This window comes from Notolepis coatsorum, assembly GCF_963971535.1.
Source record: "Notolepis coatsorum genome assembly, chromosome: 16".
Lineage (NCBI taxonomy): Eukaryota > Metazoa > Chordata > Actinopteri > Aulopiformes > Paralepididae > Notolepis > Notolepis coatsorum.
The window spans coordinates 57,171,958-57,316,136 of record NC_140180.1 but is presented as its reverse complement, the minus strand read 5'-3'; the positions used below and the strand labels follow the sequence as shown (position 1 = coordinate 57,316,136).

The following is a 144,179-nucleotide window of genomic DNA, read 5'->3' as shown; positions in this document are numbered from 1 at the left end:
CAACAGACACCAGATCAAACACCCAGACGCAGCGATGGTAGTGGCCGGCGATTTCAACCAGGCCAACCTGAAGAAAGTGATGCCGTCCTTTTTCCAGCACATCGCTTGCTCCACCAGAGGGAAAAACACACTCGACCACTGCTATTCCCCGTTCAAAGCCGGTTACAAGGCAGTAGCCGCTCCGCCATTAACGGGGTCCACAAGCTCGAGCGATCATGACTCCATCTTGCTATATCCGGCATATCAACAGAGATCACGTGACGCCGTCGTGTCACGTGAGACAAAGAAGTGGACCGACGAATCAGAGGCCACGCTCCAGGACGTGCTTGCAGACACGGATTGGGATATGTTCAAAGGAAGCGCCAGTGACGTCAGTGAGCTAGCAGACACAGTGGTGTGCTACATCACAACAATAGCCGATGGTATTGTCCCCAGGAAAACGGTGCGGATTTTCCCAAACCAGAAACCGTGGGTGGATAGCACTATTAGAGCAGCTCTGAACTCTCGTACCACCGCCTACAACCTGGGTAGAGAGTCAGGAAACATGGAAGAGTATAAGGCTTCAGTCTATACTCTACGCAAGGCTGTCAAACTTGCTAAGAGGACATATGCTGATAAACTGGAGACACAAATGGCACAAAACGACACAAGAGGATTATGGCAGGGACTGAAGACAATAACTGACTATAAAGTCAGCGCCCCCTCAATGGGGAGCGACGACGCCTCCCTTGCGGACAAGCTCAACATCTTCTACGCTCGGTTTGGTGTAGACAGTGGCGCTGCTGGCTCTCCGGCTAGTGACGTCACTGGCGCGCCGGCTGTTGTGGAGGGGGGGGGGCAACCGCGAGGGGGGGGGGACGCTCTCTCGTTGTCGGAACACAGTGTGAGAAGAGCATTTATGCAGGTGAACACCAGGAAGGCTGCTGGCCCAGATGGCATAACAGGACGTATACTCAAGACCTGTGCCAACCAGCTGGCCCCTGTGTTCACCGCCATATTTAATCAATCACTGGCGGAGTCAGTGGTCCCTGCCTGCTTCAAGATGTCTACCATCATCCCTGTGCCGAAGAAACCCTCCCCAGCATGTCCAAATGACTACAGACCGGTGGCACTCACCTCTGTGGTCATGAAATGTTTCGAGAGGCTGGTCAAGGACCACATTTGTGCCTCCCTCCCCAGTGATATGGACCCTATGCAATTTGCATACAGGACAAACAGGTCCACCGACGACGCGGTCTCCCAGGTACTGCACAGCACCCTCTCGCACCTTGACCGTCAGAAGGGGGGCTATGTGAGACTGTTGTTCATTGACTACAGCTCAGCGTTCAACACCATAGTCCCCACCAGACTGGTGGACAAGCTGATCGAGCTAGGTCTGAGCTCCGCCCTGAGCGCCTGGGTACTGGACTTTCTGAGCGAAAGACCCCAGGCGGTCAGGGTGGGGGGTCAGACCTCCAACACCATCACCCTGAGCATCGGGTCCCCCCAGGGCTGTGTTCTGAGCCCCCTGCTGTACTCACTCTACACACACGACTGTGTGGCCAAGTTCAGCTCCAACTCCATAGTGAAGTTCGCAGATGACACGGTGGTGGTGGGGCTGATCTCGGACAACGACGAGAAGGCCTACCGGGAGGAGGTTGAGGTACTGGAACGCTGGTGCCAGGACAACAGCCTGCTCCTGAACATTGGTAAAACCAAGGAGCTGATCGTGGATTATAGGAGAGGACAGCAGGAGACACACACACCACTGATGATAAACGGGGCTACCGTGGACAGGGTGAGCAGCTTCAAGTACCTGGGGGTCCACATCTCAGAGGACCTGACATGGTCAACACACATAGACACAGTAGTAAAGAAGGCGAAACAGCGTCTCTACCACCTGAGACAGTTAAGGAAGTTCAGAGTATCGGGGAAGATACTCCAGTCCTTCTACTCAGGAGCTGTAGAGAGCATCCTGACCGGAAACATCACTGCCTGGTATGGAAACAGCACGGCACAGGACAAGAAGGCCCTACAGAGAGTGGTGCGCTCAGCCGAGCGTACCACGGGTATTGCACTACCCCCCCTGCAGGTTCTATACAACAAGAGGTGCAAATCCAGAGCCTGCAGGATAATGAAAGACCCTCACCACCCCAATAACAGCCTGTTTCAGCTGCTGAGGTCAGGCAGACGCCTGCGAACCCCAGCTACTAGGACAGAGCGGCTTAGGCTCAGCTTGTTCCCCCAGGCCATCAGAGCCATGAACAATGAACATTGAGTGCTCAGAACATTGAACTGTCCAGTGTCCACACACAAGCACACATGAACACACACACGACACGCACACTGTGCACGCTCACACACGAGCAGCCACTTAACACTTTAACATGAGCGGGCACACACTCATGTCGCACACACGCACACTTATGGCCAAAGGAAAGGACACTTTAAATTAGAATAACAGGAACAGTGTATTGCACTACCAAAGCTAACTAGCATGTCCCACATGCTCTGTAAATAACTATGTACAGATACCGAGATGTCACTCCATGTTACCTGCTACCTGTTACTGCACAATGTTGTTTCCTTCTTTTGATTCTATTATATGTACCACTGTATTGCACATCGTTGCGGGCAAGAAGACCACCCGCATTTCATTGTATACCTGTATGCCGTGACAATTAAAACTCTTGACTTGACTTGACTTGACTACACTACATACTCCTCATCCATCACCCTCAACATAGGGGCCCCCAGGGCTGTGTTCTGAGTCCCCTCCTCTACTCCCTGTACACACACGACTGTGTGGCTCAGCGGAGTAGCAATACAATCATCAAATTTGCTGACGACACAGTGGTGGTGGGCCTGATCTCTGCCAACGACGAGAGGGCCTACCTGGAAGAGGTCAAGGTCCTGGCGGGATGGTGCCAGGAAAACAGCCTCTCCCTGAACGTCAGCAAAACAAAGGAGATGATTGTGGACCTCAGGAGGTCGGGGGTCAAGGACTACAGCCCCCTCAGCATCGACGGGGCACCGGTTGAGAGAGTCAACAGCTTTAAGTACCTCGGAGCCTACATATCCGAGGACTTGACATGGACCACACACATTGACAGTGTTGTGAAGAAGGCACGACAACGCCTCTACTTCCTCAGGCGCCTAAGGAAGTTCCAAGTCAGTCAGAAGATCCTTAAGAACTTCTACTCATGTACAATAGAGAGCATCCTGACTGGCAACATCACCTCCTGGTTTGGGAATAGCACTGCACAAGACCGAAGCAGACTACAAAGAGTGACACGTTCAGCCGAACGCACAATTGGAGGGGGGCTCCCCACCCTCCAGAACATTTACAACAAACGGTGCAGGGGCAAGGCTAAGAGAATCATTAAAGACTCCAGTCACCCGAACAACTGCCTCTTTGAACTGCTGCGGTCAGGCAAGCGATACCGGAGTCTCAAGGCGAGCACAGAAAGACTCAGAAGAAGCTTCTATCCCCAGGCCATCAGGCTGCTAAACGAACAATGAACACTACACAACAACAACAACCATCAAACGCACATAGCACACACATCCACACGCACACACTCACTTTAAACAAACACACTGTAGCACCCACTCCACACACTTTATAGCACACACTCACTTTAAACAAACACACTGTAGCACCAACTCCCCACACTTTATATTTATTGATGAAGGATTGCACTGCAACTCGTACACCTTACTGTAAATTGTACCTAAATTGTACCTCATCCCATTTCTGCTTTGCACTATATAGTATTGTACATTAGTACACTGCATAGTATTGTATATTATATGGTAACTCAGTTACGTCTATTCTGCATCGAACATTGTACATATGTCTATACTGAACACTGTGACCTCATTTTCTACTTCTAAATTACATGCTATACTATGTTATTTGATACTATCTTGTCTAGCACAGTCTCTGGAGCGTAACAGTAAGAAGCATTTTGTATGAAAGTATTCTGTACTTCTGTATGACAACTATTAAAGAAACTTGAACTTGAAACTTGAACTACACTACATGTCTTACAGACCCACTACACCACATGTCTCACAGAGCTTCACAGACCCACTACACTACATGTTTCACAGAGATTCACAGACCCACTACACTGCACCTCGACTCGGACGCTTTTCGAAACTGCATTCTGAATAGCCATGGGCGGAGCTCCCATTATGATTACATTACGGCAGAGTGGTTGACTTCCCTGTCTCACAGGACTTCATAGGCCCATGTTACAATGGGACGGCACCCCTTGACCTTTACGCTCAGTGAAGACAAAAAATACTTGTCTTTCTCCTTGTGTTCACTGTCAAGAAGTGTCAGGGTTCCCTTCTCGTGTTCACTTGTCACCATTTCATTTATCTGAATCACAACCCCACTCCCTCTCTCTCCCCATCAATCTCTCACGACCCATTGACATGTGTTTATCATGAGGTTTTATATCCCTCAGGAGAATGAAGACATAGTGCCCCAACCCAACCCAAGGATACAAGCTTATTGATCTACCCATCCATGTGTCGCCAGGCCACAATAAGAGAAGTGCTCCTCTATGAGTGCAAGGCGTTCCCTGGACTCGTATTTCGTATGTCATGCACACAAGTCAAGTGCCCAACCATCATGGGTTTATAAGACACCATGAATACTGTTGCAGTATTCCATTATTACATTACACATTACATTTCATTATCTAAATACGGATTACATGAATACATATTACAGCTCTGTCTTAACACTTTGATTACCACTGGTGAACATGGTAAAACGTTGTTAAATGCCAGCACCCACTTCAATGATAGCGTTGTGAACGCATAATCCCTGTCTTAAATTATGGCTATGTGTCTAATCTGCCCGTCGCTTATCAATGACTTGTTTGCAGTCAACATTGTCGAAACGGATTGTTTTTTAATGGGTTCATTTCCGTTTTATAGCATTTTGAAAAGCCCTCGTTTTTCAGGAAAATATATAGATTCCATGATAAACAGCATTTACTGGAATATTCTGGCATACACAAAAACGTTGTCATTTTTCGGCCTATTTATGAATCGTTTTCAAATAAACGCTAGATTATCGATAGTATATGTGTACTTATGCACGCTATAGAAGCGATCTGAAAAGTATATTCTCTCATTTCCTGATAGGCGAGCACACACACACACACACAGAGACATATGGGACACGTTGATATATCTGTGAAAAAAGCTCTGATTACCCCAAGACTGGTAAAATAGATTCCTTACCTCAGATCAGATGTTATCCAAAAAGATTATTCCAATTCCTGATCACCAAATATCGATCGCGTTTATTGATTCAGCGTTGGGTGCTGGAAATACATAATCCACGCTGTTCTGAGGGCCGGCGATCACTTGGTCTCTTCAGTTGGCTTGACGAAAAAGTTAAATGAGGAAACTGCCCCCCCCCCCCCTTCATCAGTCTAAACTAATGGGGTGCAGTTACACAGGGAGAGACGATAGGGGGCGGTATCTTCCCAATTGAGCTCAGAGAGACTCTGCAACACTAGCGTGAGGCTCGATTGATGAAATATGAATTCAAATCGCCAATAAAAAATTATACAACAAACAAACGCTATATAGTAGCGTTGCCGGCACTCAACTGGCGGCATGTACTAACGACAAAACGCGTCACTGGCATCCAAAGTATTCTGCCTTCTCTCTCCCAAGCTTGAAGAAATCAAATATACTACAAAAACAGATATCTTTGGGCGGCTAAGTGGCGCAGTGGGCAAGGCGCTTGCCACTAATGCAGGAGATGCTGGGTTCGAGCCCAGCTCTCTGCATTGCTACCAGCTTGGCTGGTCGTTCATACTAACGCAATTGGCAGTGTTAGGGGTGGGGATCGGACGTTGTGGACAGCGACTCCTACAGGTCGGTTGGTGCGCCTGCGCAGCAGAATCAGGAAGCTACAGGGGCGGCGTGTGCCTCCCACGCAGACCCTCGCCGCTGAGAGATCACGCTGTACAGGTGAAAAGATGCAACAGCTGCCTCCTCGTGTACCGGAGGGGACACGTGATGCAAGGCTTGGTCCACATTGCAGCCGGCCTGTGGGAGGTATGGCCTAACAGTGTTCGAGACAGGGGAAGGTAGAATTGGACAATACGAAATTGGGATGGGAGAAAAATTGAATATGGGAGAAAAAGTTGATACAAAAAAAAAATTATCTTCCTGAAGCACAACTCAAGTTGTTCATATTCATCGAGCTCAAGAAATCAACATAAATGGAGGACATTTTACTAAAAAAGTACACATCCTCATAAACAGGACAGTAAAGCAAAAGGTGAACCTCATTCTCAATTTCACCTAACTCAAATATTCACAGAAACCCCCAAAAAAATTTAAGCATAGTGAGACACAGGAATGTTGTGTATAAGTATGGAATCTTACAGGTTGTGTGCTCATCCAGCGTCAAGCCAAGATATTTCTACTGATCAGTATATGACAACAATATTGAACCAACATTTAAAACAACTGAAACACAGAAAGGAATTTTTGTCTAAAAATGCATTATTTGTGTTTTGTCTTTATTCACCGCTAGTCTCCATTTCCAGCACCATTCAGCAACAATGTTCAGCATACTATTTTTCATGTTCGGCAAGTAAGACTATGTCATCTGCATATAAAGATATCCCTACAGTCTGATCATTCACTTTAATATCTAAGCTAGAGGCTTTCATTTTAAGAGCTAAATCATTAAAATACATGGAAAACAATGTTGGAGACCAAATTGTTGGGAGAACCATCCTGTTGTATATTCATTAACCTGAACAACAGGTGCTTCATAAAGAGACTTGATGCCATAATAAAACGTATCATTGACACCAGAATTTAACAACCTGCATTGAAGAAATTCCGTATTTATTTAGATAGATAACTCTGCTGAGGGCAGTCTCCCTTTGTTTCAAGATTGTTACTTTCTCCTTTTTGACTCTGAAAATAAATACGCTGTAGTATTTGCCTAACTCTGAACTACCTGTCTGTGCCGTGCGTTTGAGGTTGGTTTCAAACCCTAACATTACGACCCGACCATGACGACCTCAGCCGACACAGACAGGGTCAGGGCAGCGTTGGCAGTCCAGATCGAGTTGGTCAACGACCACACCCAACAGTTGGGTGCGGCTGCGGCTGCTTTACAGGACCTCCGGGCCGAGGTCCAGCTTATTCTGGATGCCATTGACACTCTGGCCACCCAGCAGACTACCCAGGGGTATCAGCAGGCTGTTGTTCTGCACCAGCTACAGGCTCTCAGTACAGCATTAAACACTCTGCTTTTAACCCCACCTGTCCCAGGAGTCTCAACCAGATCACCACCCGCGGCAGACCTCGCACCTCGGGAGCCCCGTCTCTCCGAACCACGTCTGTTCGAGGGTAACTTCGAGGATTGTGCCACATTCATCATGCAGTGTGAGTTGGTCTTCCTTTATCAACCCAGCCGTTTTTCGTCAGAGGGAGCCCGAGTAGCCTACATGACTAACCTGCTCACGGGCCGAGCAGCACAGTGGGTCACTGCTTCCTGGGCTATGAGGGCCGATTTTTTTTCTCCTACCCAGACTTCGTGGCAGAGCTCCGAAGGGTTTTCCACCACCCAGCTCGTGGCCAGGACCCAGGAGCTCGGTTGGGCACCTTCCGGCAGGACAGTGGCAGTGTCAGAGACTACGCGCTGGAGTTCAGACTGGCCGCAACGGAGAGCGGTTGGAACGATCAAGCGCTTCGTCTCACCTTCCTGAGGGGGCTCAACGACGCAGTAAGGGACCAGCTCGCGACCCAAGAGGAGCCCAATTCTCTCGAGGGCCTGATCAGCCTCGCTATCCGCATCGACGGACGCCTCCGGGAGAGAAGGCGTGAGCGAGCACGACTAGGACCCCCAGACGTTCCCCAGACCCCCCGTCCTCGGGACCGCTCTGCTGACCGTCCTGCCCCCTCCGTGACTGGTGGGTTTTTTCCCTCCCGGGCTGTGACCGAGGAGGAACCCATGCAGCTGGGACGCACCCGCCTTAGCCCGGCCGAACGGGAGTCCAGGCTCAGGTCCGGCCTTTGCCTCTACTGCGGCCGGGATGGACACCGAGTCTCCAATTGCCCTACCCGGCCAAGAAGACCAGGCTCGCCGGGACCCCGGGAGATCCTGGTGAGCCGTTTTTCCTGTTCCCCCACCCGTGCACCACCTAACCGTCTGACGCGCGCCACCCTAGCCTGGGCGGACCAGCGGGCGACGGTGGGTGCACTCATTGACTCTGGTACTGATGGGAGTTTCCTGGACGTTGAGTTTGCCATCCGGGCCAACATTCCACTTGAGGACCTCGAGAGGCCCTTGGAGGTCTTCGCGCTGGATCATCGCCGCCTGGCTGACATCACTCAACGCACCTGTCCTGTCCTCCTCACCGTGGCTGGTAACCACGTTGAGAGACTCCAGTTTTTTATTACCAGTTCCCCTCTTGTCCCGGTAGTCCTGGGTCGGCCCTGGTCCTCCGGCACCATCAGGGGGTGGAGCCCCTCCTGTCATGCCCAGTGTCTTCAGGTGCCGTCCAGTCCTTCGCCCCGGGGTTCCCCTTGTGTCCCGGTCTCTAGCCCCCTCTCCGGGCCTCTGTCTCCGTCTCCGGCCCCCCTCGCCGGTTCCCTGTCCCTTTCTCCGGCCCCCCTAACCGGGTCCCTGTCCCCCGTCTCCAGCCTCCCTCACCGGTCCTCTGTCCCCGTCTCCGGTCCCCCTCTCCGGGCCTCTGTCTCTGTCCCCCTCTCCAGTGCCCCTGATCGCCGGCTTCCTTCGGTCCCATCCGGGCAGGCCGGGGCCGAGTGGGTCGCCGGGTGGCTCCCGTGGAGGGGGGGGTACTGTGAGGATTGGTTCATTCCCCGCCACACGCTTCTTAAGGTACTGTGAGGATTGGTTCATTCCCCGCCACACGCTCCGCTCCTTTAAGGTACTGTGTTGATTGGTGCATTCCCCGCCACACGCTTTTGGAGCAAGTATCAATTCCAGCACGCACCTGTCATAGTTTTTTATTAGCGCCCCAGAGGCTTTTTATACTGGGACTTCCCTTCAATCGATGTCGGGTCGTTTTGAATACTTCTGTTTCTGCCTGTTGTTCCCCGTTGCTGTGCCTCGTCTACTCTCCCTCCAGGACATCTGTGGATTGCCGCTGGTGAAGACCTTGTCCCCCCGTTTTGAGCTGCGCCCTCGTTTACCCGCTTTACTCTTGCGCTTTGGTGAGTTTGAACCAAACCCCTTTTTGGACTATTCTGTTTTGTGTGTTTTGAAGAACACTGAAGAGTTCTATTTTTGCTTACACTTGACTCAGCTAAGTTGTGTGTTAAAGGAGACACTGAAGATTATCGTTTTGCTTGCACTGGACTCAGCTGGGGTGTGTGTTTAGAAGAGACACTGAAGATTGTTGTTTTTGTTTTGCACTGACCCTCAGCTAAATTGTGTGTTGTGGTGAACACTGAAGATATCGTTTTGCTTGTTCTGGACTCAGCTAAGGGAGGAGGAGACCGCACTGCCTCTGTGTGATGTGGACTGTTATTGATCTCTCTCTCTCTCTCTCTTTTCCACCTCGAGTTGAAGCTGGGAGTATCTGCAGAGCCGCTTCGGCGTCAACACCGTTTCCCCACCTCGAACACCAAGAGGATCTGCAGAGCCGCAGATAACTCTGCTGAGGGCAGTCTCCCTTTGTTTCAAGATTGTTACTTGCCCTTTTTGACTCAGAAAATAAATACGCCCTAGTATTTGGCTAACTCTGAACTACCTGTCTGTGCCGTGCGTTTGAGGTCGGTTTCAAACCCTAACAAAAGTAAAAATTAAAATATATACCCCCCCCCAACAAAGAAAAAAATACAACCAGTCACTCTTTTGTGCCTCCTATCTATGTTAAAAGTATCATGTCCTAAAGATTGATATAGAGCAATGTCTGAGGTCTTCTTCACAGTTGCCATTTAGTCCACTTTAGTCAAAGTACACACAAAGTACCAAGACCATCAGGCCATCAAGAGTCCCTTCAGTTGATGCCTTTAGAGCAGGGAGCCGAGGGGGAGAAACACCACAGAACAAACACACAGCAAAAACAAACAAAAATAAGTTCTCGATAAGTTCACATTGTCCTAGACATCTACAGTATGTATTATATATTGTAATGCTTGTTCACAGAACAATCATTTAGCCCTTCAAACTAAGAAAGCAAGTCTGCCTTGGTTATTGAGGTTTTCAAACCTAATAATTATCTAAATTTATGAGTTGAGTCATTAGCATAAATAGCATAAAACAGCATAGTTGAGTTTTCTGAGTGATACCTCACATTAGGGCTGACCTCGACTAGTCGACTAATCGATCGAAAGGAGCCGTAGTCGACTGCCAACCTCTTAGTTGAATGCAAAGAAATGTATATTATAATATATATATATATATATATATATATATATATATATATATATATATATATATATATATATTTATCATTCTTTCCAAAAGCAAAGAGGCGTAGAAGCATGGCTAACGCTAATGATGCGCATATAAGCTAGGCTAACTGCCTAAGAAAACGGGCAGAGAGGCACTAGAAGAGGATTTCACCTCTCTAATGAACACACTAGACAAATATCAAGATGTATCCATCAGTGGACCAATTGCATGCTTTCGCAGAGGACAAGAAGCCTTCAGTCAACTCCTTCAGAAATTAAGCACCCCCCACAGCCCAAATGGAATGACAATTTTATATAATATACATTTTGGCCAATCAAAGTCGACTATATACATCCTTAGTCGGGCACAGGCCTACCTCACATACATTAACACTTCAAATGATCAACTCCACAACTACAATTATTTAAACCCTCCACTGGGTTATATAAGCAGGCTTACATGTTTCCTCGTACCAAGGCCCCAGCAATAGTTTATCAGATCACCCACTCGTCTATATCAGTTTTGATATATATAGTCAAGAAAAGGTTGCCAAATGTCTTTGAATTGACTAAGCCTCCCTGTGTTCTCATAACGTATTCTCTCCATGTGTAGCATAATGATGAGGTCTGTCAAGTTTGGAAAAGCGGTACTCTTTCTTTGTTCCACACCATTAAAATGCATTTCTTTGCAATTACCATGCCATATAGTATAGTCTGTATCTCAGAGTGTTGTCATGTTTTGTGACCAGCCAAAAATAGCCACTTCTGGATCTGGGGGAAGGTCATGGCTATACATTTTTTAATAACATTGGAAATCCCTGACACCTGACTTCGGGCAAAACCAAAAGAGGTGACCCAGTGAGCCCTCAGCAGATTTACATCTGGTACAGAGTGGTGAGACTGAGGGGTAAATTGAGTGCAATCTAGTATGATAATAGTGAAGTCTATGTATCGCCTTAAATTGAGTTAACTGAATTAATGGAACAAGAGTGAACACTGCAGAGGTACTCGTCCCAGTTGTCCTTTGAAATGTCCACCTGAATATCTCTCTCCCAAGACTCCTGCAGGGATTGTGTAGATGGAATACAGTGCTCTGTAAATGAGTCTACAAACATGGATATCAGGCCTTTGTTATTGGGCTCTGTGGTCATAAGGGAATATATCACAGCAATCGGTGTATACATTTAAAAATGTGGAACATTTAAACAAACATAGTTCCTGGTTTGTAAATACCGAAATAAATGAGTAGGGGAGAGCTCATATTAATGACTATCTAAAGATTTTCTATAGTGACTATTTAATCGGATTTAATACTGATTCAGACCGTCAGTAAGTGGCATAATTTAACTCTTTTGCCAGTTTATAGTGTATCCAGAGAGTCTGCCAAATATTTCAACAAGGTCTAATAAAGGCTGTAGAGATTCTTCTTGGCGTGACAGGTAAACTGTCACATCATCCGCATATAAGGAAATGTAGTGCTCAATTCCACCTAATTTCACAGGTGTAATGTAATGGTGGTTTCTAATGCTAATGGGGAGAGGTTCGATTGCAATGGCAAAGAGCAATGGAGATAATGGGCAGCGTTGGCGTGTACTACGGTGAAGGGCAAAGGGTGGAGATTTATTGTGGTTGGTCAGGATTGGTAGGGTGGGAATATAGCATTGCAACCCATGAAGCAAAGTCCTTGCCCAAACCAAACTCCTCTATCACAGACTGAATATAGTTCTACTCAACTTCAAAAGCGTTTTGTGCATCGAGGGCCAACATGTCTGTGTTTGTATTTTTATCATATTTGTCGTGATGTTCAGTAGTCGCCGGACAAGTTTCAAGTTTCTTTATTAGTTGTCATACAGAAATACAGAATACTTTACATGAAATGCTTCTTTTTGTTTTGCTCTGGGGGATAGTATAAAATAAGTATAATATAAGTATCAAATAGAAAGTCAAGTACGTAAACAAGTGTAAACAACAACAAATTTCAATATACCTATATACCAGTCGTGCCCAACCAGTCGATCGCGATCGACCGGTAGGTCGCGCGCTGGTTTCAAGTAGGCCGCGAGATTATTTTGGAAAATCATTTAATTTGATTTGATTTGGAGGGGAGGACAATACACGTTCGAGCAGTCCTGTGTATAAAAGGCAGCCTGCGCCAATCGATACCGTCTACATTCCGGACAGCGAGCTTCACCATAGGGATGCAAATTGATGCCTTTGTTTTCATGGAGTGGCATGAGTGGGGGTCGGGCCCATCACCTGGCAGGTACAGTATAAACGTGGCTCTGAGACCAGTCACTCGAAACTGCAAGATGAATGGAACACCACCAGCTAAAAAGAGGTTCATTCAGAGGACGCTCGTTTTCAACAACGCAAGCAAGACTTCACTGCCGCCGCCGCCAGGACCCTCCGACGAGCTGCACCTGCCGCCGCCGCCGCCAGGGAGCAGCTCCAACGCCGCCTCCGATGAGCTGCCGGATAGCACCAGTGTCAGCGCCGCAAGCAGAACCGGAGCAGCCAAAAGACCAAAAACATATAATTTCCATGAAGAGTGGGAGGAGGCTTACTTTTTTGTTTATTTCAACGCAAAGTCAGTATGTCTGATTTGTAAACAAACTGTGGCTGTGCCGAAAAAGGGTAATTTGGAGCGGCATTATACAACGATGCACAAGAAACACCGCGCGGATTTTCCTCCAAAAACAGTACTACGAAGAACAGCACTCCAGCAGCTGAAGTCTTCACTAGTGGGACAACAGTCTACTTTTACGAAGCCCAGCACCAAGGCAAAAGCTGCAACAATTGCTTCTTATCGTGTCAGTCACATTCTCGCTAAAAAGAAAAAATCCTTTAAAGACGGCGAATGTGTAAAAGAGGCATTGACTGCCGCTGCCGATTCACTCTTCGGTAATTCCAAGTATCACACAGAGATTATGGATGCTGTTAAAGACCTTCAGCTGTCACGTAATACTGTGACCCGGCGCTGTGAGGAAATGTCCGAAGATGTCCACCAGCAACTCATGAGGGACATTAATACATGCGAGTGTTATTCCCTGCAGTTCGATGAATCGACTGATATGGTAGATGTGGCACAGCTATGTATTTACATTAGAATGGCCTTTGACGACATGAGCGCAAAAGAAGAGCTGCTCACCATATTGCCTCTTAAAGGATACACTAAAGGTGAAGACATCTTTCAAGCCTTCATGGAGTTCGCTAAGCAGAGCAACCTACCCCTCCATAAACTCATCTCTATTACAACCGATGGGGCACCAGCCATGGTTGGCTGTAATAATGGGTTCATCGGACTGTGCAAAAAAAGCGACGGTTTCCCGGACTTCCTTAATTACCACTGCATAATTCACCAACAAGTGCTGTGTGCAAAGATTTTAAATATGAAGGAAGTTATGGATATCGCTATGAAGATTGTGTGCTCTGTCAGGGCAAGGAGCCTACAGAGGAGGCTATTTCGTGCACATATGGAGGAGACAGGGGCGGAGCACACAGACCTGCTGCTGCACACAGATGTAAGGTGGCTGAGCAGAGGTAAATTTCTGGAGAGATTCAGCGAGTTGCTGCCTGAAATTAAAGAGTTTCTCAAGCTTGCTAAACATGCCGAATATACACATCTAGAGGACAACAACTGGCTTTTGAATTTGGCATTCATAACCGATGTCACTGGCATGCTGAATAACCTGAATTTAGAGCTGCAGGGAAAGGATAAATGTGTAATAAACATGATCAGCTCAGTGAATGCTTTTAAAAGCAAGCTCACCATGTGGGCGAGAAGGCTGCAACGCAGTGACCTACGCGACTTTCCTCACATGCAAGCAGAACTTCAACGTCAGGGTGAGGACACCGCACAGTTTGATTGCACACATTATGAGGAGCAAGTTCAAAGCATCTTGTCAGAGTTTGATAAGCGCTTCACAGACTTTTCAATACTTGAACCTGTTGCAAGCTACATGTGTTTTCCATTTGGAACTGTAGATGTGGATGACATCACATCCAAAGTGGCCACACTGTTTAATCTGGACAGCCATGCTGTGGAGAACGAGATCCTCACACTTCAAACTGACATTGAGATTAAAGCCAGGGCAACACAAGGGATGAAGGCAGAGTTCTGGGAGCTACTGCTGCCTGAGAAGTACCCCAATCTCAGGAGATGTGCCATGAACTTAACAGCATGTTTTGGATCAACCTACCTGTGTGAGTCTGCTTTCTCTCACATGAAGATCATCAAGTCCAAGTACAGAACCACATTAACAGATGACCATCTTGTGGACTGCCTGAGGCTTGCAACCAGCTCCTACAACCCAGACATTGAAAAACTAGCTACCTCTTCCCAGTGCCAGCGTTCTCACTAAGGTAGAGACATTAAAAAAAAAAAAAAAAAAAGATAAAGGAGAACTATCAGTGACTGTTGACAGACCTTTTTGTGGAATTGTTTTTTGATTGTATTCCATTTTGCAATGTGACAGCTCTGTTTACACATCATTCCTATTCCTTTTTTGATTGTACATATATTTTTATTGTATTGTTCCACTTTTGCTTTGGCAATGTAAACACATGTTTTCTCATGCCCATTGAACTGAGTGTGTGTGTTGTCAGTGTGTATGCAGAGTGTGAAATAAACTTGAGAAGTTACAGTTACAGTCTTGTCATTCTTGTAAGTCCTACACTACACTGTTACAATGATATATAAAATAGCATATTATATTATATACCCATTCAATATGCACATGACAGAAAATATTATATGGCATATAATATTTTCTGTCATGTGCATATTGAATGGGTAATACTATTACTACTAATACTAGCCTTATGCACCTTATGACACTGAATACTGTGAATATATTTTTCAGTTAGTTAGATTCTAACTAACTGAAAAATATATTCACAGTATTCAGTGTCATAAGGTGCATAAGGCTAGTATTAGTAGTAATAGTATTACCCATTCAATATGCACATGACAGAAAATATTATATGGCATATAATATTTTCTGTCATGTGCATATTGAATGGGTAATACTATTACTACTAATACTAGCCTTATGCACCTTATGACACTGAATACTGTGAATATATTTTTCAGTTAGTTAGAATCTAACTAACTGAAAAATATATTCACAGTGTCATAAGGTGCATAAGGCTAGTATTAGTAGTAATAGTATTACCCATTCAATATGCACATGACAGAAAATATTATATGGCATATAATATTTTCTGTCATGTGCATATTGAATGGGTAATACTATTACTACTAATACTAGCCTTATGCACCTTATGACACTGAATACTGTGAATATATTTTTCAGTTAGTTAGAATCTAACTAACTGAAAAATATATTCACAGTGTCATAAGGTGCATAAGGCTAGTATTAGTAGTAATAGTATTACCCATTCAATATGCACATGACAGAAAATATTATATGGCATATAATATTTTCTGTCATGTGCATATTGAATGGGTAATACTATTACTACTAATACTAGCCTTATGCACCTTATGACACTGAATACTGTGAATATATTTTTCAGTTAGTTAGAATCTAACTAACTGAAAAATATATTCACAGTGTCATAAGGTGCATAAGGCTAGTATTAGTAGTAATAGTATTACCCATTCAATATGCACATGACCGAAAATATTATATGGCATATAATATTTTCTGTCATGTGCATATTGAATGGGTAATACTATTACTACTAATACTAGCCTTATGCACCTTATGACACTGAATACTGTGAATATATTTTTCAGTTAGTTAGAATCTAACTAACTGAAAAATATATTCACAGTGTCATAAGGTGCATAAGGCTAGTATTAGTAGTAATAGTATTACCCATTCAATATGCACATGACCGAAAATATTATATGGCATATAATATTTTCTGTCATGTGCATATTGAATGGGTAATACTATTACTACTAATACTAGCCTTATGCACCTTATGACACTGAATACTGTGAATATATTTTTCAGTTAGTTAGAATCTAACTAACTGAAAAATATATTCACAGTGTCATAAGGTGCATAAGGCTAGTATTAGTAGTAATAGTATTACCCATTCAATATGCACATGACCCCCCCCCCCCCCCCTTCCCCCATGCTGCTATTATGCCTGAATTTCCCCAAGGGGATCAATAAAGGAATATCTTATCTTATCTTAGCCGAGAGTAGGACAAATTTGGGCTGGTAGCTCTCGGCTAGGTGGCAAATTAAAAAGTAGATCTTGGTTCAAAAAAGGTTGGGCACCCCTGCTATATACAGTATGTAGGCCTACAGTTTATACAGTGCAGGTACAGTACAGTGTAGAAATGGTGAGGTATAGCTTAGCTTGTGGTGCCACCTTGTGGTGGTGAGGTGCAATGAGGTGCAATAAGGAATGAGATTGATGTGCAAATTTCCTTACCAATAAATATAAAGTGTGTTAGTGTCTAAAGTGGTAAAGTGGGTGCTACAGTGTGTTGTTTATTCAAAGTGAGTGTGTGCGTGTGGATGTGTGTGCTGTGGGTGTATTGATGGTTTTGTTATTGTTCATTGTTCATTGAGCGTCCTGATGGCCTGGGGATAGAAGCTCCTTCTGAGTCTCTCTGTGCTTGCCATGACATTGAAAAAAGAAAACCTCCTGCGAATAAAGCCGGTTTGATCTGGATGAATTATGGGCGTAATACATTTATTGAGCCTGTTGGCCAGAATTTTGGTGAACACCTCTTAACACTTTTAGTGCTGCGCTGTTTTTGGGCAACGGCTTTGCGCTGCCACGCATTAAACTAATGGAGTCCGTCACCTTGTTTGTAGAGCTATAACTATGGATACAATACTATGGTCATTTGACACTGAGTTTCTTCTGGTCAAGATGCAAAAAAGAAAATGTTTTTCCATCCATACGTTCCCGTTTTATACCATGGCATGGTGAATATGAGTGTTATTTCGGAATGATCCGGGCTAATTCCTGGGAGGCTGGTTATAAGCCGCAACATGTATTATACTAAATCCATTGGCGTTTTGTCCCTACACACGCTACAATAACAAAATCGAATGCATATGATAGCTATTATGTTTCATCGGGGGGGGGGGGGGGGGGGGGGGGGGGTTTGTTGATGCTTTGATCGCCATCAACGCATACATTGTGGACTATGATTGCATTGAAAACATGCTTGGATCAACACCAGATTGATATCATATAGCCCTTACCTTGACTAGGATGTACCCCAAAAAGAATATTCGAATTATCTGATCGCCATTCCAAGTATTGATGTCCATCGTGTCTCCAACATAATCCACCACACAACACGGATCGGGAGTATTGGATTCTTCTCAATCCAAGCGTTATAACCGCTCGTCTTGCCCGGAGAAAAATAGCTGAGCCGGACGGGTCCTACTAATCACCCCAAAGTACCAGAAAATACCCCAAAATACCCCAAAATACCCCAAAGTATACCCCAAAATACCAGAAAATACCCCAAAATACCCCAAAATACCCCAAAGTATACCCCAAAATACCCCAAAGTACCAGAAAATACCCTAAAATACCCCAAAGTATACCCCAAAATACCAGAAAATACCCCAAAATACCCCAAAGTACCCCAAAATACCCCAAAGTATACCCCAAAGTACCAGAAAATACCAGAAAATACCCCAAAATACCCTAAAATACCCCAACGTATACCCCAAAGTACCAGAAAATACCCCAAAATACCCCAAAATACCCCAAAATACCAGAAAATACCCCAAAATACCCCAAAGTATACCCCAAAGTACCAGAAAATACCAGAAAATACCCCAAAATACCCTAAAATACCCCAACGTATACCCCAAAGTACCAGAAAATACCAGAAAATACCCCAAAATATCCCAAAATACCCTAGAATACCCCAAAGTATACCCCAAAGTACCAGAAAATACCAGAAAATACCCCAAAATACCCCAAAGTACCCCAAAATACCCCAAAGTATACCCCAAAGTACCAGAAAATACCAGAAAATACCCCAAAATACCCTAGAATACCCAAAAGTATACCCCAAAGTACCAGAAAATACCAGAAAATACCCCAAAATACCCTAGAATACCCCAAAGTATACCCCAAAGTACCAGGAAATACCAGAAAATACCCCAAAATACCCCAAAATACCCTACAATACCCCAAAGTATACCCCAAAGTACCAGAAAATATCAGAAAATACCCCAAAATACCCAAAAGTACCCCAAAATACCCCAAAGTATAACCCAAAGTACCAGAAAATACCAGAAAATACCCCAAAATACCCTAAAATACCCCAAAGTATACCCCAAAGTACCAGAAAATACCAGAAAATACCCCCAAAATACCCCAAAGTACCCTAAAGTATACCCCAAAGTACCAGAAAATACCCCAAAATACCCCAAAATACCCCAAAGTATACCCCGAAATACCCCAAAGTACCAGAAAATACCACAAAATACCCCAAGGTACCCTAAAATACCCCAAAATACCCCAAAGTACCCCAACATATCCCAAAATACCCCAAAGTGCCTGGAAATATACCACTAAGTACCACAAAATACCTAAAATGAAAAACTAAAATGTGCACATTTTGTGTAATAGTGTAATAGTGTGTAATAGTGTAATACTGTAATAGTGTGTAATAGTGTAATAGTGTGTAATAGTGTAATAGTGTGTAATAGTGTAATAGTGTGTAATAGTGTGCTAGTGTAATAGTGTAATAGTGTGCTAGTGTGTAATAGTGTAATAGTGTAATAGTGTGTAATAGTGTAATTGTGTGTAATAGTGTAATAGTGTAATAGTGTGTAATAGTGTGTAATAGTGTAATAGTGTGCTAGTGTAATAGTGTAATGGTGTGTAATAGTGTAATAGTGTAATAGTGTGTAATAGTGTAATAGTGTGTAATAGTGTGTAATAGTGTAATAGTGTAATAGTGTGTAATAGTGTAATAGTGTGTAATAGTGTAATAGTGTGCTAGTGTAATAGTGAAATGGTGTATAATAGTGTAATAGTGTAATAGTGTGTAATAGTGTAATAGTGTAATAGTGTGTAATAGTGTAATAGTGTGTAATAGTTTAATAGTGTAATTTTGTGTAATAGTGTGTAATAGTGTAATAGTGTGTAATAGTGTAATAGTGTAATAGTGTGTAATAGTGTGCTAGTGTAATAGTGTAATGGTGTGTAATAGTGTAATAGTGTGTAATAGTGTGTAATAGTGTAATAGTGTGTAATAGTGTAATAGTGTGTAATAGTGTAATAATGTGTAATAGTGTAATAGTGTGCTAGTGTAATAGTGTAGTAGTGTGCTAGTGTAATAGTGTGCTAGTGTGTAATAGTGTAATAGTGTGTAATAGTGTAATAGTGTGTAATAGTGTCTATTACACTATTACACACTATTACACTATTACACTATTACACACTTGTTGTGAAGGGCCAGATTAAACCGAATATATATATTTATTTATATATATATATTTAATTGTATTTGCATATTCTCTAATATTCCCTGATATCCCTTGTATATTCCTTGTACAATATGCTTTGAATATCCATTCTAGCCTACTGAACATCCCATAATAGTCTCCATTCTACTATTGGTCGAGACCTTGGTGCCAGGCTGCCATACCCCTCAGACCCAGTTCAAACGTACCGCTCGACATGTACGAACAAGTCCTAGTTCCGCGTAGGAATTTGGCTACCGCACCACTAATGGGACTATTTGTTCATAGTGCGTATATATACTGCGCTACTAAAGTAGGACTTTCTTTTCAGTCCAGTTTCTTACCCTCCAATAGAGTCACAGACGTAAAGCCTCCCCGCGATGCCACGTGTGGGAGTAAGGCCAAGTTCGGCCTACCATCGGTATTGAGACATCGTGTATATTAATATTTGAATAGTCATATTTGGCACTATATCGTCGAGTTGGACGTAGTCTATTAAGCTAATAATAGTCTGTTAATATATAGTGCTTCGTGCGGTGAGAATACTACCGTAGTCAGTACCCCATCGTTTCGGGCAGAGAACTGGCTGCTTACCCAGGGTGGTTGACCCTATGTGAAGCTGCACCCGAGGAGCCCCAGAGCCGACGAGCGAGTGGACCTGTATACCGGATTATTCTACCGACGACAGCCCGCCTTCCCAGGCACGGATTATGCTTTGGATACTTTGATTATTCTATGGATAAAGACCCCCGACACTACCGTGTGTTGGAACCCCCCCCCTGGAGAGGACGCAAGGTGAGGAGACGCTCTGCAAGACGAGGTCTCTCCACATCTCTCCCCCGTGGACCGGAGAGAGCCGGCCCACAAAGAGTCCACCTGCTTTCATCTGTGGTCCAAGGATCGCCGGCGCATTGAACGGCACTACAGTGGGTTCACCTGGGATACCCTTGGCCGGACGAGGCAGCTGGATTCTACCCCCCCCCCCCTCCTACTCCTGTCGGCTTACAAGCGACCGGATTAACCCCCTCTAGTGTATCCAGCCTATAATCATTAAAGTATCATTGCTGTTATTCCTTAACTATTCCAGGTCGTATATTTACCACCTGCGCCTTCAGAGATTGGACATTATCTATTGATATACCGACGAATACTCCTTGCCATAAAAGTGCATACTATTTCAATTCATAAATGTAATTAAGTGATTAAGTGCTTATTCTACACACCATCGCTGTGTAGGAAATAAAGACCTGTTTCTAATTCGTACATTTGTGTTGGATCCGTTTCATCTACGTGAGAGTGTTCATGATAATATATTTATGCCGTGTACTGGGTGGCCGAATATTAAGTACAAAGGTAGTGGTAGTAAGTATCATATCTAGTAATACAGTCAGGGAATTGTACCCCTCAGTTACAATTGGTCCTTCGAGCCGGATGGTAATTAGTGTAATATTAATATAGTGTTATTAATATTGAAATGGCCTATGATGAACACTCCACGAAACGATCCTCCTAACCAACGCCCGCAGCGCGAACGACGGCTCCCTCAGTACTTAGAGGCTTACGCTGTCAGTCAACAACCTAGTCTTCTACTAACAGTAAACGCGGTAAAACTAGAAAGTAAAAGTATGTCTAACCCCAACGCCCAGACTACCCCGACCATAGAGGCCCCTACGGGCTCTAATGTAACTGACCAAGTTCACGGTGGGGACCAGTGGGAACCAGACATGACTTCACACCCCGCCAGTACTGAAGAAGTAGTCCCCGATGAGTCCCGGGAGGAATACAACGCTACCGAGAGAGAACTCGGCACGGAAGAAGACGGGGAGAGCACCGTGGAGATAGAGCTCCAAGGCTCCGCAAGGAGTACCCCGAGGGAAGGCTCCCCTATACAACCGCCTTCTCCCAGCGAGGCAGAGAGGACCCTACAGCAGGCATTCCTCGTCAGCCTGAAAGCCTCTACTGAACGCGATAGACTCCAGGGTGAACGGGATCGATTGCAGCTACAGCAACGGAGCGAAGAAGAGCACATACGCCTGGAAATAAGACGCATTCAGATGGAAGAGAATGTGGCCCGAGACCGAGCAGACAGCCAGCGAGCAGCTGCTGGTGCTCTACGGGACGCAGAGCGCGACAGACAGCAAGCGCAACTAATAGAACAGCTGATCAGACGGACAACACCCTCTCCCTCCGCCAGAGGCTCCAGGAACTCGTCTAGACACACCTCCAGGGCGGCATCCCCTAGCCGAGTAAACAACCCTGAACTTGACCAACAGACGAGGTCTATACCCCCCACAGACCACCTCCCCCCACCGGTCCAAGCGAGACCTAGCAACCGGGAAGGAGCAGCATATCCTGTGGAGAGGCTAAACCAGAGACTACAAGCACTGGATGACCTAACTGAAGACGAAGAGGAAGAGGAGGAGAACCGCGCCCGAAGACAGCACAGTACTCTACCGGACCAGGAGGTCCGGTACAGCCCAGGCTATACTCCCGCGGAGCTGCGCTACAGACCCCCGACTCTATACACGGGTGAGCACGACGCACGACCCGCACCGAGGAACAGCACCTGGACAAGCGGGCCATGGTACACTGCCGGTACCAGCCCATACCAAGGAGCGGGAGGAGACTCGCCTAGGAGGCCTCTCCCCCAACGCTCGCCGATGTATCCACAGTCAGCGTCATACATTGGCACGCCTATGGTACCCGACTTCACCCAAGAGAACCGGGCCCAGTATACAGAACTCCGCATGTGTCTGGAGACCATGTTGGTGGATGTATTGGATGAACGCCACAAATACGCCATCCTACTGCAGCACTTAAAGGTGCCCCGCGCACATAATATAGCGCTCGCCTACGCGACTTCAACCACCCCATACACAGCAGCGCTGGTAGCATTGGACCAGAGGTATGGGCGCATATGGGATTACGTGATCCAGGAGATCCGACACATCGACCGCTTACCCCCAGCAATAGACAATCGAGCACTGGACGACCTGTCCATCAGAGTGCAGTCCCTGGTAGGGATGTTGGGAGCGCAAAGAGAGAAGGGGAAGTATGAACTTTACGCCAACTCAAATGTGGAAAGGATCCTGGAGAAGCTGCCGCCCGCTCGTCAGGAGCGCTTTAGGCGGCAGAGGGACCACAGAGACCCGAATGGCCCCGAACCGAACCTCCTCGATCTAGCAGACTTCCTGGCGAGAGAAGTCAGCAGCCTACGGCTAGATACATTCGGACGGAGCACCCCTGGCTCCAGAGAAGGAACCAGACGACTAAATGATGGAAGAAGATCGGTGACTGTGATGCACCAATCGGAGTCAGTACCGAGCAGCAGGAGCCACAGTACCCCCTCCAGAACGGAGAAGTGGAAGATAGTGTGCCCCTACTGTGAGAAAGAACACTGGCTAGCGCAATGTGACTCCTTCCCCAAGCTGAACGCGGAGGAAGCAGGTCAATGGATAAAGTCCAACAAGCGCTGTTTTCGCTGTGCGCGCTCACACATGGCAGCCGAATGCCGCTTAAAGAAAAGGTGCACCAAGTGCGATGGAGCCCATCTGGACATACTTCACGACAGTAACAGACGGCGCCCTTCACCTGCACCATCCAGCCGCAAAGCGAGCGTCATGTACATCGATCCCGCCAGCAGCAGTGGAGCCCGAGTACTCCTAAAAGTAGTGCGTGTGACACTAAGCTACCAGAATAAAGTCCTGGACACTTACGCCGTCCTCGATGACGGGTCAGAGAAGACCCTGCTGCTCGCCTCCGCTGCGGCCCAGCTAGGGCTGCGGGGAAGCGAAACCCAAATGACAATTCGGACAATAAGACGAGATTTGAAGACGATAAAGGGCGAGAATGTCTCATTCTCTATCGCAGCAAGCGGCCAGCCTGAGCGACGGTACCAGATTGCAGACGCTTTCACCAGCCAAGAAATAGGACTGTCGCGGTACACATACCCCGTCGCCAAGCTGATGGAGAAATATGCACATCTGCGCAAGTTACCGATCCCGCTCATAGACAATGCTATGCCGACCCTGTTGATAGGCTCCGACCATGCAGACCTCATTGTCCCGATAGACCAGGTTCATACCGGACCCCGAGGCTGTCCTGCAGCAGTCGAGACCCGTTTGGGATGGACTCTCCAAGGCCCGCTCGCCAAATCTCTCAACCGAAGTACAGCCACTAGATGTCTCCACTCCCGAGTCACAGAGGGAGAAACCGCACTCCTGCAACACGTAGAGCGGCTATGGAGCTTGGAACAAATGCCCTTTAAGAATGGAAAGAAAGACATTCGCTCTAAAGATGACATTTACGCCATTCACCTCCTCGAGACAGGGACCAAGAGAGTCCCGGTCAACGGCGTGTTGAGATACGCCACGCCACTCCTGCGGCGAGAAGGAATGCCTACTTTCCACGCCAAGACAGACGCCATAGAACGGTACCTGCTGAACACGGAGCGGCGCTTAGCCAAGAACCCCGCCCAAGAGAGTGTATACCGCGCTGAGATTGAGAAGCTCATCACAGCGGGACACGTCACAAAGATGGACATTAAAGAGGCTGACCAGACCACTGAATCGTGGTACGTGCCCCACCACAAGGTCCATCACAACGGTAAAGACCGCATAGTATTTAACTGCAGCTACCAGATCGGATCCCAAAATCTGAATAAAGAGTTACTGCCCGGTCCCACACTCGGCCCCTCCCTACTCGGCGTTCTACTCCGCTTCCGCCAGGAAAAGGTGGCCATCAGCGGGGACATTAAAGGAATGTTCCTGCAGGTGAGATTAGTAGAGGCGGACAAGCCCCTGTTACGGTTCCTATGGAGAGAGAAGCCAGGAGATGAGCACCCAGCCATCTACCAATGGGAAGTCCTCCCCTTCGGAACGACGTGCAGCCCCTGCTGTGCGACATTTGCACTACAGAAACATGTAGCAGAGGACCCAGCAGCGGACGAAGAGGTCCGACACAGCGTAAAGAACAGCTTCTACGTAGACAACTGTCTACAAAGCCTTTCAACCCAGGAAGAAGCCGAGGCTCTCCTGATTAAACTCCGCGCCTCATTGATCAAAGGCGGCTTTGATCTCAGGCAGTGGGCCAGCAGCGATCCGCAAGTACTGCGCAGCCTCTCCTCCGAGGACAAGGCAGCCAGCAGCGAGACCTGGATGGCTACAATCCCGGGAGAAGCCCAGGAGATGACCCTGGGATTGGTGTGGCGATTCAAAACAGATTCGCTTCACTACAGACACAAGTCCCTGACTACGGAACAGGGAAGGCCGGCGGCGGCGCCGACCACCAGACGGAGTGTGTACACAACACTCGCCCGACAATATGACCCGCTAGGATGTATTCTACCGTACACCACCAGGGCAAAAATGATTGTACGAGCATTGTGGGACAAGGACCAGAGCTGGGACGACCCCATTCCCGCACACCTTGCATCCACCTGGAGAGAGTGGGAGATGGAGCTCCACTCACTCCCAGGCGTTAATATGCGCCGAAGCTACTTCCCACCCACGGTGAGGCCAGAGACATGTAAAATGGACTTACACGTCTTCAGTGACGCCTCAGAGGTCGCATACGGATCAGTAGCCTACTTGCGGGCCCAAGACCAGGGGGGAGAGATCTACACAGCATTTGTCCTCGCCCGCTCGAGAATAGCCCCACGCAAGCAACAATCTATCCCACGTCTAGAGCTCTGCGCAGCCCTAGCCGGAGCGCACCTAGCCACGCTCATCCAACGTGAGCTCACCATACCGGTGTCTAGAACAATCCTGTGGTCAGATTCCACGACGGTACTCGCCTGGATCAAATCGGACTCATGCAAGTACAAAGTCTTCGTGGGAGTCAGAGTCACCGAGATTCAAGACTTAACCGAAGAGTTAACCGGAGAAACAGAGTGGCGCTACGTTGATACAAAACAGAACCCAGCTGACGTCATCACCCGGGGGATGCCCCTGGATGACCTCACCCGTCGCAATGTCTACAGTGACGGCCCCGCATTCCTAAGACTCCCGGAAGGACAGTGGCCCATGCCTATCCCGAGGGAAGCAAGTCCAGAGGAGGTGGAAATTAAGAAGTCTGTGTTCTGTGGATTGAGCACCGTAGCCTCCACCGACCCTAACATAAACGATTGCACGTCCATAGAGAGTGCACAACAAAGAACATTCCTGCGGTACCACCCGGAGTGCAAGTCCCCCGCTGATATGTCAGCAGCTAACTACGAGGAAGCAGAATTGCTTCTACTGCAGCGAGCCCAGAGAGACTCGTTCCCCGATGAATTGGCCTGTCTACAGAGAGGAAAGCCCGTCCCATCCGACAGCAGATTAATTCACCTGGCCCCCGAGAGCGACGCTCACACCCTCATCAGAGTGGGTGGTCGCTTACGCAGAGCCCCCAATCTACCGGATGACATTAAATACCCGATCGTATTGAACAGCCGACACAAGGTCACAGAGCTGATTATAAAGAAATACGATGAGGATGTACATCACGCAGGAGCAGAAAGAGTCTTCGCGGAAATCAGACGTCGTTACTGGATCCTACAAGGAAGAGAGGCGGTACGACGCTTCCAACGAACATGTCTAGACTGCCGCAAGTGGCGCGCGCAGCCCAGCATACCAAGGATGGCTGACCTTCCTCCATGTCGCCTCCGAATCGGTGACAAGCCATTCCACTCAACGGGTATGGACTGCTTTGGCCCGCTGCACATAAAGAAAGGAAGAGGAACCGAGAAGCGGTGGGGTATTGTATTCAAATGCATGACCACCAGAGCGATACACATCGAGCTTCTCCCGACCATGAGCACAGACTCATTCCTTATGGCCTTCCGTAGATTCATATCACGGAAAGGAAGACCGTCTACCCTATTGTCCGATCATGGGACAAACTTTAAAGGCGGCGAAAGAGAGCTGAGAGAGAGCTTCCAAGCTATGGGCCCAGAACTTAAGACCCACCTCGCTCCAGCACAGGTTGATTTCCAATTCAACCCCCCAAACGCACCCCACTTCGGTGACACTTGGGAACGAGAAGTGCGCTCCATAAAGACAGCCCTGTACGCAGTACTTGGGGCCCAGACTGTGGCGGAAGAAGTCCTAATGACAGTCCTCACGGAGATTGAGGGAGTACTTAACTCGAAGCCCCTCGGATATGTCTCCAGTGATGTGGCGGATATCGACCCAGTTACCCCCAACACACTCCTGATGGGGCGGCTAGATCCCACATTACCCCAGACAATGTACCGGCCTGAAGAAGCGAACGGCCGACGAATGTGGAGGTACAGCCAAGTATTAGCCGACAAGTTTTGGGACAGTTTCCTACTGCACTACCTACCGTCTCTACAGACCCGCCAGAAGTGGGTAAAGGAGAGAGACAATTTGACAGAAGGAACAGTCGTCATGATTATTGATCAATCACTGCCCAGAGCTATGTGGCCGGCCGGCCGCGTAAGCAAAGTGATCACCGGTGCCGACGGCAAGGTCCGAGCAGCTGAAGTGCTCGTCCAGGGTCGCACTTACACCCGTCCCGTGGCAAAGCTCATAGAACTGCCTCGACTCCCAGACACAATCGATGATGACCATGACCCTACAACCCTATGACTTTGTGAAGTTGACTGACCCCTACAGCAAACCCTTATGTGTAAATAGACAACGCGATTAATCTGTCTCCGTTTAACTGATTAGGTCTGGGACCTATTCAGGGGGTGGCTGTTGTGAAGGGCCAGATTAAACCGAATATATATATTTATTTATATATATATATTTAATTGTATTTGCATATTCTCTAATATTCCCTGATATCCCTTGTATATTCCTTGTACAATATGCATTGAATATCCATTCTAGCCTACTGAACATCCCATAATAGTCTCCATTCTACTATTGGTCGAGACCTTGGTGCCAGGCTGCCATACCCCTCAGACCCAGTTCAAACGTACCGCTCGACATGTACGAACAAGTCCTAGTTCCGCGTAGGAATTTGGCTACCGCACCACTAATGGGACTATTTGTTCATAGTGCGTATATATACTGCGCTACTAAAGTAGGACTTTCTTTTCAGTCCAGTTTCTTACCCTCCAATAGAGTCACAGACGTAAAGCCTCCCCGCGATGCCACGTGTGGGAGTAAGGCCAAGTTCGGCCTACCATCGGTATTGAGACATCGTGTATATTAATATTTGAATAGTCATATTTGGCACTATATCGTCGAGTTGGACGTAGTCTATTAAGCTAATAATAGTCTGTTAATATATAGTGCTTCGTGTGGTGAGAATACTACCGTAGTCAGTACCCCATCGTTTCGGGCAGAGAACTGGCTGCTTACCCAGGGTGGTTGACCCTATGTGAAGCTGCACCCGAGGAGCCCCAGAGCCGACGAGCGAGTGGACCTGTATACCGGATTATTCTACCGACGACAGCCCGCCTTCCCAGGCACGGATTATGCTTTGGATACTTTGATTATTCTATGGATAAAGACCCCCGACACTACCGTGTGTTGGAACCCCCCCCCCCTGGAGAGGACGCAAGGTGAGGAGACGCTCTGCAAGACGAGGTCTCTCCACATCTCTCCCCCGTGGACCGGAGAGAGCCGGCCCACAAAGAGTCCACCTGCTTTCATCTGTGGTCCAAGGATCGCCGGCGCATTGAACGGCACTACAGTGGGTTCACCTGGGATACCCTTGGCCGGACGAGGCAGCTGGATTCTACCCCCCCCCCCCCTCCTACTCCTGTCGGCTTACAAGCGACCGGATTAACCCCCTCTAGTGTATCCAGCCTATAATCATTAAAGTATCATTGCTGTTATTCCTTAACTATTCCATGTCGTATATTTACCACCTGCGCCTTCAGAGATTGGACATTATCTATTGATATACCGACGAATACTCCTTGCCATAAAAGTGCATACTATTTCAATTCATAAATGAAATTAAGTGATTAAGTGCTTATTCTACACACCATCGCTGTGTAGGAAATAAAGACCTGTTTCTAATTCGTACATTTGTGTTGGATCCGTTTCATCTACGTGAGAGTGTTCATGATAATATATTTATGCCGTGTACTGGGTGGCCGAATATTAAGTACAAAGGTAGTGGTAGTAAGTATCATATCTAGTAATACAGTCAGGGAATTGTACCCCTCAGTTACAACACTATTACACTATTACACACTATTACACTATTACACTATTACACACTTACACAAAATTACACTATTACACTATTACACACTATTACACTATTACACACTATTACACTATTACACTATTACCCACTATTACACTATTACACACTATTACACTATTACACTATTACACTATTACACACTAGCACACTATTACACTATTACACACTATTACACACTATTACACTATTACACTAGCACACTATTACACTTTTACACACTATTACACACTATTACACTATTACACACTATTACACACTATTACACTATTACACACTATTACACACTATTACACTATTACACTAGCACACTATTACACTATTACACACTATTACACACTATTACACTATTACACACTATTACACTATTACACTATTACACACTAGCACACTATTACACTATTACACTATTACACACTAGTACACACTATTACACACTATTACACTATTACACTAGCACACTATTACACTTTTACACACTATTACACACTATTACACTATTACACACTATTACACTATTACACTATTACACACTATTACACTATTACACACTATTACACTATTACACTATTACACACTATTACACACTATTACACACTATCACACTATTACACTATTACACACTATTACACTATTACACACTATTACACTATTACACACTATTACACTATTACACTATTACACACTTACACTATTACACTATTACACACTATTACACTATTACACTAGCACACTATTACACTATTACACACTATTACACACTGTTACACTATTACACACTATTACACTATTACACTATTACACACTAGCACACTATTACACTATTACACTATTACACTATTACACACTATTACACACTATTACACACTATTACACTATTACACTAGCACACTATTACACTTTTACACACTATTACACTAATACACACTATTACACTATTACACACTATTACACTATTACACACTATTACACTATTACACTATTACACACTATTACACACTATCACACTATTACACTATTACACTATTACACACTATTACACACTATTACTACTATTACACTATTACACACTATTTGGGGTACTTTGGGGTACTTTGGGGGTATTTTCTGGTACTTTGGGGTATACTTTGGGGTATTTTAGGGTATTTACTTTTTGAAATCAATAAAGCAACTAAATATAGACCTTTTTCCCGTTCTTCTTCATTTGTGCATGTGTAATGGAAGTGACTGCGTATATGAGCAATACAAGCTCTGACTTTTCTAAATCCATTTTGCTCCTCTACTAGCAAACCTGACCTCTCAAGGTGGTCTACAAGTCTGCAATTTAAAAGTGAGGAATACAATTTATACACACAGGTAATAAGACCTCTGTAGCTGACTGGTAGCTTGGGAATTGTCTTTTAACTCATTCAATGCCATAGCCACGCCCCATCCCAATCTGTGTCTAATGAATGGGTTCTTGTGTTGGGTTATGTGTTGATTTGGAATGTCTTTGTCTAGTGGTTATGCAGTATTAGAGTATTAGTGTATGGAATGTCGTGCTGTTTTTGAGCACGTTTTAGTTTTTTCTGAGATGTCTCTGTTTGTTGTTTTATTGATATTTGTTGTTTTATTGATATTTGATTTGTTCTATATGTTTGTATATTTGTTATTGTTCTATATTAGAACATTTGGCAAACATATTTGTTTGTATGTCTGATTTTGATTGGTTTAATGTTCTATAATTGTTTGTATATTTTATTGGTGTTTTATTGATATTTGTTTAACCTTTATTTACCCAGGGTAGGTTCGCTGAGCACAGATGCTCTTTTTCAGCTACGCCCTGCTTCACATTCACACAGTTCCATTCATACCTGGGAGCTGCCCAGTACAACCACAGTCTGACACCATTGGCCACTGAGCAACTCCACTGGAGCAGTTGGGGGTTAAGTGCCTTGCTCAAGGGCACTTCAGCGGCAGATTTTTCCTGCCGGTCCCGGGGATCGAACCGGCGACCTTCCGGTCACAAACCCGCTTCTCTAACCATTAGGCCACCGCTGTTTGTTTTGTTTTTATGTTGTTTTATTGATTATTCTTGTTTAATTTGTATATGTTTGTATCCAGACCCCAGGAAGAATAGTCACTGCTGAGGCAGTGACTAATGGGGATCTGAAATAAAGAAATAAAGAAATAAATCTCTACTCTCTAGCACCAGCTATTTTCACGATGCGTCACAATGCTTGCAGAGCTATATCTATATTCTATATTATAGCTATGGAGAAAATTGTCCAGCTCATTTGACAGACACTATTTGTAGTCCAATGTGTAAAAAAGAGTTAATTGTTTCATGTATATGTTTGCGTGTTATCCCGTGGTGAATATTGTATAGTTTCAGAGTGATCCGGGCTAATTCCTGGAAGATGAGTTATGGAGCGCTATGTGCATTTTGTGAAAGTCATTCGCGTTGCTCGGCTGGATACGATATTATTTCAAAATCAAAGGTATATAATATGTATTATGTTTCATCATGAAGGCATCAAAGGGGGGGGGGTCGTTTTGTGATGCTCTGATTATCGGCAACGGCATACGTTTTGAATACTACATACGTTGATCATTGCGATCAATGTGAAATCATTGTAGGATCAAAGTAGGATTGATGTCATATAGTCCTTACCTTTGATAGGAGGTATTGCAAAAAGAATATTCCAATTGTCTGATCGCGATTTCCAGTATTGATGTCCCTGACATGAAATGGCACAAAATATGCATCAGGTGTGCTGGACGCGTTCCAATGTGCTCGGATGAAGCGTTTCACTTGCCTGGGTCCAAATTATCCGCCCGGACCATATAAAATGTAATACACAGTGTGAAATAATGTTTCAAAGGGTAGGCGATACTGCCACCTAGCAGGATTCGGACGGCATTGCACTCTCTGGGTCTCAAAATGAGTTCCAATGATAACACAGAGGGTCCGTGAGAGTGTATAGAATATTAAAGTAGAAAAGAAAAAAAACAGAACAAATAACGAGTGCTCGTTATCGGCACTTAACCGCTGGCGGCCAATAACGAGTATAATCGTGATTGGCCCAGAAAGATTTAGAAATAAGAAATATAATAACACTCTTGTGCCACTGTGTAGGAATATGGCCACTGTCAAACCAAGACTGAAACTATTCAAATAATACATTAAACAAGCTTGGTGACTTCAACACTTGATTACTTACATCAGCATTACCTCTTTTAAACTAGTTATTACCTTCAGAAAAACTTCATAAAATATTCAGGCCTGTCTTCAGGCCTTCTCTCTGAGTTTTGTTTTTACATCTCATAAATTCTTTCTTTGCTTATTGTCCCACAAAAGGGTTTGTAAGATTTGCTAGAGCCTTTCTGGCTGTTACATTTCCACAAATCACAATTATTCAATGACACAGCCACACAATCTATCATACCAAGCATCCAAATTGCTTTGAAGTTGCCTTTGTGGTAAACATTTTCAAGTATACTGTAAATGTGAAACCTCTTTAACTAAATAAAGTCTTACTTGAACGTTTAACATCAATAAAGAATGGTCAGGAGGACATTTACATCTATCACCCAGTAAAGAGAAACCCTCTCCCCCTAATCTCTCAATTAACTCATTTGGGGTGAAAACACAGAACACAGAAGTATAAGCCTGTAAATAAGATTCAAAATCCACAGACTCTCAGTTCATGTGCAGATTTATTCTAGTGATCTGGTAATATAGATGCACAAGACATGGTGGGCTCCACACCAATGTAATTTTACATGAAGCACAATTATATTTTAATGTTAGCACAACCTGCTAAGTAAACAATCGTACAGAAAACTTTTATGCAGCTCAAACACACCAGTGTCTTGTTTTCCTTGTAGCTTAACATTATACATATCATATTCTACCAGATCCTTTTTATAAATTAACACTTACAACTTAGAAAATGTAATTACAGAACAGTACTTTTAACATGACCTATGACTTGTAGAGCAAATCCAGACTGAGAGGAGGTCTACAAGCGGGCAAATTCACAACCAATAGAAAAAGACCTCACAACAGCATATTCATACAGTGGCAAGTGGATACAAAACTAACCCTGTAACATAATGTTATCCTTTCCCAAAGGTATTCTACCATTGAGAGCACAACATTTTACATATCTCAAAAAATAATTTAATGTTTCTCCATATTTATTAATGGTGCTATTTAAACTAATTCTGGTAGGAATATTATCCACTTAATTTATACTATCTTCAAGCTTATAAGGGAGGTGTTGACGTCGCTTTGGCTAGGCTATAGGGATTTATCATTGGGAAAATGGATTATCGGCTATTGTAACAATTCTGCCTCATGAATATGGAAAAGCTTTCCATTTTTGCACAAAACGAGTTCCCTTCTATCACTAACATTATTGTTTAAGCATTTTTGGTTGAAAATAATTCTGATATTTTCATGTTGAGCTATAGATTGTGGATGAATACACACAGAAAGGTACACCATGCAAATGTTAATGCTTTATTTGTTTTATACGAGACAATTTAGAAATGGTCAATGGGGAATTACATTGCGTTTTCAAGATGGTGGACCGGCCGGAAACAGCAATAACGTAACCACTACACCTCCCTATTGAAATCCCCACACAGGTAGACAGCATCAACATCAAACAGAATAAACATCATTAAATACCCCAAAAATGTACGAGAACCAGTTGATCTTCTGGATCCTTCTGGAGGTAGATAGCAGGTAAAAATAACAAAACAGTTGTTACGGTTTGTATGCGACCCCAATAGCACAACACAAGACAGGTATGAGAGTTAGCCAAAAACAGGGCGTAATTTATTATGACAACAAAAAGCGGCACTGTCCCTTTAAGGGAGAACAAAAATACACTGGTGAAAACTCTAGAGTCCATGAATGAAAATGAAAGTTCTGAGTCTGGTCTTGGACAGACTCACCAGAACACTTGCCGACGGGCAACACAGCAAACAGCGAAAAAGGAGTGAGAACATAGGCATCCTCCCGTGGAAGCATAGAGAGCGATGACGATGCCTCACACCACAGAACACTGCCGACAACTCAGCAAACAGGACCCACGAAAAAGGAGTGAGAACATAGGAATCCTCCCGTGGAAGCATATGCCTCTTTTCCATTGCATAGTACCTACTCGACTCTACCCTACTCTACTCTACTCGCTTTAGGTACCTGGTACTTCGTTCCTTTCCCACTGCAGGTAGTACTCCGTTTGTCTCCTTGTGGGGAGGCGGGGCCGCTGGCGTACAGCATGAGAGCTCCGTGAGGGCTTGGAGCAAGCCATAGTAAACACAGTTTCAATCAATCAATTGAACGTTAACGTTAGCATTAGGTAATAACCGGTTTAAAATGGATGATGATTACCTCACGTTGTGTCTATTCTACTAGCATTAACACATTCCCGGCCAACCACGGACATGTCCGTGTTTCGGATCCAACAGTTGAGGGCGTGGCAAGGTTGTTTTGGCTTTTATTCCATTGTAATATCCCACTCAATGTCACCCTGCGGCACTGCAGATTTACCCTACTCTTGGAATTCGGAAAAGTGCATTACCGGCCAGATCCTCGTAGGGGCTCTGTCTCAATAATGCAGTGTTCCCTGTGGCAGAACGGATGAAGTTTTTTTTCATCATGCAGTGAATTTTCCCGCTAGCCTGAATCTATATGTGTAGCATGTAGCTTGGAATACCTTTTTGCGACGCCGAATTCAGTATGCAGTAAAGGAATATATCATCAATCAATGGAGATATGGATCTACCAGATGGCGATCGATAACTGGGAAATCCTTTTTGCAGTCCAACTGGTCACAGGTAAGAGCTATTTGACGTCAATTACAGCCCAATCGGGCCTTGTTATCATAGCCATCCACCCGGTCAGCAAATTAGGCTACTGAGGCTAATGCCGTTATTGGTAATCAATCATCAGAAACGACGTCCCCCGCCCCCCCCCCCCTTTCATGCAGTCATGGTGGACCATGATACAGATCAAATGCATTTAGATTTTTTTCTCTAGCTGGTCTATGGCCGAAACGCCATTCGATTTAACGTTATTAGCTCAGCACCCTATATCTCGCGTTCCAGGAAATACCCCAGAACATTTTGCTATATAGTTCAAATTCACGACGCTATAAAATGGGAACGTATTGATGAAAAAATTATTTGTATAAGGCATATTGAAGGGACGGTTTATAGTGTCAATTGACAATGAGAATGTACAGATAGCAATACTATAAAGTATAGATTTAGCTCTACAAACAGCCTCACGCACAATGAAAGTTTGTTTTGATTTGCTGGCCGTATAGAGTGGGATTAGACGGATCCAAATGGCCCCGAATGTGTTAACGTTACTAGTAGGGATGTCCGATATTATCGGCCTACCGATATTATCGGCCGATATTGGCATAAAAATTTGATATCGGAAAATATCGGTATCGGTTAAAAATAAATGTTTATTATTATTTATTTTTTTTACATTTATTTAACCTTTATTTACCCAGGCAAGCAAGTAAGAACAAACACATTATTATTTAATTTATTGTCAAAGTATGCATAATGTTGTGTTAATTACACAACAAGAGATATGTAAGGTTAATTACCTGAAATTATTCCGTTTTTTGGGGGGGAAACCCTGCATATATCGGTATCGGTTGATATCGGTATCGGAAATTAAGAGTTGGACAATATCGGTATATCGGTATCGGTAAAAAAGCCAATATCAAGCATCCCTAGTTACTAGTACAAACAATCAATAGCGAGTTATATTGATCACGCTATGTACGCTAGCCATGGTAAAACGCAATCACATTAGCACGTAAGCTAACAAGCTTTAACGTTACCTCTCGTGTCTATCTGCTAACGTTAACGTTCGAATTAGGTAATAACCGGTTTAAAATGGATGATGATTACCTCACGTTGTGCCTATTCTACTAGCATTAACGTTACTAGTACAAACAATCAATAGCGAGTTATAATGATCATGCTATGTACGCTAGCCATGGTAAAACGCAATCACATTAGCACGTAAGCTAACAACAAGCTTTAACGTTACCTCTCGTGTCTATCTGCTAACGTTAATGTTAGCATTAGGTAATAACCGGTTTAAAATGGATGATGATTACCTCACGTTGTGTCTATTCTACTAGCATTAACGTTACTAGTACAAACAATCAATAGCAAGTTATATTGATCACGCTATGTACGCTAGCCATGGTAAAACGCACTCACATTAGCACGTAAGCTAACAACAAGCTTTAACGTTACCTCTTGTGTCTATCTGCTAACGTTAACGTTAGCATTAGGTAATAACCGGTTTAAAATGGATGATGATTACCTCACGTTGTGTCTATTCTACTAGCATTAACGTTACTAGTACAAACAATCAATAGCGAGTTATATTGATCACGCTATGTACGCTAGCCATGGTAAAACGCAATCACATTAGCATGTAAGCTAACAACCAGCTTAACAAATCAGCTATCTTTTTGTGAGACTAAACTCTCCGCTCGGTGGTAAATTGTGTTGATGTTGGTTTTGTTTCATCAATAAATGAGGTAAACAAGAATACCCTGAAGACTCTGGCAGGAGCACTCATTCAAGGGTACTACGACTATGCTTGCACCTCATGGCACCAAAGCACCTCAAAGGCGCTAAAAACAAGATTACAAACATCACAAAACAAACTGGTCAGACTTCTACTTGACCTCACCCCTGCCCACTTTGACAACCTAGGATGGCTTAGAGTAGACAGAGTACAGCAACTTGCAATGGGCCTGGTCTACAAGATACACTATACGACTAAGGTACCCATGTACATGTCAAAATACTTCCCAAAGGTCAGTGAATACCACGACCACAACACCAGAGGAAGCTCAAAAAATCATGTTAAACCCAGATTCGGCTCAAACAAGGGACTACACACGTTTCGTAATTATTCCACATCAATGTGGAACACCCTACCCAAAGCTGTAAAGGAATGTGAATCCCTAGTCCTACCCACATTCAAAACCGCTCTTAAAGAGCACCTACGGAAGGCTGCAATTCGAAACTGGCCAGCGTAAATGTCCAAACCCCCCCACCCCCTCCTAATAGACAGTCTCCTCCCCACCGCATGTATATATTCTCTCCCCGCCGTATGTATATTTCTCTCCCACCTACCCACCCCCTCCAAATGTACAGTCTCCTCCCCACCGTATGTATATTTCTCTCCCACCCACCCACCCCCTCCTAATGTACAGTCCCCTCCCCATCATATGTATATACTCTGTCAGGATCTATGGGTAACAGTACTGTATATTTGAATATCGTATATGTCACAAATGTAACAGTACTAAATACCTGTATGTCATGTATGTCCCTATGCCATAAATGTCATGTATGTTGTGTATGTCATAAATGTCACTATGAATTGAAAATGGGGGACCCTGATGTAAACAAGACAAACGTTTTTCTCTGGTCTGCATACCATTAACACATTCGGGGCCATGGGATGAGTCTAATTAATGTCAAGAGGACCGGGGAATGTAAACAAGCGTGGGGCTGTTTGTACAGCTAAATCTATACTTTATAGTATTGCTATCTGTCCATTCTCATTGTCAATTGAGTCCATAAACCGTCCCTTCAAAATGGCTTAAAGAAAAAAAATATTCATCAATAGGTTCTCATTTTATAGCGGGGTGAATATAAGCGTTATACGGGATTTGGGACTAGTATATTTTCTGGAAGGCTAGATATAGAGCTAATAGCTGCTAACGTTATATCCAATGGCATTTCCGTTTTACAGATGCTACAGAAATAACTCAAACTGCATATGATCTGCACGCTCCCAAGGCATGTATGCATGAAAGGGGGGGGGGGGGGGGGGCGGGGGACGTTGTTTATTATTATTGATTACCAATAACCGTGTTCGTCTAACTAGCCACATAGGCCGATCGCCTGGATGGCTATCAAAACAATGCCCGATCGGGCTGTAATTTACGTGAAAAAGATCTTACCATGAGCCGGTTGGATCCCCTGAGCATTTCCCCGTTATCGATCGCCATCTGGTAGATCGATATGTCCATTGGCTGATGATAAATCCCCTTATTGCATAGTGAAATCCGCAATTCAAAACGTATCCCATGCAACAGACAATAGCTATCGCTTCAGATGAATAGAAAACTACATTAGAGATCCAAAAAAAGAAAGACAACTTCTGCTACAGGGCGATAGCGCCCCTAAGAGGATCTGGCCGGTATTGCATGTTGGCTAATTCAAAGAGTAGGGTAAATCTGCAGTGCCGCTCGGCGACCTTGAATAGGTTATTAAAATGGAATAAAAGCAATAACAACTTGCCACGGATATATCCGTGCTTCTGTCCATTAAGCATGGAATCGAAACAATTGTGTGTATTGAGCCATACTGTATTGTACCCATTCTGCAATCTGTTAAATAAAGTTTTCATTCATCCATTCATTCAGAATACACAGTGAATGTATCCTTTTTTGTTTATTGCACTTGTTCCTGCTGCAAACAAATAATGAATCCTAAGCGAGGCATTAAAGATGGCGGCTTTCTGTTTTTGTGCAGACTCTCCAACGTGTGACGCTTCTCTCTTCTGACCAATCAGTGGTCAGCAGTGTTTCACGTCACTTTTCTGGTACCACTTGTACTCGCTTAGAACCTCGACAGAGCAGGGACTAAAAAAGTACCCAAAAAGTACCTGGTACCAGGTATTTTTGCAATGGAAAACCAAAAAGGCTGAGTAGAGTAGAGTCGAGTAGGTACCATGCAGTGGAAAAGGGGCAATAGAGAGCGATGACGATGTCTCACACCAGGAACGAGGCCCACGGAGAGAGAGAGTAGGGCAGTAGATGGCACGACGTCTCACCCCAGAGTCGCGGCGGTAGATGGTAGCAACGGAACAACCTGGCAATGAGTGGAAGGCAGTCGGCAGTTCTTGTAGTCTCCCGACGAGCTGAATGCCAACCACTCTCAGGTGCGTGAGCTGAATGTTCGGCACGCCCCCCTGGTTGGGAAGCATGCAGTTCCTACCCAGCCCTCACAACAGTTGCCAGAAAACAGGTTGATTTTTTAATTGTAGTGCCAGTATCCGCTCCACTGACTTGTCCATTATACTTTAGCTTCATATAACTCATGTAAGCCTGTAAGTTGTGGAGGAAATTAGACAGAGCCAAGGATATACTCAGTCAAATAGACCTGGTTATTACAGATGTATTAACTCAAACAGACTATCGAAATACATGTTAGCCAAGAGTTATGGCGGATGACTCCCGGGGTACAAGGCCAGGGTACCCCAAAAGAACTCCTAGAATAATGTTAACGTAGACCAAATGGGGTGTGGTCAAGGTAGGAAAGAGATAGGGGAGGGGTCTGGGAGAGGCTGGAGAAGGGTGAAGGTGGGAGGTGGGGAGACACGTGGGGGCCGGAAGGGGGGATGGTAAAGGTAGGTGTTAGGTAGAGACAAAGGGGAAGTGTATTGAAGGTGGGAAACCAGATGCCCTTCCACCACAAATTCAATTATTTCATTACTCTTTAGGTGTGTTTCATAAAAATGACAGGCTAAACATGCATGTAAACAAAAAACAAACAAATAAACAAACAAACAAACAAACATGGACAGTACCCCCCCCCCCACACACACACACACACACACTGTAAGTCAAATTGAGGTCACTTCACCTTAGATAACAGTGGCAGTGGTAGCAGGTGCAGTGGAGACAACATTAAAAATAGAAAACATAACCTGAGCATCAAATCACACAACACCAACTCAGCAAAAGTGTTTTTCCCACGGGCAGTCGGGTTGCAATTTGTGAACAGCTGACGCATCCACATGCACATTCTTGTATAACATGTAATGTTATTGTGTACTATAAATTGTGTATATAATGTATCCATTTGAGTGCATTGTGTACATAGTCTATGTAGGCTTATAGTGTTTTTGTTGTTTCTGTGATGGTGTGTCTTTTGTGTGCCCAAGGCAGAGAGAGCCAGAGTATTTCATTGTATTTTTTAATACACACAATAAACTTGAGTTGAACTTGAATATGTCAGAAAATAAACGTGGCATGAAAAGCTACATAAAGACATTGGGCCTCATTCACAAAGCGATATAAGAACAGATTTCCTCTTATTTTGTTCCTCTTAGCAAGCGCCCCCAAAATTGGCCATTTTAGTTTTCGATTTTGAGGACTGCATACTTTTTTTGCAAACCAAAACAACATACTTTATACTTATTATAGCACATGCATGAGCCTTGTCTCTTTTGAAAGATGACATTCTGAAGTTTCTGATTCCAGAAAAAAATTCACTTTTAGTGCTAACGTAATAGAGTTACATAGGTCTGAACTTGAGTTGTAGAAAAACGTGTTACTCAAGTTTTTCTGTAGTAGTTAGTAGTCCAGAGGTAGTATTTCCGCAGAAGGTGGTATGGCTTACAAATCCAGACGGAGCCATAGCCTGAAGCCTTATGTAGTACATATCCAAATTTCATAAAGATCCATTCAGAAATGAGTGATTAGGAGTGATTTTAGTAAACTGTGTACAAAGAAAAACTCAGTTTTCTCATAGACTTCAATTCATTTGGCTTCCTGTTAAATAATTTAGTTGTTCACCTAGATCCCTGATTCACACATACCCACATGGGGTATCATTGGAAGCCACACTCAACAAATGGGTCTCATTCGCCAACAGACTTACGACAAAAAGGGCTTTCTCTTAGGGCCATTTGAGACCTTTTTGGGCAAGACATGAATATAGAAAATATATTATAATATAATATTAATTATATATGTTTTATTGGGACGGTTGGTGAATCCCAAAATCGGCCCGAAAAGGTCTCAAATGGCCCTAAGAGAAAGCCCTTTTTTTCGTAAGTCCTTGGAGAATGAGACCCAAATTGGCTACAACGATCCACAATCATTTTCGAGATTGGATCTAGATTGGCGGAACTACTGCAGCCTGAGTTGGGAGTGGTATTTTGCGCAATACTGTGTACTTTGCACAAGCCTCAAATACCGGCATGTAACTCGAGAACCGCTGAACGGATTTTGTCGCTATCGACAGGCTACAAATAAGCCTTCAATTCGATATATATATTGTATTACAAAATATGCACACCCGAGCCACTAGGGGTCGCCAAAGTGCCGGTTGCAAAAAGCCCGAAAAACTTCCCATATGTGGGACGTTGCAGCTTAAGAGGTTTTTTCTTATTTTGTTCTTACCTGGGATTCAGCAATGTTTTCTTATTTTTGCGTTTCTCTTAGGCAAGACCCAATTTTAAGAGTGGTCGAGAGCACTCTTACCCAGATAAGAAACTCTTACCCAGATGAGAAACAAAAAAAATGCCTACCATTGGTCAATTGCCCCCAAATACGACTTTAAAAATCCAGAACTTTTCAATTATTATTATTATTATAACTTATTGCGTGCATTCTGCTTCTGAAATGGATTATATATTGCTGTTAGAACAGTTAGATGCGCTGGCCTTTTAGATGTATGCAATACTCTGGAGCCTCAACTCAGACACAACACACGCCGGTCAAATCCTGTGCCTCCACAGCTACAAGTTCTGAGTGCACTCTGGGTTTTAGCCACAAGGACCTTTCAGAGAGATAGGTGACAGGTCCGGTTTAACTTAATTAATTAATATTTAGTTATTTATGGAGCATTTATTTATCCACTCTGGTTGGATGGTGTATTGTACTTGTGCTGTATAATAACAATACATTTTAATCTAATCTCATTTTGAGATCAGTTGCAAATCGCTTCCTGTTGAATGGATCAGCATGCAATGCCGAACCGCTTAAGCTGTTTTGCACACCGCCCTCGCCGTTTTGCACACGCCTCATTCGCCTTATAAGGAGCTGGCGGGGCATGTCTGTATGTAAATGTATAATGGGAACACGTGATTCAGTTTAAGAATGAGTGGGATTCATCATTCAACACACCTGGGTAAGAACAGATTTGGACGTTAATGAATTATGAATGCGGTTGATGAATGCGGCGGTGGCTTTTCTTATATTTCTCTTAACAGACAGTTAAGAAAAAATATAAGAAAAATATATAAGATAGTATTGGTAAATGAGGCCCAATGGGTCTCATTCACCAACGGACTTAAGACAAAAAATCTGAATTTCTTTTGTCGTAGATCCACTTGAGACATTTTGGGGCCGATTTTGGGATTCACGAACAGTCCCTTCTCCTGGATTTGCTCTTAGCTAAGAGCAGGATTTAGGAGCACTGAAGAGCAGTCGTAAGTCGGACAGACTGGTGTGCACCGTGTTCTTAACACTTTCTGTGCCATAAACGTAAAAAGACGTGTTTGGCGGCCAACGGTTGAGTGCCAAAAACGTAAAAAGTCGTTTTTGGATTGTTTGATCTTTTTACTTGATCCCCACTATACAGACTTGCCCAGAGCGATCTGCATCATTTAGGCATGTCCCCACACATTAGAACTGCATTCTGATCGACTATCACAGGGTGGCAGTATCGTCCGTGTCTGAACTGCAATGGCTTGGGGCTGATAGTAAGCTTCACTTTCAGTTTCTGGTCGGTTAGTGGCCCCTCCTTCTGCTGGGACAGAAATTCACAGTGCTCGCCTCGGAATTCTGTTGCATAAGCGTATTTGACCATCGAAACGTGTATAGACATATACACTGGTAATGGCGATGCGATCACTTGGAATTATTCTTTTGGAATACCTTCTGGCTAAGGTAAGGTACATTCTATGTCTATTTGACCTAATCTGAAACATGTTTTTCTAAGGATCACAGTTCTGTGTTTCACCGGAAGAAAAACATGCTCGGCAAACACGATCATAGTTTTTAGTTAAAACTACCCCCCCCCCCCCTCATTTTGTGATGATACATACAAGTCATATACCTTTGATATGGGAGTATTTGGGGTTTCAGGGGATCAGCCCGAACGGTTTGGGCTTATTGCACATAACGTGTTTTATCTCGCGATCTATGAAAAAAGACTGTATTATCTTGGAAATGCGTGATGTTTAGCGTGTAATAAAATAAAAGCACTACACCAACACTGCAAATGACAGTGGATAAATAAATAAGAACTAAACCTAATCGCATTGGATATAGCTATAGTGGACCGGACTCCGCGCGGCATGTATGCAATTGTTTGAGGTTTCAAGCGTACCACCGCGTACCAATTTCCTACATTTCTCATGCCAGTTTACTACATTTAATGCAGGTCGATGTCAACCAACACGCCGAGCAGCCTTTCGTGTGACACTGGTGCAAGACGCGAAATCCGCACGGACCTCTGTGGAGTCCGGTCCGTGTGTGCGAGCTGAGGCTGGTGGCCGGAAGAGCTTCCATCACCACACGGTCCTCTCCTGGCTGTCCAGCGCTGCCCCCTGTCCACCAACGGTGCCCCCCACCCTGTGAACCCAGTGCCCGTGGCAACAGCCAGTAGAGAGTCGCCAACAGCCTGGAGAGGTTCACTAACAGCCAAGAGAGGACCGTGTGGTGATGGAGGGCTTGCGGCCACCAGCCTTAGCCCGCCCCACACACACATGCGCGCGCTTACTATACGTGCAATGAATCGTTCCATCAACAGTAGGCTTATATTATTCGAATTACTTGTTTTATTAGGAGATTGCATATACTCTATCTGTCACGCTAAGATGTGTACTGTACTGTACTGTAGTATGTGTGCGTGTGTGTGTGCGTTCCGCGGCAGGTGACCAGGAGCGCAAAAAATACTAGCTATAGTGTGCTGTATGATGACAATACATTTTAATCTGTAACGTTCCCCCCGGTCCTGCTGGACCGGCCACTGGAATCTCACCACCTCCATTCATAAACAATACGTTACTGCCATCTGGTGGCCTGATTCAGGTGTTGCAGCTCTGTGGTCTGGCCATTCATCTGTTTTATATTATTTTCACCAATCTGTGTTTTGTACATTTGTTGCTTTGTTGTCTGCATTGTTTCCACTGTTTTAGTCTTGTGTTCCTACTGTCTGTGTTTTGTAAATGTGATCTAGTCTTGTGTGGTCTCAGTATTGTATATTTGTTTCTAGTTTATTCCCCTGTGTGTTTCAGTCTTGTGTTAGTTCTGTTTTACCACAGCTGTGTCCATTTACCAATCACCCTCATGTCCCTAATTAGTTTGTGTATTTAAGTGTTGTCTGCCCAGCATCCATTGCTGGGTCATTACCCCTGTTACCCTTGTTCCCGTGTGCTGTCTACCTTGTGTACCCCCCGTGAAGCTTCCTGTATTCCCTGTGAGTCCGTTCGTGTATTGTTTGCCCTCGTTTTCCAGCTTGGCTGAGGTTTGTTTTCGAGTTTTAGTTCGCTTTTGTTTTCTGCCAAACTCAGTAATGCTAACCATATGCTACGTTCAGTAAAACTGGTTAATTACTACCTCGACTCATGCCTCTTCTCTCTCACTCTCCACTGCCTCTCCGTGTTTAAGTCTGCATTTGGGTTCCACTCATCATGCCGTCTAAACTTTCCACTCATCGTAACATGAATCTAATCAAATGTTGATCCGCGGGGATCAGCACATGCAATGCTGACCCTTGTTTTGCACACTGCCCTCGCATTATGAGCTGGAGGGGCGTGTCTGTATGCAAATCGGGTCTACGAGAACGCACTCCCGGGGGTTCGCAGCTGTGATCATTTGGCAAGTTAAGACAACCTCTCCACGCATTAATGAATCCGGGGGTAACTGTCGTAGGCTTTCTCTTACTAACTTCCAAGGAGGTTGTCGAAAACTTAAGACAATGTTGGTGGATGAGGTCCAATGTCACACACCATCATGGGCTGTGCCTCATGTCTTCCCTAGAGCAACACATCTGACAAATGACTCCTCTAATTGGGAATGTTTATAAACATACCGTGTTCAAGCCAATCAACAATACTCGCTGAATCACGTGACCGCGAGCTGCAGTGCTTAAAAAGTACAATGGGGCTCTATAGACCTGTTCACTGTCCACGTCAGACTCAAGGGGGCAAAAGGAACATAATCCTGGTCAGAATAATGGGGCAGACTACAATATATTTGTATTTGTTAGCCATGCTAGCAATTTAAACAATCAATCCATGCCAAAGCTAGATATGTAAAAGGTGAAAGACTCACTCACAGCCATGCTGATTTGGCAAAATGACATCCAGCCATTTTAGTTTGAAACAACTTTTAGAGCACAGCAGCTTGTGCAGGTAGGGGGTAACTTAGTCACGTGACTCAGTTGGTATTGCTGATTGGCACGGTGTGTTTGTATACAGCGAACAGGTCTATGGAGAAACCATAGCACCCACCTGACTAAGTGATTTCAAACTAAAACAGCTAGATGTCATCTTGCCAAATCAGGATGGCCGTGAGTGCGAGTCTTTCACTTTTTACATGCAGTATCCTTGATGCGTGCACACACATGGACGGGAAACCCGTCTATAAGATCCAAGGTGAATGGTGTTCAGGTGCGAGATGTTGCAATGACAAAAGTAACACTAACTTGTGTTTTGATTATGTTCTTCCCCGATACTCAACAAAACTAAAAAAAAATTGTGTCCTAGGTACACCCTATTTTTTCTCTTCTTCAGTCTCTCTCTCTCTCAAACACACACACAAATAATGAATTGATTGGTGTGTGATCAGAATAACCTCTCAGTTTATGTATAGTCTAAATAAGTTACCAGCAGCCGGAACACAATGCAATTCATTGGTTTTGTTTTGTATGCATCAAATAAAGGAGTATTCTCCCACCTAGTGGTGGAAGGGAATACTTCACCAAAAATAAAAATCTAGATACAATTGAATGATTTTCGAGTAATGAGACAGTTATGGCCCATCCGTAGGCAATCTGTTTAATATAAAGTTGACTATTCTCAAGGGGCATTGCTGCATTATCTTTATGGGTGAAAGACTATAAGGCTGTAAAATGGAAGAAGCAAATGTCGCTTGGTATAATCAGAAAATATATTTATTTAGAAAGCAAGGTGAGGATTTACATATCACAGCAGTGTTCTGTTCAAGATGTGCTGCAAGGTTACTGAGGAACAATGGATAGGGATTAACATGTCAAAATAAAGAGCCCTTTTATTCGTTTTTAGAAAATAGGCCTCTTATCACAATTCAAAGACAGTTAAACACCAACTCAGTTTGATTATTATGGTTAGACACATGGATGCAACAGTAGTTTGTTTTTAAAATCTTGATTATGTCTCCTATAAAATGTATCTGCACAAATATAAAGGTAAGCAGTAACAGAGAATGGAGGACTGACACAGAGCCAGGCACACACGTATGGGATGTCTGGTTTTTAGTGATGCGTGGACACAAATACAGGTATGGGATGTCTGGTTTTTAGTGATGCGTGGACACAAATACAGGTATGGGATGTCTGGTTTTTAGTGATGCATAGACACCAATACAGGTATGGGATATCGGGCTGATGCCAGGTTAAAGTAGGGTATAGGGAGGTGTAGTGGTTACGTCATTGTTGTTTCAGGGTGGTCCACCTCGATTCAAATGTATTTCCCCATTGCCCATTTCTAAATCGTCTCGTTTAAAACAAATAAAGCATGAACATTTGCATGGTGTACCTTTCTGTGTGTATTCATACACAATCTATAGCTCAACATGAAAGTATTCGCAATTAATCGTAAAATAATTACGTCAAATTTGATTTCAACCAAAAATGCTTAAACAATGTTAGTGATAGAAGGGAACTCATTTTGTGCAAAAATGGAAAGCTTGCCAATGTTCATGAGGCATAATTATTACAATAGCGGATAATCCATTTTCCCAATGATAAATCCCTATACGGGTGGACCGCGCAGGCAGTCCAAAGTGACCTCAGACTACACCTCCCTATTGGTATCAGAGAATTTCCAAGATAACATGACACATTATTTTGTTTTTCTCTAATGGAAAAAACGTTTATTGTATCTCAAATGATCTAATTCTTTTTTTGATCCACTTTTTCTCCTTTTTCTGTTTTTCTCCCATCCCAATTTAGTCGTGCCAATTCCCCCCTCCCCTGTCTTGATTGTTGCTCGCATGTGCCCCCCACTGGTCGGTCGTAGGGAGGGTTGAAGAATCTATCGCATGTCCCCTCCGATACATGCAGAGTCAGCCAGCCACTTCTTTTCACCTGCCAGCGCGGACTCTCATTGGCGAGGTGTAACGTGTGGGAGGCTCACACTACCCTCGACATCATCTCCTGTTCTTGCTGTGCAGGTGCCCTGACCGACCTGTAGGAGTTGCTGTTTACAACGACCAGATTACCACCCATCGACTCCCCTCCCGCTGACTCTGCCAATTGAGTCAGTATGACGGCCGGCTCAAGCCGGAGGCAGCGCTGACAGCCGGATTCGATACCGGTGTCTCCCGCGTTGGTGACGAGCGCTTAGACCACTGCGCCACCCAGCCGCCTCAAATGATCTAATTCTATATTGTATTCAGCCAACACCCGTTTGATTATTTGTATTTACTTAAGGGATGTAATGCATCCCAAGGTGCCCAGCCAACAGGGACTTACAAGACACTAACAATGCAATAGTGTGCAACATAAAAATCAACATACAAATCAATACCAGTACACATACTCCATACTCCAAACAAGATGTTATCTTTTCACCTATGCTTTATAAACTAAACTTTGTCACAAAGAAAATACCTTTCCCGAAACACAGTTAAAAACGTTCACAATCATTTCACCAAAAGAAATTAGCAGCGGTATATGGCATTTTACTTTCTTCCAAATCACATAAACACAATTCATCCTCCTCTGGGTACCATTGACTCTACCTGGATGTTAATGTCCAGAATGTAATTGTGCACAAAAGGATCTTTAATTTTTTGCATAACAAATGGTTCTGAGATGAATGTACAAAACACTCCGACCATCATAATGTTGGAAAACATTGTTCCTCTAAAAACTAAAAACAGAGTTATATGGTTCTTCGTCTGGGGTATTCAATTATCACACAGAAAGGGTTTTACTCCACGCAGCAAGGCACAATAAAGCAACACATTTGGATGCTGCCCAAGACTTGAAATGTGTTGTTATTGTCCAGTCTCAGAGCGTCACCTGTGTTTACCAGTGAAGAGCTTGACGATCAACAGCCTGAATCGCCGCTGCCTCTCACTTGCCCTCTCCTTCGCCCTTATCCTTGCCCTTTCCCCGTGGAACGCGGCCCATGTTGTAGAACTCAGTGTTGGGCCTCATGTCAGTGATGTGGGCGAGGCGGTTTGACATGGCGAAGAAAGCAGCAATGGCGCCGATGTCCCAGGCGTCCTCGCGATCGAAGCCTGATTCCTCCAGGGCCAGGAAGTGGTCTTCCGTGATGGTGTCACTGCGACACACGGCCATGGCGTAGTCCAGCATGGCCCGCTCCCGAGGAGACAGCTCTGCGTGCTCATAGTTCACTATGACCTGGGCGGAGGGGACAGGGAGAAGAGTTGGAGTAAGACCAGGTGAAGACAAGCAAAGACCTTCTTCTTCACATCCATAGGAAAGGACAGCAACACACAATGGACAATTAAGTAAATTCAGTGATGCATTGTTATTCCATTTGTAACAAGAGAATGGGATGGGCGTGAGGTCACAGTGACCTTGGACTACCAAAATAGTTTCCAGTGATACCTATATCTTTGTTCTAGCTTCAGAATAGCTACAAACTGCTACAAACTATGTTAGCCATATCACTATTTTGTTATTGTTTTAATGGGCCGGCAAATGAGTACCATTTAGACTTATCCGCCATTAAACCGGCTGTATCTTCAGCGATGCGGTCAGCATTACTGTTTTTAAGGGGTTGTAGTCAGTGTTAATTTTGGCAGCTATTTTCATTTTAGTTTTAGTCTTAGTCATGTGGCAAGTGCTCCTTTTTAGTTTTCATCATATTTAGTAATCTTCATTTATTTTTCGTTTAGTCAGACACCTCCGGACGGGTGTCCCCCAGGGCTCGGTCCTAGGACCCCTTCTCTTCTCCCTCTACACTAAATCACTGGGTAACATTATCACATCTCATGGCTTCTCATATCATTGTTATGCCGATGATACTCAACTCTTCCTCTCCTTCCCTCCCTCAGATATCCACGTCTCTGAGCGGATCTCGGCCTGTCTGTCCGACATCTCCGCCTGGATGACGACCAACCACCTCAAACTGAACCTAAGCAAAACAGAATTGCTCCACCTGCCGGCCAAATCCTCCCCCCTGACCGACCTCTCCATCACAGTCGAGAATGCAGCTGTGACCGCGTCGCCGACCGCCAAGAACCTTGGTGTTGTCCTCGACGACCAGTTGAACTTCTCTGCTCACATCGCAGCGACAACCAGAACCTGCAGATTCCTCCTGAGCAACGTCAGAAGGATACGCCCCTTCCTGACAAAAGAAGCCACCCAACTCCTCGTCCAATCAACAGTCATCTCCCGCCTCGACTACTGCAACGCACTGCTAGCTGGCCTCCCGGCCACTGCCACCAAGCCTCTTCAACTCATTCAAAATGCAGCGGCCCGCCTGATCTCAAACCTACCGAAGTCAGCCCATGTCACCCCACTTCTTAGGGACCTGCACTGGCTCCCCATTGCTGCACGTATCCGCTTCAAGGCCCTCGACCTAGCATACCGTGCGGCAAAGGGAACCGCTCCCGCCTACCTCCGGTCAATGGTCTCTAACTACACACCCTCAAGACCCCTACGCTCTGCGTCTTCTGGCCGCCTCAGATCTACTCCTATCCAAGCTCCCGGAGGGTCATCAAAGAGAAGCCGCCTATTCTCAGTCCTTGCCCCACAATGGTGGAATGAACTACCCATCCCAGTTAGGACAGCCGAATCCCGTCCAATCTTTCGCCGTCGACTAAAGACTCACTTCTTCAACCATTATCTGAAATGATAAAAAAAAAAAAAAATCTAACCCCGACTAACCTTAATGTCATGCACTTGTCCTAATAAACTAACCTACACTGTAACACGCAACACTTTGATGAACATTGTTACTCAGCTGATAGAGTTATACCCTTCTTGCTGTCTTGTCGCACAGAACTTGTAAGTCGCTTTGGATAAAAGCGTCAGCTAAATGACTAAATGTAAATGTAAATGTAGTCAACTAAATGTCTGAGCATTTTAGTCTTAGTCAGTTTTTGTCTCAATTTTGTCTTTTTTGTTTTAGATTTTGTTGACGAAAACGGATTACATTTGTCTATTTTTAGTTAACACATCCCACGCCGGAAACGGCTTACGACGTGTTTCAAGTTCATGCGAATTCTGCCATTCCACGGCGTACAACGTTATTGAGATTATATTTCATTTTTCGCCATGTTATTCATAATTCCCTCACAGAGCCTGGTCTGATGCAGTGGGAGCCTGCACAACTCTGCAACGCTTCAATACTGCCGCCTGGTGGATGATCGGCGAGTTGCAACCGGAAGTGGATCTCTGGAGATCTCCGGTGCATCTGGCAAATGCGTCCGGCACTCGCATATTGTTGCGGGACTGTAGACACACGTCCGTGTGTAGCGATCGCTGCCATAACGCAATAATCGATACGATTTGGGCGTTTATTATGATTATACAAACCGGAAATGGATTTAGGAGGTCGCAGTCAAATAAGTGGGATATTTTTCCTCCAGTCTCATCGTCGAACGGTAAGAGGACGCTGACGTCATTTTCAGCACGTTTGTTTATTATTATCCATGCAAACTGCTCTGATCAATATATCACCCATACTACATAAAGAATTTACTGACGATCACGGAATTATAAACGACCCCCCCCCCCTGTTCATCCGCGCATGATAAGTCATAACGTTTAGGATCATGTACAGTTGAAATTTTTAATATAGCGTGTATCGCCAACAAACGGCATTTGATAATCTATATATGCGTTTATGCCTATATCTCACGTTCTAGGAATTACTGCAGAAAACGACAAAAACATATTTATATTCTAGACCAGGGGTGTCAAACTCATTTTCACAGAGGGCCACATCAGCATTATGGTTGCCCTCAAAGGGCCAAAGACCGTATAAATGTTAATGTAATGTAAAATAAATGTAGCTACTCATTTACATATTGTTAAACATGTTGTTTCTGTATTTATTACTTATTAAAGTTATACATATTGCATATGCATTTGCATAGATGTAAAAATATGTTAGCTTATGTTATTTTAACAAATAATTTTTGTTTATCAGAACCTCATATTACTCCATTAATCAATGATCAAACCATTCAAGTAAATAACAAAGAAGAAGATCATCAAATACAAGCTATGACATTAAGTTTGTTCAAAACCTTTTTGTCACAGTCAAGAGGGGCAGAACTAACAACTGAGCTGCAAAGAACACGTGGGACAGATGTAGCAGATGTTACAAAAACAAATGGCTGCACACAACCTTGCAGAGGCCATACATCCAACTAATGGAAGATAGTTTAATTAACTTTAATTAACAGATTGCAGAATGGGTACAGTACAGTACAGCTCAATACACAATTGTTAAGGGGATGCAGACCAGAGAAAGACTTTCGACTTGTTTACATCAGGGTCCACCATTTTCAATTCGTAATGAAATTGCTATTATGTGTCTGCATGAACACACAGCTGTAACTGTACTAAAAAATAACAAAATAAGGGTTGTCTCAGTTCACAACTATATTGGTCAAGTTTTGGGTGGGACTTGTTTGCGTCCCTACAGCTTCTTATTCAATTGAGCGAGATGCTCGGTTATGTCACACAGCCAGTTTGCATCTGACAGTTCAGACAATATTTCTTCAACCCTTTGTTACCTATTCCGCCTGGATCTTTTTTGTATTTTGGGCTGTAAAATTGTCAAAGAATGTCTGAGGAGTAAGTGCTTTTGGCTTTTTTCCTTTGTTACTTCATCAATACCTCAGATGTTCAACATACATGTATGTGTAAGAATGTGTAATAACTAAGGCCGTCAAAGTTAAAGCTTTATTAACGCATTAACCCACAATTATTTTAACGCCGCTATTTTTTAACCCAAGATTAATGTTTATAAAAAAAAGAAAAAAACGTTTTTTTCTTTTTTTTACCAGAGCTCTTGGGGGCCACATTAAATGACGTGGCGGGCCGCATTTGGCCCGCGGGCCATGAGTTTGACACCTATGTTCTAGACGGTATTTTCGTATGAATCTATGAATGAAAAAGTAAAACGTTTCTACATCCTGAACGATAGATAATCGATGTTGAATGGGCCATAGTAATGTCAATTTAGCAATACAATTTAAAAGGTTATAGCCCTGCAAAGAAGGTAAACATCTCCATAGGCTTAGACTGGTGGCAGTGATCAAACATTGATGGATATAAGCGTGGCAGGGAATGTGTTAATGTACAAAACATATATATATATTATATAAATTATAAAACTTTTTTTTCTTTTCTTTTTTACAGCTACTGTTTTATATACTGTTTTTTAGTAATAACTAGAAAGTAATGGTATTTATTCAACAACAGGTGATTGTATAGATTAGTATTAGTATCAGTAAAAGTTCTATGCTCAACTATGCTTCACCCACGGAAAGGTTGTTGGCACATTGGTTCCACACGGACATTATACGTTGTTGCGCACTTCCTCCTATCCAGAAGGCTCTGTTTAGGTTAGCTACTGTAGTAGCAGAGGCTCTGTTGTGATTTTAAATGCACAATAAATATTCAACATTCTCTTTTGAGACTCCGCCTCAGACTCTTATCATTTGGCACTAAAAGCTAAACATTGTCACCGGTATGGCTGTCCGCAACATGTCATTAATTGTGTGCGAGAGGTCGATCAGTTAGCCACATTAGCATGAGCTAGGTTAGCCAGTTAGCGTGAGCTAGATGGAAATAATGTAACGTTACTGGTGAAAAAGTGATTTACCTTGGAATACTCCTTTGCCAACTTGCTGTACTTTGCTTGCAGGTCTGCAGCTGGATTATGAATAGTCCCAACTTTAGCCAAGGTAACGTTAAGCTAAAACTAGCTTTTCAAATAGCGCTTCAGCTAATGCTAATAACATAGCTCCCCGTCACACTGCTCAACTCGGGACGAGGGCATTAACACATTGACCGCCGGGCATTGTGCCCATCTCATACCCCTCTCTGCCACCGTTAAAAGTCTATGGAGATGTTTACCTTCTTTGCAGGGCTATAACTTTTAAAATTGTATTGCTATATTGACATTACTATGGCCCATTCAACATCGATTATCTATCGTTCAGGATGTGGGAACGTTATACTTTTTCATTCATACATTGTTGTGTTAATACCTTCGAGAATATAAGTATGTTTTTAATCTTTTCTGCTGTAATTCCAAAAACGCTAGTTATAGGCCCAAGCGCATATGATAGATTATCGATTGCCGTTTCTTTCCCATACACGCTATATTAAAAAATTCAAATGTATATGATCGGTATACATTATGCTTCATCATGCGTGGAGGAAAGGGGGGGGGGGGTCGTTTATAATTCCTTGATCATCAGTAACGGCTTTATGTAGTATGGGTGATATATTGATCAGATGGTTTGCAGTGAAATGAATAAACAATCGGGCTGAAAATAACGTTATATATTCACCTTACCGTGGGCCGATGAGACTGGCGGTGAAAGATTCCAATTATTCGACGCCGATCGCCTAGGTCCATTTCCGGTTTGTATGGCGCAATAAACGCCGAAATCATATCGATTATTAAGTTTAGAAAGCGATCCATATGTACTATAGTGTCTGTCAGGAGTCCCGTAGCGAGATGTGACTGCCGGAGGAATTTCCTCGATGCACAGATGGCACTTCCGGTTTTTGCGAGAGTGTAACTTGCCCGACCATCCACCAGGCGGCGGTATTGAGCCGTTGCAGTCACATCTAGGGTCCCGCTAGGCGGCTAGGGCATCGGGGGTTGGCTGGATGAATTATGAATGCCATGGCGAAAAAATTTAATATTGATCTCAAAAACGCTGTACAGCGATCTTGGCAGACAACGCATGTCGGGCAATAACGCTGGACAGCGTTTTTGGCGCTGGATGTGTTAAAAAAAGTTATAATTATTTTGTCTCGTCTTGTTTTAGTCAACAATATCAACATACATGAAGAGAAATTTCGTCCTGGTTTTTGTAAATTACATTTTTGTGTCCTCAGTTGTGGTCAACGATATTTAATAAACTATTTAGTCTCGTTAGCGTGACATGGTCTTCAATAACGTGACGTCACGTCTTGTTGTCCTCGTGAAAAAAACCTTCGTTGACGAAGATCTTTCGTCACCATTTTAGTTGACTAAATTAACACTGGTTGTAGTGGGCTAAAGCTAGATAGAAGTATCATTGGAAACTAGGTATCTTGAGTAATCCGGAGGTACCAGCTGTTTTATGCTAGCTTGTCCTGAAAAGGCCGAAACTGTGTTACAAAGCATGTAACACCGGGCGAGTCTAAATGGTCTGTCTTGAACAACAGCATCAATGCACACTCGCTGTTGAAGACTTCTATTGTCCAATCCACCTCCCCGCAAATCAGTTCGGGATGCTCTTTAGTATGGCAAACACTTCACATGAACGCACAGAGTGGATAGGGTGAGGGTGTAGTGAATGGAATGAGATCGAGCCCGTGGGTGAGTGCTGAGGGTGCTTCCCATCAAATACTGTAAGTAGACAAACCATTATGTGAAAGGGCACTGGGGGGAGCTCCAGTAGCTCACCGCGTACCTCGAACGCTATTTCGGCGTCGGGGACAACCGTGCGCGTCACGGATCTGGGGTAGCGAGTTCGACTCCCGGACAAGCCGTACTTTCTCAGAGTGTCTTTCCCCGCATCTATACCCCCATTCAACCTGTTTCTGTCGGTCATACTTGACCAGAAAAAGCAATAAACGCGAAAAGAACCAGCTGACTGGTCAAAGTTTAAAAAAAAAGAAAGGGCACTGGGGGTATCTGTACTTTAATCTCAGTCTAAATTATTGACCTGAAGATGATATGCCGCCATATACCTGGTCAGCAAGAGTGGGCTTCTTGGAGTAGATGCGGTGCAGTGCACTGTGGGATACCACGCAGTAGAGGCACTTGTTGTAGATACTGGTGGCCACAACTATCAGCTCCCGGTCTGCCTTAGTCAGTCCACCTGGAAAATAAAACACACAACTGATTTCAAACCTTTACCCCGGGTAGATTTGCTGAGCGTGTATGCCCTCTTTCAGCAATGCCATGGTTAATAAACACTCCCAGTTAACACACATCCACACCTGGGAGCGACCTGGTGCAACACCATGGTTAATAAACACTCAGTGAACAACACACATCCACTCCACACCTGGGAGCGACCTGGTGCAACACCATGGTTAATCAACACTCGGTGAACAACACACATCCACACCTGGGAGCTACCTGGTGCAACACCATGGTTAATAAACACTCAGTGAACAACACACATCCACACCTGGGCCCCGTTCCCCGTACCTGGCTAACTGAGTTAGCCGGATAATCTCCAGCATAGCCTGACTTAAGCCGGACCTTTCTGTTCCCCGACGCTCGATTGTCTAAATCACCATGACAACAGATCAAAAAGTTTGAGCCTGGTCGGGAGCAGGGTTTAGTTCAGTTAGCTGGATGAACCATGGCCACGCCCCCGCAAAGAAATGCAGCTCGCTTCCTGAAATATTTCTCACAGTCTAGAACCATTATACCATTCTGAATTATGTTTTTGTGCTTCGTTTTCCTAGAGGGGGCTTTTGAAATGTATAATAATAGAACTAAATGCTGATAATAAATCATATTGAGCCTATAGATTTACTTTGTCCTAAATAAAATAATGCACGTCATATACGGCGCTCGGAGTCGCGATACACGCTGCATGTGGTTATTTTAATAACGGCGCATTGCAAATGTGAATCCCGCGGGGATATTTTTAATGAATGAAACCTATCGGCCGTTTGGCTCTGATTAGTTTCATATATTCTCCGCTTTAGATTTGCTTAACGAAGCGCCCGGATTGTGTTTCATTCAAGCATAAAATTGAAGTGTCTATGCGTGGATTGTGGTTTTTGTGTGATATTGTAACTGGGATTAAAATGTCTGATGAGATGCGCTGTTTGACGGATTTGAGAAATTGAATGAGCCGTTGACATCACATTAATGCAGTGGAAAACTGCCAAAGTAATACCACTGCCAAAAAATTTGAAATTGCCATTCTCAGGATCTAATAGTCGTCCCATAAGTTTACTGCCAGTTTTGAGTAAACTGATGGAAAGAATAGTAAGTGAACAGATTAAAAGCTACTTTTCTTTTAACACATTGACCACTGATTTTCAACATGCATATCGTGAAGGACATTCAACAGCGACTGCTTTAACCCAAATGACGGATGATTGGCTGAAAGAGATTGTGAGGTTTTGCCCGCTGCTCACTACCTTTTCTCTGTCTTCTTTAAGCCTACTGTTAGGAATTCCCTATTCTCTGTCTTCTTTAAGCCTACTGTTAGGAATTCCCTATTCTCTGTCTTCTTTAAGCCTACTGTTAGGAATTCCCTACTCACTCTCTCTAGCCCCCACCCTCTCGTTCCTTACCCTTAGTGGCCACACCTGTTTGATATTCTATTATCTCTCGCACCTGTGGTGGCAGGCTAATTAGTCCCCCTGTGGGCTTTAAATACCAGGGCGCTTCCCCTCGTTTTGGCGTGGGGTCGTGTTGTATTCATGCCGAGTCATATTCCTAACATCTAGACTCTTTTCGGGAGATCCTCTGGTCTACCAATGCTGTAAGATGGACCTCTCCAGCCTTGAGATGTTTTGCTCCAGCCTTCGTCTGCTGTCGCCGTAGCCTGTGGAGGAGACTGTTCTGCGCTCCCTGTAACTTCCACGGGAGGCACCTCAGCGTTCCACTGCAGACCCCAGCGCAGCTGTTCGTCCTGACGCACATCTAGACCAACGCGCATCTCCCGGACCCTCGAGCTTGGCACGCTCCTCCGTTCCAGCGCACTGACGCGCATCTCCCGGACCCTCGAGCTTGGCACGCTCCTCCGTTCCAGCGCACTGACGCGCATCTCCCGGACCCTCGAGCTTGGCACGCTCCTCCGTTCCAGCGCACTGACGCGCATCTCCCGGACCCTCGAGCTTGGCACGCTCCTCCGTTCCAGCGCACTGACGCGCATCTCCCGGACCCTCGAGCTTGGCACGCTCCTCCGTTCCAGCGCACTGACGCGCATCTCCCGGACCCTCGAGCTTGGCACGCTCCTCCGTTCCAGCGCACTGACGCGCATCTCCCGGACCCTCGAGCTTGGCACACTCCTCCTCGCAGACGCACCCCGAGGCGTCTCTCGGTTCCGACAGCGGCTACCCGGTGGACGACGCTCTCGCCACCGCCACTGTCCCGACGCGCACACCAAGGTGTGGCGCGCACTCTGTTCCTCGGCTCCGACAGCGGCTACCCGGTGGACGACGCTCTCGCCACCGCCACTGTTCCGACGCGCACACCAAGGTGTGGCGCGCACTCTGTTCCTCGCTCCGACAGTGGCTACCCGGTGGACGACATCCTCGCCACCGCCACTGTTCCAGCTCCCTGTTCCGACGCGCACACCAAGGTGTGGCGCGCACTCTGTTCCTCGCTCCGACAGTGGCTACCCGGTGGACGACATCCTCGCCACCGCCACTGTTTCCAGCTCCCTGTTCCGACGCGCACACCAAGGTGTGGCGCGCACTCTGTTCCTCGGCTCCGACAGCGGCTACCCGGTGGACGATGCCCTCGTCACCGCCACTGTTCCAGCACTCTGATCCTCGGCTCCGACAGCGGCTACCCGGTGGACGATGCCCTCGTCACCGCCACTGTTCCAGCACTCTGTCCCTCGGCTCGGACAGCCTGCCACCCGGTGGCGATGCCCTCGCCCCGTTGCTGTCCCCGTACCATTACGCACACGCCTGGGTGAGTTTTGATTGTGATGTCACTCACCCAGCGTAGTGTCCTTGCCCCCGTTCCCGTTGCTGTCCCCGTACCATTACGCACACGCCTGGGTGAGTTTTGATTGTGATGTCACTCACCCAGCGTAGTGTCCTTGCCCCCGTTCCCGTTGCTGTCCCCGTACCATTACGCACACGCCTGGGTGAGTTTTGATTGTGATGTCACTCACCCAGCGTAGTGTCCTTGCCCCCGTTCCCGCTGCTGTTCCTGTACCTTTACGCATACGCCTGGGTGAGTTTTGATTGTGATGTCACTCTCCCAGCGTATTGCCTCTGTTAGTTTGTTTGGACATTTCATCTCCCAGCGTATTGCCTCTGTTAGTTAGTTTGGACATTTCATCTCCCAGCGTAATGCCTCTGTTTTTGGTTCTCACTTAGAATAGTATTTTTGGACTTTACATCTCCCCCGGTGTGTTTGTCACACGAAGATATTATTACTTTGTTCACTTTGTTATTTGGACTGTTCTGCACCTGCTCTGTTTTTTCCCTTTTGTGCATTAACTCTCTCCTCTGTCCTGCAGAGCGGCCCAGATGTTTTCCCACCAGTCCCCAGTTCCTCCCTGTACCCCAGCCCGCCTCCGCGGGCCTCAGTCCCCTCTGTTTCTAGTTCCACCTAGTTCCTGTCCCAAGTTCTCCCCTTCTAGTTCCAGCTAGTTCCTTGTCCCTTGTTCTCCTAGTCCCCAGTTCTCCTTCCCTAGTTCTCCTAGTCCCTAGTCCTCTTTCCCTTGTTCTCCTAGTCCCCAGTTCTCCTTCCCTTGTTCTCCTAGTCCCCAGTTCTCCTTCCCTAGTTCTCCTAGTCCCTAGTCCTCTTTCCCTAGTTCTCCTAGTCCCTAGTCTTCTATCCCTAGTTCTCCTAGTCCCTAGTCCTCTATCCCTAGCTCTCCTAGTCCCTAGTCCTCTCTCCCTAGTTCTCCTTGTCCCTGGTTTACCTAGTCTCTAGTTCCTCTGTCCCAAGGCGTTCCCTTAACCTGTCCCAAGGCGTTCCCTTACCTTCCCATAGTGTTACCTTTCCTTCCCCTCATATTAGATTCCTGTATTTGTGTTTTCTCCCTTAAAGGGACAGTGCCCTTTTCCCTGTATTTCCCTGTTGTTCAATAATTATCTGTTTCTTGGCAAACCATCATTCCTGTCTTGTGTTGTGCGATTGGGGTCGGTTACAAACCATAACAGTACGACCCCACCAAGTCTACGACCCCAGCCAGCACAGACTGTGTATGTTGAGTTTGCCTTTTTTTTTCTTGTTTCCCTCTGCATGGCCCCGGTCTGCTAGCTTGGCCCCGGCTGTTAGCACAGCCTCTATGTTAATGCAGCCTTGCAGCTGGCATGGGCCCTGTAGCTAGCCAGGCCCAAGCAGCTAACCCGGTCCCTCTGCATGGCCTCCACTTTTTTGTGTAGTTTTTCTCACACAGCTAGGACTGTCCTTCCAGCTAGCTTGTGCTCTCATGCTGGTCCAGCCCTGTCTGCTAGCCTGGCTCCGGCAGCTTGCGCAGCCTCTATGTTGATGTAGCAGTACAGCTAGCATAGGCCCTGTAGCTATCAGTGCCCTGGCAGCTAACCTTCCCTCTGCTAGCCCTTTCCCGGTGCTTCCATGGTTACCCCTTTGCTACCCTGCTTGCCCCTTAGTTCTCTAGACCAGTTCTCTAGACCAGTTCTCTAGACCAGTTCCTCTAGACTAGTTCTCTAGACCCAGTTCCTCTAGACCAGTTCCTCTAGACCAGTTCCCCCAGTTGCCCCTCTGCTACCCTAGTTACCCCTCGGCGACCCTGTTTCTTTTGCTAGCCCCACTCTTGTGGTGGCTTCCCCTGCTGGCTTGGCCAGTACCTCTTGTTTTGTCCCCCTGCCACTCTGTCTGTATTTGTTTTGGGTCGCCGGGTGGCTCCCGTTGGAGGGGGGGATACTGTGAGGTTTTGCCCGCTGCTCACTACCTTTTCTCTGTCTTCTTTAAGCCTACTGTTAGGAATTCCCTATTCTCTGTCTTCTTTAAGCCTACTGTTAGGAATTCCCTATTCTCTGTCTTCTTTAAGCCTACTGTTAGGAATTCCCTACTCACTCTCTCTAGCCCCCACCCTCTCGTTCCTTACCCTTAGTGGCCACACCTGTTTGATATTCTATTATCTCTCGCACCTGTGGTGGCAGGCTAATTAGTCCCCCTGTGGGCTTTAAATACCAGGGCGCTTCCCCTCGTTTTGGCGTGGGGTCGTGTTGTATTCATGCCGAGTCATATTCCTAACATCTAGACTCTTTTCGGGAGATCCTCTGGTCTACCAATGCTGTAAGATGGACCTCTCCAGCCTTGAGATGTTTTGCTCCAGCCTTCGTCTGCTGTCGCCGTAGCCTGTGGAGGAGACTGTTCTGCGCTCCCTGTAACTTCCACGGGAGGCACCTCAGCGTTCCACTGCAGACCCCAGCGCAGCTGTTCGTCCTGACGCACATCTAGACCAACGCGCATCTCCCGGACCCTCGAGCTTGGCACGCTCCTCCGTTCCAGCGCACTGACGCGCATCTCCCGGACCCTCGAGCTTGGCACGCTCCTCCGTTCCAGCGCACTGACGCGCATCTCCCGGACCCTCGAGCTTGGCACGCTCCTCCGTTCCAGCGCACTGACGCGCATCTCCCGGACCCTCGAGCTTGGCACGCTCCTCCGTTCCAGCGCACTGACGCGCATCTCCCGGACCCTCGAGCTTGGCACGCTCCTCCGTTCCAGCGCACTGACGCGCATTTCCCGGACCCTCGAGCTTGGCACGCTCCTCCGTTCCAGCGCACTGACGCGCATCTCCCGGACCCTCGAGCTTGGCACACTCCTCCTCGCAGACGCACCCCGAGGCGTCTCTCGGTTCCGACAGCGGCTACCCGGTGGACGACGCTCTCGCCACCGCCACTGTCCCGACGCGCACACCAAGGTGTGGCGCGCACTCTGTTCCTCGGCTCCGACAGCGGCTACCCGGTGGACGACGCTCTCGCCACCGCCACTGTTCCGACGCGCACACCAAGGTGTGGCGCGCACTCTGTTCCTCGCTCCGACAGTGGCTACCCGGTGGACGACATCCTCGCCACCGCCACTGTTCCAGCTCCCTGTTCCGACGCGCACACCAAGGTGTGGCGCGCACTCTGTTCCTCGCTCCGACAGTGGCTACCCGGTGGACGACATCCTCGCCACCGCCACTGTTTCCAGCTCCCTGTTCCGACGCGCACACCAAGGTGTGGCGCGCACTCTGTTCCTCGGCTCCGACAGCGGCTACCCGGTGGACGATGCCCTCGTCACCGCCACTGTTCCAGCACTCTGATCCTCGGCTCCGACAGCGGCTACCCGGTGGACGATGCCCTCGTCACCGCCACTGTTCCAGCACTCTGTCCCTCGGCTCGGACAGCCTGCCACCCGGTGGCGATGCCCTCGCCCCGTTGCTGTCCCCGTACCATTACGCACACGCCTGGGTGAGTTTTGATTGTGATGTCACTCACCCAGCGTAGTGTCCTTGCCCCCGTTCCCGTTGCTGTCCCCGTACCATTACGCACACGCCTGGGTGAGTTTTGATTGTGATGTCACTCACCCAGCGTAGTGTCCTTGCCCCCGTTCCCGTTGCTGTCCCCGTACCATTACGCACACGCCTGGGTGAGTTTTGATTGTGATGTCACTCACCCAGCGTAGTGTCCTTGCCCCCGTTCCCGCTGCTGTTCCTGTACCTTTACGCATACGCCTGGGTGAGTTTTGATTGTGATGTCACTCTCCCAGCGTATTGCCTCTGTTAGTTTGTTTGGACATTTCATCTCCCAGCGTATTGCCTCTGTTAGTTAGTTTGGACATTTCATCTCCCAGCGTAATGCCTCTGTTTTTGGTTCTCACTTAGAATAGTATTTTTGGACTTTACATCTCCCCCGGTGTGTTTGTCACACGAAGATATTATTACTTTGTTCACTTTGTTATTTGGACTGTTCTGCACCTGCTCTGTTTTTTCCCTTTTGTGCATTAACTCTCTCCTCTGTCCTGCAGAGCGGCCCAGATGTTTTCCCACCAGTCCCCAGTTCCTCCCTGTACCCCAGCCCGCCTCCGCGGGCCTCAGTCCCCTCTGTTTCTAGTTCCACCTAGTTCCTGTCCCAAGTTCTCCCCTTCTAGTTCCAGCTAGTTCCTTGTCCCTTGTTCTCCTAGTCCCCAGTTCTCCTTCCCTAGTTCTCCTAGTCCCTAGTCCTCTTTCCCTTGTTCTCCTAGTCCCCAGTTCTCCTTCCCTTGTTCTCCTAGTCCCCAGTTCTCCTTCCCTAGTTCTCCTAGTCCCTAGTCCTCTTTCCCTAGTTCTCCTAGTCCCTAGTCTTCTATCCCTAGTTCTCCTAGTCCCTAGTCCTCTATCCCTAGCTCTCCTAGTCCCTAGTCCTCTCTCCCTAGTTCTCCTTGTCCCTGGTTTACCTAGTCTCTAGTTCCTCTGTCCCAAGGCGTTCCCTTAACCTGTCCCAAGGCGTTCCCTTACCTTCCCATAGTGTTACCTTTCCTTCCCCTCATATTAGATTCCTGTATTTGTGTTTTCTCCCTTAAAGGGACAGTGCCCTTTTCCCTGTATTTCCCTGTTGTTCAATAATTATCTGTTTCTTGGCAAACCATCATTCCTGTCTTGTGTTGTGCGATTGGGGTCGGTTACAAACCATAACAGAGATAGATAAAAAGAAAATGGTTGGAGCTGTCTTGCTTGATTTTACTGCAGCATTCGACATCATAGATCACAAATTCTTACTTAAAAAACTTGAATGTTACGGTTTCTCCTCATCTGCACTATCTTGGATGCAAACTTATTTAGCAAACCGGAAACAAATAGTTTTTTTTAATGAGAGTTACTCAGAAGTTAAAACGGTAAGGTGTGGAGTACCCCAAGGAAGTTGCCTTGGGCCTTTGCTCTACACCATATTTACAAATGACATGCCTCTTGTCCTAAATAAGTCCTATATTTCTATGTATGCGGATGATTCAACGATTTACACATCAGCCTCAACAGCCAATGAATTAAATACGGTCCTAAAGGCAGAGTTGCAATCAGTGATGGAATGGATAAAGAATAACAAACTAGTTCTAAACATATCAAAGACAAGTAGCATCATTTTCGGTTCAAACCATACTCTAAGAACGAACCCAGTCTTGAAACTTTTGATAAGTGATGTGGTAATTAATCAAGTCCAGGAGACTAAACTCCTAGGGGTAACATTAGACAGTAAATTGTCATGGTCACACCATATAAACAATATAGTAGTGAAAATGGGAAGAGGGATTTCTGTTGTTAAAAGATGTGCTCATTTGTTACCACTAAATTCTATCAAACAGGTAATTCAAGCTCTGGTTTTGTCAAATCTTGACTATTGTCCTGCAGTATGGTCGAATGTAACAACGAATAAACTGAAAAAATTACAAATGGTACAAAACAAAGCAGCACGTATAGCGCTTCGCTGTGAGTACAGAACTAATGTTGCAGCGATGCACAGTTGTTTAACTTGGTTACTTGTCAAACATAAATTACTCTGCTCACTCCTTGTATTCACTAGGAATATTCTTGTTACAAAGATCCCCTCAATTTTATAACAATTTATCAATAAGTCTTGACAGACACAACCATTCCACCAGACATGCTTCTGCACGAGGTTTTACACTTCCAAAAGTGAGGTCGAATGCAATGAAGCGAACTGTCATGTTCCGTGGTATGCAGGAATGGAACTCTCTTCCCAGACATGTTAAGCAGGAGAATAGTAAATGCCGTTTCAAAATCGTGGTAAAACAACATTTTCAACCAAAGAAATTGACATTCCCTAATAGATAGTGTGTACGTAAATGAAAATGTATGTGTCTGATAAAGAGATAGGTATATATGGATGAAAAGGCATGTGTCTGATAGGGATATATTATTAAAATATTGTATAATTGGCTGATATGAACATAGATAATGTATGTAAAAGCTAAATAGTATATTATGCTGTATTGTATTATGAATTAATTATGAGTAGGTATTACTGTATTGTATTATGAATTCATAAGGCGTATATATTTTTATCTTGTATTATGAATTTGATTAGGGTTTTTATTGTTGTTTTAATTGTCTGTATGACATGTAAATGTTGTGAGTGTATAAGGGTTTTTATTGTTGTTTTAATGGTCTGTATGTCATGTAAATGTTATGAGTGTATAAGGGTTTTTATTGTTGTTTTAATTGTCTGTATGACATGTAAATGTTGTGAGTGTATACGTCTGTAACTGTATTTTATGTGTTATGGACCCCAGGAAGAATAGCCCCAGCACTGCTGTGGCTAATGGGGATCCAAATAAACTTAAACTTAAATGCATTTGAGAATAAAGAGATAAAACTTCATTCAAAAGAAAAATATTCGAAACACAGATTTCTTGTCCATTGATGGATACACAATGAATATATCCCGTCTGGCACAGTGGTCCAACGGCTAGTGCTTAATCCAGTCAACCGGGCGACCCGAGTTCGAAACCCCGCGTTTCCAATATAATTTTTTTGGAATATAATATTAATGATTATACGCAAAAGTAGCCTAGTTTTAAGTTAAAATATTATAAATCTACATGCATTGAGGATGTCATTCTTTATATAGCTCTCAACGTGCACCAAATTGGTGTATTTATATTGCAAAAAGAAGAAAATTACTAGAAGAAGGGGGATTCGAACGCGGGTCGTCTGCGTGAAAGACAAAAGGACAAACCGTCACACCACAGTGCAGATAAATAAAACATCCACCATACATCAATCAATGGATAAGAGAGCCGTATCCTTATTCTGAAACAGTTGAACTAATTATTTTCGCTAGCAAGATCTCATTTGATTATCCATTCCATGAACCTACTGCCAGCAGGGCACGTTTAAAGAAATATAATCTGATTGATTGGGGTAATGAGGGACTTAAGATTTGCCTATAGATTATGCATTTAACTTGTCGGCGAGGCTATTGAGCCGTACTGCAATCTGTTAATAAAGTTTTAAATCAATCAATCAATCAATGCCGTTAGAAAAACAGGATTTCTGCTCTCGACACTTGCTGTCTTCTCAGCTGAGGCGGGCGCGCGCACTGATCCTGAGTATCAAGTCTGGTTCGAGTTAACGAGACTGAATCCACCTTCGAGGAACAGGAAAATCCCGGCTTCAAACATCGGGTTAATTGAATCTGGATAATGGGACTCTTGATCGACTTAGTTGAACCAGGTACGGGGAATAGGGCCCAGGAGCTACCTGGTGCAACACCATGGTTAATAAACACTCAGTGAACAACACACATCCACACCTGGGAGCGACCTGGTGCAACACCATGGTTAATAAACACTCAGTGAACACACATCCACACCTGGGAGCTACCTGGTGCAACGTCATTAATAAACACTCAGTGAACAACACACATCCACACCTGGGAGCTACGGTGCAGTCTTCTATTGCTGCCCACTGACCAGCTCCAGTGGAGCATCTGGGTGTTAAGTGCCTTGCTAAAGGGACCTGGTGGTGGGGCATTGAGGGAGGGGAGAGCATTCTTCATTAATCTCCTCTGCTCTGCCCACGTATTTCTGACAGTCCGGGAATTGAACCGGCGACCTTCTGGTCACAAGCTGGCTACTCTAACCTTTAGGTCCCAACACTTGAAATTAGTTAGGGCTTGTATCCATAGAGTGTCTTTTTTGAGTGCCTGCGTCTTTTTTCAATCGTTTGAAAGGAGCATGGATGCTCTTTTTCAGCAATGCCCTGCTTGACACTCACACAGTTCCATTCACACCTGGAAGGTGTCCAGTACAACCACAGTCTGACACTGTCGGCCATTGAGCAACTCCACTGGAGAAGTTGGGGGTTAAGTGACTTGCTCAAGGGCACTTCAGCAATTGGTATTGAGGGATGGGAGAGTGTTCATTTCTGCGCCCAGATTTTCCCTGCCGGTCCAGGGGATTGAAATGTCCTAACCCAACCCCCTCCAATGTACAGTAAATGACCAAGTATGGTTTCGTCAATATTCCAATGTACAGTTTTGCTTGTACAATTGTACAGTGTCTGTACAGCAAATCTGGTATGTCATAAATGTATAGATGTAGCAGTACTGTCTATCTGTATGTCGTGTATGTCATATATGTTATGATGAATTGAAAATGGGGGACCCTGATGTAAACAAGACGAAAGTCTTTCGCTGGTCTGCATCCCCTTAACAATTGTATGTATTGAGTTGTACTGTACTGTACCCATTCTGCAATCTGTTAATAAAGTTTTCTATCAATCAATCAATCAATCAATTGAACTGGTGATCTTCTGGTCACAAACCCGCTTTTCTAACCTTTAGGCCACCGCTGCCCCCCAACCAATGAGGAGCAAGCATATGCAGCCACCTAGAGAAAAAGTGTTATTTTTTCACAGCATTCTGCCATTTTTGTGCGGCTGCTGAGCACTTTTTACATTTTAAAACCTCTGAACTTTTCAGAAACGAGCGGTGGGCCGCCACAAGTGCCGGAGACCTACTCCAGTTGTAATGCCAGTACCTTTATCAAGGGTTTACCTAGCATGCATCTCTTTTGGTGTGGGGAGGAAACCCAGAGGAAACCCACGCAAACACAGAAATTCCCCATGTCAGGGTTCAAACCCTGGACCTTCTTTTAGATTCGATTGGATTCAAATTTCTTGTCATTATACAACAACATTTTTATCACAATGAACAGGTGATTAAACTGGACATCAAATATATAAATGAGTACTACTGAGTAATAGTACTAATCAGATGTATCTACAGAGTTGTAGTATTAATATGTACAGTGATACAGGTATAAAGACACTATGGTAGGAAGTCGTACTGCCCAGCAGCATAACTAGTAGGAGTAGGTAAGGGATATAGAGATATGTAAAAAGGATTATATGCAGGTATGTACAGACAGATTATTATACATGCAATCATGGATAGTTGCATGGGTTATATGCAGGTGTACAAGTAGGTATATAGGATTATATGCAGGTATATTCAGACAGATATGGATATAGTTACATATCATATATATATATGCTGCAAATATAGATGTATAAATACCGTATATACAGCACTATTGTAAATGCTACAGAGTGGTATGGGTAGAGTATAGTATGAGGTTATGATTATTATGATTACGGTGTAGGGCAGTTGTAGACAGTGAAAGCAGTAGGTAGGAATAAATTGAGTATAGGCAACAGAGTTCAAAGTTCGCACAGTATGGGTAACAGAGCCTAGGGTATAGGTAATGGAGTTCAGAGTTCAGAGCTTATGGTATAGGGGGGGGGGGGGGTGATCATGGTACAGAGTTCAGCGAGATGACAGCTGAGGGAAAGAAGTTGTTCCTGAAGCACAAGGGCTGTCAGTCCATGACTGGGATGAGATGTGTCCTTGCTGTGTGCCTTCCTCAGACACTGTTTGTGATGAATACTCAATTGCATATTCCCATGAATAGACTCAACAGTGCGCCACTGTGTACCCAGGCACAGTTGACCAAACATAAATGCACACATATCCATGCATGCATGTACAAGCAAGGTCAACACATGTATCTTCCATTACCATATAGTAACTCGTACTTTTGTAATCTTTTTGGAATTTCTCCACAACACACATGTAGTAATGCAGTAATTCTACAGTAATGCAGAAAATCCAGCAAAGGAAGAAGCAGTGTAGAAAACAGGTGGAGTTTTTGCCTAGCAATGGGAATGCTTTGGCTGTACTGTGTAGATAGAAGTACACACTCTAGTGTTGATGTCTTTGTTTACAAGGCTTCGGGTATGGTTGCTCTGCTACAAACACAGTAGAGCAGCTGTGTGCACTGCACATCCAACCTGTTTTTAGGCCAGGTGCAGGATAAAACTAAATGTGACTGAAGGAAGAATTATATTTGCACCTCAGATTACAGCTTCCAATACTAGGCTAGAAAGGCCACACACACCTGTCTCTTTGTTCATGAGTTCATTGTAGTATGCGAAGAAAGCTCGGAACTCCGCTGGTCTATGGGACAAGGCCTTGAAGACATTTGGCAAAAAGCCTCCCTGTGAAAACAAATAAAAAACAAATAGAACAGGTGGCTGCTTTGTGTAAAACAATTTATTAGCAGCCTAGTACCCTGTAAGTGCAATGTAGTGTCCTGTTACTTAGTACCACAACAAATTTTGACAGATGTGTAATCCCATTCGTCATAATTAATACACAAACAAGCATGACATCAAGTAAAATAATTGCAATAATTACTTGTCAGTCGTGCAGCTCTAGCACAAAGTTGGAATAAAATGAATACAAGTCAACGAATGTGGTGATAATTAAATGGATATGTTCAAATGCCTGGAATTCATAAAGCCTTAAATGACAACCTGATGCTTCAACTTGATATTATTTGTATTGTATTGCACAATCCCTGTTTTATTGCTTCAATAAAGACATCAATCAATCAAAAAATGCTGCCACTGGCTGACAAATCGAGGTACACACTAAGTACAACATTGTATTACACATGCTATCATCACATGGTACTACATCGTACCACAGGATACTACAATAGTACTACGTGGTGGTATAGTAGCCTACGACTAGCACCTCATGTGAGCCACATAGATGACAATAGCAATGGACGAATTATATCATAAAGTTAACTCCAACGCCACGGGAGGGCACTGGGCTAGGTTGGGTGGGGTGCTAGCGTTAGTATTTCAGTTCTAATGGATGTCTGATACCTTTGTCTCCACGTCTTCCATCAGCGCTACTATATCGAACGGTAGGTCTTTCTTGTATGGCACTGGGTAGCGGCTGATTTTCTCCGGGGGAACTTCGCTAGAAAACAGTCTGGTACCTGATCTCTCCTCTATCGTCCTCTGGCGAAACAGGCAGCCGGATCGGAGGGTCGTCTGCAAGCGAGGCAAGTGTCACAATCAGTCGGCCATTCATGCAATGAACTGACAGACACATTGACAACTAGTATAACTATAGCAATGCTCAGAGAGAGAGTAAATGGAAACGTTTGTATTTAATAACTCACGCATATTGTAAGGGTGGAAGGACGGAACAACTTAAAGATGCTGCTGCTCGCCATGATGTTGCTTTACAAGAGCGTTCAACTCAACAACAATGTTGATGTTGGTGTTTGACAGCGCGTCAGTCGTTTGGGTAAGCTGGGAACGAGGTTAGTCGTTTGGGTCGCAACGCCGATCCAGCGAGGGCGGACAGATCTGTCAGCCAATGGCAAGACAAACAACAATGGGAACCTACGGGAGATGCATCCAGCTGCAGCCCCGCAGAAGAGATGCATCCAGCTGCAGCCCCGCAGAACCATACTGGGCTCCTGCCACTGCCACACTGTCAGGCCCCACACTGCCAGGCCCCACACTGTCAGGCCCCTCTGTCCCAATGGCTGATTTGGGTCATGTGACCGTCACAGGCCCCCTCTCTCCCAATGGCTGAATTGGGTCACGTGACCGTCACAGGCCCGCTCGCGTTTTCCTTAATGATAAGCAAGCAGTGCAAGAATGCGGAAGCATTCTACCGTAGTGTCGTGCGGTAATGCGCCTTTCATTTTCCGCCGCCCAGCGCCCGTGCGTGCACCGGCGGCGGCGTGCTCGCTCAGGTGCGTGCGTGCGCCGGCGTGCTCGCGCGAGGTGCCCGCGCATGCGCATGAGATCCCGCCTTGGTTCGACACGAGCGGAGCTCAATATATATAAGTCACCGCCCCTTATTCAGTATCTAGAAATAGCTCAATTGGCAAGACTACATGGCTGTGGATCCTATGGCTCGTTTGCTGGCGAGTTCGAATCCCATTGAATATTTTTTTTTTAACGTGATTTTTTTTTTTAACATGTATTCTTTCGCCGGTTAAGGTTAGGCATGGTTAAGGTTAAGGTTAAGGTTAGGCATTGTTTCGGAGTTGGTTAAGGTTAGAACGGTTAAGTTTAGGCGCTGTTAAGGAGCTGGTTAAGGTTAGAGTTTGTCAAAGAGAATGGCAATATAATTTCTATGGTTAAGGTTAGGCATGGTTAAGGTTAAGGTTAAGGTTAGGCATTGTTTCGGAGTTGGTTAAGGTTAGAACGGTTAAGTTTAGGCGCTGTTAAGGAGCTGGTTAAGGTTAGAGTTTGTCAAAGAGAATGGCAATAGACAGCCTATTTCCGCGCGACAGCTCCCAAAGCGGGCCTGAAAAGAAAGGCGCTTTACCGTAGTGGCGTGCGGTGACGAATGCTTCCGCATTTTTGCACTGCTTGCTTATCATTAAGGTAGACGCGGCCCGCTCAGCAGCGCCACCCACCCAATGGCTGAATTGGAGTATTGCACTGTGCGGGATTTATTGATTGATTGATTGAAAACTGTATCTCAGACCCCACGCTCTCCGGCCCCTCTCTCCCAATGGCTGATTTGGGTCACGTGACCGCCACAGGCCCGCTCAGCAGCGCCACCCACCCAATGGCTGAATTGGAGTATTGCACTGTGCGGGATTGATTGATTGATTGAAAACTTTATTAACAGATTGCAGAATGGGTACAGTACAGTACAGCTCAGTGTAATAGTGTAATAGTGTGTAATAGTGTGTAATAGTGTGTAATAGTGTAATAGTGTGCTAGTGTAATAGTGTGCTAGTGTAATAGTGTAATAGTGTAATAGTGTAATAGTGTGTAATAGTGTAATAGTGTGTAATAGTGTGTAATAGTGTTACAATGTGTTATAATGTGGCTGTGTTCTTTCAATAAATTGTAACTGCATGCGTTTGAACGACAATTCGTTTTCGTGCACTGTCGTGTTATTGGCATGTATGGCATTGATACTTCCGGGTAACCACAGGCTGATAGCGCGACAGCTCGCCATCCTGTGGTGTGGAGGAGAAGTGCACAGACCACTGCACTTCCGCGTTTACACTGAGTTAGTGAGGAGGAGAGATAACTTCATGTTGATTAGAGCCTTGATTGTTGTAGCCACACACTATTACACACTATTACACTATTACACTGAGCTGTACTGTACCCATTCTGCAATCTGTTAATAAAGTTTTCAATCAATCAATCAATCAATCAATCAATCAATCAATCAATCAATCCCGCACAGTGCAATACTCCAATTCAGCCATTGGGTGGGTGGCGCTGCTGAGCGGGCCTGTGACGGTCACATGACCCAAATCAGCCATTGGGAGAGAGGGGCCGGAGAGCGTGGGGTCTGAGATAAAGTTTTCAATCAATCAATAAATCAATCCCGCACAGTGCAATACTCAAATTCAGCCATTGGGTGGGTGGCGCTGCTGAGCGTGCCTGTGACAGTTTGGCATGGGAGGAGCCCAGTATGGTTCTGCGGGCTGCAGCTGCAGCTTCTCCTCCACACCACAGGATGGCGAGCTGTCGCGCTAGCAGCCTGTGGTTACCCGGAAGTATCAATGCCATACATGCCAATAACACCATAGATATCTATGAATAACACGACAGTGAACGAAAACTAATTGTCGTTCAAACGCATGCAGTTACAATTTATTGAAAGAACACAGCCATATTATAACTCGATCATCAAAGATACACTGGAGGGTACGAATAAGAGACATGTTTTACCATGTAAGTAGGTGCATCGTCGTCTATGCTCGAGCTAACTAGCAACAACGAACGTGTTAGATGCTTTGGTCGTTGTTTGGCCAGCGTGCATGTTTGATTAACGTTAACATGGCTGGCAATGATTGTGGTTGTGTAAATGTTTAAACACGTAACGTTACACTACTTGTTGTATCACCTGACGATGCAGCCACGTGTCAGATTGCTTAGATCAGTTGGAGGAAAAGATTATCGCCGTTTACAGTTGGCGAGCATTTGTTTTATGGCCGCCTGCCCTATGGTATTTTCACCCAATGCGTTGAGCATAATATAAATTGGGTATACCAGCCAGCTGTGATGATAATACCCTTGAGTCTATGACAGACTGTAACATACACACTTTTCTACTTAGAAAATAAACACAGATCAAGATCATCCAGTTGAAAATGTTTTATCTTCGTATGTGTAATTAATTTGTAAGCCGGTTCACATCCCTCTGGCAAAGAGACAAGAACTGCAAGGTGTTGTCAACCTTAGCTAAAAAATTATCGGCAGAACACAAAGATCCCTAATGCAGTTTTACAATGCTCAAGTGCTCAAGAAAGCACATAAGATAATTGATGACTCCTCCACACATGTCCTTTGTGTGTGTTTTGACCTGCTGCCCTCAGGAAAGCGCTTTAGACAGCCTGCCTGTAAAACAAACGGAAGAAAGTTTGGGTTTGTACCAGAGGCCATTCGACTGGTGAATGGCCACAGTACAAGGAAAGGTCAGTTTACTAACATGCACCATTTGACCCCTTGATTTGAAATTGTTTGACGAAAGTGCAAATTTTTTGTACAGAACGAATCTATTTATTTATTGGACTTGACAGATCAACAATGTATGACATAAGAAGATATTTCACTGCCATTGTACATGTATAATGTGTATATGACGAATAAACTTTGACTTCACGTCAAATTGGTTTGTCATTCATCCATTGCAAACATGATCTGAAAACATTATCCTGTGTTCTCTCTGTGTTCACAGATTTCTTTGGATCACGAAATCTTGCTCCATCCGCGGTATTTTGGCCCTAACCTTCTGGCCACCGTGAAACAGAAGCTGTTTACAGAAGTTGAGGGAACTTGTACCGGCAAGTGAGTGGTTGTGATGCTACTTTTCTCTAATTGAAAAAATGGGTTATAGTCCAATTCTGTCGAGCAACTTAAAATGAAAGGTCTGAGATAGGGCTGGTCGAGTAATCTATTTTCAATTATGATTTTGGCTTTTGTCGAAGGTAAAATGGTAGTCGTCATATCATGTTCTCAAATCAATGAGTAATTGTGTTTAATAATTGTGATTTCAATATCAATCAAAATAATCGTCATTATGATTTTTGCCACAATCGAGCAGCCCTAGTAGTGCCTAGTCTGAGGGCGCTTTCACATATAGTTTTGGTGGACTCAGTGCGGTTCTGGGGGTGAAGTTGCAACATTGTTGCATTCTTCATTTGGTTCGTCTGCGTTCACATTGCAATTTGTCAAGTCAGTGCACCAAACTTTCTGAACAATGTCACACGGTCGAAAAGGGCGCTCGTCTATTGGATATATATAGAATCCCAAAAACAGGCTTCGGGGACAGCTCTACAATTATCAGGAGCAGCCCAGCGCACACACACACCACATTCGAACACGTCGAAAAGGGCGCTCGTCTATTGGACACAATAGCGAGTGGAAATCCCTCCCCTTCAGGAGTGAAATCCGCGAAACACAAACATGCAGCAACATCCACTCGCGTCTCTCTCACATACACGCACACAGCACACTCCGCTCCGCTGACAGCAGGGACTCTCTCTCTGTTTCACAGTGAAGTAGAGCAGGCGGGACAGCGCCGCGTCACTTCCTATATTTGGTCCGATGAAGTGAACCGAGACCTACGTTTTCAGGCGGACCAGAGTTTGCGTGTTTGGTCCGCACCAGAGTTCGACTGAGCATTCACACCACCCCAAAAAAAGCAGACTATCCGAGAAAACAAACTCTGGTCCGATAGTCCGGACCACCAGCTCTGGTGTGAAAGCACCCTGAGACTATATTGTTCAGTAAACATAGACTATTCTGACCACAGCTTTTATTCTCTACACTGTTATCTCCCACAGTAGACCTATAGCTAGATTGTTATTTAATTCTGGACAAAATCACAACTAACACAAATATTTGTAAATGGTGGTCTATGAAACAACATTTGATCAAATAGGGGTCCATGGTCAAAATGTGTATACATTTGGAGGTCCCAAATAAGTTTGACAACTCCTGGTTTAATGACGCAACACTCCCTCCTAGTGGCTGAAATGAAAAATTGCATTGCAGTCAACATAGTTCCACCAGTGATGTTCTCAACAAACTGTATAAAAAAAATTAACAACCACATTACAAAAGTCGACTTTGATCCCTGCGATTGATTATTTGTTTTTTATGACCCATCCCCAATAAAGTGTTATTGGTGAATCCTTGCCGGTCCCCGGCTGTTTATGTAAGGCTAGCTACGTATCGCAGCCGGTAAAATTAATGTTTGCTGAGATGAACTCTCATTATTAGCACTCTGTCATGTTCGATTCAGCATGTCAGCCTCCAGAAATTCTTAGTCGACTGATTGATAGGACAATTGATTAGCTGATTTAATCAACCAATCTGAAAATATTTTTCCCTTATGAAGTAGGACCTCTTTTAAATCTAGTGCTTATCACCATTCAGGAAATATCTTATTTAGCGTAGAAAAGAAAAGAAAAACGCATACAAAAATGACCAATTCTTATTTATGTGGTGTGTGTTTTGTTAGTGGTTTTTCTCCATGCAAAAAAATCCACATATTTCCTAGGTCTAGCTGTGCAAAGGAATGTAGTCAACTTAGGCACTCTATAAAATTAAATTCATTAATTTCTTTCATTGACACCATGCATTACTCCGTTCCAGGTATGGTTTTGTCATTGCAGTCACCACCATTGACAACATTGGGGCCGGTGTGATACAGCCAGGCAGAGGGTTTGTCTTGTATCCAGTCAAATACAAGGCCATCGTGTTCCGACCTTTTAAGGGCGAAGTTGTGGATGCTGTGGTCACTCAAGTCAACAAGGTGAGTTGGATAAAAGCTGTCTGTCAGAGGTGCAACTCACCAATTTCCAGTCAAAGCTAGACACTGTCTCTAATAATATAGATCAGGTCAGTAGGCCCACTAGCATTGCCAGTGTTTTTTTTGTTTCCTCCAAACCAGCATTGTCAGGATTAATCTCACTAGAGGTCTGTGGTTTTTTCTGTTGTGCTGTTGGCACAATGACTATGATGAGGTGCTTCTCTCCTGCACCCTTTTCATTTGTTCTTTGATTAGCATGGGGTAGGGCTGGGCGATATGTAGAGCTGCCGCGGTATTGATTATTTCCTTATCGCACAAATTTGCAAAATATTTCCTACCGCCGCGGTTTTTACCGCACGCACACAAAAAATTTAAAAAAAAGTTTGAATGCATTTTTTTTTTTTTAGTAGTAGTAGTCTACTCTTTATAGCATATAGCCTGCCTCTAGTCTAAATGTCTATCTTTAGAGGATGACTTTGCAGCATGAATATTGTTTGGGATTCGGCAAGCACGCATTAGTTATTGAAAGTGAAACACGGATGCGCAGTTCACTCGGTGTCGCGGGCACCCCCCCGACCCTTTCTTATTATTATTACTATAAAGTTACTACTTTATAATAAAGGCATTCGTTTTGTGGCATTGACATTATATAGTTATGCGTTCAATAACATCAGCGTATTTACCGGACCATAGCAAGCAATACTCTATTCATATCTCAGTTCCTTTCTTTGCTCAGAGCGTGCTGAGTTGTCCCATTCTGCGGTCTGTTAATAAAGTTTTCAATCAGACAAGTGTATAGAACGAAGGGCTTTTATTATAACATTCGTTGCAGACAGTAAAATCATTATGTCTCGTTTAGTACTCCTGAAGAGCGATGATAGTCCACTCCGGCGGAGAGTTAAAGCTAACGTTATTAGCTATTAGACTTTTCTGGTACCCAATAGGGTCGCTTGGAACCTCGATAGACGAGTAGGGTATATCTGCAGAGCCGCAAGCCCAACGAGAGGAGGGTAAATTATTATTATAAAAAACAGCGGTGACGCGGTATTCAGCCTACTCTGCGGTGGCCGTGATGTAACAGCGATACCGCGGTAATGCGGTAATCGCGGCAGCTCTAGCGATATGACGATATTATATAAATATCGGGTACAGTTCATTAACGATACACTTTTTAAACGTATCGTGGATATCGCGATGTTTTGCCCAAGAGGCTTGTGTTGCGTCAATCTGGTCCACACGTTGACACTTTTGAACAGCGCCGCCCCACACACACACTACTGCAGGGGTGGCCAACCCGCGGCTCGCGAGCCGCATGCGGCTCTTTGCCCGTCAATGTGCGGCTCTTCCATCCACAAAAAAAAATAAAAAAAAATAAAAAAAAAAGATCTTTTTTTATTAATTTTTTTTACCCTTTTTTTTTTTACTTTTTTTTTTTTTATGTCACTCATTCCATAATGACGTAGAATAAACATTTAAATTTTTTTTTTAAATGGTCCATTTGCATGTTCTTGGTATCTGAATCTAGGGACATAATATGGATCAGTGTCAGAAATAGTGTGTCTGTTACTAGGCTTGAGTAAATTGTAATGAACCAAAGGAGAATATCAATTCTATTTAAAAAAAAAAAAAATATCTTTGACTGTAAATAACACCATGCTAAAATTGACCAGACCTGAAAAATCTAAGCAAATGAATAAAGGGAAGATGATTAAACAGAAGGTTTTGTAGATACAGTACTGAATTCTGCCATCTTTTTTATAATGTAAATTTCTCCACCATTCTTCATCATATTGCAACACCGTTTTTTGCAAGACGTTCACAGAAAGGTAGAGAAACTAACTGCGTTCTGTTTTATGGCAATAACGTTCAGGTTTGTGGGAGATAATCCCAAAAAATAAGAGAAATTAAAAAGTAAATCCAGAAGTCAGATGATTGACAGGGGCTGGTGTGAGCTGGGTAGGGTAGTTTTTCGAAATTTGAAAGCCCTGAGTCTCTTCCTTCAAAAGACTACACTCACTTTTAGCTGTGCCACTTCCTCCTGTCAATATGCGCCGGTTTCCGACTCAATGCCCTGAGATTTCTATAATCTTATATTTCACTAATAACAGTTAAAATAATTGGTAAACAAACATAATGCTGAAAATATACACTTTTACTGTATATCTCGGGCTTAAGAGGTTAACCCTGTGAGGCCCAAATTAAAAAGAAATTAGCAACTTCAGAGGCCAGAGGGTGGGACATATAAACACATTTACTATCAAATAGCATTGTGAGGCTGAACAACAGGACCAATTGACTATACATGTGCTTAAAGGGGAACTATCTTATAAATGGCTTTTTTCAGTGTTTACCATTGTTTCTTAGCTATGTGGACTTATATTAATAGGATATATGTCTCTAATTCTCATATTGGCGAATTCTTCCAATTCTCCTCTCACAATATTCACCCTCACTGAACTGAGTCATCTGAAAATGTGCATATCTGTGATGTCAGAGATTTCTCAGCTGCATAATAATGTGGCAGTTGATGTTTTTAGTACTTGATTAGAAATACAAAACAATGCATTTAAAAAAAAAAAAACCTAGGTGTTCCATAGACTCACAGGAATTGTGTAAAAGTGCCCAAATAGTGAAAGAAATAGTAAAATAGTTCCCTTTAACATTTTTTAAATAAACATTATTTTTTTAAATGGCTAAAAGTGATTTTGTAATTTTGCAACCGTGGGTCTCACAGGGTACTTTTAACCCTGTGAGGCCCAAATAAAAAAGACATTAGCAACTTCAGAGGTCAGAGGGTGAGACCTATAAACACATGAAGGGTGCCGTGACTGAAAAAAAAGGTTGAGAAACGCTGGTATATGGTGTGGCTCTTTGTGGTACCACAGTAATTTTTTTGTGGCTCTTAGTCTCTGACTGGTTGGCCACCCCTGCACTACTGCATCAAAAGTTACTACTTATGATAACAAAGGCATTCGTTTTGTGGCATTGACGTTATATAGTTACACTTTCAATAACATCAGCGTATTTACATAGCAACGACCGAGGTCGACCTAGATATAGCAAGCATTAGCCGTTCATATCTCAGCCCGTGCTGACTCCGTTGTGCCCATTCTGCGGTCTGTTAATAACGTTTTCAATCAGACAGATGTATGGAAAGGCTTTTATTATAACATCCGTTGCAGTAAAATCATTATGCCTCCAGTCGTTTAGTCATTCTGCAGAGCTAAAAGCTAAACGTCGGCCGCGGCGAGCTACCGCTGCCATTGTTGTTTTCATTGAGCTCTCCAATGGCGGAAGTAAAAAATGAATACGCGCTTGCCGATTGGTGCTAAGAACAGCAGGGCGGGTGCAAGCGATGTGACGTAATTGGCAGACGCGACTGTCAATCAAAATGATTCTGTTTGCCGACTGAATGAATATAAACGTTATTAACAGATTGCAGCATGGGTACAATACAGTACAGCTCAATACAACAACAGTCAACAGTGGACTGGAGGATGCAGACCAGAGAAAGACTTTCGTCTTGTTTACATCAGGGTCCCCCATTTTCAATTAATCATATTTCATATCTAAATCATATAATATCTCATTGCTAAATATATGCAATATATAATCTAATAATCCAATAATCTAAATCTAATATATAATATAAAAATGCTAAATGCATGGGTATTTTATTTTGTCTTTAATGTTAGCTTGCAAACTCAAATACTGTCTTGGTAAGCCTCATAATGAATTGTTTGGGGAAAAAAAGAAAAACATCGTGATGCGTATCGTGTATCGCCGAAAGGTCAGAAAATATCGTGATATCATATTTAGGCCATATCGCCCAGCCCTAGCATGGGGTATGATGTTTTGTCTTGTCGATGTGTCATTTTCTTGTGATAGAAATGTGTGAGGTTTCGTCTTGCTGTTACCAGAGGTGAAAGGAGAAAAGCTCCATGATGTTTCTTTGAGGTAGCTTGCGTGATCCACTGCCAGATGGGGGAATTTCATTCATTTTCACCTTGATAGAAGGGCAGATGGAGGGCATACCACAAGGGAGGATTAAGCATATTCCCTTGGTGAACAGAAACAGGAAAATCAAAAGCAAAAAAAGAAAATGTTTAAAAAGTGCCAACAGCAGAATAATACTAACGAGACAGGGTGTAACGCTACACAAAAACCACGGTTCGGTACGTACCTCGTTTTGAAGTCACGGTTCGGTACAGGTTTTCGGTACAGTGGGGAAAAGTTTGTTCCACTCAGGGGTGATGTAGTGTGCAGTAACTAATTGTACTTGTAGGGCTGTCAACGAATATTCTATATTGAAATCAAATTAATAATCTACTTGTAAAGAAAACAAAAAAATAATAATAATTATATTAGATTGTGAAAAAAAACAGCCCCCGGTGGGCGGTTAACATACCGTTGTATTCGTTCGGTACACACTACAGCCGTTCGGTACGGTACGGTACACACTGAAACGGTTCGGTACGGATACGTGTACCTTTACACCCTAAACGAGTACTTGCATTTAAAGAATAAATACCATTTCAGTTAATATCTCCTTTTCATGGTTGTGTGTTTTTATTTGTTATGCTATATTCAGGATACCACTTCATTATCTCAAGATAGGCATGTGTGAAAACTAAAAAGCTTAACCTGTTTTGAACCTGAATTTGTAATAAAATTCTTACGATTGTCAGTATTGGCAAATATGGCTGACTGCATCCCATGAAATTATTCTTACTGTGTTTCGTGCAGGTCGGACTGTTTACAGAAATCGGCCCCATGTCCTGTTTCATCTCTCGTCATGTGAGTCTTCTAAACATCACGTTTTAAACATCAATTAATGGCTCCTTGATATTGATATTTAAAGTTAAATTGTGTTGTATTTATCCAACTATTGACCTAAAGACATGTAATGTACTGGCATTACAAATGGAGTTGGTCCCCAGGCACATATCTGTGGATGCAGAGAATCATTTCCCCATAAGTATTAATAAAGTATAACTTTTGTTTGCAGTCCATTCCCTCTGAGATGGAGTTTGACCCCAATTCCAATCCTCCTTGTTATAAGACGGTGGATGAGGTAAGATTATAGTAATGATAATATCAAATCATTATCATGGAGGTCGTCATCAAGTACTTGACTATGCCTCGTACCAACTGTAACAGCATCACTGTTGTGCCCATGAAAATCACATATGACTAAAATGCCACGTTAACCTCTTATGTGTCACTATGTTAAAATAAAGAATGTGACATCAGTTTTGTATACAAATAAATGCGGTCATTGTCCTTTTTTTAGAAGGTTATCTTTTTCTTTTTTTTTTCTTTCTTCAAGGACATCGTAATCCAGCAAGACGATGAGATCCGCCTTAAAATTGTGGGAACAAGAGTGGATAAAAATGACATTGTAAGTGAACTTATTTGGCTAATATTGGTGTATTGTGCCTCTCCACATCCTGAAATCCAAACATGTTTAACATAATGCAGGATGGTATGTCTAAAAAGAAAGGGTAAAAAAATCAATGTCCCAATAATAAAGAAAAATATGGAAAGTGAGAGAATCAAGAGGTTTATTTGTCACATACATACCAGGGCATACAGTGAAATGCGGGTGGTCATGCCTGCATTGATTGTGCAAAATACAATAATAAAAATAGGCATAGAAAAAAATAAACAGACAAATAAAATAGGTAAGACACAAGATATGCATGGTAAAAAATTAAGAAGACATGCTAAGTTCCTGAGAAACTGGTTCCTATATACACTACTATACAATATACAATTGTAACTCTTGAATCTCTATTCAAGAGAGGATACATAATTCATTTTATATCAGACTATAGTTGCATAGGTTGTCTGCGTTATTTCCAGTGAGCTATTAATTTAACACTTTGGGTGCCGGGACACGTCTTCTCACGTCTTTGCTGGCCATGCTAAAGTTGCCGGGGGACGCTGTACAGCGTCCTTATATCAATATTTCAAAAATCTGCGATCGGATTCATAATGTCCCTCCGCTGGCCTGAGATCCACCAGCAGGACCCACTGAGCTCTCTGGCGGTTCAGGAGCGCCATCTGGTGGCCGATCGGCGCAACCGCTTAACAGGAAGCGCAGTAGAGGTTTTGCTAGACGTCCGTATTGCTTCCGGCCACTCGGTACATGTCCCGTGACTCTAGCTCGTCACACTACATAGCGATCGATTGCCAATAACTCGATAAACAACATGATTTGGACGTATATACCATTATACAAGCTGGAGATGGACCGGGTAATAATATATCCCATAATGATAAAATTTCTACTCGACGATGATCGCCCAACGGCGCGCGGAGACTGGGGTGAGTTTCAGCGTGTAACATTACCGTCTTCGATAATAACTGATATTATCAACATTTGACCCACATTAGATGATTGGTATAACGCTGCCCACGGTATTATAAACGCCCCCTCGCCCATCCGGTCAACATCAGATGACGTGTAGTAACTTCTAGAAGTACGTCTAGTTGGAATTTTTTATATCGCGCTGATTGCCATCAAACTGTATTTCATCATCAATATAATGCATTTGGGGCTATATATCACGTTCTGGAGAAAGCTGCAGAAAGAGATGAAAACATACTTATACATTAGACCATACTTTACTATGAATATGTGAATGAAAAAGTTTAACGTTGCTACACAATGAACAATACATATAGGACTTTGAATGGGCCCTAATAATGGCAATGTAGCAATAGAATTTAAAAAGTTATAGCCCTGCAAAGAAGGGGACTTTCTCCATAGACAAATAGCGCTGGCAATCTATGGTATATCATTAATTTAACCTTAGGCAACCAAAGTGTTAATTAATTGTATCTGTTTATTTTCAGTTTGCCATCGGATCTCTCATGGATGATTATCTGGGTATGTATGGCATAAAGCAGGCATTCGCTAACTTTTCATGCCTAGGACCTCAGAATATATACACATTAGGCCACATGACCTTTGCCCTTTTAAAGACCGCTACCTAACTGTCTACTTGGAAGGTAATGGAGTGGGTGAAACTTGGTAAATACCACTGGTAACTTGTAAACTTGGGCAAGTTCCATGATACCTGAGTTTATGACTTGTGATGTATCGGTGACCTTTCACCTTTTGTGGTGCAAAACATTTTCTTAAAATGCAGTATCATGAGACATCAGAAATATGATATTGGCATACTGGGCTAAACGTTTATCAAACCAACCTAATGTAATTATAATATATAATATCTATGTATCTTATCGTATCATATAAATAAGACTTAACAAGGACCGACTGAACGCACCATAACAGTACAAGTTGAGTTTCCTAAACTTGTTTCCTGTCCTGTCATTCCAGGTCTCGTCAGCTGAATTGCCCTGGAGAAAGCATGTTGGGATATTTTATGTCAAAGTTGGCCCTTTTCTGTCAGAGTATTTTTGTATACCGATTGATGTGATATGGTCACAAAATGGTGTAGCCCTGTAACTAATTTTATTCCATTATGCCACTATATGTGACATTGTACTTTTTTAAGTTGTTGTGCAATAAACTGCTCTTATTCTCTCAGTATCATACTGACCATTAGAATTGCATCTTTTTTGTAAACAAAACAATAAAAATGTGTTATATATGACAATGTTCTTGTTCATGAGACAATATTGTTACATGCCATGCCAGTGTGTGTATATTCAATAGTCACACAAATGTATTTGTTTTGTATGAACTTCCAGAATACATATACAATCTAATTGAATCACAATCAAGCATATTGCAATTCTGCAAAGTACTGGAATTTTGTCATAGGATGAATTTCACCTATTGATGCTAGTTTGGAGGGGGTCATTGGCGTTTTATTAGTGATAGTAAGTCAGTTTTTGGCCAAGCTGCAAAGCCGCAGGTCGTCATAATTGTAACCTTAAAAGTTGTTTACAAACCTAACCTATCACTAACCTTAACCACCCCATTACCTAAAAATATTAAATTAATATAAACATTTTCTTCCGGGCCGTCCGATCTAGCACCTACATTTTTGGTGGTGACAATTGAACGCTATATTTCAGCGACCCACGCCCCACCCGGCTGTAAATACGTCACTGGTGCGCGCCCTCGTTCTTCCTTTCTCTCAACCTGAAGATGGCGGCAGGGGTGAGTAAGATGGAGATATAGCCAGTCATTGAGCTTTCTGTCATGTTTACAGCCTCAATCTGTGGGAAATCAGTCCCATCCGCACTCTCAATGAACATATTTATCTTCAAGTGATCGTTTCTGTCTGTATAGAAATATATATTTGGTTTATTGAGTACGATTTTTGTGTAGTATTCCTCCTAGCCCCTATCCTGACGTAGCATACAAACTTAATGACGCCCCTACCTTGCAGTGCCGTGTGCCACGTTAGCTTTGCAATTTCCTGACTGAGCCGACTGGCAATACTTCAACGTTTCTTTATTATTATTTTTTTCTGTTTGTTTGTTATATTCCGCTGCTTATACGAAGTTATTTAGTCCCAAGCAGACGTCTATTCGAGCAATGTGTAGTGTCTGGTTATACAAATGGAGATCACCGGCGTTTGCTGCGATGGAAAGGATGTCTGCTAGTTGGCCTATCCAGCAAGCTAATAGTCAAATGAATAGTACGCAAGTTTTGAACTTGACAGCCATTTGTCATTGCATATGGGCCATGATATATTTCAACAAATTATAAAACAGCTGCGCATTGCTAACGCGAACTCAGCCATTTTTAAATGGAGAGGCATCTTGTGAAAGGAAGTGTAGTACCGATGCTTAAAATGTCTATGTAACTTTATAACAGCGTTTTTTTTTTAGCTTTGGTGTTTGACATGTATATGCCAAAGTGGTTAAGCTGATGGGGACTAATGTTTTAATCAGCCCTTATTGTATGTTTTGTCGTACAAACAAATATCACTCATACTGATTTGACATCCAGTCCAGAGGTGTCGCACAAAATGTCCTCTCAGTAATTCTGCTTGTCCTTTTTGTTTTTTGCCTCCTCTCCAGACTTTGTATACGTACCCAGATAACTGGCGGGCCTTCAAGGCTCAGATTGCAGCCCAGTACAGCGGTGCTCGTCTCAACGTAGCCTGCAACCCCCCTGCTTTCACCTTCGGGCAGACGAACCGTACCCCTGCCTTCCTCAACAACTTCCCCTTTGGAAAGGTCAGTAGAGCTGTGATATTAAATCTGGAGAACGGGATTACTACAGTTGTCCCAATTCCCGTCATGATTGGGAGACCCTGTTGGTACCGTATTGTGCCAAAGATCTTTTTCCTAGAAGAAAATCTGGAAAGGGGGTGTTCTTATTTTCAGCGTTTAGACTTCTAAATGTCATAGATTAACGTCAAACGATTGCGCCAAGCAAGTCAACGTCTCTAGCTCCCTCTCGCTCACACACACACACAGACTGCAGTGGGATGGAGAGCGAGAGTGCAAAAGCATCTCATCGATGTGGATTACGACCGATGTTTCAAGTTTCAAGTTCAAGTTTCAAGTTTCTTTAATAGTTGTCATACAGAAGTACAGAATACTTTTGTACAAAATGCTTCTTACTGTTGCGCTCCAGAGACTGTGCAAGACAAGATAAGTATGAAATAAAAACATAGTAAAATTAGAAGTAAAAAAAAGTCAGTGTTCAGTTTAGACATATGTACAATGTTCGATGCAGAATAGACGTAGTTACCATACAATATACAATACTGTGCAGTGTACTAATATACAATACTATATACAATACTATATAGTGCAAGGCAGAAATGGAGAAATGGGACGAGTGTACTAATATACAATACTATATACTATATAGTGCAAGGCAGAAATGGAGAAATGGGACGAGGTGCAATTTAGGTACAATTCACAGTAGGTGTACGAGTTGTAGTGCAAATCCTTTATCAATAAATATAAAGTGTAAGTGTGTTTGTGTGATCTAAAGTGTGGAGAGTGGGTGCTGCAGTGTGTTGTTTGTGTGAGTGTGTGGGTGTGTGTGCTGTGTGCATTTGATGGTTGTTGCATAGTGATTATTGTTCGTTTAGCGATTATTGTTCGTTTAGCAGCCTGATGGCCTGGGGATAGAAGCTTCTTCTGAGTCTTTCTGTGCTCGCCTTAAGACTCCGGTATCGCTTGCCTGACCGCAGCAGTTCAAAGAGGCAGTTGTTCGGGTGGCTCGAGTCCTTAATAATTCTCTTAGCCTTCCCCTTGCACCGCTTGTAGTAAATGTTCTGGAGGGTGGGAAGCCCCCCTCCAATTGTGCGTTCGGCTGAACGTGTCACTCTTTGTAGTCTGCTACGGTCTTGTGCAGTGCTATTCCCAAACCAGGAGGTGATGTTGCCGGTCAGGATGCTCTCTATTGTACATGAGTAGAAGTTCCTAAGGATCTTCTGACTGACTTGGAACTTCCTTAGGCGCCTGAGGAAGTAGAGGCGTTGTCGTGCCTTCTTCACTACACTGTCAATGTGTGTGGTCCATGTCAAGTCCTCGGATATGTGGGCTCCGAGGTACTTGAAACTGTTCACTCTCTCACAGGCCTGTACACTGCGATGATATGATCGCGAATTGCCCCTTTAATTGGCCGTTGCGATTGGTAAATATTATCTGGGGGCGGGCTTGCGAGTAGTGCTTTCAAGCCTTGCATTCGCATTACACTCCTAAATTATCCAAGGCGTGTGATGACGCCACTCACGCGAGCTGTCAGTGCGACACAATGTCGTGGTGCTATGAAAGAATCTGTCGGCAATGAATGAACTTACTGCGATCACGATAGCCTGAGTGAAAAAAAAGATTTGCGCGGAGTGAATCTGGGTCACGCTATATACTTGGAACTTGTAGTCTATCGTGCGATTAAAGACCATGTCCCTGTCTGCGTAGTCTATACATCCAACACCAAATCCCATAATTCCTAGCGAAACGAAACTGAATGTGGGCTCTCTTCCTTTCAATATGAGCTATTGCATCGCCAAAGAAGCACCTCATTTCAATACATTTAAGACGCAAAAAAGACGGAGTGGATATCAGTCCATCTTATGACAACCACGTCCGATGTGGAGAGATGATAAGATGATGATGATTGACGTGATGATTGATTGACGGGGACACGGAAACTTCTAATGTTCAGGATCAGCCATGCATTACGTGAGTACCCCACTATTAGGACGTGAAATACTGTCTACTTAAATTGACACCGCGGATCAATAAAGTATCAACCTATCTATCTAATAATGAGACGATATGCAAATAATATAATACTAATAATTGTCGGTTCCCCGTATATGAAATGAAATGACTGCTGGTAAAATCACTGTTTATTTCTCGTTTTGCATAGTATTACATTCCACTTCTATAAACAATCAAAGTCCTACCGTAAGAGCCTCATACGAGTCAATTAAACCTTTTTTATTAGTCTTTCCTTCGAGCTAAGTTGGACTGAACATTTCACTGTCAAAAGCGCAAATGTAAATAAGGTTGCGTTGCAACAGTTTTCAAAATAAAGGTCATATATACAAATACCTCTCAATTCTTATATAAAAAAAGTCCTGGATATACATAAACATTAATTGGCATAGATCTCTATAAACGGCCCAACACATTGATCACTTTAGGCACACACTGAAACCAGTAACATCACAAATATGAAGCAGGTAATTACCCATACAAATAATAAACCTTTCATGAGGTTATTTACAATAATAATAATTCATTTGATTTCTAAAGCACTTTTCATTGTGAAACAAATGTATGCAGAGTTTCTTCTCCTCCTGATTAATGGTGTGTGTGTTGTGATGATCTCATTCAAGGAGCACTACACAAGCGCGCGCACACACACACACAGTTTGTTGTTTTTGTTCTATTAGTCATTTACACACTCTCAGTTGGTTCATTATAAAAGATACAAACCTGAAAACAAACGCACTTAAATGTTAAATAAAAGGACCACAGTAATGAGGCAGGAGGAACATCTTTTTTTTAATAATGGTAAAATTGTTATTAAAAAATTTGCCCCTAAAAAATATTTTTTGCCCCTAAATTTCTCATTTATAATAATAACTTTATTTATTATAGGCAAGTGTGCCCCTAGTGAAAAAGCTTAGCGTACAGCCCTGTCTCAACCGGTGCCCCGTCGATGCTGAGGGGGCTGTAGTCCTTGACCCCCGACCTCCTGAAGTCCACAATCATCTCTTTTGTTTTGCTGACGTTCAGGGAGAGGCAGTTCTCCTGACACCACTGTGACAGGTTCTCTACCTCTTCCAGGTAGGCCCTTTCGTCGTTGGCAGAGATCAGGCCCACCACTACTGTGTCATCAGCAAATTTGATGATGGTGTTGTTGTTCCGCTGTGCTACGCAGTCATGTGTGTACAGGGAGTAGAGGAGGGGGCTCAGAACACAGCCCTGGGGGGCCCCTATGTTGAGCGTGATGGATGAGGAGGTGCAGTTGCCGGCTCTTACCACCTGGGGTCTGCCCGTCAGGAAGTCCAAGACCCACTGGCACAGGTCATAGTTCAAGCCCAGGTCCCTGAGCTTGGCTATGAGTTTGGAGGGGACTATGGTATTGAATGCTGAGCTGTAGTCGATGAACAGCATTCTCACATAGTTCCCCTGCCTCTTGTCCAGATGTGATGCTGCTGTGTGCAGCACATGGGCTATGGCGTCCTCCGTGGACCTGTTGGGGCGATATGCAAATTGCAGAGGGTCCAGGTTGATGGGGAGGGAGGAACAGATGTAGCCCTTCACTAGCTTCTCAAAGCACTTCATGGCTATGGAGGTGAGGGCTACAGGGCGGTAGTCGTTGAGGCAAGTGGCTGTAGATTTTTTGGGTACAGGGATGATGGTGGACTTCTTCAGACAGGTGGGGATGACAGCCTGTTCCAAGGACAGGTTGAAGATGTCAGTGAATACCGGGGCCAGTTGGTCGGCACAGACTTTTAGGACGCGGCCGGGGATGCCGTCCGGTCCTGCTGCCTTCCTGATATTCACTTTTTTAAAGATCCGTCTCACCTCATGCTCTGTTACCCTGAACACTGAGTCTCCATCAGCAGACCCCCCCCCCCCCCCCCCCCCCATTGCCGTGGTTTGTAGGCTGGTGTTGTTATTCACAGCCTCAAACTTCGCGTAGAAGGAATTGAGATCATTTGCTAAGGAGATGTCACTGTTCAGTTTGAGGGGGGTTCCTTTGTAGTCTGTCATTGTTCTGAGGCCCTGCCACATGCCTCTAGAGTCAGCCTGTTCAAACTGAAGTTCAACTTTATCCCTGTAACGCCGTTTTGCCTCTATTACTGCTCTCCTGACGTTGTATCTTGCCATCTTGTGTTCTTCCATGTTGCCTGTCACCAGCCCGGTGTTGTATGCTGATGTGCGCACTTTCAGAGTGATGTCCATCGTGCTGTGTTCCTTCTCTTGATATTTAGGCAATAGGTCGTTCTGCCTTAACACAGCACATCAAACGACTGTCGAGCAGCCAAGAAATATGATCTTACAGAGTAATCTTAGAATATGGTGAGCCCAAAAAGACCACCTTAACTCCACACTGTTTTTCTATCTTTAATATCTGGTGGCAGCGTTTCAGACCATTTTGACTGTTTGTAGACCCATCATATATTCTATATTATAGCTATAGCTGGTGGCTATAGTATGCCTCAGTAGAAAGGCAATATTTATACTCTCAACAGGGAACAAACCGTTTATTTCTACATACCTTGGTTCCTGCGCGATCCCAGGCTAAAAGGCGTCCCATTTCAAAATAACCCAGGCTTGTTTCCTAGAACGAGAGATATTGCGTGTTTCTTGTGCCGCATGCGCATTTCGGGCTTGTTGCTCGCCTGACACCTATAGTATTTCCAGGTCAAAGGTAAACATACATGACCATACATGGAATTGTTCTATTCACAAAGCCACCATGGGGGGGGGGGGGGGGGGGGGGGTCCCTCGCCATAGCGCCCATACTCATTGCTGGGATCATCACAAAGGCATGTTGTTTGGTAAAATAGACGTTACCTTTGTCAGCAGGTCCGCCAAAACCCAATCCACTCTTGCTCTGAAGTGTCTTGAGTCTGCACAGGAACTATTTAAATAAATAACATTAGTTGGCTCTGGTGGCGAATACCGCAGAGCGGAGAACAAATAACGTTACATCCTCGGCCGGTTTGAAAATACTAGAGTCCAACGTAGTCTGGTGAAAACGCACCTCATGTTATGGATGGATCGTCACCATTTGTCCTCTTCATAATAATCTCCAATAGTTCGCTATACACAATCGCCATTGGCGATTTACCAGAAGTGCTGAGTCCAATGTAGTCTGGTGAAAACGCACCTTATCCATAAGTGTGATCGTCACCTTTTGTCCTCTTCATAATAATCTCCAATATTTCGCTCCACACGTCGCCATTGCCGAGGCAGACAGTTTGCTGGCTACTGTGGCCAGTGAGCATAAAAACTAGTATACTTGTTTTTGGCGTCCAATGAGTTAAAGAGAAAAAGCTTGCATCAAAGTGGCCGCTTCCACGATAAATAATGTTCTTTATAAAAACAAGATGTAATCTTCAGAAAAGTATTTGTCCAAAGTTGAGTCTTGAAAAAGAGGGGTTGTCTTATATTCGGACCAACACCGTAGTTTCTCGCAAAGTGATATTTAGTTTCTGCCACCAATTTTGGTCTAACTAGTCATGCACAATCACTAGCTTATTTTAAACTCATCCCGCGATATTGCCGTAAAAGAAGACTCCTCATTATGCCCCCTTTGCTTTTTATTTATTTATTTTTTACTAACTGCGCTCCCATATATGCCAATAACGTTAAGTTTTGTGGTTTATTATCCTGAGTAATAAGATATATTAAAAAAAATCATACAGAAGTAATTAGCTTGAACCCCCATAGAGGCCTTTGGGAAATGTCGTTCGGAAAGATTCCACCGCTCATCGAAAGCTCTCGGTGTCCTCTTCAAAAATGGCGTAAGAAAACTACAATTCCCGACGTTCAATCTTTCCAAAATGGTCTACTTTCGCGACCAAAACAATGGAAAAACGAAAATTGGTAAACTAACATATTGATGCTAATATACATTATTAACTGCTGTTGTGACATGGTTATGATGTTTATACTTTAATACGTTTGAAAAATAAAACTATACGTTTGTCAGTCTAGACAGATTGATTTATGACGTGATGTCATTTGCGGTCTGCCGTTGGACCGCACGGGTGGAAGAGGTTAATGCGGCTAGATTGCTCTGCTGTGTCCGTCTTATGTTTTTTTTTAAATACATTTTCAATTATCTATTTGTTGGACAGAGTTCACATTAGGTTCCAATTTGAAAATAAACCAACGGACAGTAATGCTATCCGTCACTTTTCAATCTGTTCATCAACGCACAAATTATTGTAGTGCATTGATCATGTACGTGTGGCGGTGGTGGGCAAGTAATGACACATGATTGTGGTGACTGATTTATAATTGTTTCATTTGGCTTCAATTCAAAGTGTGCTGGTTAAGGACTAGTGATATGGACTAGTGATATAGACTACATGGATTGGATTAGTGATATAGACTACATGGACTAGTGAATGATATAGATTACATGGTTGGTGTTTCCCAGAGGATGACATTTTACTTGTGGTGGTGCAGTGTGACGGCGCTAGGGTTGTCTTCCTTTTGAATCAAATGTTTTTTTCTGCATCAGAATTGTTAAAGATAGGGCGACTGGGTGGCGTAGCGGAGATTGCGCTCGTCACCAATGCAAGAGGCTGCGGTCTCGACTCCCGGAGTCAGCATTGCCTGCGGCTTGTTCCAGTCGTCATACTATCTCAATGGACCTGTCTCAAAACCCTGCCCTCTTTTCTTGATCCTCCAATCACAGCTGTCGCTTACCTCTGACTTCCTCGTACAAACAAAGTTTGTACGAGGAAGTCAGAGGTAAGCGACAGCTGTGATTGGAGGATCAAGAAAAGGGGCAGGGTTTGAGACGGGTCTATTGGCAGAGGTATCGGGGGGGGGGGGGGGGGAAGTCGATGGGTGGGGATTGGCTGTTGTGGACAGCGACTCATACAGGTCGGTTTGGTTACGCGTGTACCACTTCCGCAACGGATTTGATTTCCGGGGTTGGCCTGATTGACCACTAAGCCCACGTGACCCTACGCTGGCCCGCCCCCCTTACCCCGCTTACGCCTGAGTCACACACCAGCTAGCGGCAGCCAGAGAGCCTTGCTACTACTAGCCGAGTGATGAATGAAGCTCTATCTGTTTCACCTAACAGCACTATTGCTCCGTGATCATAGCCATCCATCTCTAAAGCTAACCACTATTTGTAAAAGCCACAACCACGTTACCATATGTAATAATGTAAATCATTGTGTCGTTGTACATATTGTGTACACCTTTAGAAGCTAACGCAGCTTAGCCTGGTAGCTATTGTTGTGCTAACAACATCCGATGTAGAAGGCATAGACGCAGGTCGCTTGTTGGCCGGCATGAGTGCCCGATTTGGGGTGGTTCTCTCCTCTTTGTGTGCCTTTGTCCTTGCGGGTGTTCTGCCGGGGGAGCTTGTGGACACGACAATAGTGGTGGATGTAGGGTGTTTGAGCTTGTAGCCTAGTTAGCTCGCAGCTATCGTTAGCTTCTAACGCAACGGTGTATACACAATATGTACAACGACACAATGATCAAACACCTTATAAAGACTATTGTCATTTCCATAAGTTCCCTGGCAGAATACTTGTGAGTACAAGGGTATACAAGGAGGAGAGAACCATTTTAAATCGGGTATTCATGCTGGCTAACAAGCTGGGTAGCTATGAGCTAACTAGCGCTACAAGCTCAAACACCCTACACAAACATGCCTGTACAGCAGAGTCGGGAAGTATCGGGGGCAGCGTGAGCCTCCCACGCGTTACTCCTCGCCACTGAGAGACCGCGCTGTCTGGTGAAAAGATGCGACAGGCTGCCTCCTTGTGTACCGGAGGGGACACATGATGCAAGGCTTCTATCCTCACTACAGCCGACCAGTGGGAGGCATAGTCTAGCAACGTTCAAGACAGGGGAGGGGAGAATTGGCGACACGAAATTGGGATGGCAGAAAAATAAGGAGAAAGTGGATCTAAAGATAATTCACCTAATCCATGTAAAAAAGAATAGTGTTAAGGAAGGCTAGCCCCGTGGTCGAGCTGATCAAACTAGAGCTATCCTGGAAAACCCCTCCCACCCTCTCTATGAGAAGCTAGCTAAGATGAGGAGCATGTTCAGTCACCGAGTCATACCCCCGGTGATTATGCAAAATAATTGCAATTAGCTCAATGGGATCAGACTATTATTACAGCAGCCCTAGTAATCTGCAGCATATTATACATGTACCATAATGACTGATAACATGTTGGGATTTGTTATTGAGGGTCATATATTTGCAGATTGTGTCATAATGTGGTGAACCATTACAATTAGGGGTGCACCGATGTATCGGTCGGGTATCGTTATCGGCCGATAAGTGCCTTGTTGACTGCAATCGGCCGATAAGCTCGAATGTGCCGATGGCAGTAGCCGATGAGTTCAGTCGCGTCCTGCATAACGGCGCCGCCCCCAGTCCCCCACACACATACAAGCTACTGCATCAAAGTTACTACTAAATATTCAACATTCTCTTTTGAGACTCCGCTTCAGACTCTTATCATTTGGCACTAAAAGCTAAACATTGTCACGGATATGGCTGTCGCAACATGTCATTAATTGTGTACGCGAGGTGGTCGCTCAGTGACGATGCTAACATGAGCTAGGTTAGCTAGCATGAGCTACCGGGAGATGGAAGACTAACGTTACTGGTGAAAATGTGATTTACGTTGGAATACTCTTTGCCAACTTGCTGTACTTGCTTGCAGGTCTGCAGCCATTATTGCTGGATTATGAATAGCCCCAACTTTAGCCAAGGTAACGTCATGGCTAAACCTTTAACGTTAGTTAACGCTAGCTTTCGTTTAGTTGTTCAATGCTAATAACACAACCAAGCGAACCCATCACAGCTCCCCGTCAACACCCCTCTCTCGGGAAGATGGCATTTAAGAAAGTATCTGCTGTTAAAATGACACAAACATTCGTTTTGTGGCATTAACGTTATATAGTTAGTGTTACACGTTCAATAACATAAGCATAGTATTTACCCGAACTACTAGCTCAGTTCCTTCCGTTGCTCATAGAGCCCTGAGAGTTGTACCCAATCCATTCTGCAATCTGTTAATAAAGTTTTCAATCAGACAAATGTATAGAAAGGCTTTGTTTTATTATAACATTCGTTGCAGTAAAATCATGCCTCGTTTGGTCGGCGGGCAGCTAACGTATTAGCTACGGTGAGCTTGTTGTGGTTCTCGCAAGCAGATCAATGGTGGCATGCCCTGAAGTAGAAAATGAATAAACGCTTGCCGATTGGTGGTAAGAACAGCAGGAGGTGGGTGCTAGCGGTGTGACGTAATTGGCCGAATCGACTGTCAATCAAAATTGTTCTATTGCATTGGTTGAGAGCTCTGGTTGAGACAATAGTATCTAGCTGCAGGCCGCCAGACCATACTGGGAGAGGGATAGTGCTACATGGCATCGTGGAATTAATACCATAAACATATTTCTTGATGTTTCCTTTTTTTAAGTAAGTAAAGAGGCCTACAAATACAAACATACACATACAAATATACAGTAGTTTCATTAAAAAATTATAATTACAAAAAAAAAATATATATATATATATATATATATATATATAAAAATCAAATACTTTTTTTTGCCACAAATATCGGTATCGGCCGATTGTGTTAGTTGAACAATCGGTATCGGTGGCCAAATTTTCATATCGGTGCATCCCTAATTACAATCTGTGAGAAACACTGCTTTTATTGGATACAAATGTATTGTCATACAACTAGGGATGCACCGAATGGGAATTTTTTATTTATTTTTTTAAACTTTGGCCATTTCCCTGGCTCTTTTATACTTTTATCGCATTTATACCTGGTCAAGTTCGACCGACAGAAGCAGGCTGAAAGGGTTCAGATGGGGGGGAAGACACTCTGGGAAAGGCACGGCTGCAGTCCGGGATTCGAACTCGCTCAGCCCCAGATCCGTAACGAGCACGGTTGTCCACGGCGCTGAAATAGCACTCGCGGTACGTGGTGAGCTACTGAAGCTCCCCCGAATGGGAAATTCTTGGCCGAAACCGATACCGAAAATAGAAAACAGTTGGCCGAAAGGCCGAAAATGATTCATGGAATAGATTTTTTTTACCAATGTTGTGGAACATTATGATTATGGAAAAATATATGATTATGGCAAAACTTAACTTAAATGATAAATAATCACTATTATGGGTCCATAAAACATTTATTCAGCACTTCTGACTGCATACAGTACATTAATTCCATCTTTTCTCTGGCTGCGCAGCGGACATCTGTGCTCTACTGAGCACACCTTTCTAGTCCCCAGCTGAATGTGCTCGCTTGACTTTGGCACAGTAGACGCGCGACAGACAGACAGCGTCAATGTGAGAAACACAATCCCCCCCCCACCGCGACGGGCAAAGTAAATAATATAGTAAATAAGGATATAAAAGCATGTTAAAGACTCATTTATTGGACGCCTTGCGCACAGAGTTTACATAGAAACAGCGTGACTCCCGACAGCGCGACATCATCACAACAACACGCGAATAATATGCATATTAGATCACTCCTACCACGACGGGCATATAGTAAATAAGGATATAAAAGCATGTTAAAGACGCATTTATTGGACGCGTTGCGCGCAGAGTTTACATAGAAACAGCGCGACTCCCGACAGCGCGACATCATCACAACAACACGCAAGGTTGTTAGGTTGTTTCTGTTTCGGTGATATATTTTCGGTGCAAAAACTCTTTCGGCCGAAAGCTGAAAGGCCATTTTTTCTTGCCATTTTCGGCCGAAAACTTTCGGTGCCGAAATTTCGGTGCATCCCTACATACAACACACTGAACACAGTATCAACAAAGTACAGTACAACACAAATAAGTGCATCTAAACAGACTGCAAATGTAACAGTAAAGTGCAATAGCAATATAAAATGTACAAGTGATAAAACTAGAGTATATATAAATTAGTATTACTGAGTAATGTTGCTTATTAGATATATGTGCAGTGTTATGGTATTATGTACAGGTATAACAACAGTACAGGTATATTCTGACGGGTGTTTATAAATATATATATACTGTATAAATAATATATATATGGTATATACACGGTATTGTACATGCTATCATAGTTATATGGGTAGACTAGTTTGAGGTAGGTAGTTATGATTGAAGTTGTAGACAGTGAAGGCAGTATGCAGGTATAAATTGAGTATGTACCTAAATGTGATATTTTTGTGTTGCCACTGTTGTCTATCTCTGTAGGTCCCCGCCTACCAGGGAGATGACGGTTTCTGTCTGTTTGAGAGTAATGCCATTGCTCACTACCGTAAGTGTCTTTTGCACCTTGGCTAAATGGAAAATTACTGAACAATTGTTGATGCTCTATGACAAGTATATCTCTCTTTCCATCTTACAAATCTCTCTTTTCCATCTTACAAATTGGTCAGAGTGAAATGCTTTGAAAAATGTCAAGTAGCAGGATATATTGGCGTTTTGAAAGCTATTTTCAAAATGTTCTTATGTTAAAATATGCTTGTAATGATTGATCATGCTGCATTTGTTTTGGCCTTTGATTTTGATTTGTGTAGAGTACCTCTAATGCCGAGTTCAGACTACATGATTATATAGCCCTGATTTTCCACTCGCTGATCCAGATCAGAGGCAAATGCGTGAACAAGACGCGATCTGAGAGACTCGCCATTGCATTGCAGACAAGTATCAAGCAACATGTTGGCAAAGGTCTAAATAATAAGAAACCGTCTTGAAAAGCAGTCAATTCATAAGCTTTTGTTCTCTGCTCGCTTGTTATGATCATAATGCTTACAAACTTCAAAGGTGTATTCATCCCATACATTTGGCCACAAGAGTTTCATATTCTGAATATCCACAATGAGAATATGGAAGGAGTGGGGAGAGAGTGACTAGGAGAGACTGTCATAGACCAGGCATTTATTAGTTGATTTCATCTACAGATCTATAAAATTGAGCTTTTGAATGCAGGTCTGGCCTTTTGTATCAATTTAATTTCTATGGTCTCAAACTGTTCACATGCCGAAACCCCCCTGTCACTGGGCAAGGCTGTGTCCTTTCATGACACTGAACCCTATATCTGGCAGGGGAAGAGAGACTAGAGTCCATATATTCATCCCAGCCATCTCAGTTTTGTGAGGAAAAAGGCTGTTTCATAATATGGGCACATGTTGAATAGGCTGTTCTTGGCATCTTTTGGTTAACATCTTTTCTCTGACTGTTTGCATTTCTAAGGCGGTCTTTTTGGGCTCACCATCTTCTCGCCAACATTACACTGTAACATTATATTTCTTGGCTGCTCGACAGTTGTTTGATGACTCTGCTTCGTTGACCATGATCTTAAGCTCAACGGGCCCGGTACAGGGCCGAGATTCACATCACCCCATGAATCGATCAATACAGAACGTATTAATTAATGTTGTATTTTATTTCTTCAAAAAATGTAGCCACGAGTAAAGACCCTAACCCTGTCAAAACAGCAGTCAAAGTGTATATTTTCAGCACTACGTTTGTTTACCAATGATTTTAAGTGAAATATGAGTTTATAGAAATCTCCACAATGAGAATATGGAAGGAGTGGAGAGAGAGGGAGTGACTAAGAGAGAGTGACATAGACCACACAGTGGGTGTGGCATGGGGGAAAGAATGACTGCTCATTCTGAGGAGAAGAGAAACCGCTAAAACCTTGTCTTGTGCTTTCTCCAGTGAGCAATGATGTCCTGCGTGGAGCTACTACCCAGGCTGCAGCCCAGGTAATGCAGTGGGTGAGCTTCGCTGACGCAGAGATCATCCCTCCAGCCAGCGCCTGGGTCTTCCCCACCCTAGGAATCATGCAGTTCAACAAGCAGGTATGTGACCTTAAATGTTCTCTGTACGGTCTAGACGTTATGATAACTGGTTTGGAGCCACAGTACCACACCCGCCTTTTATTGTGCTTTGGGCACCTGTATTATAGCAATAATGCCCACATGGGTGTTATTTACTGGGATTATGGTTATGATGGGTCATGCATCTAGGTACAAGCCTCTGCAACCAGTACTCTTTCATATTGCCATGGACTAGGACTGCCCTCTTAATCCATTAATCAGTTGTTTTGAACTTGGACAACAAAAAATGTGTTGTTCGAGCTGAAGGAATTATTTCTTGAAAAATTGATGAGCAGATCTCTGCTAAGGTCGTTATTTAAAGAGGTAATTTGCGGGATTGCATGTGGGAACACAATTTTACAGAATTGACTTAAATCAACTGGTCAAAGTATTCATCATGTTCACATGCAGAAAACCCCCTGTCACACTGGGCAAGGCGGTGTCCTTTCATGACACTGAACCCTATATCTGGCAGGGGAAGAGAGACTAGAGTCCATATATTCATCCCAGCCATCTCAGTTTTGTGAGGGAAAAAGGCTGTTTCATAATATGGGCACATGTTGAATAGGCTCATTTAATTGATTTCTCAAGTGGAGGACAGCCCTACAAGGAACCATCACAGTAAAGAACTCGGGCATTGCAACTTATATAACTCAAACACGTGTACTACTGGAAGGTTTTTCAAATGATTGTATCTGATACTGGTACATCTTTTAATCTTTTATATGATATAATCCAACTCTTGGTCCTTGTTTGACTGCCTATGTCTCTACAGGCCACGGAGCAGGCTAAGGAGGATATGAAGAAGGTCCTGTCCCTGATGAACCAGCACCTGAACACCCGTACCTTCTTGGTGGGAGAGAGGGTCAGCCTGGCAGACATCAGTGTGGCCTGCTCCATGCTCTGGATGTACAAACAGGTCAGAGATGAGCACCCCGAGCATCACACACAAACGCACAGAGAAACTGGGTTGGTGGCACGAGAAGCAGGATTACCCAGTTAGCCTGAAAGCTAACCAAGAAATAACGATCTATACGCATGTGTACATGTATGTACAGAAGTATTTGCTATTGGACTTTGATAATGGTATCCCAAGTTGGACAAATTATTAAAATCATGGAAGAATTGCATCAAATTCTTAGTCTGGCTAACTGGGTAATCTCTATTAGCCAAATACGCACAACACGAATACTATTGCAACCAAAGCCTAGAGGGAAAAAATGCTTGGTTCTGAGTGAAGGCCCCCCCCCCCCCCCCCTTATTTTCAATATGTCTGAATATATTTTCAATTTTGGACTGGGCTGCCTCCCCTCCTGTAGGTATTGGACTCTGGTTTCCGTCAGCCATACCCCAATGTGACACGCTGGTTTGCTACCTGCGTCAACCAGCCACAGTTCAAGGCTGTCCTTGGGGAGGTCAAGCTCTGCGACAAGATGGCACAGTTTGATTGTGAGTTTTTTTTAGCAAGGACTGTTCATTAAATTTGTTAATGTTTTCATATCTTAATTTTAACGGTACATATGTTTGTCATTTGCTTTTGGAAATGGTATATTTGGTCCGTTTCCCATGTGTTGCAATTTTGCTACAGTTCTGATTTGAAATATTCCATGGGTGTCAGAAAACGTATTCTCAAAGGTATTGAGTGGTGAGTAATTTGGGGACAATAAACTAAATTGGTTGGAATGTCTCAATATATTTGAAACGTGGTTGATTACAAATATATATATATATATTTTTTTACTAGTAGTTAAACTTTACCTTCTTCTTTTACTCACTGCTCATCATGCCTGTTTCACAATGCTAACATTTCCAAAAATCCCCAAGCAGCTGTCATGTCCTCCACTAAGGACATACTTAGTTGACTAATAGTCATAGTATTTGTCGAATCTTTTATTAGTTGATTTCATCTACAGATTATAAAATGTACGTAGTTTTTTTTTTAATGCAGGTCTGGCCTTTTGTATACATTAAATTTCTATGGTCTCATACTGTGTTCTAAGGCTGAGCCCGAACGTTCGTTCGTTACGTTGACATTCGGACTTTAATTAATAGGTTCGAACGTTCGGTGAAAAAAAAAAAAAGCAGGCGCGCGACGTTGAGGCGATGTGAAGCGGCGCGTCCCCCGAGTGCGCTCGGCTCAACCAGTGTGGTCTCTGCCGGGCTGTAGCTGGATACTATTGTCTCAACCAATGCAATAGAACCATTTTGATTGACAGGCGATTCTGCCAATTACGTCACACCGCTTGCACCCGCCTCTGCTGTTACCACCAATCGGCAAGCGTTTATTATTTTTTTTACTTCCGGCAATACATTTATCTGCTTGCGAGACCGAGAAGCACAACAGAGTGAACAGACTCCGTAGCTCCCCGCTGAGGAAGGATCATTATGAATACCAGCCTTTTTCGGCCACGGAGCGCGAGCTTCATGGCGGGAGGTGGTTGCGTTGTAAACAACTCTGGCCGAGGGCGGACGGGCGGCAGGCGTGTTGGGAGCCGGTGTCTCTCTGTCGTCCCCCGTTCCGAGGTAGACGGTGGAAGGAGCAGAGGCGCGCGCCTCTCTCCTTCCCGTCGACCAAGAGTGAATACCTGTTATTGAACGTGTAACACTAACTATATAACGTACTTAATGCCACAAAACGAATGCATTTGTTTATCTAGCCCCTTACGTGACTGCGGTGTGCAAGGGCTATTGTTTATCATAAGTAGGAACTTTATGCAGTACTCAGTAGCTTGTTTATTTTCTTCTGAGTGCTTTGTTTAATTACATGTTTACATGAACAGCCACCACTGTAAACAACATGTTTTTTCACCAATAGATTATGCAATGCCGCCCTCCGTAGGATCTATAATACAAAAAAAAAAATTATATAATTTTTTTTTATAAAAACAATTTTTTATTAAAAAAATTACAAAAAACGAACGTTCGTTCGATAAACCCTGGCGAACGTTCGAACCCTAAAAACAGGGTTCGGGCTCAGCCTTACTGTGTTCACATGCGGAAACCCCCCTGTCACTGGGCAAGGCGGTGTCCTTTCATGACACTGAACCCTATATCTGGCAGGGGAAGAGAGACTAGAGTCCATATATTCATCCCAGCCATCTCAGTTTTGTGAGGAAAAAGGCTGTTTCATAATATGGGCACATGTTAGGCTGTTCTTAGCATCTTTTGGTTAACATCTTTTCTCTGACTTTGCATTTCTAAGGCGGTCTTTTTGTGCTCTGTCTTCTCGCCAACATATTTGAAACATGTGGTTGATTACAAATATATAAAAAAATATTACTAGTAGTTAAACTTGACTTTTCTTCTTTTACTCACTGCTCAACATGCCTGTGTCACAATGCTAACATTTCCAAAAATCCCCAAGGACCCTTGCCAGACAAGCGGCTCTTAACAGAAAACGTACGTTACTCTATTTCAGCTAGGAAGTTCTCTGACATGCAGCCCAAGAGAGAGGCCCCTCCGAAGAAGGAGAAGGCAGGAAAGGACGTAAGCAAGGAGAAGAAAGAGAAGAAGAAGGAGGAGAAGAAGCCGGCTCCCGCTGATGACGACGATATGGACGAGTGTGAAGCTGCTCTGGCTTCTGAGCCCAAAACCAAGGACCCTTTTGCACACCTGCCAAAGAGGTGAGCGTCGCCTTTAGGGCTCCACTAAAATACTTAGTCCACTGTCCTCCACACCTGCCAAAGAGGTGAGCGTAGCCTTTAGGGCTCTCCTCCACTAAAACACTTAGTTCACTCTCCTCCACTAAAACACTTAGTTCACTCTCCTCCTCCAAAACACTTAGTTCACTCTCCTCCACTAAAACACTTAGGGCCCTTTCTCACTCACCATTCGGGGTCGAATCAGCACCGGTTCGCACCAGAAAAGGGTGTGTCCGTCTGAGTGAGAACGCTCCGTCCCCGTCCGATTCGTCCCCGGGGGCGCTGAACCTGGACCGGTGAAATAGGTGGTCTCGGGTGCGCGCTAGTGGGAGCGGGGGGCGTGACACACAACGTCGTAGGGCTGGGCGATATGACCAAAAACGTTAACGCGATAAAATTATTAAATTATTTTCATATAATTCGATATAGATAATTATCGGCGATATAATGTCTGTCAAGTTTAATTAACTTCTTATGCTGCTGCGAATGTCTCGAGTCGAGTTGATGTCGTCATCAGTCCGCGCACGTTAGCAGTTAGCCGACAAGCGGAATATCTCATGACAATCTAATAAATATGACACTAAAATACTCTCTTCCGCCACAATATATTGAAGCGACGTCCACTGTATACCCCACACTACTATAAACGTGGCCTCAGAATTCACGCCACACACATACTCGGCACGTAAATATATAAAACATCGCCGTGCAAGCTAGTTATCCTAGCCAGCCTGTTGTTTCTAAGCGAATGTCTCGAGTCGAGTTGATGTCGTCATCAGTCCGCGCACGTTAGCAATTAGCCGACAAGCGGAATATCTCATGACAATGTAATAAATATGACACTAAAATACTCTCTTCCGCCACAATATATTGAAACGACGTCCACTGTATACCCCACACTACTATAAACGTGGCCTCAGAATTCACGCCACACACATACTCGCCACGTAAATATATAAAACATCGCCGTGCAAGCTAGTTATCCTAGCCAGCCTGTTGCTTCTAAGTGGTGTATTCCATGACAATGTGCTAAATATGACACTAAAATACTCTCTTCCGCCACAATATATTGAAACGACGTCCACTGTATACCCCACACTACTATAAACGTGGCCTCAGAATTCACGCCACACACATACTCGCCACGTAAATATATAAAACATCGCCGTGCAAGCTAGTTATCCTAGCCAGCCTGTTGCTTCTAAGCGGTGTATTCCATGACAATGTGCTAAATATGACACTAAAATACTCTCTTCCGCCACAATATATTGAAACGACGTCCACTGTATACCCCACACTACTATAAACGTGGCCTCAGAATTCACGCCACACACATACTCTGCACGTAAATATATAAAACATCGCCGTGCAAGCTAATTAGCCTAGCAAGCCTTGTTGTTGAGCGAGTCCTACCTCTGGGTCTCCTTCCGGGTCTCCTTCGCTCTCGGCCATCTCCTTCACCGATTGGTTGTTAGTGCGTGCTCATATCCAAGCTTGGAAAATCGATATATCGAAACTTTGCGACCACGTTCATGTTTATTTCGAGGAAATAATTTATCGCGAGCATTACGTCGTTACTGTAATGCTTTCATGCTTGCTTGAATTTTGGGCAGATAAAACCACACAGCAACAACTGGACAATACCCACAAACTATATTTATGGGCAATTTGCGAGTTCAGACCTCAACCAAAACAAGCATGTGGAGCCTCACAGCTCAGTGGATGAAAACATGAAGCCACGTTACAAAGCACAGCACTTCCCTGGCTCGCATTAGGCCTGGCAATTTTGTTTGCCATTGCTATGTCTATACATTGGTTTCTTGTTCGAATGCCGAATGCATTTATTTCTATTAGACCAGTGGTGCCCAACCAGTCGGCCGTGGTCGACCAGTAGATCAATGACATGCAATATAATTGCCACGAGCGATGGGATAATGTTAGCTGCTGAACAGGCTAAGCTAACTAGCGTTAGCCGTTAGCTTAGCGTTTTCCATTGCTATGTCTACTATACTTTCTTGTTCGAATGCATTTCTTTCTATAGACCAGTGGTGCCCAACCAGTCGGCCGTGAACGACCGGTAGATCAATGACATTCAATATAATTGATGCGAGCAATGTTACTAGTAATAGGCTAAGCTAACTAGCGTTAGCGGACTACAACACCATCCATTCGTGAGAAAAGGGGCTGGGTTATATTGACAAGGCTTGACAACGGAGGTTCAAATATAACTTCATATTTATTGGTTATTTGTTTATTTTATATCGGCATCCAGTCTCCACCACTGTGTTAACACTTCCTGTGTTTTACATTTTCGAGCGTGACATCATCGCCTACGGCAAGCGTACACGCTCAAAACGCAAACCGTAAACGGAACCCGGAGCGAACCAAGACTGAAGTGTGTACACAAACTAGAGGGGGGGGGGGGGAGTTTGCACCCAAAGACGGAACGAGACGGTACGGAGCTGATTCGGCCCTGATGGTGAGTGAGAAAGCACCCTTAGTTCACTCTCCTCCACTAAAACACTTAATTCACTCTCCTCCACTAAAACACTTAGTTCACTGTCCTCTACTAAAACACTTAGTCCACTGTCCTCCACTAAAACACTTAGTCCACTCTCCTCCACTAAAACACTTAGTCCACTGTCCTCCACTAAAACACTTAGTCCACTGTCCTCCACTAAAACACTTAGTCCACTGTCCTCCACTAAAACACTTAGTCCACTGTCCTCCACTAAAACACTTAGTCCACTGTCCTCCACTAAAACACTTAGTCCACTCTCCTCCACTAAAACACTTAGTCCACTCTCCTCCACTAAAACACTTACCGGTAGTCCAATGTCCTCCACTAAAATACTTAGTCCACTGTCCTCCGCTAAAATACTTAGTCCACTATCCTCTGCTAAAACGTTTAGTCCACTGTCCTCTGCTAAAATGCTTAGTCCACTGTCCTCCACTAAATACTTAGTCCACTGTCCTCCACTAAAATACTTAGTCCACTGTCCTCCGCTAAAATACTTAGTCCACTGTTCTCTACATGTCATCCACTAAGGACATACTTAGTTGACTAATAGTCATAGTATTTGTCGAATCTTTTATTAGTTTTTCATCTACAGATTATAAAATGTAGTTTTTTTTTAATGCAGGACTGGCCTTTTGTATCAATAAAATGTCTGGTCTCAAACTGTGTTCACATGCGGAAACACCCCTGTCACTGGGCAAGGCGGTGTCCTTTCATGACACTGAACCCTATATCTGGCAGGGGAAGAGAGACTAGAGTCCATATATTCATTCCAGTCTGTTTTGTGAGGAAAAAGGCTGTTTCATAATATGGGCACATGTTGAATAGGCTGTTCTTAGCATCTTTTGGTTAACATCTTTTCTCTGACTGTTTGCATTTCTAAGGCTGTCTATTTGGGCTCAGTCTTCTCGCCAACATTACACATCATATTTCTTGGCTGCTCGACAGTCGTTTGATGACTCTGCTTCGTTGACCATGATCTTAAGCCAGACGGGCCCGGTACAGGGCCGAGATTCATATCGCACCATAAATCGATCAATACGGAACGTATTAATTAATGTTGCGTTTTTTTTCTCCAATGTAGTAAAGACCCTAACCCTGTCAAAATGGCAGTCTAAGTATGTTTTCAGCACTGTTTGTTTACCAATGATTTTAAGTGTTAAGTGAAATATGAGTTTATAGAAAAATTACACTACCCAGCTCAAGCTGTCAAAAGCTGTCTACCCCGCGGTCAGGTGGCGTAGCGGAGATTGCGCTTGTCACCAACGCAGAAGATGCTGGGTTCGAGCCCAGCTATCTGCGTTGCTACCAGCTTGGCTGGCCGTTCATACTAATACAATTGGCAGTATTAGGGGGTGGGAACGCTGGCGGGTGGGAATCTGGTGTTGTGGACAGCGACGCCTACAGGTCAGGTCTAGGCGCTTGGAAGCGGGGGCAGGACTTGGTGGCGATGGCGTGCCCTCCCACGCGTTACACTTCACCAATGAGAGTCCTCGCTGCCAAGTGAAAAGAGCGTCACTGGCTTGACGGCGCACGTCTCGGAGGAAGCGTGCGTTCGACATCAGGACACCCTTGTACCGACTCGTGGGAGAACATGCGTACAACAACCAGGTAGGGGAGGGGGGGAATTGGCACAACGATTAATTGGGACGGGGAGAAAATCAGAGAAAAATAGGAGAAAGAAGGGTAAAAAAAAAGCTGTCTACCCTGTCAAACTTTGAGCAGTCTGACTTTGAAAAAAAGAATTCAATGTAATTTTCGGGATCATATCATGGGTCGAACAAACCTGAACGTTATTGCCATAAAATAGAACATAGTAAGTTTCTCTACTTCTGTGAACGTCTGGGGGGAAAACTGCAGCTCAATCGAATGAAAAATGGTGGAGCATAGCCTGGTGGTACTAAATCCAGATTGAACTCTGCCATTGGAAAGAGGATATTTGGCCTGATCCATAGATGCTAGTTGGCCATAATAAGGTCATTTATAGGCCTGATATTCTATTTCATATTAAAAATTCAGTACTGCATCTACAAAAAACCCTGTAAATCATCTGCCCTTTATTCATTCCATTAGATTTTTTGTACAGTTGATCTCAAGAAGGTGCTGAATGAGCTGACATTTTTTATTTCTAGTCAATATTAGCATGGTGTTATATACCGTCAAAGATATAAAAAAAAATATATATATATATATATATATATAAAAAGGGAAAATGTATACTCGTAATTACAATTTACTTAAGCCTAGTAACACACGCAATATTTCTGACACTGGGAATACATTTCCTGAGATCCATAGATGTCCCTAGATACCAAGAACATGTAAATGGGACTTGTAAAAGTGGAGCAATCTTCCATTTACTTATATGGCTAGGGCTTAAGATGTTAAAATTGGCATCGTAACTCCTTGTTTGTTAACTTGCCTGACTTTTGGGCCACCTTATTCGAGCTGGTCGCTGTGTCGCCATCTCCAGGCACCTATCACTGTGTGCACACGTGTGTTATGGTTGCCGTGGTGAAGTTACATTTCTATATTCTATTTAGTAGGGGTGTAACGATGCAACGTCACAATGATTCGATTACGTTTATTCAGGCAACGATTCAATGAATCATAAAATCTCTTAATTTGACCACGATTTGATTAATTGTTGATACATTTTCTATCAGTTAATTCCCCAAAAAATGTTGAATACACAAATGTGGCTGGGGGAACTGATTCACTCAGCATGAATGGACTAGGTCAATAAAAACAATACACTGAAGGCGGCTGAGTGGCGCAGTGGGCAAGGCGCTCGCCACTAACGCAGGAGATGCTGGTATCGAGCCCAGCTCTCTGCGTTGCTACCGGCTTGGCTGGCCGTCATACTAACACAATTGGCAGTGTTAGAGGGTGGGAAAGCCGGTGGATGGGGATTGGACGTTGTGGACGTCGACTCCTACAGGTCGGTTGGGTGACGCCTGTACAGCAGAAACGGGAAGTATCGGGGGCAGCGTGAGCCTCCCTTGCGTTACTCCTCGCCACAGAGTTCGAGCTGTCTGGTGAAAAGATGCGACAGGCTGCCTCCTCGTGTACCGGTGCGGACACGTGATGCAAGGCTTCTATCCTCACTACAGCCGACCAGTGCGAGGCATAGTCTAGCAACGTTCAAGACAGGGGAGGGAAGAATTTGAAATACGAAAAAAATTGGGATGGGAGAAAAATAGAAAATAAGGAGAACAAGTTGATAAAAAAAATTGATTATACCGTAATTGCTGGACTATAAGCCGCACCTGAATATAAGCAGCACCAGCTAGATATAGAATGAAAAATGTGTACATCAGGGCTCGACCATATTGCTCGCATATGCCCCTAAAAATATGTGTGCGAAGCTGAAAAATCAATTACGCGCATGGTGTGCGAGTGCAGATTACAGCCTCAGTCGTCCTTTTTTTTTTTTTTTTTTTTTTTTTTTTTGCTGAGAATCGTTAAACTACAAGTCCCACATTGCACTCAAGCCAACGGTCCAATCACAGTAGAGTGACGTGACTGGTTTCATGGGAAATAAAGCAAATGATCAATCGGAAGCTCTCATTTTGCTTGTTTACGTCCTGAAACTCCGCCATTGCGATCGGGCTCTGCGTTTTACGAGACACTAACTTATTATATAGTCTTACCAATAGCAATAGATTTTAGAACACCTAGATTTATCGATAGCAATAGTAATATAACGTTAATGCAACAAAACGAATGCCTTGCTAGTTTCATAACGATGCAGTAGCGTATTATGTCGTTGTGTTGGCTGTAACGGACATGACAATAACATAACGTGTACACATTAAAATTGCGATAATCGATTCTAACATTTTCAAATCGATGCAGTTGAATTTTCCCCTTAGGATCGATGCATTGTTACACCCCTACACCAAAGTCACTGGCCCACTGTGTGTATCTGTGTGTATAATAACTTGGCTAGCGTTATCAACAGCAATAGGGTCCAGCTGCAGCTTCGGACGGCCGGAGTGCAAGCGATGTGACGTAATTGGCAGACTCTACTGTCGATCAATGGTCTACCTGACACGCAAACTCATAAACAATGTTTCTGTACTGGAGGTGTACAGTATTTCAATAGGCAACCCTGAAAGGATTATTTTTCTAGAAGAGCAACACTAGCCAAAACATAGGCATAGGTATGCATAAAAGGGGCAAAAGCTAAAGTTAAGTGACTGTTACTTTTGTAGCAGTAGTTTGATTTGATAGTTTATTTGATAGGGACAGCACATGTTAATGAACATCAAGTACAAAATACAAAATGTAAACATGCAGGGTTGTAGCAAGAGTTAATTTACTCGCATGCACGCACAGTACAAATATACATTTATTTAAAAGAAATTATAATAAACTGTTACTTGAAATATTTTCACTGTGCTCTTAATATTTTTGGGTGCTCCTAAATTTCTTTGTGTGCTCCTAAATGTTTTCATTTAGGAGAGAGCACATGTGCTCCTTGGGAAAAAGGTTAGCGTAGAGCCCTGCATATATACAAGCCGCACCTGACTACAAGCTGCAGGGAGCGCCCCTGGTGGCCGTTCGCAGTAAGAATCCATAGATTAGCCGCATCGTTGTATAAAACGCAGGGTTCAAAACATGGGAAAAAAGGTACGGCTTATAGTCTGGCAATTACGGTAATCGATTCTAACTAGGGATGTTCGATATTGGCTTCGATACCAATATACCGATATTGTCCAACTCTTAACCGTTTCGGGGCCAACCACGGATAAATCCGTGTTTCAAATCCAACGGTTGAGGACCAACCACGGACATGTCCGTGGCAAGGTTGTTTTGGCTTTTATTCCATTGTATTAACACATCCACCGCCGTTCACGTTGTACAGCGTTATTGCCCGCCATGTCTGCCAAACCACGCTGTACAGCGATATTGAGATCATATTTCATTTTTTAGCCATGGCATTCATAATTCAGCCACCCAGCCTCTGGTGATACAGTGAGACTCTGCACAATATTGCAACGCCTCAATACCGCCGCCTGGTGGATGATCGGGTGAGTTACAACCGGAAGTTGCAATCTGTGCATCTGGGAAATCCGTCCGGCAGTCACATATTGTTGCGGGACTCCAAACATACATACCCTGGTGTGCATATGGATCGCTGCCATAACTCAATAATCTATATTTGGGCTTTTATTGCGCCATACAAACTGGAAATGGATCTAGGAGATTGACGTCAAATAAGTGGGATATTTTTCCTCCAGTCTCGTCGGCGAACGGTAAGAGGACGCTAATGTCATTTTCAGCCCAATTGTCTATTCATTTCACCGCAAACCGATCTGATCAATATATCACCCATACTACATAAAGCATTTACTGATGATCACGGAATTATAAACGACCCCCCCCCCCCTTTCATCCGCGCATGATGACTCATAACGTATACGATCATGTACAGTTGAATTTTTTAATATAGCGTGTCTAGGGAATAGACGGCAATCGATAATCTATAAATGCCTTTAGGCCTATAGCTCACATTCTAGGAACTACGGCAGAAAATGATAAAAACATACTTATATTCTAGAAGGTATTTTTGTATGAATATATGAATGAAAAAGTATAACGTTCCTACATCCTGAACGATAGATAATCGATGTTGAATGGGCCATAGTAATGTCAATTTAGCAATACAATTTAAAAAGTTATAGCCCTGCAAAGAAGGTGAACATCTCCATAGGCTTAGAGTGGTGGCAGACTGGCTATATTGATGGATATAAGTCATGGCAGGGAATGTGTTAACCTACTCGATGTCACCGAGCTGCACTGCAGATCTACCCTCCTTCGAATCGCTGTCTCGATAATGCAGTGTGCCCTGTGGCAGAACGGTGCATTTTTTTTTATTTTTTTTTTATACTTTCAATGTAGTTTCCAGTTAGCTGGATTCTGGATGTGCAGCCTAGTAGCTTGGAATACGTTTTGGGACGCAGATTTCAGTGTGCAGTAAAGGAATATATCATCAGCCAATGGACATATGGATCTACCAGATGGCGATCGATAACTGGGAAATGCTTTGGGGGATCAAACCGGCCCACGGTAAGATCTTTTTCACGTAAATTACATGCTGATCAGGGTTTGTTATGATAGCCATCCACCCGATCAGCGAATGTGGCTACTGAGGCTAACGCGGTTATTGGTAATCAATAATCAGAAATGACGTCCCCCGCCCCCTTTCATGCATTCATGGTGGACCATCATACCGATCATATGCAGTTTGAGTTTTAACTGTAGCTTCTGTATATCCAAAATGCCATTGGATTTAACGTTAGTAGCTTAGCGGCCTGTATCTCGCCTTCCAGGAAATATACTAGCCGAAATCCCTTATAACGCTTATATTCAAGACGCTATAAAATGAGAACGTATTGATGAGAAAATTATTTCTTTAGGTTTAGTGTGTCGATTGACAATGAGAATGGACGGATAGCAATACTATAAAGTATAGATTTAGCTCTACAAACAGCCCCACGGACTATGCAAGTCTATTATGAAATGCTGGCCGTCTAGAGTGATTTTAGACGGATCCAAGTGGCCGAGAAAGTGTTAACAAAGAGGCAGAGTTGATTTTACTGCACACTGAAATCCGCGTCCCAAAACGTATTCCAAGCTACAGGCTATAGGCATCGCTTCATGTTAGCAGAAAACTACATTGGAGATCCAGAAAAAGCAAGACAACTTCTGCCACAGGGAACACTGCATTATCGAGATAGCGCCCCTAAGAGGATCTGGCCGGTAATCCACTTTTTTGAATTCAAATAGTAGGGTACTTCTGCAGTGCTGCTCGATGACATCGAGTAGGTTATTACAATGGAATAAAAGCCAAAACAACCTTGCCACGGACATGTCCGTGGTTGGTCCTCAAACGTTGGATTCAAAACATGGACATCTCCGTGGTCGGGCGCCATTGTGTTAATTACAACAAGCAATGCCGTTTGTTATTTAAGATGAAGTCGGACTCGGCACTGACAGATTTGTGTTCATTGTGCTGCTTTTATAAAGCCTCAAATGACTGCTTACAATATTAATAAGTGTTTAGTTTGTCTAAAAAGGTTTAAACTTTACAGCACTGACGAAGTTGAACAAAGTGCTGTACAAGTCTCACAAAATATAAATTTCTTTTTTTTTTCTCTCTCTCGAAGCTTCGAATTAAAATCGAATCTCTGCTTCGAATTCCAAAAAAAAATCGAAGGTCATCCCTAGTTACACCCCTACTATTTAGTAAAACTCATGACAACACCGATATTATACGAAGCTGTTTTGGGCTGGGCTCCGCCCATAAGCTCTTTGAGTGACAGTCACCCACAGTCTGCACTGGCAGACAGAGAGACATAGAGAGATGGAGGAGGGGGTTACTAAGTTTGCCGCAGGGGGGCATAATCCCACAGGACAATGCATTGGTAACTTGTTTCAAATGACAATATATACCCCTGTGAATATTATTGCACGGATCGGAATACGGGCGTGCGCAATGATATTTTGCAGCAGTTTGACAGTGATATGTGAGTGCTCCCGACTGCGTGTGTTTCCCCGAGAGAAGCTCCTGCGCTGCGTGTTTTACGGAGAGAAGCTCCTGCCCTGCGCTGCGTGTGTTTCCCCGAGAGAAGCTCCTGCCTGCGTGTGTTTTTCCCCCCGAGAAGCTCCTGCCCCGCGATACGTGTGTACCACGTCTATGGATGGGTACCTTTCACATTTGAACCGGTACCTGTGAATCGATACCGGTACCCAACGGTACCTTTTTTCGGCACTTTAGTCTCAAGAAATTTTATTTACCTACCTCAGTCGTAAAAAAAAAAAATCCAAACTTCAAATAACTACAATTTCGACAGTTTTCGGCTTGTCATTGCTCCGACTGCTTTGTTGTTGAATCAAGTCAAATCCTAGGTAAGCATATATTGTGCGTGTGAACGTTGACACGAGAAAAAAAAAAAAAAATGGTTTCTCACTTGATTCGATACTCGGTAGTACCGACGTGTTTCGGTTCGGTGCCTCAAAAGTACCGAATTCGGTACCCATCCCTAACCACGTCAACCCGTTTGAGGAAGTGTCGGTATTTCCACTCGCTCTGTTGTTGAGCAAATGGTTGCACTACAACCATAGGCGTTATGCAGATCAGTGCCTTATTCACGTCGGCAAACAGTCAAATCAGAATGGCTTAGTTCACTGGGGGAGGATATTGTCTCAACTGAATTGGAGCAATCCACCAAAATGAGAATTAGAGACACAGACCCCATTGATACAAACCCCCTTTGCTAGAAAACGATGCTAAACACTGGAAAAGGCTATTTATAAGACAGGGGCTGAGGGGACCTTTAAACTAAACTTGCCTTGGGCAAGTAATGTACTCTGGATGCCTGAACAGACTACTGCGGCAAGTTGACACCCTAGTGTGTGTGTGTGTGAATGAGGAAGATGGAGACTCGCTTGGGGTAACACTGGTTGGGCAATGTTTGTTTTCAGAGTGTTCAGGTCACCTACAAACACTGCTCCTCTGCATGTAAGAATTATATTTAGAGATGTCTTTCTGCATGACTGCTTGTGGGGAAACCATTTTACAGATGTGTAGACTTTCTTTAGTTGAGGACAGCCCTAGAGCAGTCCCTGTACAGTATATACATCTCATAACCCCTCTCTCTTCACTACAGTGCCTTTGTGTTGGACGAGTTCAAGAGAAAATATTCCAATGAGGACACCCTGACCGTAGCTATCCCCCACTTCTGGGAGCACCTTGACCGCGAGGGCTACTCTATCTGGTACGCAGAGTATAAATTCCCAGAGGAGCTCGCCATGACCTTCATGAGCTGCAATCTCATCACAGGTGAGGCCCCACAGTTACCACTGCACTCTACAACAATGACATTTCTAGGCTAATGGCACTGTGTGTTATGAGCTCCAATGGTGTGTAGCCACGGTGACGGGACGAATTTGGCAATCGATTTTAACTCCACTCCCAACATCCTCAGTATGTATTCTAAATGTACAGACCTTCATAATGTTACTTACAGCAGAGTGTTTTGTCCTCAAAGTATTCCAATAAGTATTTTCCAACCAAAATGTAACATTTTGCTGTACTGTCTTGCTACTTGTCACCAGAGAAACTATAGACACGGCCACATTATGAATTAATTAGATGCATGTAGGCTGTCTCTAGTGACCTGTTCTCGTATGCTGAGTGACTGCAAGTTGTCGATGCATAGTGCAGAGATACTTGTAAAAACTACAACCATAGTTGTGACTATATGGGCCAGAGAATTTGAATGGCTCAAATTATAACATGTTCTGATGTTTTCATTGTTTCTATTTTCATAGAGATAACCCAGACAATGAGAACAGCAGCCCATCCCAACTGCCATTCCACCTTATTTAATAGTATAATCGTTTTTGGTTTTGTTATACTGTAAAAACTGGGATTTGGGTTAATTAATATTTATTAAATAATTATTAGTAACCTATACATAATAAAAAAGACTGCCGTTTTAAATCGAATTGAGCTGAATTCAATGCATTTGAAGACCATTTTCATATGTATTATCAGCGCCAACACAAGTCAAAATTCTCCGCTCTCTAAGGGCCCTTTATCACTCACGTTTTGGGATCGAATCACTGCTCCCGGGAACGGGGGGGGAGTGTTCTCACTCACCCCTTTTGGGATGCGAAACGGCGCTGATTCGTTTTACCCCCCGCTGAACGGCGCCAGTTGGATTAGGTGGTCTCGGAATCGCGCCGTGGGATTGGGGGGCGTGACACACACAACGTCGTTACTGTCATGCTTGCTTGAATTTTGGGCAGATAACACTAGGGCTGGGCGATATGACGATATTATATAAATATCGGGTACAGTTCATTAACGATACACTTTTTCAACGTATCGTGGATATCGTGATGTTTTGCCCAAGAGGATTGTGTCGCGTCAATCTGTCCACACGTTACTCGTTCATATCTCAGCCCGTGCTGAGATATGCCCATTCCGCGGTCTGTTAATAAAGTTTTCAATCAGACAGATGTATGGAAAGGCTTTTATTATAACATTCGTTGTAGTAAAATCATTATGCCTCATTTAGTCCTGTTGAGCACTGGTCTCCTACTCGACGGCCGCGGGGAGCTAACGTTAGTAGCTTTGTTGACGTTGTTGAGCCACAGGACATTCCGGAAGTAAAAAACTAGGAGCTTGCCGATTGGTGCTAAGAACAGCAGGGCGGGTGCAAGCGCTGTGACGTAATTGGCAGACTCGACTGTCAATCAAAATTATATGTTTCCGTCAGAATGAATGAGTGAAGACTTTGTTAAAGGGTTGCAGAATGGGTACAATACAGTACAGGAGGATGAAGACCAGAAAAAGACTTTCGACTTTTTTACATAAGGGTCCTCCATTTTCAATTCATCAAAACATTTAGAGACATACATATATACAGTAGTTTCATTAAAATGCTATTGATTGATTGATTGATTGATTGATTGATTTAAAACTTTATTAACATATTGCAGAATGGGTACAGTACAGCTCAATACATACAATTGTTAAGGGGATGCAGACCAGAGAAAGACTTTAGTCTTGTTTACATCAGGGTCCCCCATTTTCAATTCATCATATTTCATATCTAAATCATATAATATCTCATTGCTAAATATATGCAATATATAATCTAAATCTAATATATAATATAAAAATGCTAAATGCATGGGTATTTTATTTTGTCTTTAATGTTAGCTTGCAAAATCAAATACTGTCTTGGTAAGCCTCATAATGAATTGTTTGGGGTAAAAAAGAAAAACATCGTGATGTGTATCGTGTATCGCCGAAAGGTCAGAAAATATCGTGATATCATATTTAGGCCATATCGCCCAGCCCTAGATAACACCACACAGCAACAACTGGAGAATACCCACAAACGATATTTATGGGCAATTTGAGAGTTCAGACCTCAACCAAAACATGAAGCCACGTTACAAACTCACAGCACTTCCCTGGCTCGCATTAGGCCTGGCAATTTTTGTTTGCCATGCTATTTTCTATACATTAGTTTCTTGTTTGAATGCATTTATTTCTATTAGACCAGTGGTGCCCAACCAGTCGGCCGTGGTCGACCAGTAGATCAATGACATGTAATATAATTGCCACGAGCGATGGGATAATGTTAGCTGCTGGACAGGCTAAGCTAACTAGCGTTAGCCATTGCTGTATACTATACTTTCTTGTTCGAATGCATTTATTTCTATTAGACCAGTGGTGCCCAACCAGTCGGCCGTGGTCGACCAGTAGATCAATGACATTCAATATAATTGATGCAGCAATGTTACTAGTAAAGGGCTAAGATAACTAGCGTTAGCCGTTAGCTTAGCGTTAACGTTAACCCTGCAAAACGCTCAAAAGCGGACTCTACAACAGAGTTCCATTCGTGAGAAAAGAGGCAGAACACACAGTGAATGTATCCGTTTTGTTTATTGCACGTTCTTTGCTGAAAAGAAAAAGTGCTACAGGCTATACTAGACTAGGCTAAGCTAACTAGCGTTAGCCGTTAGCTTAGTGTTAGCCCTGGGAAACGCTCAAAAGCTAACTCTACAACACCATCCATTTGTTATAAAATGGGCTGGGTTATATTGACAAGGCTTGACAACACAGGTTCAAATATAACTTCATATTTATTGCTTATTGTTCATTTTATATCAGCATCCAGTCTCCAGCGCCATGTTAACACTTCCTGTGTTTACATTTTCGAACGTGACATCATCGCCTACGGCAAGCGTAAACGCTCAAAGGGCAAACCGTAAACGGAACCCGGAACGAAACAAGACTGCAGTGTGTACGCAAACTAGAGGGGCGAGAGGGGGGGGGGGGAGAGAGTTCGCATCAGATCTCGGAACTGGCTAGAACTAAACGGAATGGAACCGTATACCTGAGTGAGAAAGGCCCCTAGGGCTATGTGTCCACTAATAGCCTTTTTTTTTAGGCGGACCGCTTTGAAAAAAGAAGAAAAAAAAGTTCCAAGTGTTTTTCTGGGTCTCCCCAGAGCTCGTGCCAGCAGCGGCTCCGCCCCTTCCTCGATGAGTTACATTGATGAGCGCGCTGCTTTTCCGAAAGTTGAACTACTTTCAACTTTATGAGCTGGGAGCGCTCCGCCAAAAACGCTGCCGCTGAGAGCGCATAAAACGCGAGGCGCGGTGCTGGGAAGAGGAGCGCGCCTGACGCTTCTCCAGCATATAAATGAATGACAGAAAGGAGCTGACGACTCATAAGGCCATCAGGCTGCTAAACGAACAATAAACACTATGCAACAACCATCAAATGCACACAGCACACACACCCACACGCACACACTCACTTAAACAAACGACACACTGCAGCACCCACTCCACACTTTAGATCACACAAACACACTTTATATTTATTGATAAAGGATTTGCACTACAACTCGTACACCTACTGTAAATTGCACCTCATCCCATTTCTGCCTTGCACTATATAGTATTGTATATTAGTACACTGCATAGTATTGTATATTATATGGTAACTCAGTTACGTCTATTCTGCATCGAACATTGTACATATGTCTATACTGAACACTGACCTCATTTTTTTTTACTTCTAATTTACATGCTATACTATGTTATTTTATTTCATACTTATCTTGTCTTGCACAGTCTCTGGAGCGTAACAGTAAGAAGCATTTTGTATAAAAGTATTCTGTACTTCTGTATGACAACTATTAAAGAAACTTGAAACTATAAAACGTCCGCTGTGGACACATAGCCTAATGCAAGCAGTGTGTCTGCAACGCATGTGACTGGAGCCACTGTCTGTCTGTGTGACTCTGCTTTGGTCCAATCACATTCCCCCACCCACAGTCTGCGAATCAGAGGCAGAGTAGGGCGGGTCTTCACGGCATGCTTGGTTGTCTCAATGACCTGGGGCAGTGTAGCTTATGGGTTAGCGGGGCTCCGTCGTCTCGAGTCGACTACACTTAGTAAGTAAAACTTACACTCATGCTTGCTCGCACTCACGCTCGCGCACACACACACACACTCGCTCTCATTACAACTCCGCTAAGAGTTGTGTTTCTGTTGTGTTTTTCGCGCGCGTCATCGATAGGTTTTCGCAATCGGCAAGTAGCAAGCGTTATCGGAATTCCCTAATCTCATATTTATACTGATTATCGGCCGATCGATCGGGGCATCCCTAATATTTGCCGCTGTTCAGCCTATTGAAAGGTAAAGCAATGACTCGTGTTGACAGGCATTTGAAAAATAATCATACACAATATAGCCCTGTAATTCATGTTGTATTTAATTTTGTCTATCTTTCCTTCAGCCTTTTATATCATAAAAATAACGTCAAATCCAAGCATCAGTCATCAAATTTGCCGAACAAAACACAGGAGTCTTGGCTGCTAGGCGTTGAGCTGAGCTTTGATGCTGAATGCCGCTTACTGTAAGCCGCTGACATGTTCTCTTGTGAACAAACATGCCCACAATATATCTACTACAACAAGCTAGCTGGAACACTCTGGCTAGGCCCCAGCTGGGGCTAATACAACAAGCTAGCTGGAACACTCTGGCCAGACCCCAGCTGAGGCTAAAGGGCTCTACATGCTCGAGCAATAACAATGCAACAGCAACACAACATGGGCTCTGCGACACCGTGGGTTGCAGAGGGTGTCACAAAGATCTAGTGTTGTCACGATACTGGAATTTTGTACTTCGATACGATACCTTGAAAAGTATCTACCGGTATATTCTATACCATTTCCGATACCACGGGGGAAAAGGTTCAATCTTAAAATGTAAAAATATATATATTTTCTTTTTTTTTTGCTTTTGTTGCTGGCTGATTCTCCTCAGCTTCTCTCTGGTACTATAAGAGAAGATAAATATAACACTTTTAAAACCCTTTGTTTATCTTTAGATCACACATTTAAAAATAACTGTTCATCTCACTTCAATCATTTTTATTGCAGAACATGGTATTTTTTCAGACTTTGCAATCAAAAGTTAGGGGGCTAATAACCCTTGCCATAATTTCAGTGCGCCCCCTAACTTTTGATTGCAAGGTCTGACATTGACCCCCTTTTCAGGAGTTGACCTAGAGCCCACCAAGGTCATGCATATCAAATTTGGTCAATGTCAGACCTTGCAATACACTGTAAGGCACTGTAAGGCTACTGTCCTGCCTCACTTCCAGTGATTAAGCTAAGCTATGCTAACGGAGCGTCTATTCCCAAAGCTAAAATGCACGCACAGAGACAAAAAAGGTATGTATCTTCTTGTCTAACTCCAGGGAAGATGTTAAATAAGCTAATTTCCCAAAATGTTGGAGTTCCCCTTTAACAAGAAAAGTGGAGCTGCCTATGGAAGTCGGAACAAGCCGGCCTTCTACATCATGCTGTCCTGGCTAGAAGTGTTAATTAAACAACGGGAGGCTACTGTGATGAAATACACAATACGATACTAGCTAGAGCAGTGGTCACCAACCTTTTTAAGCCCAAGATCACCTTCTTTTTTTTGGTGAAGGCAAGATCTACCTATTGAAGCGTTGAGAGAAAAAGACAGCCACAATTGTACTTTAAAGGGGAACTATCCTATAAATGGCCTTTTTCAGTGTTTAGCATTGTTTCCTAGCTATGTGGACTTATATTAATATGATCTATGTCTCTAATTCTCATATTGGCGCATTCTTCCAATTCTCCTCTCACAATATTCACCTTCACTGAACTGAGTCATCTGAAAATGTGATGATTTGTGATGTCGGAGAGACACCGCTGCATGTTAATGTCCCAGATGCCGCCGAGATGTACAGTGGTTTAGGAGCCCAGCCTCAAAACGGCTTGAGATCTTGAGGTAGAAAAATGCTCTTTTTGAGGACTTGATTAGAGAAAAAAAAAAAAAAAAAAACTTACATATGTGTTCCATAAACTCATAGGAATTGTGTAAAAGTGCCCAAATAGTGAAAGAAATAGTAAAATAGTTCCCCTTTAAACTAAATTACTTTTATTTGCCTGTATTCTAATTACATGCAGTCAAAGTAGAACTGTAATATGTACTCTGTCAGTGCTAACTGCAGCATCACTTCACATACAAAAATAAGTAGAACTGTAATATGTACTCTTGTCAGTGCTAACTGCAGCATCACTTCACATACAAACAGTCATGTTTCTCACTCAAGTGAAGTCAGTGTGATGGCTGTGACTGGATACTGTCTACAAGTGCTTTGTAGTTAGGCTCATAGCTACTGACTGCCAGTCTGAGACAGTCTGAGACAGTCTGTGAGGTGTCTGTCAGTAAGGCGGCTCCTGTCCTTTGATTTGATTATTTTCATCTGTGAAAATGACATTTCACAGAGATATGTGGATCCAAAGTAGGCACTCACTTTTAGTGCACATGCAGTGAGAAGAGGAAACTTCTCTCTGCTGACAAGTCCCCAAAAATCACTGTCCCTTGATCTGGCTTTCAGTTCTATGTCATTTTGTAAATCAACCATCTCCATGTCAACTCCACTTTGCAAATTAAATACTTGCTGGAATTTGGCTGCTACCTGCTCTATATCAATGGGCACAAATGGGTTTGAGACAAATGCAGCAATATCTCCCATGACATCGAACTCACCAAAAACGCTGATTGAACTCTGTTGCCAGTTTGTCCAGGTGAGCACAGTACTGCTCAGGGTGAAAAGCATCATTGTCTTCCAATGCCTGTGCCATTTTCTCCAGGTTGGGAAAGTGCATCAGCCTCCCATTCTTTAGGTGGGTGGTCCAAACACCGAGCTTGGCCTTGAACCCATTCACTGCGCTTATCATGTGGGGAAGGTGTCTGTCTTTTCCTTGCAGCTCGTAGTTGAGTGCGTTCAGTTTTGCGGTTATGTCTGTCAGGAACCCCAGGTCCAGTAGCCACGCATTGTCTGACAGTTCCTTGTGCTCCTCGTTCCTTGTCGACAGGAACGTCTTGATCTCAGGCAGCAAGTCGATAAATCGCTGCAGCACTTTGCCGCGACTCAAGCACCGCACATCAGCATGGAGAAGCAGGTCTCCGTAAGCGGCATCGAGCTCATCCAATAACGCTTTGAATAAGTGGTGCTGAAGCGCTTTCGCTCTAATCGAGTTGACTAGTTTCACCACCAGTGTCATTACATGGGAAAAGTCCAACACCTTCCCAGCCAAGGCCTGTTGATGGATCACACAGTGATACGTCACGAAGGAGGGGAAATCAGGGTCATTACGGCACAGTCTAATAAATCCATTGCGCGCACCGCGCATTGCTGGGGCCCCGTCAGTAGTAATCGCCACTAGTTTATGAATGGGTATGTCATTTTCACCGACATATTTTTTGAACTCATTGTAAATATCCACACCCCTCGTTTTCTCTAAGTGTAAAAGAGTGAGGAAATCCTCCTTTGTTGTAGAATCCTGGAAAACCATTTTGACAAATGCAACAAGCTGCGCTGTGTCCATTACATCCACGGATTCATCAAACTGTAATGAGAAATATTCACAGCGTGCCAAATCCATTAACACTTGTCTGTCCACGTCCTCGGACAGTGACTCGACCCTCCTTGTCACTGTTGCAGGGCCCAGAGGTACAGCACGTAGTGCGGTTTTGATCTCTTGTTTGTTTTTGAAGTCGCTCAAAACGGTATCTGCGGTAATGGCTATTGCTTCCTTGACTAACTCTCCATCTGTAAAGGGCTTCTTGTGTTTAGCCAAAAGGTAACTTACACGAAACGATGCTTCACTAGCAGCCTTATGTTGACAAACAGGTTTGGTGAAAAGCGATTGCTGGACCTTCAACTGTGATTTCAACTCGTCAACTTTTCTTGCACGAAGTGTGCTCTTGGGCGGGTAGGTGTCTTTGAATTTCTGGTGGTTGATGTTGTGGTGCCGCTCCAGATTTCCTCTTTTAGGCAGTGCTTGTGTTTGGTTGCACAACATACATACACACTTGTCTTTCACCAAGGTATAGAGAAATTCTTCTTCCCATTCTGGATGGAAATAGTACGTTTTCGCTTTCTTCCGTGGACCTTCTGCCATGATAGCGATCTGGCGTCACCACAGCTGTTTTTATTTTTTATTTTATTTTTTATTTTTGGCGAGTTGCACACCTCGTATTCTCTTATCTCTGATTGGTCACTTTCATACAGCGTCTGCGACACGCAGAGAGAGAGAGAGACGCGTGCAATTTGTGTATTTATTTGTCTCACTTTCTTTTTTTTGGGACAGGGAAAGATCGACCAGTCGATCAAGATCGACGGGTTGGGGACCACGGAGCTAGAGATTAGAGTCACATAGCGGGCCTTTTTCTGAACCCAAATAAGCTAACGTTGGCTAAGTAGCCAAGCACATAGACTGTTCCATAGCATACGCCTTCAGTTGATGTGATCATGACAAATCCTCTCTTAGGGCTTGTGTCCATAGCGGACGTTTTATGAGTTGTCAGCTCCTTTTACAATGAACGGGTGGGGCTAGTCAAAAGGACTGGACACAAGGACAAGTTAAACGGCAATCAATAAATGTAATACAACATGTAGTTCAAGCTGCGCTGTCATGCCAGCAGCTCTTCTTCCTCATCATCGATTGCCTGTAGCTGCATTTGCACAACGGCGTCCATCCCTGTTGCTAACTTGGCTAACGTTAACTTATCTAATGTTAGCTAACGTTAAAACTAACCTGAACTAATGAACTAACTAAATATTTAAATATCATCTAGGGAACCTAGCTACATACGGGGTACAATGTTGCTTAGGTTGCAGAAGTATAAATGCAGAGTGCTTGCAACATTGTTGCCTTGTCCATGTCATGTTGCTGTTGCGTTGTTGTCGCTCGAACATTCCTTGCCAGCCATTGTACCCATCAAAGTACCCTCTCTGCCAGCGCTATAAGTCTATGGAGATGTTTACCTTCTTTGCAGGGCTATAACTTTAAATTGTATTGCTATATTGACATTACTATGCCCCATTCAACATCGATTATCTATTGTTCAGGATGTGGGAACGTTATATTTTTTCATTCATACAAAAATACCTTCTAGAATATAATTTTTTTTATCCACTTTTTCTCCCATTTTCTATTTTTCTCCCATTTTCTATTTTCATATCGTCCAATTCAACCCTCCCCTGTCTTCGAACATTGTTTCTTGCCTCCCACAAGCCGGCTGCAATGTGGACTAAGTCATACATAGCACGAGTCCCCTCCGATACTCGAGGTAACAGCCGTCGCATCTTTTCACCTGCGCGGCTCGATCTTTCAGCGTCGGGGGTCTGGGCTTTGAAGGGGCCCCGCCCCCGTCTCTTCTTGATTCTACTGCGCAGGCCCACCAACCGACCTGTAGGAGTCGCTGTCCACAACGCCCGATCCCCACTCTTCAGTTTCCCTCCCCGTAATACGGCCAATGTGTATTACTGTGGACGACCAGCTAAACTGAAAGCAATGTGGAGAGCGGGGCTCGAACAGGAGGCATCCTGTTCGAGCCTAGTCTCCAGCATTCGTTGCGAGTGCCTTGCCCACTGCGCCACGTAGCCGCCCTGAATATAAGTGGTTTTATCGTTTTCTGCAGTAATTCCTAGAACGTGAGTTATAGGCCTAAACGCATATATAGATTATCGATTGGCGTTTCTTCCCTATACACGCTGTATTAAAAAATTCAAATGTATATTAACGGTATACGTTATGCTTCATCATGCACGAAGGAAAGGGGGGTGGGGGTCGTTTATAATTCCCCGATCATCAGTAAATGCTTTATGTAGGTTGGGTGATATATTGATCAGATCGGTTTGCTCACAAGGAAACTCACAATCGGGTTGCAAATAACGTTATATTCCTCTTACCGTGGGTCAATGAGACTGGCGGTGAAAGATCCCAAGTACACTACGCCGATCGCCTAGGTCCATTTCCGGTTTGTATGTCGCAATAAACGCCGAAATCATATCGATTATTAAGTTTAGAAAGCGATCCATTATGTACATAATGTCTGTCGGGAGTCCTGCAACGAGATGTGACGGCCATATGAGTTTCATCGGCCACATCCTGTAGGCGAGTGTAACTCGCCCGACCATCCACCAGGCGGCGGTATTGAGCCGTCGTTGCCGTCACTTATAGGGTCCAGCTGCAGTGTCGCAGGTGTATATATGAATTATGAATGCCATGGCGAAAAAATTTAATATTGATCTCAAAAACGATGGACAGTGATATTGGCAGAATGCGCATGGCGGCCAATAACGCTAGACAGCATTTTTTGGCGGAGAAAGTGTTAATGCAACAAGCCATCTGACTCGGCAGCTTGCGTTGTTGGCTCCCACTTCACACTGAACATATTTTTTTTTCATGTAGCTACATGCTTAGGGGGATCACTTGGAATAGAAAATAGAATTCCAGAGGGATTTATCAACTGTTTGGCGAATGTGATGTAACTTTAGGGGGGGGGGAATCATGAGTGGCAGCCAATGTAGGCTGGCTAGTTAGTTAGCAGTATTAGCTAACCTCTGTTGCTGGTTTATCCCTGTGCTCTCTCCCAAACTACCAGTATCATTCTAAACGCATCTAATCACAGAAACTAAAAAAGACTGATGCTAGGGCTGGGCGATATGGCCAAAAACGCTATCGCGATAAAATTATTTTCATATAACTATCGATAATTATCATCTATATACATTTCTGTCGAGTTTAATTAACTTCAGCCTACCGCCACTGGATCATAATTGAGTGTGCTGAGCCTGATATCCAAACTTGGAAAATCGATATATCGAAACTTTGCGACCACGTTTCATGTTTATTTCGAGGAAATAATTTAGCGCGATATTTATCGTTTTATCGCCCAGCCCTAACTGATGCCATTTCATTTTTGTTGGTACTCCTAAATTGATGCATGAAGAGCTATGACTGTTATCTTTTGATCAAGGCAGCAGATCACTTAACAACGGTGTGTTGGCGTCTTGGGCTGCATGTTAACTTGTCATTACATCTGACAAAATGTACTATTCAGATACATTTTTAAAACCTGCAACATTCGACTGTTCACATACAGAAACCCCCAGTCACACTGGGCAAGGCAGTGTCCTTTCATGACACTGAACCCTATATCTGGCAGGGGAAGAGAGACTAGAGTCCATATATTCATCCCAGCCATCTCAGTTTTGTGAGGAAAAGGGCTGTTTCATTATATTGGGCACATGTTGCACAAGATCACCCCTAAGGTATATGGACTTCAAGGTAGTCGATGAATGTTCATTTTAAGATGCAATGAATAAATGCATGAAGAGTTATGAATGCTCTTATTTTGATCAAGGCAGCAGAGTACTATTGTAGTTGTCTTGTCATTGGTGTCTTGGGCTGTGCCTGTGTATTAACGTGTTAGTAACATCTGACAAAATGTACTTTCAGATGCAATTTTAAACCTCCACATAAAGTACCACTTGACATTTTTTTTATTCACCTATTTACTTGTAGGCAGGGCATGAAATTAGAGCCCGCCAAGCACCATTGGCGGGCACATTTTACGTTTGGCGAGTGAGACTGAGAGGTCTGTCCGCCATGTGGCGGGCAATCCAATAGTCATGTGAAAACCGATCGAAAATCATGATCCAATTCTTAGCGGAGTTCTCACTCGCTGTCTCAGCACAGACATGCAGCGCACTGCTCCTCCTGCCCCTGCGGCTTATATGTGGACAAAACCCGAAAATCAAAATATTGCTTTTTTTACTGCATTGAAATGTTATTTATCTGTTCCCTTATTTACTTAATACAACTTGTAAATTACTTAATTCTTGTTATTTGTCCGACAGTATTGTGTCCCAATTAGGGATGGGTACCTTTCACATTTGAACCGATACCGGTACCTGTGAATCGGTACCCAACGGTACCTTTTTTCGGTACTTTAGTCTCAAGAAATTTAATTTACCTACCTCAGTCGTAAAAAAAAAAAAAAAAAATCCAAACTTCAAATAACTACAATTTCGACAGTTTTCGGCTTGTCATTGCTCCGACTGCTTTGTTGTTGAATCAAGTCAAATCCTAGGTAAGCATATATTGTGCGTGTGAATGTTAACATGAAAAGTTTTTTTTTTTATTTTTTATTTTATTTTTTTTCTGTTTCTCACTTGATTCGATACTCGGTAGTACCGACGTGTTTCGGTTCGGTACCTCAAAAGTACCGAATTCGGTACCCATCCCTAGTCCCAATGGGAGTCATTCTCTGTAGAGGTGGGAGTCATTCTCTGTAGAGGTGGGAACTTAAAGCTCAATATAAGAACAGCCATGCACCACCACCCACAGAATCGAGAAAGACAATCAATCTGTCAATCCTTTCCGTGTCCGGGCCGGGTGAGGTTTCCCGTGTTGAGTCAAATTAAGCCGCAGGCTCCACTCCTTATGGTAATTAAACATTAAAACACATGCGGCTTATAGTCCAGTGCGGCTTATATATGTACACATCATTCAATTTAGCTGCTGCGGCTTATAGTCAGGTGCGGCTTATAGTGCGAAAAGTACGGTATTCACTTTTAGTTTAATACATGAGGCATTGTGTAACGTTATCCAGCCGGCTAGCTACTGATAGCTCCTGATATCAACAAATGCTCCAGCAATAGTCTAGTGCATAATACCTCCGTTGGCTAGGTAGCTCACGTTAGCTCACTAGTCACTACGAAATGTCCCAGTGAACTAAATAGTTCACTGAGGCGTTGTCTTAACGTTATCTAGCAGTAGCTACAGATAGCTCCTGATATCAATGTCTTATAACATGCGTATTCGAGCCCCTGGCTTCCATCGCATAAGGGCATGCTGAATAGGGTCCAGCTGCAGCGCCAGAGAATCCTTGCATGCTGAATGTAGAGTATAGGGTCCAGCTGCAGTGCCGGAGAATCCTTGCTGGAGCTGGAGGCTACTCGAGTATACACACAGACAGTGGAACTGTTTGCAGATAGCGAGCATTTTGACTTGTTGCGTGGTGGCGATAATAATATCCTAATAAGCCCCAAGAATGTAAAAGAAATGTATCTGAAAAGATCCATTTGAAGTGGTGCTTTAGCTTGATTTTTTTTTTGTGCATTCATGAGAAAAAGGAAAGGAAACTTGAATGTAAACTGTTTTCTTAACGTATAATTTTGGATGCAGTCAATAGATAAATAAATTATTGGTTAAATCAGTTCCTTGGTTAGTAGCACCTCTTCAATCAAAATAACCTCTTGTCCTCCCTCCCAGGCATGTTCCAGCGGCTGGAGAAACTGAAGAAGAGTGCCTTTGCCAGTGTCATCCTGTTTGGCGGCAACAACGACGGCCTCATCTCCGGTGTATGGATCTTCAGAGGCCAGGACCTCGCTTTCACTGTGAGTATCAAAGGATGGATGGCAGGGCACACCTTTCCATCCCTTGGCTACAGTGGCTGGTGAATTAATGTCTGGTTGTTCACCTGTGTCTAGTGGAACATAAGAATCACAATTTCATTGCTACCTATTCAAAATCTATTCACAAATTTGAAAATATTGATATTTATTTATTTGCTATTTGCCAAGTTCTTTTGTCATGTTAAATTGGCCATCATGCTTCCCCCAAAGCAAGATGAAGATGGAAACGCAATGGCACAACCGGATGTGGTCACTCGAACGGCTTGTGAAATTACGCTCTGCGGATATTTCGTCTTGTAACTCGAGACTGGAAGCATGCAATAGGTTGAGTGTGGTGATGATCGAAAGGTGGCAAATTCAACTTTCCAACAATGTATTGGTTGCACAGCAAAAAATAGAGCCAGCCGACTAGGGCAAAGTGCCGCATGCGGCCCCCCCGGACATTAACAGGTTAAAGAACTGCACCAGCATGTTGTAGTTAATTAGGCATGTAGGACCTATAGACCTGTTCGCCGACGACGACGTCATGACAAATATGCGCGCGCAGACCCGAAGCAGAAAGGAATGTAATCCTGGTCAGAACAACTGGGCAGACTAACAAATGCAAATATATTGTAGCCATGGTAGCGATCTAAACAATCAATCCATGCCAAAGCTATATATGTAAAAGGTGAAAGACTCACACTCACAGCCATGTTGATTTGGCAAAATTACATCCAGCCATTTTCGTTTGAAACTACTTTTAGTCCGGGGAGTGCCATGGTTTCTCCATAGAGCCCCATTGTACCCTGCAGCACCTCACGCAGGTCCGAGGCGATTTAGTCACGTGACTCTGTTGGTATTGCTGATTGGCTCGAACAATGTAAATGTTTGTAAACGCCGAACAGGTCTATTGTTTTGGGACAACCTTGTTAACACTTGAATGCCCAGCAGGGGGCGCACATTTAGTGCTTGAATGCCCAGCACCACTTCAATGTTAACGTTAATATTGCCTAATCTATGTTTTAAATTATGGCTATGTGTCTAATCTGCCCGTTGCATTATCAATGACCCATTTCCAGTCAACATTGTCGAAGCGGATTGTTTTTTTATCGGTTCATTTCTGTTTTATATCATTTTGAAAAGCCCCCGTTTTCAAGAAAAGAAAAAAGAATCCCTGCTAAACGCTGATGTACTGTAATATTCTAGAATGTTGTCATTGTTCGGCCTATTTATGAAAGCTAGATTATCGATAGTATGTGTACATATGCACGCTGGTGCCGCAAGCTGTAAATCGATTATCTTATTTCCTGATCACTCGCACAGTTATGCTATTTATGATTTTTTAATGAAGAAACTATGATTGTATTATTCCATGTGGCAAATAAAAACTCTGAACTGAACTGAACTGAACAGTCAAAACAGCCATATCACATAGAGGGAAAGCTTATATCTCCGTGAAAAAAGGTCTTATTATCCTAATACTGGTAAAATAGATTCCTTACCTGAGATCAGATGGTATCCAAATGGATTATTCCAATTCCTGATCGACCATTCCAAAAATCGATCCTTTTATTGATCCACCGCGTATACAGTAAAACACATAATCCCCGCTGCTCTGAGGGTCCAGAATGAAGCTGATCGGCCCCGGTTGCTTGCGTGAGAAGTAAAATGTGGAGTCCCGGTCTTTTTTCCCCATGCATTTTCATTGAATCCAATCCAAAAGGGTGAATTACCATGTGGGAGATGCAATATGAATATACAGTAGAATATCGGGCCTATAAATTACCTTATTATGGCCAAGTCATACATCTATGGATCAGGCCAAATCTTCTCTTGGATTTAGTACCACCGGGTGGTAGGGTGCAGCAAAGACCATGAATGAAATCTACTAAAAGTACAGTTACTTTTGTATAATGTCCATACCTCCACCATTTGTACCAGATTGGAACGTGTTTCTTTCCTAGACGTTCACAGAAATGGCAATAACGTTGAGGTTTGTTCGACCCGTGAGATATTTTTCCCCATTTTTCATGTCAAGTGGCTTTGTCTGTGGCTGGTGTGAGATGGGTAGTGTAGTTTTATGAAATTTCGACGTCCATCGAAACCCCTGGGTCTCCTCTTTCTTAGGACTACAACGATTTCATGACGGCTCCCTGTGCTCCTGTCTAAATCATCCGGGTTCCAATGCAATGCGCAAGATTTTTACAAGCTCATATTTCACTAATAACATTTAAAATCATTGGTAAACAAACGTAGTGCTGAATATATACACTTTGACTGCTCTTACATTTGAAAAAAGAAACACTCACTTACGGACTGTATTGGTCTATTTGTGACGTGAAATAAATCTCGGTTAAGAGACTTTTAGATAATTTTATTTGTTTATTAAGTAATGCAAATGTTAACACTATGACCGCAACTTCCATTTCCATGAGAGGAAAGCATCACCACAACATAAATCCTTTAGTAAAGCCTTAGGCAAATATGTATGCCAGTCAGGGTTCCTGTGGTCATGGGAAAAAAATGTAACGTTATGGGAAGAGATGTCTGGCGTTTTGAAAATGTCATGTAAATGTATTCATCTTGATTTTCACCCCATCTGATGATATGTACATTTTGGCTGCTGGTAGATCTAGTTATCTTTGGAAGGAATTGTACTCCAAGTAACATATTTCCTGATTACTTGATTCCAATATAAACTATTCACAAACGGTATTCCTCATATTCATTGTCAAATAGGTCATGGAAATTGTGCCCTTTGTCAGGGAATAGGAAATGGAAATGCTGTGCAATCCTAGGGCAATATCTTTGCTAATGGAGAGCAGTTGGGGGGGTGTTGCCTTAGTATTGACATTTTATTCAGTAATTGATGAAATCCAGACTTAAGAAACCTGAAACATTCACGCAGTGTTGCCATTCCCAGTCTGTGATACTTAACATAGCTGTGTTGGGGCCTTGGGCTGTATGTTAACTTTGTCAGTGCATCTGACAAAATGTACTATTCAGAAATTTCAGATGCAATTTAAAACCTCCTAAATTAAACGGTGTTTACGCCCCCTGTCACACAGGGCAAGGCGGTGTCCTTTCATGACACTGAACCCTATATCTGGCAGGGGAAGAGAAACTAGAGTCTATATATTCATCGCAGCCATCTCAGTTTTGTGAGGAAAAAGGCTGTTTCATAATATGGGCACATGTCTTCTAACAGATTCCTGAGGGTAGTCAATGAATAGTCAATGAATGTTCATTGAATCGGATCAATGAATGTTCATTTGAAGATATAATGAATAAATGCATGAAGAGTTATGAATGCTCTATTTTGATCAAGGCAGCAGATTACTGTAGCTGTCTTGCCATTGGTGTCTTGGGCTGTGTATTGATGTGTCGATCTGTAATACTGACTCATGCACGGTCACTCAAGGACAACTTGGATGTGTGCAGTGTTTGTGGTGTTGCTGCCTTTTTAAACCAGGGGTATTAGGTATTTGCTCTCTTGATGTCTAAGGGGATGAACAGTGGATTTTCCATGTTAGTATGGATTGCAGCACTTTAAGAGATTTAGGCTTTTATTACACATGTCCTACTGGTCACCAAGCCCCCTCTTATGCCATGTAAAGTATTTCACACCAGAGTTTTGTTTCTAAGAAATTGACACCAGCCTTCTGATGGCATCTTTATCAATAGGTGGCGTGTGAAACCATTACTCTAAAAAGGATTCCAGCACTTAATGTCATTACCACAGCTGTTGAAGGGTATGTGGAATGGCTTTCAAAGTAATTTTCTTTTTTTAGTAGTGGTTTCATACCCCATTGACTTGAACTAGCATTTCTTACCAATGCCAACAGCGGTCTGGTGCCGAACATGTCCAGAGAGCAGGATCAGTGTTCAGTAGGATAGGCTTGCAGCATCAATGTCAATATTCCAGGAGTGCTTGTATTCCTTTCTTACTGACGAGAATAAAAAATGTAGGAATTGGAACTAAAGCATCTTGTTTTCTTTCCCCCTTTAGCTCTCGCCTGACTGGCAGATCGACTACGAGTCGTACACTTGGCGCAAGCTGGAGGTGGACAGTGAGGAGTGCAGGACCATGGTGAAGGAGTACTTTGCCTGGGAGGGAGAGTTCAAGCACGTAGGCAAGCCCTTCAACCAGGGCAAGATCTTCAAGTGAGTGGACAGCAGTGGAGTGGAGGACGATTTCCAACAACGGCACTCTGCGCTTCTGCTATCCCATCAACACAGAAAAACATAAGACATTCAGCCCACCACCATGTACTTAATAAACTGAAACAAAAAGACTTTGAATGACTGCATTTGAAGTCTGTGAGTGGATCTTGTCTCGATGGCCCTATGTGGTTGTTTTTGAGTTTGAGAAATAAAGCATTTTCCACAATGCCATTTTTGGGGGATCTTGATTTGAGTTTGGTGTATGAATAACTTTAACATGCAAATGTTTTGACAGGTTATTTTCAAGTTGTGAACTATTGATATGCCTTGAGTTCTAAACCCATCTACCCACTACATTATAAGGTGACCTTGAATCTTTTTTGGAGTATTATCATTGTTGTGCAATTATTGAGCTGGATCCAGAATAAGTAAGATTGATGCTAGTAACTGGTTGAGTTTACATGATGGCTGTCGTAAACAATAAATATAAGCTGAAAACTTGACTCAACCTTTAAGATTTTTATTTGTAAACACTTAAAATGTATATTTTGATATGAAACCTCTTGGATGTAGGCAGCATGGTTGCATAACTGGGAAAAGGGTTCTACATTCCGTATGGAAATAACTTTCATCACATGCAACAAAATGGCAGCGCTACAGCGTTTAGATGAAATATTTTGGTAGATGGGTGGATCCAGTTTATGCAGCAATATCATTTTACCCCTCTAGAGGGCCTGCAAACACATGCGTTGAAGACCTTTGCAGAATAAGACGACGAGAAAATGACTGGGTTCAGCTTGAGGGGTAGCTTCTTTTTACTAAAACTGCAGAATTAAATGTATGTATAATCCTGGAAATTTATAAGTATTTCTGGGTGTGCTTTGCATCGCCGGACCAAAGGAAAGTGAAGGGAAAATTACTGAAAAGCCAAAGCGTGCCCCTCTAGGTGCACCAGGGAAGATGCATACAGACGTTTTGCTTCGATGTGAAAGTTGTCCTTGTCCACGGAGTTGCCAGAATCTGCTGTACTGACTTGGTATACCATGAGTACCCAAAGATTTTGATTCACATGTATATCAGGATTGTTGGTTGTTAGATTTGACTATACATTTGAAAATGACACTAATTGAAAAAGTTAAGCAATATTGTTACATACTAGTTATATTTGAGTCGATTGAGTTGGAGACGGGGCTACTGACATAAGTTATGCATCAACGGATATTAATTATTTGGTAACACCTTTTTTTATGAGGCACAATGATTAAATAGCCTATCTAGGAACTATGTTAATAAACCTTTGAATAGTGCTTAACATAAAAATCTATAAAATTATGTGTAGCATCTTCCTCATTAGTTCCTCTGTACTTTACATTATTTGTGGCCTCTGAAAAGTATTTCCAATTTTGTGTATAGACAAAAGGTTAGAGAATGGATGTGCATCATGACTGCAGCAGTGGTGGAAGAAGTACAGTTCCTTTACTGAAGTTAAAGTAGAAATACTCATAAATTAGTACTCTGGTAAAAGAAAAAAGTCCTCCATTAAGATTTTTACTTGAGTAAAAGAAAATTATTTTATATTATTATTACATATGACATACTTGTATTATGGTGCTTAGAAGCATTCAAACCTTCAACCATTGACCTCTAAAGGTTGTGTTAAAGTGGTATGTGGTCCACTTATACTGGCTCTGATTGCATATTCTTGAAGTTGACAGGCTTCAAATTTAAAAGTGTCTTCAACAAGTTAACTTCTGTCATAAACCTGCCATGCAAAATATTTTCCTTCAAACTAACTAGTAACTAATGGGTTAAAATAAACATTGAAATGTAATAGAGTAAACAAATCCACAGAATGAGACTAGTGCTCACTTGTAGCTCTGTCAATCTCCGGTTTATGGAGTTGAATCGTATTGAAGGCACTCCCAAAATCAACAAATATAATCTTTACCAGATATAATAATAATAGATTGGATTTTAGGAGAGAAGCGCCTTTCTCAGACTCAAGGACACTGTACAAGGAAAGGATGGAAAAATTAAAAAAATAAAATTAAAAAAATATAATAAAATACATAAAAGATAAAAAATAAATTATGAATATCTGTATAGTAACAACAAGAAAAAACAAATAAGATAAAAGAGATAAAAAAGGAAGCAAGGTTCTGTCCAATTGGATGAAGTGGTTGAAATTAACAAACAACAACAAAACAAAACAACGGAATCTGTGGCTTAAAGCACCACAGGGTTTTTTATTAAGGCATGCTCACGAAATATTTTATTTCATCGTCAAATATAATATTTTAACGATATCAATTTTATTTGTGCTCGCTGACAAGTGGGCGTGTTGGTAGATACCATGCACCATTGTGATAACTATGAATAGTGATCCCTGAACGTCAGCAAAACAAAGGAGATGATTGTGGACTTCAGGAGGTCGGGGGTCAAGGACTACAGCCCCCTCAGCATCGACGGGGCACCGGTTGAGAGAGTCAACAGCTTCAAGTACCTCGGAGCCTACATATCCGAGGACTTGACATGGACCACACACATTAACAGTGTGGTGAAGAAGGCACGACAATGCCTCTACTTCCTCAGGCGCCTAAGGAAGTTCCAAGTCAGCCAGAAGATCCTTAAGAACTTCTACTCATGTACAATAGAGAGCATCTTGACCGGCAACATCACCTCCTGGTTTGGGAATAGCACTGCAAAAGACCAAAGCAGACTACAAAGAGTGACACGTTCAGCCGAACGCACAATTGGAGGGGGGCTCCCCACCCTCCAGAACATTTACTACAAGCGTTGCAAGGGCAAGGCTAAGAGAATCATTAAAGACTCCAGTCACCCGAACAACTGCCTCTTCGAACTGCTGCGGTCAGGCAAGCGATACAGGAGTCTCAAGGCGAGCACAGAAAGACTCAGAAGTAGCTTCTATCCCCAGGCCATCAGGCTGCTAAACGAACAATGAATGAACACTACACAACAACAACCACCAAACGCACATAGCACACACATCCACACGCACACACTCACTTTAAACAAACACACTGTAGCACCCACTCCACACACTTTATAGCACACACCCACTTTAAACAAACACACTGTAGCACCCACTCCCCACACTTTATATTTATGGATGAAGGATTGCACTACAACTCGTACACCTTACTGTAAATTGTACCTAAAATTGTACCTCATCCCATTTCTGCTTTGCACTAGATAGTACTGTACATTAGTACACTGCATAGTATTGTGTATTGTATATTATATGGTAACTCAGAACATTGTACATATGTCTATACCGAACACTGTGACCTCATTTTCTTCTTCTAAATTCATGCTATATTATGTTATTATGTTATTTGATACTATCTTGTCTAGCACAGTCTCTGGAGCGTAACAGTAAGAAGCATTTTGTATGAAAGTATTCTGTACTTCTGTATGACAACTATTAAAGAACTTGAACTTGAACTACAAATACTTAGTTACTTTCCACCACTGCTGAACAAACCTTTGTGCAGATAGACCATTGATGTGTTTGATCATATCCTTTTCAAACTCAAATAGCTTGTAGACGGCTATTCATGTTCCACTTGTACCGGAATTCAATACAGCGAAGCTAAGTAGATGACAGTGTAAGTCATTTTGGAGTCACGATAAGAGGAGTTGCTGCCATGTCCAGCCCACTTACTCCTGTCAAAGCACAGAGCTGCTGACTTCTTTGGAGTTGAAATGAACCCACATACACTTAAAAAAAGAGTTGTTTCAACTATATTATATATATATATATATATATATATATATATATATATATATATATATATTTTTTTTTTTAATCTTTTTGGATTAGTTGAATTAACTAAATAAGAATGACATAAGCTTGATATTTAATATTCACTCATATTTAGTTGATTCAACAACACAAAAGTGACCTGAGGCTTTATGACAATTTTTCTACTTATAACACCTGAATTTCTTTCTCTGTGCCCCTTGGCAAGGATGTAGCGGAAGCCGGAAGGGAACCCCACCTGAACTCACCTTTTCCTTTATGAAAGAGTTTTACCTTTTTCAGCTGATGTACATCTTTGATTGAAATTCATGGTATACATTATAGTAAAGTGCATCAGATTGATTAAATGAAAATAGGGTAATTTGAGGAAGTAAAACGGGGGGTTATATTTTGGTATATTGATGTTTTGGTGTACTGCGGTCATGGATGAGAGCTCTACCCACCTTTTTATTTCATCACTGCTTTACTTCACTTTAATACAAATGTCACGTAAAGGTCTGATAGACTTGATAGATAAGACAAGAATTCAAACTTGCTGTGCAAATATATTTATATATATATATATTAAAAAGTGTGGTATCTTACCTTTCCTTTATTATCCTTTATTATCACAGATTAATTCAATTTTAAATGAAAGTGTCAACCTCAACATGTTGTTCAATTTAAGCAATCATTGAAGGAGTTAATGACTATTAGTGTTAAATGGCAATCATCATTGATGAAAGGTTAAAACCCCCTGGGCAGATCTCTTTCTTGGACACAGGCTACACTACTCGGAAGAGGAGGAAAAATGCATAAGAAAGGAGTTTGTCACATGTGTCATCATCTCCACCCACTGGGCTGGACTCTGTGTGATGTCAAATGTGACCTTGCCACATCTCGACTCCCGTCTTCTCCCCCAAATGTTGAATCGGAACGGCCATTTTGTTTGTTCAGTAGTCTCATGGAAATCAGAAAATGGAAATGTTCCCACAACAGTGAAGCGCCCAAGACCTCGAAGACATGACTCACACATCCTGTGGATCGTGGCCGAAGAGAAACTTCATCCACATCATCGCAGCAATTACAACTCTGTTTGATGGCTAACCCTTCGATTACAGAGGGAGTGGTGTTCTAGAATGCTGCCATCAAGCAGTCAATAGGTTCTATGAAACAAATGTGAGCACATGGGGGGAGCACGCACATTTCTTTCGTTCTTTTTTCTTCTTTAAAAAAAAAAAAAGGTTGGATCTTTGCCCCGGTTCCTCAGACGCAGTGGCCATAGATAATTCATACCATCCTCTACTCCTTAGGTTTGTGTTGAAACTTAGAGTTAAAAACTCAAACCAAAGCCTGAGCCACAAGAACAATACAAGTTCGTATGCCAACAGCAACACTCTCTTCCACCACTGCCAACCCCCCACCCCCTCCCAGCTCTTTTATTTCTCTCTTGGCCTCGCTCACTATTACTCTTTCCTTCCTCTTGCTCTCCCTCTGGTCATTTCTTTTTGGTTGTCGTTCAGCCCCGGCGCAGGGATTTTTTTTAAAGGCAGTGCATGCAGGACGCTGGCGAGGGAGGGACACAGAGAGAGGCAGTACTGTTCCTTTACACATAGGTCCCCAGTGTGACTGTCAACCCCCTGTGAAAAGCTTTAAGTATGGTATGCATGTGCCTCACATCTGGTGCGCTGGAGCCTCACATCTGGATAAGAGTGGAGTGGTGGAGGGCTTGGAACGGAGAGATGTACTAACACTGGGGAGTCAAGAGAGAGAAAGACAGAGAGAGAGAGAGAAACCAGCCGACCTCACCCCAAATGTCTCATTCTCTCCCGTTCTTTGGGCCAAACGTATTCTCAACTTCTGTAAATTGTGAATCCTATTAAAAAGGGATGTTCCTCTATTTTTGAGTTGTGTTATGTGTCAACTCTATAAGGAGTGAGTTACAATTACACAATAATTTCTACTGAACTTTTATTTATTACATGTTTGGAGATGTTACTGTGGTGTGCTCGCGGAGTCCTTAAATTGGAATCTTGACATGTTTACAGCTTGGTTTGGAGGTCCAGCTTTAACAGCCAAATACTAGTGTGTGTCTGTGTTGTTAATTAGCTGAAGGGACATGTCTCTTGGCTGACAGACACAACACTGGCTGCCCTGTCACCGCAGAGATAAGTCCCTTCTCGTAGCCGTGCAATGTCTCCTCTAGGCAACATGGTACTGTGCCAAGCCTGCAATCCCCTTCAAGGCCTGAACACACACTGTCGCAGTCTTCTAGGGTTGGAAGTTGTTGGGACCGGGAGTGGGGGTAGGGAGCCGATTCTTAGTCATCGCCGAAGGACAGCCTCACCCCGAAGCCTCCCCTCTGTGTCTCTGAGGTACAGCCTGGAATCTCTGAACGCTGAACCGACACACATTACGTTTAGGTACGACGACTAAAGCAGAATTCTATCAAAAGGGGCATGCGGACAAAGGTTAGAGTGGTCCCCATACACACACACACCTCTCAAGTGTATCTGTGTTCATTAAACAAGAATGTAACCTTAGGAGCGTCTCTCACAATCTTTTCCTGGGTGTGGGGCGTCTCCCCTGTGTCTCGGTTGCACTTGGAGGGGTGTGTTTGGTGCGTTTTGCCGCGGCACTAAAAAACACAGCAAAGTAATTCAGCTCAGGAATAGAATGAGCGGAGGTCAGAGGTGAACTTGCTGAGGGGAAATAGCTGAAGAGGGCAGGGGGAGACTTCAGTCATCAGGCCGGCAGAGCCACACAGCAACGCCCTCACGTAACCCCCCCCTTTATTCAGTCGACAGTCATTGTTTATGTTATTGCTTATTTATTAGATACTACTTGCTTAGTTTATGTTGCCTTGCAACCGTACATGCCAAGGGGAGAGTAGAGAGAGAGAGAGAGAGAGAGAGAGAGAGAGAGAGAGAGAGAGAGAGAGAGAGAAGTGCATGAGACAAGAGGGAAGAGAGGAGAGGTACGAGAGAGGGAAAACAGACAGCCCCTGCACTTTTGGACATGAGACCCCATAGTTGCTCCTGGCTCATATTACCAGAGTGTGGAGGTGGGGCGCTTGGAAGTGATGTTGTCAAACTAATGCAAAACTACAATGCTCACCACTATGACTACCGAGCACAGAAATGCTCATTGTTGCTATGGGAATCCCGCAGAAAATTATCTTTGGAACAAATATGTGCTCATAATTGCAGTACTTTTTCAGGATTCAGTGTGGAGTTGGTGCACAACTAGTTAGTAAGTTAGACAGGGTATTTTCTGGTTAAAAGTTTTAATCTAACTAAAAAGGAAAGCATTATATTGGCTGCATTTTCCAAATATCTTGCAACCATACAAGCACATTTCATTAGAGGCCTTTGTTAGATTCTGATCAATCTGGCCAGTATCACGTATTCTTGTGTTATCCTCTCTCCATCCAATTCCTCTGCGTTGTGTAATTTTAATGATTCTGACGTCTCATATACTGGCTGATTCAATCCTTATCTCTCCCCGTTAGTGCTATCCGCAAACCATAATAATCCTCCACCTTCGTAAGAATTCGACACTTTGACACAGCGTAATACCTTACAAGGAGAAGCGTTGTTTATTGATATAAACAGAAGCCTCAGCTCAGATGTTAACAGATTGCATTGTCCTTGAAAAGTCTATTCTAATGATCTTTCGGTGCGTTCAGTCTATCGTCCTCCTGCTATTCAGTCCAATGGTGGTTAGGCCTGGTCTTTAACCTAAACCCTCCTTGCGTTAGCCGAAGCTAATGATGATGTGTCATTCCCCCCCCCCTCTCCGTGATGAGAGGAGAGAGTCTCTTCTGGTTTCTTCCCTCTTAGTCTCAGTCAGATTTTAGTCTGCCCTTACCCAGAACCACTGTCACCTTTATAGGATATTTGTCCTAGCAACGACGGCCCCCGCCCCTCTCCTGGTTGTCATGCGACGCTGTCATGACAACTGCTAATAACCTTTCACACATTTCAAAACGTTTCATTACTGTTTCATTACTGTTTCTCCGCCCTGCTCTCTGGGCCCACACTCGCTCTTATCAATGTGTTCTGGATCGGAATTCAAAACATTCTCTCGCTGGCAGTGTGCTGCTATTCAGTGACTCCTGTTCGCTCTGAACCACCTCCTGCTCATTTCGACCTCTCTGACCCGGCCCCTTTTAGCTGTGGTCATCTCCCCCCAATCTATACATCACCTACATTGAAAAACACCCCCAGAACACCCGTTTTCTCTCACCTTGCACAGAATGTTCGTGTAGTTCTCTGTCTTCCAACATGGCCTGTAACATAGCAACCATTGTTCTGTACATGGCAATGGAAGAGACAACGGTTGCTATGTGTTGATATATGACAAATATATCAATTTTTTTTACAAATTTGGTGTCTTTTTACTGGATCTTGTAAACAAGTCACAGTAGAACGTACGGTTATATCTATAACCATAGTTATATGAGTATAGCGGACGCTCTGCGTCCTACTGGAATATATCCCTATATCAGTCTATACACTGAATAAATCTTCACATGCACTTTTATCAAGTTTCAAGTTTCTTTAATAGTTGTCATACAGAAGTACAGAATATTTTTATACAAAATGTTTCTTTCTGTTACGCTCCAGAGACTGTGCTAGACAAAAGATAAGTATGAAATAAAATAGTATAGCATTAAAAAATAGAAGTCATATACACCCATCCATCTGGCCACACCCCCATCCGCTCCTCTACATAAGCAGGGGTGTGGCCATACTAACAGCTCCTTCCCAAGTCTTTCACCACCAAGGCGAAGACCACGGGGTCCTCAGTGAGTCCGACGCAGAGCGTCCGCTATACTCATATAACTATGGGTATAGATATAACTGTACGTTATAGATCGTATAGCTACCGCTCTGCATCCTACTGGAATACAGGAGCTGAGCAGAGCGGAAGCTTGACAAATGTACCCGCTGAGGCCCCCCACAACCATCAGAACCGGGGAGGACCCGAGCCCCCGGACCCCCCTAGTGGAGGACGGGAGGGAATCGGATCCGACTGTGCGAAGAGGGGTTTAGCAACTCAAACGCACAGGGTGAGCAGACCGTGGGACTTACCTTCCCACAGAAGAACCCACGACTACACAAACGCGCAACCCACATGCCACTAGGGAACGAACGGGAAGAAAACCCCCGTTACAACCCCTAATATCACGGGGTCAAGGGCAAAAACCCAACCCTGTGGCAAGGCCGTAGCAGCGGAGCGCGAAGGAGGACCCAGCCCCAGGAAGGGACTGGACCCCCGGGAAAAGGGGGCCTGGTGAGGCCAACGACGCTGCAGCATCGAGACCCCACCAGGCGGTCACTAGTGACACCACCCCCCACATCGCCAGCATATTCGGACAGGGCCCATCCAAGAGCAGGCCCTTCCCCCCTACAGCATGCCGCCACGAAGCACTCAAGAGGCTACACCCACAGTGGGACCAGGCAGCGCACCGGGGAGACAACCCCCAAAAGAGGTCGATCCCTCAATCCAGGCAACAGGCCACTCGACCTGAGCCTGGAGCACTGCGGACTAGACAGGCGCCAAAGGGGTCTGCTGAAAACAGCACCCGGCAGAAGGGGCGTATGCTGGTATGCTGTGCACCATGTCGCAGCCTCCACAAAAAAAAAACTCTAGAGGGGCCGAGGCAGAGAAGGCTAACATGATTGGCAGACGTCATGAAAGGTGCAGGGGCACACTCACAGGCAGACAGGGCCAAGCCTGGCCTACCCCGAGAGTTGACTCCGCTACCAACACACCTGGAAACCAACCACCACCTTGGTTCTAACATGAGGCGGTTGTTCCTATGACCCCCCAAGAAAAAACTCCAAAACTCCAAAACACAACTGCGGGTATACACTGGCTATACAGCAGTACAAGTGTTTCAGTTTTCAAGAAGGGGTTAACCCAGGCCAACAGGTCGATGAAAACAAGGTCGGACCTGGGCCCGGCGGACCGGGATGTACACAGGGATGCCAGAGGGGTTCTACAAGAACCACCTCGACAGCCCCCTCCCAGCCCCGCCAAGCAGGAGAAGAGAGGGGCGAAAAAGAATGGAGAAAGACCAGGCTCCTTTAGCACAGCGCAAGGTACAACACAATATGGACCAAGCAACAGTGAAGGATAACATGCAGTGACATAATCACGAACATCTCCATAACATCAAACCCTGCAACGCCCGGGCCGACCCGGCATTTCCCCCCCGAAAAAGCACAAGTCCCTCAGGGTACCAGAACAGCAGATCTGCGCCCCGGCGGACAACGGGTTAACTGACCTGGACCGGCGCGACCAGAACCAGTCCCGTGTCCTAATCACGCCGCCATCCCCAGTCCCAGGAGGGGGGTAGGTACGCGTGTCGATCTAAAACATCACAGAGGGCGCCACCAAGCCGCGCCCGGTGGCCCACCCCAAAGGTGTGAGACGCCTCTGCCAATGCTTTGATCTATTCCGTTATCTCCCCCCAGAGATGAACGAGAAGTCATCGAGACTAACCTAGTACACTGGCGCTCGGAAGAGACAAAACTCCATCCTAGTTGCCTCACAAAAACGGCCTTTCAATGATGAGCAACCAAGGCGCGCAAGCCCATGCGTGGTTCCTATCAGAAGCACCCAGGGCCAGCACTGTACGTCGAGACCCAAAACATATCAATGGTAATTCTAACAAGAACCCAGATAACGTTCCCTCCAAGCCGCCTGGGAGAGTGGCAGGAAGCTGGCCAAGACACAGATATGGGTCCCATATGACGCGCCCGAGGGAAAACACCCCTGTCAACCCTGCCCTATAAAGAGAGGAGACAGGGAACCCCCAGAGAGAGACTTCCCACGTGAGTAATAATTGAAAAGACATATGCAACATTGAGCTATGTAACAATTGGACTAAGACTCTCTGAGGAGGAGGCTCTGAAACTCTGAGGAGGCTCCCTCTCTGAGAGGGAGGTTCTGAAACTCACCGAGGAGGCTCTGAAACTCCCTGAGGAGGAGGCTCTGAAACTCCCTGAGGAGGAGGCTCTGAAACTCCCTGAGGAGGAGGCTCTGACCCAATATACACTACTAGTAGGGAGCAGAGCAGAAGAACAAATTGTCTCTACTGCATTGCATCACCTACCAAGCTCAAGACAAATACAACAGAGCAGAACTTCTTTTTAAGTTCTACTCATCTTGACAATAACAGATGTCCACAACATGGAGCCTGAAAAGAACTCACGAAAGTCTCACAACCAATAGAAACGCGCCCAGTGACGTACTCTATGGCGGGGGGAATTCCGTGACCCACCGCCCAATATGGCGTGGGCCAGGAAACTCCCTCCCCCCCTCTCCCTACCCTGTGACGCGCTGACCCAGCAACATGACAGGAAGCCCGAAGGACAGGAGGTCCAACCCCCTGACCAATCAGAAAAAGGGGAGGGAGGGTTTATCAGTTCACCCCCTCATGACCCCTCACCCCTGATACGATGCAATGACAAAGCAGAGCCATGACACCAGTCATAGCGTGCTACATGAAGCGCATGTATACCCGTCAAGGTAACAGCTTCACATAGGCTCATGTGCGAACCTGCCACCTGAATTTTTACACCTTTTCCTAAAGGAAGAAAAACACAGACCAAGAGAGGGCCAAGGGCCCTGGTACAAGAGCTTACACATGTAACTTCTGTAGGCCAACACGCAACACCTAACCCAGTTGTGGATCTTAACGACACACACAACCCTCCATCACAACAAAAAAGGCGAAAGTACACTCTCACTACCGTAAGATGAACGCCGTTTTTCATAACGAGAGAAGACACAAGTCCTCGATTAAGTACTGGCCACAGGCCTTGCTAAGTCCACATGACAGCGACCAAACAATCTTCAGAAAAAAATTGCCTCTCTAAGCAGGAGCACAACCCCAGCAGAAGCTGAGGGGTTACACCGTATCCCCAAAAACATAGTGAAACAATATATTGTAAACAAAATCATGTTTGAGAGGAGGGGGGGGGGGGGGGGGGGGGGGGCAGGGGAAAACCGGGGAAAAAAACCACCCCTCACCACCTTACCCCTGATACAACTTGTTTGAACAGGTACAGCCCTGTTTATATGTGAAAAAACTTGCTACCTGTTTATTGTCATCACAAGCTGAGAGAGGGACTCATCCCTCGATCACATGCCACTATGCATAGCTTTGCAGGGTAACCCAGCCAGTTGTGGGCTCAGCTACGTTGTCTAACGTTACATGAACACACACAACCTCTCATCATACAACAAAAACCCAGTTAATTTTTACTCACGTAAAAAACAACGCTGTTTTCTAGGTAGAGAGAAAGCTATACCAGCGATCAAGACAATTCACACACAGCACATGTCGCATCTCCAAATGTAGTGAAGCAACATATGTTTTGGAAAAAAACATCGTTATTAACAAAACATTCTGAAGGGGAAGGAAGGAAGAGGGGGGAAATGTCCAATGGACCCTTACCTGCACCAATGAACGCAGGCTGAGAAGACCGCAACAGGCTGGTCTCCACGTTGACGAAAGGCCCTCGCTGGCGGGGCAAAATAAGCTATGGCCGGAGCGAGGCTCTGGCGAGACACCCCCCTCCAACAGCCGATCATGGTGCAGGCCCGACTACATCTTCTGTCAAAGATGACGTCGTAGTCAGAGTGCTAGGGCCTGCTATTCTCACGGCTAATGTTCAACGGTGTAGCACAAGCTAACAGCTAACTCCAGGCTAACTGGTAGCATCAGGCTAACGTTCCCAGCCGAGCGAACGTACAGAGCTAGCGTTGTAGCTAAACAGCTAACTGGCTAACAGGTAGCTCAACCCAGCTAGGACGCAAGCTAAGCAGCTACCACCGAAACTGTACAACGTGAGAAAACAATATAGGCCAACACTCAGACAGCCGCTGTCTGTCCCTCTCCTCATCCGAAGAGAGAAGAGAAAAATAAGTCAACACAGTCTTCAGAACGGTGATTATCAGACACAGCGGTGTCTGCAACAAGTCCCTCATGGGCTGCAGCCGACTTGAGCATGGAGTATTCTCATAATGAAACACCAAACTCACCTCCCTCGCGCCTGGTGATTTTCATCTTGAAAGCGAGGCCCGCGCGGTGACAGAGGGGACCCGTTTGTCCAGAGATCCGGGGGATTGAACAGCAGATTTGGATACGGTCCCAGGTAACAAAGCTCCCGATGAGGAGCTCATGTAACGTGGGCATCAAACCAGAACCAGAAAAAAAAGGGTACCAGCCTAGAGCCGGCCTTCGTACGTCGTGCAGCCATTCCCCCCACAGCAACACAGCTGGCGCTTGTGTCTCAAAACCATCACCCGCCCGGAGAGGCCGCTAGCCCTCACACGGCAGAGCGCCTCTCAAGCAACGTGTCCAACTGCAGAGCCGGAGGTAATACCTGACCAACTGCAGAGCTGGAGGAATGCCGGCGGGGATTAGCTCAGCGACGCGAGCCCCTAATACGAAAATGCCGGTGGAGGTCAGAATGATCATCATCTTCTAGACACTCCGGTGGTTAAGACATTATCGCTGTATTTCCTCGAAAAATAGTGAGAGAGAAAATAAAGATATAATGTCAACACAGCTCCTTCTCTTCAACATAGCTCCTTTCCAACTAATTTAGCACTAAACGCAAGTGGTGTATACAGACACTTGATGGTGGTGAAAACAAGGAAGGAGCTGTTAGTATGGCCACACCCCTGCTTATGTAGAGGAGCGGATGGGGGTGTGGCCAGATGGATGGGTGTATATAGGTGCATGTGAAGATTTATTCAGTGTATAGACTGATATAGGGATATATTCCAGTAGGACGCAGAGCGGTATATACGATCTATAACAGTCCAGCCATACTGGAAGAAAGAGAACTACACAAACATTCAGTTCAAGGCCTCTGTTGTTATTTACTGTTAATGGGGTTTGCAGATATACCAGCTAAAACATCATGATTAAGAGTAAACTACGTTGTTTTAACTTCAGACAATATAATTGAATCCCTTAAAAACCTCTTAACAGGTGCCCCCAAAAGGGGCCATTTTAGTTTTCATTTTAGAGGACTGCATACTTTTCTTATAGCACATGCATGAGCCTGGTCTCCTTTGAAAGATGACATTTTGAAGTTTCTGATACAATAAAGAAAATTCACTTTTAGTGCTAATGAAATAGGGTAACATAGGTCTGAACGTGAGTTGAACTTGAACTTGTGTACTCACGTTTTTCTGTAGTAGTTGCAATATCCAAAAGTATATTTCCAAAAAATTGGTATGGCTGAAAAAACACACTGGGTCCATAGCCTGAAGTCGTGTGTAGTACATGTCAAAATCTCATAAAAATATAGTGATATAGAGCGATTTTGGTCAAATGTGAGAAAAAAAAGGTCTGCAGGTTTCCATTTTCTCATAGACTCCAATGCATTCAGCGGAAAATTCTCTTCCTGTTTTTGCTCGTGACTTTTCACCTAGATCCCTGATTCGCTTATCCCCACGTGGGGTACCATTGGAAAGCCTCACTCATTGGTTACAACCCTGTCCAAAATCTTTTGAGAATGATTGACGGAGCTAGAGCATCGGAGTCGGAGTGGTAAAGACTTTGGCGCACGCCTCACATATCAGCATGTAACTCGAGAACCAACAGACAACAAATAGGGCTTTAATTCTATCTATATATTGTATAAAAAAATATGCACACCCGAGCCGCTAGAGGTCGCCAAAGTGGCGTGTCGCGCCGGTGGCCTAATCGACCTCAAGAGGGCCCACATGAGTGCCGTTGCATGTTAAGAGGAAGGGGAACTTTAACAATTCATAAATGTTGCCCGGCAGAGCCAGGCGACATGGGATAAGGACGTGTTTCACAGCTGCTCCCGTATACTTTGGAAAACATACTTTTTTACCCCTATAGTTTTTGTTTTATTTTTTGTTTTTATTAAGAACATTGTTAGATTAATCACCTTATAAACTTTTTTTGCAGAAATGGCGAGCAAACGGACTGCTGTTCTAGTTGTAGCGACACCAACAGCCCAAGGTACCGCAGCTAGCGCAGCAGGGGCTGAGCTAACATTAGCAGTCATTGGCAAACTCATAGCGGCAGCTACGGCATCTATAGAGAGCCAATCTGTCGGTAACGGAGGAGATAGGAGCGGCTATTAAGCCGGTGATGGAAGAAGTAAAAACACTTCAAACAAGAACCTTGGCTGAC

At 43.8% G+C, this 144,179-nt stretch overlaps 3 protein-coding genes across 4 annotated transcripts; 2 read left to right on the top strand and 1 right to left on the bottom strand.

Moving 5' to 3' along the window:
* Window positions 1-45,936: 45,936 nt before the first annotated feature.
* LOC311242680 (uncharacterized protein) lies at window positions 45,937-69,064 on the bottom strand. The gene is made up of 5 exons (XM_084331681.1): window positions 68,911-69,064; window positions 68,609-68,779; window positions 67,831-67,930; window positions 54,957-55,087; window positions 45,937-48,419 (listed from the first exon to the last, which is right to left on the bottom strand). The coding sequence occupies exons 1-5, from the start codon at window positions 68,962-68,964 to the stop codon at window positions 48,129-48,131; spliced, it is 747 nt and encodes a 248-aa protein (XP_084187807.1). The 5' UTR covers window positions 68,965-69,064; the 3' UTR covers window positions 45,937-48,128.
* Window positions 69,065-71,263: 2,199 nt separating this feature from the next.
* On the top strand, window positions 71,264-82,168 carry polr2g (RNA polymerase II subunit G). 2 transcript variants are annotated; one of them, XM_084332177.1, is made up of 8 exons: window positions 71,264-71,452; window positions 72,459-72,568; window positions 74,381-74,540; window positions 79,284-79,334; window positions 79,546-79,611; window positions 79,867-79,938; window positions 81,399-81,432; window positions 81,889-82,168. In XM_084332177.1, the coding sequence occupies exons 1-8, from the start codon at window positions 71,441-71,443 to the stop codon at window positions 81,900-81,902; spliced, it is 519 nt and encodes a 172-aa protein (XP_084188303.1). In that variant the 5' UTR covers window positions 71,264-71,440; the 3' UTR covers window positions 81,903-82,168. The 2 variants fall into 2 exon arrangements, with proteins under 2 accessions (XP_084188303.1, XP_084188302.1); XM_084332176.1 differs by lacking the exon at window positions 71,264-71,452 and adding an exon at window positions 72,076-72,195.
* Window positions 82,169-82,536: 368 nt separating this feature from the next.
* On the top strand, window positions 82,537-129,722 carry eef1g (eukaryotic translation elongation factor 1 gamma). Its single transcript, XM_084332175.1, has 10 exons — window positions 82,537-82,677; window positions 83,547-83,705; window positions 94,927-94,990; window positions 96,400-96,542; window positions 97,336-97,479; window positions 97,880-98,009; window positions 99,979-100,183; window positions 111,398-111,570; window positions 124,931-125,055; window positions 129,065-129,722. The coding sequence occupies exons 1-10, from the start codon at window positions 82,666-82,668 to the stop codon at window positions 129,221-129,223; spliced, it is 1,314 nt and encodes a 437-aa protein (XP_084188301.1). The 5' UTR covers window positions 82,537-82,665; the 3' UTR covers window positions 129,224-129,722.
* The last annotated feature ends 14,457 nt before the right edge of the window (window positions 129,723-144,179 follow it).

Bases quoted from the DNA above. Each gene is read 5' to 3' on its own strand.
- LOC311242680 (XM_084331681.1), bottom strand. From the start codon at position 68,964: ATGGCGAGCAGCAGCATCTTTAAGTTGTTCCGTCCTTCCACCCTTACA. The intron at 55,088-67,830 runs GTGTGTGTGGCC...TTTATTTTCCAG, and splicing joins ACTCATGAACAAAGAGACAG to GTGGACTGACTAAGGCAGAC. The intron at 48,420-54,956 runs GTATATGGCGGC...CCCTCCGCCCAG, and splicing joins AGCCCACTCTTGCTGACCAG to GTCATAGTGAACTATGAGCA.
- polr2g (XM_084332176.1), top strand. From the start codon at position 72,175: ATGGCCACAGTACAAGGAAAG. The intron at 72,196-72,458 runs GTCAGTTTACTA...CTGTGTTCACAG, and splicing joins TGGCCACAGTACAAGGAAAG to ATTTCTTTGGATCACGAAAT. The intron at 79,612-79,866 runs GTAAGATTATAG...TCTTTCTTCAAG, and splicing joins GTTATAAGACGGTGGATGAG to GACATCGTAATCCAGCAAGA.
- eef1g (XM_084332175.1), top strand. The intron at 83,706-94,926 runs GTCAGTAGAGCT...CTATCTCTGTAG, and splicing joins ACAACTTCCCCTTTGGAAAG to GTCCCCGCCTACCAGGGAGA. The intron at 125,056-129,064 runs GTGAGTATCAAA...TTCCCCCTTTAG, and splicing joins GCCAGGACCTCGCTTTCACT to CTCTCGCCTGACTGGCAGAT.